The following is a 121,896-nucleotide window of genomic DNA, read 5'->3' on the forward strand; positions in this document are numbered from 1 at the left end:
GTCCCACAGGAGGAGACGGCATCAGCGAAATTGAGTGAGAGAGCCGAATTCTTTTTGTTCTCTTTATTCTCTAGTTAGCATTTACTGCCAGGCATCTCTGCCAAATGCTAGAATAGCTCCCTTTTTATACACACACACTAAGTTACAATTACATGGTGTTAATCATTGCTTCTGTTTCACTATGTTTACATGTTTCCGGATAACAGTTAATTTATATCTATAAATTACAAACCAGGTAGCAAATCATTCAAAGTACAAAATAACTTGAATAGTGATAACAACATCGGTAAAAACTTTTAAGGTATTAGTACTAATAGTTAACTAACTTTACTGCTGTTGTCAGTTAAGGGGCAGAGAGAGATTAGCAGATGAGATTATTAAGGACTAACAATGGACCACCGTTTGCTCAGGTAAATGGCTTTGAGTTTAAGCAGTGTCCTACTTTTTCTCACAAGATTCTAAAAGGCTTGCCTATAAAGAAATTGACATAACATTAAGAATAGCTTTCATCCAAAGATATACAGAGTGCACTTGCAAGATAGCCTAGTAGCAACATAAGACATTAATTGTTATTACTTCTATGGATTCCCCTACATTTTTCTCATTATTAAAGAATTTTGGAAAGTATGTAAATCTTATGAGAACATCTCATTGAGAAAGCCTAGCAATTGCCTTTAGTCAAAAGACAATTCTCTTAGTAAAACATTCTTTTCTTGCTGACTGCGCTCTCATTCTAGGCCACACAATGGGCCATTCTACTATACCTTACCTAAGATACTATTGTCTAGTCAAATATTACTTATTTATTATATTTAAACACTAGTTAAGTTCTAAGTCTATTCTTCTCAGAGTGTACCACTATCTGCAGATCAAATAAGCAAGAAGAAAGGAATGTTTCTCTACTCTATCACATGAAAAGGCTAGGGAGGAAAAATGTTGAATTAAGTGAAGGCCGAAAGGTGCTCTGTGCACAGCCACTGTCTCCTACCCATTCACAAGTCACAGTCTATTCTTTCTAACATGATTAAGAAGGAATTCTCCTACAGACTTAACCCTTTACGAGGGATATCATAGCCAGCCTCTTATGTCTATGAGCCCAGTTCAAGGGGCTTACAGGCTTTTCTGTGGAACTCACACCCTCTGTCTCATTTCCAAAGAAATCACTACGAATCTACAGGGAAAGCACGGTACTATTATCCCTGTGCCATAATTAATAGCACACACCCAGAAAAGGGGGGATATAAGGCCAGATTAATTCAAAAAGTCAAAGGGGGAAGTATCGTTGTGCCTTTCCTTTGCGGTGACTTTGTCACCCCGCAGCCATTGGTCTTCTGTGCTGTGACTTTGTCAATCAGCAGTTTTTGATCTTCTTCTGCTGTGACCTTGTCAGCCAGCAGTTGTGGGTCTTCTCCTGCTGTGACCTTGTCAGCCAGCAGTTGTTGATCGGCTCCCGACAAAACATGTTGGCTGTACCTGGGCGATACAGAAATGAATTTCCACCCCGGGTTTTTCTGCTCAACAAACTGAATTATGTGCTGTTCTTTCCCCTTTGCAGGATTTTCCCAATCCAGTTAACATTGTTAGTTATTTGCTTATTTAGTACATGTCACAAGGATGATTGAAACAGCTTTGTTAAAACCTTCTTTACACAACCTCTTACTAATCTTTATTTTCAATTGTACCAAACTGTCTGACAATGCCGCATCCTTTTCTGTATCACTCATATTTGTTCACTTACTAATCTTCCAGGACCCTTAGCTGCAGGCAATGCTACAGCTGACCATGCCTGCACTTTGGACTCCATCCACTGAGAAAATGCACTGGGAAGATTGTCGCTGACCTGATAGTGTTTTGCTACTTACTGAGTTCTATAGAACTATGATCTACTGGGCCCCTAGGGGGTATGCAGTTCGAGACTGTAGCAAGGAGAATGAGACTTGCAATTCCCGGGAGACTTTATGATGGAGTGTGTCTAATTAACACTGTGCGTGGCATTGCTGATGGTCTGCAAGCCCTTAATTCTATTTCTTGGATAAAACAATGGAATATTGGATTATTGGGAGGTCTCATTAGGATATGTATTATTTTAATGTTTTCTTTAGTCCTCAGATGCTCACCACAAACCCTCAGACAATCAATGCAGAGAGAGGCTGCAAAACTACTAACACAGAAACACAAAAACAAAAAGGGGACATGTAAGAAAATGGCCAGAGATTAGGATGCTGCCCTGAGACCATCTTTGGTGTGGACTTTGGAGCATCAAGTCCTGTGGAGGCAGAACGCTGCTCTGACCAGCACTACTGTGACTGTTTATAGGAAGCAGCTGATCCCTGTAGCCATTTCCTGCACACCTGAAAGGATTAGTTCTGCACCTGGATCCATTCTAGGCTCATCTGACCCAGGCTCTGCTAATTTACTTGATGAGCAAAGACATGAATAAGTTCGATGAGGCTGCAGAGATCTGGGTTCTGAGTCCTAGAGGCTTGGAGTTGCCTGTACCCATCTTTTCTCTATGTTGTCTTGTCTGTGTGTGTGTGTTGTTTTTTCTGAAGTGTGAAGCAGGGAGGCAGAGAGACAGATGCCCGCATGCACCTGACCTGGATCCAGCGGGCAGGCCCACCATGGGGTGATGCTGTGTTGTAACCAAAACTATTCTAGTGCCTGAGGCAGAGGCCATGGAGCCATCCTCAGCGCCCGGACCAACTTTGCTCCACTGGAGGCTTGGCTGCGATAGAAGAGAGATAGAGAGGAAGGAGAGCGAGAAGGGTGGAGAAGCAGATGGGCGCTTCTCCTGTGTGCCCTGACTGGGAATCGAACCCAGGACTTCCACATGCCAGGCTGACGCTCTACTGTTGAGCTAGCCAGGCAGGGCTTGTGTCCTTCTCCTTAAGACCTACAGTGCCTTCCTTTCCTGTATACCAACTGCTGAGCTGGTCTCAGCACTGAGCACCAACTGGGCACAGGCCCCGACCACGCTCGGTCCTCACAGCCTCTCCTGTCCCTGCAACAGACTCAGCACAGCAAAGACAAAGGTTTTGGAAAGGTCTCAGTGCTTCCATTTATTTCCTCTCAAACGTTAGGGTCTTTCCCTATAATTAACCCATCAACCCTCCATGGCAAGAACTGAAAAAACTAATTCACACCCAGAGTCCTATTTTGATAAGGGAGTAAGAAGCTGCAGCTCAGTGCTCCATGAAGTACAGACAGGGATGGGGAGGGCCCAGCCTCCTTCTGCTGGACAGGGAAGTGTGGGGAGGGGACCTGGGGGCAGGGGTGGGCTACCCTCCCACCTCCTCACATTATGCTGACAGGAAGGCAGACATGTTCTACTGCCCTTTGCAGAGACAGAAGTGAGAGGTTCCTGAACAGGGCTGGTGTGTGTGTGTGAAGCATCTTCCGTCATTCAGTCCCCAAGAAGGCAGCTGTCTCACGCTGTAGAAGGAAATAATCATCAACAAACTGAGGTCAGCCATTGTAACTGGTGACACTCTCAATAGTTCACCATGTGCTCAAAATGTCCCAAAGAATCTCCATCACCCAACCCTGTCCCCTCTGTCCCAAACCCTCTCCACATCAGCGCCTCACCTTTAGAAGCCGTGAGAGACACACCAGAGCCCTGGGCACTGTCACTGCCTGGGGTAGAACACAAAAGGACGTGGTCAGATCCCCCAGGACAGGAGACTAAAGGAGGAACTATAGGGGTGGGGTCCCCCATGGCTCCCATCTGCACTGTCACAGGGCTTCAGGGGTCACCCCCTCCATACTCACTGGCAGCCTGAGCGTAGCTCCCTCCTTTCCAACCTGCGGGAAGAAAACATCCCATGAGAGACCAGGGAGAAAGCAGGGCCCTGGGGTCCTAAAGGAAGCCTTAGTCCTGGGCCCCAGAGAAGTTTCCAGAACTGTGAGTACAGACCCAGGGCAGGATCAGGAAACCTGACGACAGTATCATACATGTGTGGGGACTGGACCACCTATCCTTCCAAAGATCTGTCCTCAGCAGGACCCTCCCCTCTGACCTGTGACTATTGGGAACCAGGTCCCCATCACCAGACTCATCAAGGTGATAAATCTGTCCCTCATGTTCACACGTACCTCACTAAAGAGTCAGTGTTAGCAAACCTCCCCAGACTGGGCAAGCACACGCGTGTGGGGACAGTACTTCCCATTAATGAAGTGGACACACTTCTTCCTGAGCTTCAAACCCCCTGTGGGACAAGAAACTCAGATCCCACCCTTCCCTACCTGAGCGCCTCCTCCTCCACATCACAGCCCCCACCACAGCTCCAGTGACCACAGCTCCAAGGAGGACCAGGACAGCAACGGTGACCACAGTGGGGATGGTGGCCTGAGGAGGCCCTGGGAAGAGGAAGGGAAAGTGAGGACCCTGACCCCCGGGCCACAGCCCTGACCCTGCTGAAGTCCTCCAGAGGCCCCTGCTCCCTAAGAAGAGGCTCTGTGCCCACGTCCCCTCCTCACCCCATCTCAGGGTCAGGGGCTCAGGCAGCCCCTCGTGCTGTACATGGCACGTGTAGCTCTGCTCCTCTCCAGGGGGCACCGCTACAGCCGCCCACTTCTGGAAGCTCCCATCCCCCGCAGGCCTGGTCTCCACAAACTCCATGTCCTGGGTCAGGTCCTGCCCGTCACGCTGCCAGGTCAGGGTGATCTCCGCAGGGTAGAAGCCCAGGGCCCAGCACTTCAGGGTGACCTCATGGTCAGAGATGAGGTGGTGGGTCACGTGTGCCTTTGGGGGGTCTGAGCAGAAGGGAGAGAAATTCAGGAACTTTTCATCCCTCATGGGTCACTCCAGCAACACTCATGTGACCATCCTGAGTGGACAGGACAGCTGGGGTGGGGGAGGGAGCACAAAACCCAGACACCTGCCTGGACAGAGGAGCCTGGGATGATCGCCTCATGTCTAGAAAGTTCTAGAGTCAGAGTGACACAGCCCAGGATTGGAGGCAGATCTCTGAGGGGAGAAAGGGGTTTCTGGTCCTGACCTGGGTGGAGGCCAAATGACTCAGAAAAGCCTGGTCAGACCTCAGACACACTGGGTGGGGGACAGAGAACAAGGCCTGAGAAAGGAAGTCCCCATGGGTCCCAGGGCCACTGCCAGGGTCAAGGGGAACCGTTGATGGGTTATTTCAGGGTTGGTCTGCCCTCCATCCCTAAGACACTGCACCCTAATTGTCCCTGAGAGAACGAGGAGTCGCTCTTTGGTCCCGGGTCTGAAAACCCAGGGAACTCAATGTCCCAACCCAAAGGAGGGTGTTCTGACCCCGGTCCATTTCCTGTCTCCGTGTAGGAGCCGCAGCCCGAGGGGAGAGGAGGGAGCCCCGCGGCCCTGGTACCTGCGCGCTGCAGCGTCTTTTCCAGGTAAAGGCGGAGCGATTCCACGCACTCCCCCTCCAGGTAGATCCTGAAGCGCTCAGCCTCACCGGCCTCCTCCCACTTGCGCCGGGTGATCTGAGCCGCCGCGTCGGCCGCGGTCCAGGAGCGCAGGTCCTCGTTCAGGGCGATGTAGTCGGTACCGTCGTAGGCGGACTGATCGTACCCGCGGAGGAGGCGCCCGTCCTGACCCACTTCGCAGCCGTACATATCTTGAATGGTGTGAGACCCTGACCCCGCCCCGCGGTCGGCCCCGCCCACTCGGCCCCGCCCACTCGGCCCCGCCCCCGCCCCGACCGCGGGGATTTTACCTAAACCGAAAACGAAACCAGGTCAATATCCCAGCGGGCTCCTCCCGGGTGGGGTGAAGCGTCGGCGGTCACAGGTGCAGCTCGGACCCGGACATTCGGGAGACCCTGGCCTGTCCGTGGGGATGGGGTCGTGACCGGGACCCGCCCGCGTGGCTCACCGTCCTCGCTCTGGTTGTAGTAGCCGCGCAGGGTGTTCAGGTTCACTCGGTAATACTGTGCGTAGTCCTTGCCGATCTGCGTCTCGCGCTCCCAATACTGCGGGTCCTCCTGCTCCACCCACGGCTGCTCCATCCACGGCGCCCGCGGCTCCATCCTCGGGCTCGCGGCGTCGCTGTCGAACCGCACGAACTGCGTGTCGTCCACGTAGCCGACGATGAAGAAGCGGGACTCCCCGCGGCCCGGCCGGGACACGGCGGTGTGGAAATATCTCAGGGAGTGGGGACCTGGGGACGGAGAGGGGCTGAGAACCGTGATCACTGGCCTTGTGCGGGTCCCAAGCCCGGGAGACGGAAAAGGGGCCGGAACAGTGAAGGGGTCAGGACGGGTCCTCCCCGGGGTCCTGCGCCCCCACCGGGTCCCCTCGCTCCCCCCCGCAGAGGCCGTTCCCTCCCGACCCGCACTCACCTGCCCAGGTCGGGGTCAGGACCAGGGTCCCCGAGAGCAGCAGGAGGAGGGTTAGGGACCTCATAACCCGACTCAGGCTCTGGGGACAATCTAAGTCTGGCGGGTCAGCAGAGACATTATAACTGGGACCTCGGGGACGTTAATTGGCTTCTCTAAAAACTGGACACCCAATGGGAGTGATGTCTGGAGACTCATCATGAGTATCCAGAAAGTGGGATCCGAACAGGTTGTGAGAGGGAGAAGTGACCCCTGGTTGATGTAGACTCCAAGACACACACTTTCTCCTCCAGACTCCGCCCTCGGGCTGCGACCCTGAGAGCCAAGCCTGGGGACCCGGGACTGTGTCCTGACCCCTCCTCCTGCACAGAGAGCTCTTTGTCACCCTGTCTCCCTGAGTCCTGGCCCAGGGGCTGTGTGAGGACACCAGGGAGAAACCTCCAGGCTGGGCCCCGCCCCTTTTTCCTCTTCCAGGAACTTCTTCCCCTAAAATGAACTCCCTGCCTCCCACCCCTTATCTCTCCCCCTGGACTCTTCTAGAAGAAAACTCACTTCAGGGAACCTGATGGCAGAGAGTAAGTTCGCCCTGGGAATGGAGGTGGAGGGACAGGGGTTTCTCTTAACCCTGGAGGAGCTGTGTCTGAAAACGGGATGGAGATTCTCAGAGACCAGTCTCCCTGTTGTCTGTGAACCCCAGTGGGGAGCACAGTCTTGGGAACCCTGAACATCAGGAAGCTGATCTGTAAAGAAGTGATTTGGCCCCTTGGTACAGAAATGTGTCTAACCAGCACTGCAGTCAGACTCACAGAGCTCCTGAATTCTACTTCCCACACAGTGTGTCTGTGACTTGGGATTGTTACATTGTGAAATGATCTTCATTCAGTAACCCTGAGTTTGTCTGTGAGTCCCCCACGTCCTCAGTACAGAGAAGTCCAGGGAAGCTGTGTGTCACTGTGCATTTCAACAGGAGCATGTACATCCTAGAAGTTACAAGTGCTCAATGCGGTCATCCAAATGATGGAGAGAGAGAAGGGAGGTTGGCTGGAGGCGTCCCAGACCCAGGGCAGAGTAAGGAAAATTCAGAGAGGGTGTCAGGGAGCCTGGAGCCTAAATCAGCCTTCAGAGGGGCAATGGTCCTGCCTCAGTTTCTCTGCTGTTCTCAATCTTTGACAGGAAGGAGCCTGTGAGAAGTGAGGTCCCAGAGCAAATGGGGCAGCAGATTTGAGAGCACAGTATCGGGGCCATCGGTCAGTTACACTCCCTCAGGCTGAGGTCTGGGTGTGCATTCTCATGCTGCCACATGACCTAGTGGAGGAAAGAATGACAACAGAGGAAAAGGGAAGAACTGCTGGACCAGCACCTTTACGTAGACGAGAAGGGATGAGGCCTCGAGCACCAGCACAGGGACGGCTCTGGCTGGGAGTGTGGACAGCTCACCTGTGGTGACGTCTCCAAGTAGACGCTGTTGGAATTCTGTAATAATCGTCTTCTAATGTGTTCAGTTTCCTCAGTGAAGCAGGAAACAAGGTCACTGGCAGTAATGAGATGGGAAGGAGGGTGGATGTTTGAGCAGAGGATGGGGGAGACTGAGGGAGCCGTGCAGGGACAGGATGATTGTGGGCAGCAGTGTGGACCCCCTTGTGGTCTGGGTCATGATGTTATGGGACAGTGTCCACGTGTCTGTGTTGTCTCCAGCCTCCTGTAGCTGCAGAGAGGGCAGAGGTAGAATTTCCTGGCTGTCTAGTTTTTTCAAGCAAGGTGACAAATCAAAGGAGACCAAGGGAGGGACTGAAATGCTGTCTCATGGAATTGAAGATGAGTGAGGAAAGGATATTGAGGGGTGAGGGACAGTGACTAGATGGTAGGATAATAACCTGGATCCCAGTGAGCTCAAAGGATTGTGGGAGGTGATGTAGCACAAGGTGGTCTCGGGCCTGGGAAACAGGCACATTTGTGATGAATGGTTTGCTGATATTACATTACACATGTGATCAAATAATCGCACCAGTGTTTCCAGAGCTTAGGCCGCCCTGCGGGGTGAGTAGGGAGATGGAGGGCAGAGTGTGGGAAGCATGGCGTGGAGACTGTGGGAGGGCTGGGTTATTGGCAATGACAAGTCTAGGGGATGACAAGGGAGGGGACCCAGGAAGAGCAGAGCAGAAGGTCATGGAGGAGAGGAGCTCAGGGAAGTGAGGAGCCAGGGACTGAGCATCCTCTGCTGTGTGTGTTCTGTCCCTGCTGTAAAGTGACCACAACCTGAGTGACTTTAAAAAACAGCCCTTTATTATCTCACGGCTGTGCAGGTTACACATCTGACATGTCCTCACTGGACTAGGAATAAGGGTCAGCAGGTCTCTGCCCCTCACTGGGGCTCTGGAAGAATCCACTGCCAAGCTCACTCACTGTGTTTCTGAACTCAGATTCTTGCAGATATGGGACTGAGTCCCTGTTTCCTTGCTGGGTGTCAGCTGGAGCCACCCTGAGCTCCCAGAGGATGTCTTCAGTCCTGGAACGTGGCCCCCACAGCACACACAATCCTTCCCCCACGTGGGACCTCTCTGCCTCTCCTCACCTTCATCTCTCCTGCAGCATCTCTGACTCCAGCCAGAGAAACCTCTCTGCTTTTAGGTTTATGTGACGTGATTGGGCCCAGCCAGGTGATCCAGGATGGTCTCCCTGTCCTAAGGTCCTTAACCTTCATTTCATCACCAAGTCCCTTTGCCATGTAAGGAAGCCTGTCCACAGGCTCCAAGGATTCAGGCTGAAGATTTCTTGGGACACTATTTAGCCTTCCATATCCGATTATGTTGAAATCACTGAGATCCAGGAGGTAGTACTCTGGGGAGGGTGACAGTGAGTCAGGAGCTAAAAGAAATGGGGCAATGGCCTGGGGGTCCCCAGGGATTACCTACAATGAGGGGAGTGGGGATTCGATCTGATGATGGATTAAGGGATGTTATGGAGAAAGGGTGGGTAAGTCAAAGCATTTGATGGGAAGGACCCCACCCACCTCCAGGCCCAGGGCACAAGGTCTGTGGGAGGGGAGACACCCCCACGGCCGGACTTCAGAGGGAGCCGTGTCCTCAGGGAGACTCAGGTCCCTGTCACAGCTGCAGGAGCAGGAACACCCTGGGAGGACTGTGTGGATTTGGCTGATCCTGGGCTGAGACCTCCGGGGGACACAGTGGGAAGGTTTCAGGAGCTGGGGAGGGGGTGTGAGGGGACACAGAGTGGGGGTGCACGGAGCCTGTGGAGATGAGCATGCAGGATGTTTGAAGACCAGGGGTGACTGAGACAGACAGGGGAAAGGAGAAAGTGAGGTTCATCCTGGTGGATTCAGGGCAGATGGTGGTGAGTGTGGGAGAGGGAGGTGGGAGGGGCAGGGGTCTGGGGCTCTCACTTGGGCTCTGTCGATGGGGATGAGGAGGTTTGGGGTGTTTGGGTCTTGTTTCAACTGTGTTGACCCCTGAAGTGCTTGAGGAGAGAAAGGGTCTTAGAAGATGTGCCTGAGTTCACTCATCCTAGAAGTAGAGGACTGTGCCCAGACTAGGTCTAAGTGTGTCACCTGCACCATGTGACTCAAGCTGGGCTGCAGTCACTGGAAACCCCACTGATCCAGTACATTCAATAGTCACCCTGATGGGGCTGCAGCTGGTGCAGACTCTCAGCTGGGGGCTCATTGGGGCTGTTCACAGGGTGGCCTCGGGCACCTCCCCCTGGGTCTCTGCTGGGCGTGGCTGCTCCCAGCGGGCACCTGGTTCCAGGAGAGTGTATTCCAAGTGCCCAAGTCAGGAACCATGTCCAGCATCTTCTCTGATAATGGATAAAGAAGTGGTACACATACAATGGAATGTTACCAAGCCACATAACAGAGCAAAGTCTTAACATTTGCAGAAATGTGGAGGGATCTCTTAGGTTACTAATAATCTTTCTTTTTCTGCTTTTAAGAATCGTTGTAATATTAGAAAGCCGCATGCAAAAGAATGAAACTTGACTACAGTTTGTCCCCCTGCACAAAAATTAATTCAACATGGGTCAAATACCTAAATATAAGATCTGAAACAATAAATTACATAGAAGAAAACATAGGTATTAAACACCTGGATGATAGCCATAGAGAACTATTTCTGAATTTGACCCAAATGGCAAGGGATGACAGCAAAAATAAATGAATGGGACTATAGCAAAGTAAAAAACTTCTGCAAAGCCAAAGAAACCAACAGAGAACAAAACGGCCGTCAACCAGATGGGAGATGATATTTACAAACAACAGCTCAATAAGGGCTTAATATCCAAAATATACACAGAACTCAGAAAGCTCAACACACAAGCCAGCAGCCCAGTGAAAAACTGGAGAAAGGAACTGACCAGACACTTCTCCCAAGAAGACACAGAAACGACACACAGATAAATGGAAAGATGCTCATCTGCACCAGCTCTGAGAGAAATGCACGTCAGAACGACAAGGAGATGCCACCTCACACCTGTTAGATTGGCTGTTGTCAACAAGACAGGTAATAACAGGTGTGGGAGAAGCTGTGGGGAAGAAGGAGCCCTCACTCCCTGCTGGTGGGAATGTAGACTGGTACAGCCAGTATGGAAGAAAGGATGATGGTTCCTCAAAAGATTAAGAATTAAACTACCATATGACCCAGCAATCCCTCTACTGGGTATCTACCCAAAAAACTTGAAAACATTGGTACGTGAGGACACACAGACTGCCATGTTCATCACAGCATTATTCACAGTGGCCAAGACATGGAAACAACCAAAGTGTCCCTTGAGAGAGGACTGGGTAAAGGAGATGTGGTCCATATATACACGGGAACACCACTCAACCATGAGAAATGATGACACGTTGCCATTTAGAACAACATGGATGGAACCTGAGCATATTACACTGAGTGAAATAAGTAAGTCAGAAAAAAAAAAAAGAAGTATATGATTTCACACAGAGGTGGGATGTAAAGTGGAGCCTCACAGACATGGATAAAAGTGAAGTGGTTACGGCAGGGACAAGGGGGTGGGGGCGGAAGGAGGGAAGGGAATAAAGAGGGACAAATATACGGTGATGGAATATGATTTGAGTCTGGGTGATGGGTATGCAACATAATCATCAGTTTAAATGCTATAACAATGTTTACCTGATACCTGTGTTCCCTTTTTGATTAATGACACTCTGTTAAATTTAATTTTCTAATTAAAAACATTAAAAAAAATATTGGATTATTTCCAAATTGTGACAGATCCTCTTCTTTCTTCTTCAAGTGTAGATGCCACTGTTGGCCTCTAGGAGGCGACAGATCCTAGTTAATATTCTCCAGTTTGAAAAAAACAACACGAAACAAGAGTTTAAACTCAGGTTCTGGGCAACAGGAGGAGGGGAGGGGAGATTCTGGCCTTTCCCCCCAAATCCTAGACCACTTCTCAGGAGAATTAAAAGCACCCACACTTGTAATTCTCCACAGTTGTCAATGAGAAAAGAGAGGAAGGAAGGGATAGATCGTTACCTGCCCTGTTTCCAGATGACCCCCCACCCTCGGGGCAGCTGCAGTCCGGACTCAAGGTGGACGTCCGTGCGCACACACAGCTCCACGCCTGTGCTCTGATGACCCGCGTGGGGAGGAATTCTAGGCCGAGGGGAAATCAGGGAGACCTCCTTCTTCTGATCAAGCCCTAAATTAATCAATTGATTGGTTCTGGTTTATAAGCAGAGGTGAAATGTTCAAGACTTCAATATAACAGTCCAAATAGTTTCAAAGTAAATCCCTTTTCATTATGACTCATGACAGGATTAGTGAACTATCACTGGTTTCTCAGTCCTCTGCTGATAAGGTTATTTCTTTATTTCTTTCTTCTCAAATCCCAAACACGGAACCTCTCTCACCTTAGGCCACGCCCTCAATGAGAGACCAGTTCACAAAGTCCGTGGATGTGAAATTCCTTGGGTACAAAGTGGACTGTCTCTGTCTTTTTACCAGGAGGACTGACAGTCGCTGCAGTGAATGACGACTTCTCTTTCTCATTTGGGGCACAGAGATTGGCTGCTTCTATTCTCAACTAAAAATATCTCAGAATAGAAAGCAGTGCGGTTTCTCTTGGCAGTGAGCAAACCCCCAAAGTTTCACACAATAGAATACTTTCCTTTAGTGTGTGTGACAGAGACAGAGACAGAGAGACAAACAGATAGGGACAAAGAGGAAGGAGAGAGATGAGAAGCATCAGTTCTTCGCTGCAGCACTTTAGTTGTTCATTGATTGCTTTCTCATATGTGCTTTGACCAGGGGCTCCAGCAGACCGAATGACCCCTTCCTCAAGCCAGTGACTTTGAGCTTCAAGACAGTGACTTTTGCACTCAAGCCTGCGACCAGGGACTCCTGTCTATGATCCCACGCTCACACCGGCTACCTCAGGGTTTCCAACCTGAGTCCTCTGTGTCCCAGTCTGAAGCTCTATCCATTGCGCCACTGCCTTGTCAGACAATAAAAAGCTTTTATCTGCTAGTGACCGGCAAGGTCACGGGAGGCAGGCTCAGCTCCATCTCCCTGCCCGGGGTGGGGGCGGCTTGAACTGGCAGCAGTCAGGGGTCCCAGGTGTTACTCCTGAGTGCTGACTCACTGTGGTGCTGGTGAGGGTGTAGCCACTGATCACACTTGTTCTGGGTCCTGTTAGACACAGGACGGGACCAGTGTGAGTGGGTTCTGTGTTACTGACGGGAAGGAGAAACTGAGTCACTGAACGTGATGAAAACAGCAGCAGACACCACGATGAGGTCCCCGCTGAGCTGCTCATGATGCACGGAGCACCGGGCCCTGTTCTACCTGCTTCTCACACACTCGCTGATTTAGGTTTGGAGGTCGGGACACTGTTCTCCCATGGACTGGCCCTCGTGGCTGTTATAATGATGCCAAGATGCTTCTGGGTCACCCAGGGCTTTCTGAAATTACCCCGTTACATCTCCCCTGCACTATCCTCGTCTGTCTCTGGATATGAAGACGCAGCAGCCCCATGAGGTGAGTGGGGAGTGTAACATCCACCGGGTACAAGAACAAACGTCGGAGACTTTCAGGAGTATAGATGTAACTTTATTGGCCAGTTTTACCTGCGCAGGGGCAAATTCCCAAGGTGTCCAGAGACACCGTGCTCACAAGGAGCTGCAGATGGGAATCGCACCTAGCGCTCACAGCTAAATCTTTTTATAAGCTAAGCAAGCAAGCCTAATACAGAAGCAGATATGGCGGTAACCTATTTGCTAAGGGGGCTGCAGATAGCATAGCAACAGGGGCTGGGGTCTAGCTCATTGGTGAATTCCAAACCTAAACTTCTGATAAGGGTCTTTTAACCAATAGAATGCAAATGTTTGTCTTTTTTTCCTCTTTTTTTTCTCTCTCTCTCTCAGCTTCCCAGAGTCCCTATCTGTCTCTGCTTCTTGAACGACCTTGGGCATGTTACTCCTAACAGAACAGGAGCAGGACCTGCCTGTAACCCTTAAGTTCCCTGTTCCATTAGTGCCTTGCTTATTTTCTAATCTTCTCTTGGTCCTTACAGGGAGCTTGTGTGGGTGTCTGAGCTCCAGACCGGCACTCACAGGGGGAGGGGTCTGTTTCTGAGATGTGGGGGCTCCCCCGCTGTGAGGTTACCAGGACAGGCCTTTGGGAAGGTGATCTTTGATCCCAGTTCAATGCCTTCCATGTTCATTACCTTATTTTTCTTTTCTATTTCTTCCTGTGGTTTTGGCCTTTATATCTTTCTAGAAATTCATCTATCTTATCTAAAATGTCAGACTTATTGGCATAGAGTTGATTGTAACAAGTTTTCTCTTCATTTAAAAATGCTTGTATCATATATGTGATTACTTCTCCTTTTCTTTCTGAATTCCCTGTTTTCCTTAACAGTCCTGCCAGGTCTGTTAAGCTCTTTGAATTTTCAAACAAAGTTTGGCTTTGTTTATCTTTCTTACCTTTCCTGTTCACTGACATCTGCCCGTCTCTATTATTTGCACGTTACTTTGCTTTGCTGTTACTTTGCTGTTCTAGTCTCTACGAGGAGATGCTCAGCTCATTTATACTCAGGCTTCCTTTTCCTAAGGAGCTTGTTCACATGCGGGTGTGTCCATCGCTGCCCTGCTTTGGATGGACAGGTGTCACTGAGAACTAGTCTTCCCCCATTTATAATGTATCCATTCCCATGGGGACTTCCTAGCACGCTTCATGTGCATGGAATTAATTTATTTACCCTTTAAAATAAGTTTAAAATTTAATAGCATTATGGCCAGAGAACAAGGTCTATGTGATGCTGACTAACTTGAACATGTTAAGGCTTCTTTTGTGACTACTAAATGTTAAGTTGTCAAAAAATGTCCATGCATGCCTGACTGGTGGTGGCACAGTGGATAGAGCATCAAACTGGGATGCTACAGCTCTCAGATTTGAAACGCTGAGGTCATCGGCTTGAGCGAGGGCTCACCAGGCTTGAGTGCAGCATTGCTGGCTTGAGTGTGGTGTCATCGACATGACCTCAGGTCGCTGGCTCTGGCACAGAGGTTGCTGGCTTGAGCCCAAGGTCACTGGCTGTAGGAAGGGCTCACTGGCTCAGCTGAAGCCCTCTACTCAAGGCACATATGAAAGCAATCAATAAACAACTAAAGTGCTGCCACTACCAGTGGATGCTTCTCATCTCTCTCCTTCCTGTCTGTCTGTCTTTTTCTTTCTAAAAATATGTTTCACGTGTGCTTGAAAATACTATCTGTATTACACTCTCACTGTTGGTGTAGAAATCTCTATGTAACTGATTATCTGAGCCTTCAATCGTGTTATTTAGACCGTCCACATCTCTGCGTATTTTCTCTTTGCTTCAGCTCTTTGTTTCTGAGGATGTGTTAAAACTTTCAGCTAACACTCTAGATTTTAAAATTTATTTTATTGATCTGAGAGAGAGAACTATAAACTCATAGCTCCATTTAGATGTGCACTCATTGATTGCTTTTCTTTTTTTTTCTTTTTTTCTTTTTTCTTTTATTTATTTTTTGTATTTTTCTGAAGCTGGAAACGGGGAGAGACAGTCAGACAGACTCCCGCATGCGCCCGACCGGGATCCACCCGGCACGCCCACCAGGGGCGACGCTCTGCCCACCAGGGGGCGATGCTCTGCCCCTCAGAGGCGTCGCTCTGCCGTGACCAGAGCCACTCTAGCGCCTGGGGCAGAGGCCAAGGAGCCATCCCCAGCGCCCGGGCCATCTTTACTCCAATGGAGCCTTGGCTGCGGGAGGGGAAGAGAGAGACAGAGAGGAAGGAGGGTGGGGGGTGGAGAAGCAAATGGGTGCTTCTCCTATGTGCCCTGGCTGGGAATCGAACCTGGGTCCCCCGCACGCCAGGTCGACACTCTACCGCTGAGCCAACCGGCCAGGGCTAAATTTTTTATTTATTCCTTTTTAGAGAGAGGAGAGAGAGAGAAGGGGAGAGAAGTGAGAGTAGTTGATTCTCCTATGTGACTTGACCAGGCAAGCCCAGGGCCTTGAACCGGTGACCTCAGAGTTCCAGGTCAGGGCTCTGTCTACTGCACCACCACAGGTCAGGCCATGGGTTGCCTTTTGAACACACCCTGACTGGGAATGAACCCGTGACCTGGGCGTGTGGGGACGATGCTTAACCACTGAGCCACCCGGCCAGGGCCCAGCACTGCTGATCTCAGTCTTACTGGATAAAAGGCTGAGAAGGAGAGGTGTGTGAGAGACTTAGAAGAAGCAGAGAGGCAGGAGAGTTAGAATAAATATTTATCACATTCAGACAAGGAGCGGACCTTCCTGGAAGGAGGAAGTGACAATAGTGTTAGATGTGCACACGCTGTGGACTGAGACGAGTGCCCTGGTCCCTGTGCTCAGTGGCTGTGGGAGCCCCTTAAAGAGCAGCTTCTCTCAGTGCCACCCCCCTCCGTCCATGTCCTCACCTCACTGCGGGGCCCCTGTCTCTGGAGTGTCAGAGCCTGTGGGCAGTGGAGAGCTGGGGAGAGAGAAACTCCGTCTCCTTAGGGCGCCCGGACCCCACACGGCTCCTCCCCGGTGGCCAGCAGCACCTGCCGGGAGGACCCCGTCTCCTTCAGGATCTGTGGGGGGGACAGGGAAGGACGGTGGACAGGGACAGAGGGCCCGTGCCACACGGGGTGTCCTACCCCACTGCTTGTCCTGCTGCAGGTGACAGGCTCTCCGTGACAGAGGAGGACACAGGGGAGACTCCAGGGGCAGGTCCACTTTAAAGCTCACGTCCCTTTGAGTCTCTGCTCACCACCAGGGACGGATGTCCCCAGAGACCTCTCCAGTCCCTGCTTGTCTGTGATCTCACTCACACATAGCAACCTGCAAATGCCTCACGCTTGGAACGTACTCAGTAAAGGCTGAACTGTGAAGTGTGGTCCCCTGCTGGTCTCTAAGGCCTGGTCCCCTCTGGGACTCCTCCCTGCATAGCGTCCTGCCCGAGAACTCAGAGTCCAATCAATATCTGTGTGTCAGAGCGAGAGGTGGCTGCTGGCCTCTTTGTGACTCCGGGGTCCTCCCCGGTCCCTCCCCCTTCAGTCCCTGGGAGCACATGTCCTGGGCCCGGAATGTGGCTGAGAGACTGCACTCTGTGACTCTGCCCGGAGGCAGGTCTAGAGGACGTTGGGGTGCAGGGACCCAGGAGCCCGGTGCTCACTGTGAGTCCTCACTCCCACGTGCTCCTCACAGCGTCTCGGGGCCACTGCTCACCCCTCAGATGTCCTCCCGTCCTCCCCCCAGAATCCTGCCCCCTCTGCAGTCTGACCTCCGGGCCCCCCCTCCAGGCAGCAGCACAGACCCGTCTCCCCCAGACCCCTGTGTGCAGGTGTGTGTCTACAGTGCAGGTGTGAAGCCCTCAGTGACTCAGTGTTGTCCTGACACCACAGCCCTCTCCCCGTGTGCAGAGACGTCTGAGGTGGGCGGGACCAGGAGAGGGACAGACACAGTGTCACCTGTCCTGTACCCAGTGCTGCCCTGTTCCCACACTTCCAAGCTCTGCTTTATCCCCTCTTTTTCTCTCAGGAGCATCCACATCTGCCTGTGGAGATCCCTGGGTGTTAGCTGTTCACTCATGACTGAGTCCCAGTTGTGGGTTAACGTCCTGTCTCTCCCACCAGCCACCTGGCCCAGAGCAAAGTGTGGGAACACAGATGAGTATCAGGTTCACTTGGGGAAGTCTGAGCTGAAGTACTTCACTGCTCTATTACATGTGACCTTTGTGGTGAACGGAAACCCACGAGTCAGAGATGCTGTTAGGATTGGGGACAGGAACCTGGACGTCATAATATTGCATTTTGCATAAGGGTCCCCTCAAAGAGGAGGCTCTCTCTGTCTCCTGATTCTCACTCCCTCTCCTACCCTGTCCCACTCTGCGGATGTGGGAGCTCTGGACATGGGGACACTTGTCCTCACTGCCCTCCTCTGCTCCCCTGGCTGTCCCTGGTCAGGGGACAGGGTCCCGCCTGTCCTGCAGAGGGACCTCCACGGGCTGCACAGCACGACCCCGGGGTCCCGGACATGCAGAGTGACCATGCTGTCCCCTTTCCCGTCGCTGATGTGGAAATGTTTGTCTTCTGCATTATTTTGACTTGTGTTTGTCTTTTATTTTGAGGTATAATTGAATAAAACATTATATCAGTGTCAGGTGTTGCTAAGGAGTAAGTTTTAAAAGTTCACATCACAAGAAAAAACTTGTAACTATGAATGGTGACAAATGGAACTAGGTGTATAATAGTGATCATTTTACAATATATACAAATATCAAATCATTATGTTTATACATAAAAGTCATCCTGACCCTCTGTGAGAACCCTGTCCTTCCAAAGTCATTCCAGACCACTGGGCACCATGGTGTCCAACAGACACACACACACTGATCTCCTTCTCTGCTGAGGGTCATAGTAGCCCCTGGGTGATGCCGCACCCTCAAAGCCTCTCTGTGGAGGTAGCATTTCCCTTTCATGCAGCTGTCCCCAACATCACAGACTTGCTAGACGCTCTCAGTCACCAGCCTGGGATGTGTCACTCTGGTCTCGACCTGGCTGGTACCTTCTTCTCTGTAGCTATTACTGAAGAGAGTCGAGACCCGTCTGCTGTTACTTGGGAGGGACCACAATGCACCTTCTCTGTGCTGCCCGTGGGGCATCTGCATGGCCCTACTCTCTGCCACAGGCTCGTGACAGCTGCTGTGTCACCTGGTCCAGGCAGACCTGCTGTTGTCATTACATCCATGGTGTCCTGCTCACGTCTGGCTGTCTTCCTGCCCTGGAGGAAGCAGCTCCCTCTTTGCTGACCCCCCTCCGACAGCAGGGATGGGGGTCAGTGAGCACAGAGTGTGAGGACCGGCTTCTCTGTCACATTCTCGGGGGCTGTGTGGTCGGGTAAGACACAGGTGATGCCGGCCGTGGTCACAGAATAAGTACCGGCCTGTGTGCAGTCACAGCAGGCGGAGCAGTTGCAGGAGTGTTTAGGTTTGTTAGGTTATGGGAGGGTCTTCACTCCCCGTTTGGCTCACATGGTGTGGCCCCTCTATGCCCCCCTGTGGAAAGGGCCCTGGGCTGGGAGGAGCACCAGGAGGCTGCTTTTGGTGCTGTTAAGCAGCCTCAGCCAGTGTCCGGGTTCTGGGCAGGTGACCAGAGCCTGCTGAGTGCAGCCGCTGTTCACGTGACACCCGCGGGGTGTGGCTGAGGGTAATGACAACGTCAGGGCAGGGAGAGGACACCACTCGGGTTCTGGTCCCAGCTGTGGGGCGGGGCTGAGGGCCGATACAGTCCCGTTGAACCACAAGTGAGCGCAGGGGACCAGGCCTGTCAGCAGCAGAAGCCGTAGCAGGACCGGCCCCAGGCCACGCCGTCACCACCAGCCCCATGGCTGGCGTGGTGCACTGGGTCACACACCGGCCCAGGAGTGTGGGGCACAGACATCCCGCCTGACCTCGTGGGGGCACATCTCCACAGAGAGCCCACCTCTCCTCTAGCCCGTTAAGCAAAGGACTACAAGCTCTCCCAGGGCCAGTGACATATCAATGCGCTGGACAACCAGAGCCCACGCCGGGAACACCGCTGCCGTCCCCCCGTCCACAGGGGAAGCCATGGGTTCCTGATGAAGCTGGTGCATTACCGGCTCCCACAGGGGGACCCGCCCTGGAGGCGCAGCGATGGGTATTAACCCGAGCAGCCCTGGGTGCCGGGAGGGGCCACGTGACCCCATCCATCATGGCCTCCCTCTCCCCGGACAAGCAGCCCCTCCACACGGGCACCCTCCGCTGCCTCCACGTGCACACCGGGACCTCCACCCACTCCGCCCACGGCAAGGGGTCCTGAGCACAGCTCTCCCCACCTCTCCGTGTTCCGGGTCAGTTTTCCTCACGATCCTGAGCGGCCCGCCCACCCGGTACCCCTGTCCATGAGTCACTGGGCCCTACTCAGGGGCGCCTGTCACACTCCCCTCCCGGGTCTGTTCAGGACTGACCCCGTCCTGGCTGACAGCCCTTCCCGAGCTGTGCAGCGTCAGCTCCCAGGCCCCCTGGTCCTGCTCTGCCTTCTCCTCCTGGGTCTGAATCACAGGAACTTCCTCTGGAGTTTTAAATCCTAGCATTTCTAAAAGCTTTCAGTAGGATAACTCTATGTGGGTTAAAGAGAATTCATTCAAAAATCCAGAACAGTATACTCTCATGAAGGACATGAAGAACGACACCCACAGACACAGGTGGACAGATCACACGTGCACAGTGGATTTTCACAGAGTAAGCGTGGGGATAAATAACACCCATGGAACATTCCCAGCACCTGGGAAGCCCCCTTCATTATTATTCAGTCATACCCTCCCCCCACCCACCCCGAGTACCCACCATCTTGAGGTCTCACAGCAAAGGGAGTCCCGTCAGGTGTGATAGAATGGAACAGTACAGTGGACACACCTGGGCACCTGGCTCTCACTCAGCGTTGTGTCCTGGGTCTCATCCCTGTGGCTGTGAGGTTGTAGTGTGTTCACTCTCATGGCCACGGAGGATTCTATGATGTGAACAGACCACACTTCTTTTCCTGTGCAGCCTCTGAGCATTTGTTTAATGCAGATTCACAAATCGTGCTGCTATGAATAATTTCTTCACACTATGTGTCACACACACGTGTGCAGGTCTACTGGGTATACAACTAGGAGTGGACATGCTGGGTCACAGGGTGAGCCGATGTCTGGGTGTAGTAACTTCTGCCAAAGCATTTTTCAAAGCACTTGAATCAACTGACTCTCACAAGTAGTACATGAGAGACTAAATTACTCCTACTCCTTGTCAACAATGGATTTTGTCTAAGGTTTTCATTGTAGCCATTCTGGTAGGGGTGCAGCGATAACACAAATGACTTATTTTGAATTTCCCCTCTGACCAAAAATTGTGAGCAAATTTTATAATTTTTTTTGGCCATGTGAATATCCTCAGTTAGATGCTGGACTGGACTAATAGTGACTGAATGGGACTCTAGTAATGTGCCAGCCTGTAGAACAATAGTTTCATCTCTGTGTGGGGATAAAAGGTATGATTGCTTTGGGAGTCTGAGTTACCCCTTCCTCACCTGTAGACTCCCTGGGGCAGTCATACTATTTAACTTTGAGTGTTGGCCTCAATCAAACCTAAGTGGTGGGTGTGCCAGCATCTATTATCTGCTATGATAGTTTTTCTATCAATGAGTCTGTGCTCAAACACCTGTGGTATAATGGAAAGTATTTGGTTTCTGCACTGGTTCCTGGCACAGAGCTCATAAATCCCTCAGAATCTCTTGGGATGCTCATGAGATGGCCCGTGGCTGAGGTTCCTGGGTAGTTTCAGGATGGGGCTGGTCACAGGAAAGACAGGCTTGCTCAGAGGGCGGGACTTTCAGCCTCACTGCCCGAACCGCTGGGAGTTCAATCCCCACTGGCCAGTGATTTCATCAGTAATGTCCATAAAGGGAAACTTCCATTAAAAAAAAAACAAAAACATTAACTGTTGTGTTCAGAGAGCTTCTGAAGTGTGACCACATCCATGTGATGGAGGGAAGGGGTGTGGGGAAACGGCCAGAGATTAGGATGCTGCCCTGAGACAGGTCCTTAGTGTGGACTTTGAACACCAAGTCCTGTGGGGGCAGAACGCTGCCCGGCAGCACTGATAGGGTTGTTTCATGGAAGCAGCTGATCCCTGAGGCCTTTTCCTGCACACCTGAAGGGTATTAGTTAATCCTCCTTCTCTGCACCCGAATCCATGCTCTGCTCATTTGACCCAGGCTCTGCTAATCTTGATGAGGAAAGACATGAATAAATACGATGAGGCTGCAGAGATCTGGGCTCTCAGTCCTAGAGGCTGGGAGTCTTCTGTGCCCATCTTTTCTCTACGTTGTGTCTTGTGTGTTTTTCTCAGGTCCTGCAGTGACTTCCTTTTGGGCACTCCCATTGCCGAGCTGGTCTCAGCACTGAGCACCGACTGGGCACAGGCCTGACCACACTCGGTCCTCACAGCCACTCCTGTCCCTGCAACAGACTCAGCACAGCAGACACACGGGTTCTGGAAAGTTCTCAGAGCTTCTATTTATTTCCTCTCCAACTTCAGGGTCTTCTCCTCTAATTAACCCAACAACCTCCATGACAAGAACTGCGAAAATTAATTCCCACCCAGAGTCCTATTTCAATGAGGGAGTAAGAAGCTGCAGCTCAGAGCTCCACGAAGTACAAACAGGGATGGGGAGGGCCCAGCCCCCCTCTGCTGGACAGGGAAGTGTGGGGAGGGGACATGGGGACAGGGGTGGGCCAGCCTCCCACCTCCTCACACTATGCTGATAGGAATGCAGACACGTTCAGATGTCCTTTGCAGAGAGAGAAGTGAGAGGTTCCTGAAGTCACAAACAGGGTTGACGACTGTGTGTGAAGCATCTTCTGTCAGTGAGTTGCTGACAAGGCAGCTGTCTTACGCTGTAGAAGAAAATAATCATGAACAAACTCAGGTCAGTCATGGTAGCTGGTGACATTCTCAATAGCTCATGTCCTGCTCAAAACGTTCCAGAGAAGAGAACACCCATCATCCAGACCTGTCCCCTCAGCCCCAACCCCTCCCCACATCTAGGTCTCAACTGTAGAAGCTGTGAGAGACACACCAGAGCCCTGGACACTGTCACTGCCTGGGGTAGAACACGACAGGACGTGGTCAGAGCCCAGGATGTGTGCAGTCTCCCAGGACAGGAGACTAAAGGAGGAACTAAGGGGAGTAGGGTCTCCCATGACTCCCGTTTGCACTGTCACAGGGTCACAGGGGTCACACCTCCATACAGACTGGCAGCCTGAGCGTAGCTCCCTCCCCTTCCCACCAGTGGGAAGAAAACATCTCTTGAGAGACCAGGGAGGAGGCAGGGCCATGAGGTCCTAAAGGAACTCCTAGTCCTGGGCCCCAGAGAAGTTTCCAGAACTGTGACTACAGACCCAGGGCAGGATCAGGGAACCTGAGGAATGTCTGTGGCCTGGACTAACCATCCTCCAGGGGTCTGTCCTCAGCAGGACTGTCCCCTCTGACCTGTGACTATGGGGACCAGGTCTCCATCACTGACTCATCTAGGTGATAAATCTGTCCCTCATGTTCACACGTGCCTCACTAAAGAGTCAGTGTTAGCAAACCTCCCCAGACCGGGCAAGCACAGGTGTAGGGTCAGTACTTTCCATTAACGAAGTGGACACACTTCTTCCTGGGCTTGAAACCCCCTGTGGGACAAGAAACTCAGACCCCACCCTTCCCTACCTGAGCGCCTCCTCCTCCACATCACAGCTCCCACCACAGCTCCAGTGACCACAGCTCCAAGGAGGACCAGGACAGCAACGGTGTCCACAGTGGGGATGGTGGCCTGAGGAGGCTCTGGGAAGGGAAAGGAAGGTCAGGGCCCTGACCCCCAGGCCACAGACCCGACCCTGCTGAAGTCTTCCAGAGGCCCCTGCTCCCTGAGAAAACGCTCTGTGCCCACGTCCCCTCCTCACCCCATCTCAGGGTCAGGGGCTCGGGCAGCCCCTCGTGCTGCACATGGCACGTGTAGCTCTGCTCCTCTCCAGGGGGCACCGCCACGGCTGCCCACTTCTGGAAGCTCCCATCCCCTGCAGGCCTGGTGTCCACAAGCTCCATGTCCTGGGTCAGGTCCTGCCCGTCATGCTGCCAGGTCAGGGTGATCTCCGCAGGGTAGAAGCCCAGGGCCCAGCACCTCAGGATGACCTCACGGTCAGAGATGGGGTGGTGGGTCACATGTGCCTTTGGGGGGTCTGAGGAGAAGGGTGAGAAATGCAGAAACTTTTCATCCCTTATGGACCACTCCAGTAGGACTCACATGACCATCCTGAGAGTGGACAGGACAGCTGGGGTGGCGGAGGGAGCACAAAACCCAGACACCAGCCTGGCCTGAGGCACCTGGGATGATCTCTTAGTGTTCAGAAAGCTCTAGAGTCAGAGGGATACAGCCCAGGGTGGGGGGCAGGTCTCTGAGAGGAGAAAACAGAATTCTGATCCTGACATGATTGTAAGCCAAATGACTCAGAAAAGCCAGGTCAAACCTCAGACACACTGGGTGGGGGACAGAGAACAAGGCCTGAGGGAGAAAGTCCCCATGGGTCCGAGGGCCACTGCCAGGGTCAAGGGGAACCCCTGATGGGTTATTTCAGGGGTGGTCTCCCCTCCATCCCAGAAGGACTGCACCCTAATTGTCCCTGAGAGAAGGGGGGAATCGCTTTCTGGTCCTGGATCTGAAAACCCAGGGGACTCAATGTCCTGACCCAAAGGAGAGTTTTCTGACCCCGGTCCATTTCCTGTCTCCGTGTAGGAGCCGCAGCCCCAAGGAAGAAGAGAGAGCCCCGCGGCCCTGGTACCTGCGCGCTGCAGCGTCTCCTTCCCCTTTTCCAGGTGAATGCGGAGCCACTCCACGCACTCCCCCTCCAGGTACTTCCTGTAGCGCTCCGCCACACCGAAGTCCTCCCACTTGCGCCGGAGCATTTGAAACGCCCCGCCCACCGCGGTCCAGGAGCGCAGGTCCTCGTTCAGGGCGAGGGAGTCGGCACCGTCGTAGGCGAACTGACTGTACCCGCGGAGGAGGCGCCCGTCCCGCCCTTTTTCGCATCCGATCATCCACTGGAGGGTGTGAGACCCTGACCCCGCCCCGCGGTCAGCCCCGCCCACTCGGCCCCGCCCACTCGGCCCCGCCCCCGCCCCGACCGTGGGCATTAAACTTAAACCCAAAGTCCCTTGGGTTACTCCCAGGTGGTGAGTGGGGTCCCGCGGAAACAGCTGGATCTCTGACCCGGATACTCGTGCGACCCCGGCCCGTCCGTGGAGATGGGGTCGTGACCGGGTCCTTCCCGCGTGGCTCACCGTCCTCGCTCTGGTTGTAGTAGCCGCGCAGGGTGTTCAGGTTCTCTTGGAAAGCCTGTGCGTAGCCCTTGGCGCGCAGCGTCTCGCGGTCCCAATAGTGCGGGTGCTCCTGCTCCACCCACGGCTGCTCCATCCACGGCGCCCGCGGCTCCGCCCTCGGGCTCGCGGCGTCGCTGTCGAACCGCGCGAACTCCGTGTCGTCCACGTAGCCGACGGTGATGTACCGGGGCTCCCCGCGGCCGGGCCGGGATACGAAGGTGATGAAATATCTCATCCAGTGGGGACCTGGGGACGGTGAGGGACTGAGACCCGGCGACCCTTCTTGGCGCGGGTCTCGTACCCGCGGTCTGCGGGACAGGAGAGGAGGGGTCCCGGAGACGGAAAAGGGCGAAAAGGCGCATGTGGACGGTCAGGGCTGGAGATAGTGGACACGCGCCCCCGCAGGGTCCCTCCTCTCCTTCCCGCAGAGGCCGTTCCCTCCAGACCAGCACTCACCCGCCCAGGTCGGGGTCAGGACCAGGGAACCCGAGAACAGCAGGAGGAGGGTTGGGGGCCCCATCACCGGTATCCTCAAAGTATAAAGACTATCTGAGTCGGGCCGGTCCGCGGAGACCTTATAACCGAGGACGGCGGTGACGCTGATTGGCTTCTCTAGAAACGGGACGCCCAATGGGAGTGACGTATTCGGCAGCATCATGAGTATCCAGGATGGAAAACCCGACACAAGAAGTAAGAGGCAGAAGTGAAACCGGGGAGATGGGGACTTCCTAACACCGACCTTCCCCGCCCAGACTCCGCCCACGGACTGAGACTCTGAGAGCCAGGCCTGGGAACCCAGGACAGCCCTGACCCCTCCTCCTGCGCAGACAGCTCTTTGTCACCCTGGCTCCCTGAGTCCTGGCCCAAGGGCTGTGTGAGGAAACCGGGGAGAGACCTCCAGGCTGGGACCCGCCCCCTCTTCCTCTTTTCTTCCAAAAATCCCTAGCCCTGAAATGGACTCCCTGCCTCCCACCCCTTATCTCTCCCCCTGGACTCTTCTAGAAGAAAACTCACTCCAGGGAACCAGATGTCAGAGAGTGAGCTCACCCTGGGAATGGAGGTGGAGGGACAGGGTTTCTCTTAACCCTGGAGGAGCTGTGACTGAAAACACAGGATGGATATCCTCAGAGATCAATCTCCCTGTTGTCTGTGAACCCCAGTGGGGAGCACAGCCTTGGGAACCCTGAACATCAGGAAGCTGATCTGTAAGGAAGTGATTTGGCCCCTTGGTACAGAAATGTGTCTAACCAGCACTGCAGTCAGACTCACAAAGCTCCTGAATTCTACTTCCAACACAGTGTGTCTGTGACTCGGGATTGTTACATTGTGAAGTGATCTTCATTCAGTAGCCCTGAGTTCGTCTGTGAGTCCCCCAGTCCTCAATACAGAGAAGCCCAGGGAAGCCGTGTGTCACTGTGTATTTCAACAGGAGCATGTACATCCTAGAAGTTACAAGTGCTCAATGTGGTCATCCAAATGATGGAGAGAGAAGGAAGGTTGGCTGGAGGCGTCCCAGACCCAGGGCAGAGTAAGGAGAGTTCAGAGAGGGTGTCAGGGAGCCTGGAGCCTAAGTCAGCCTTCAGAGGGGCAATGGTCCTGCCTCAGTTTCCCTGCTGTTCTCAATCTTTGACGGGAAGGAGCCCATGAGAAGTGAGGTCCCAGAGCAAACAAAGCAGCAGATTTGAGAGCACAGCAGCGAGGTCATTGGTCAGTTATGCTCCCTCAGGCTGAGGTCTGGGTGTGCATTCTCACGCTGCCACATGACCTAGTGGAGGAAAAAAAAATGATGAGAAAAAGAGGGAAGAACTGCTGGACCAGCACCTTTACTTAGACGAGAAGGGATGAGGCCTCGAGCACCAGCACAGGGACGGCTCTGGCTGGGAGTGTGGACAGCTCACCTGTGGTGACGTCTCCAAGTAGACAGTGTTGGAAATCTGTAACAATAGTCTTCTAATGTGTTCAGTATTCTCAGTGAAGCAGGAAACAAGGTCACTGGCAGTGATGAGATGGGGAAGGAGGGTGGGTGTTTGAGCAGAGGATGGGGGAGACTGAGGGAGCCGTGCAGGGACAGGATGTTTGAGGGCAGCAGTGGGAACCCTTTGTGGTCTGGGTCATGATGTTAACGTGACAGCATCCATGTGGCTGTGTTGTCTCCAGCCTCCTGTATCTGCACGGGGCAGGTGCAGGGAGGGCAGAGGTAGAATTTCCTGGCTGTGAAGATTTTCCAAACAAGGGTGACCGGGCAAGGGAGGTCAAGGGAGGGATAGAAATGCTGACTCATGGAATGGAAGATGAGTGAGGAGGGAGGAGAGGACATCGAAGGGTGAGGGACGGTGACTAGATGGTAGGATAATAACCTGGGATCCCTGTGAGCTCTAAGGATTGTGGGAGGTGATGTAGCACAGGGTGGACTCAGGCCTGGGAAACGGGCACATTTGTGATGAATGGTTTGCTGACATTACATTACACATGTGATCAAATAATCACACCAGTGTTTCCAGAGCTGAGGCCGCCCTGCGGGGTGAGTAGGGAGATGGAGGGCAGAGCATGGGAAGCATGGCGTGGAGACTGTGGGAGGGCTGGGTTATTGGCAATGACAAGTCTAGGGGATGACAAGGGAGGAGGCCCAGGAAGAGCAGAGCAGAAGGTCGTGGAGGAGAGGAGCTCAGGGAAGTGAGGAGCCAGGGACTGAGCATCCTCTGCTTTGTGTGTTCTGTCCCTGCTGTAAAGTGACCACACCCGAGTGGCTTTAAACAACAGCCCTATATTATCTCACGATAATGCAGGTTACACCTTTATAATGTGCTCAGTGGACTAGGAATAAGGGCTTAGCATGTCTCTGCCCCTCACTGGGGCTCTGGAAGAATCCACTGCCAAGCTCGTTCACTTGCTTGTCTGAACTCAGATTCTTGCAGATGTGGGACCGAGTCCCTGTTTCCTTGCTGGGTGTCAGCTGGATCCACCCTGAGCTCCCAGAGGATGTCTTCAGTCCTGGAACGTGGCCTCCACAGCACACACAATCTTTCCCCCACATGGGACCTCTCTGCCTCCCCTCACCCTCATCTCTCCTGCAGCATCTCTGACTCCAGCCAGAGACACCTCTCTGCCTTTAGGTTTATGTGACGTGATAGGGCCCAGCCAGGTGATCCAGGATGGTTTGTCCTAAGGTCATTAACCTTCATTACATCACCAAGTCCCTTTCCAATGTAAGGAAGCCTGTCCAGAGTCTCCAAGGATATGGGGGACACCTTTGGGGACCACTCTTCATCCTTCCACATTTCATTATGTTGAAATCACCGAGGTCAAGGTGGTGGCACTGTGGGGCAGGTGACCGTGAGCCAGGAGCTAATAGAAATGAAGCAATGGCCTGGGGGTCCCCAGGGATTACCTACAATGAGGAGAGTGGGGGCTCTGATCTGATGATAGATTAGGGGATGTTAGGGAGGACGGAGAAGAAAAGTCAAAGCATTTGAGGAGAAAGATTCCACCCACCTCCAGGCCCAGGGCACAAGGTCTGTGGGAGGGGAGACACCCCCATGGCAGGACTTCAGAGGGAGCCGTGTCCTCAGGGAGACCCAGGTCCCTGTCAGAGCTGCAGGTGCAGGAACACCCTGGTAGGACTGTGTGGATTTGGCTGATCCTGGGCTGAGACCTCCGGGGGACACATTGGGAAGGTTTCAGGAGCTGGGGAGGGGGTGTGAGGGGAGACAGAGTAGGGGTGCATGGGGCCTGTGGAGATGAGCATGCAGGATATTGGGGGGGGACCAGGGGTGACTGAGACAGACGGGGAAAAGGAGAGAGTGACGTGAGTCCTAGTGGGTTCAGGGCAGATGGTGGTGAGAGTGAGAGAGGGAGGTGGGAGGGGCAGGGGTCTGGGGCTCTCACTTGGGCTCTGTCAATGGGGATGAGGAGGTTTGGGGTGGTCAGTGTTAGTTCCAGTGTGTGGACTCTTTCTTGACCCCCTGATTGTGAGGTGGAGTGTTGGAAAAGAGGCGGCTCTTAGAGGATGTTTAAGAGTTTACTCGTAACCCTGAGGGAGGGGACTGTGCCCACAGCAGGTCTCAGTGTGACATCTGCTGTTGGAGATGTGACTTCTGGGGCACCAGGTGTGACCCTGATACAAGGACCCCTTTTGTCCTGGTGAGAAGTCAAAAGGCCCCGGGGCTGTGCTTTTAGCCTAAAGCCCCCATTTTTATGTCCACACTGTGGACAGTTATGTAGACATTGAGATGTTGTTCCCAAATAAGAGATGATTTCATTTCAAAATCCAAGTTTAAAAAAACAGAAATAGGAAGTGAAAGAAATGTTTCTACTTCTCAGTTTCCCTGGTGTTACCATCAAGGGGACAGAGAGAGGGGTGGCCGGGAGGGGTGGACACTCAGAGACGGCACAAGGCCCTGAGCGCTCCTCTTCTCCACGTGAGAGGCTCTGGGGGGATGACACAGAGGACCTTGTGTGACTTTGACACTTTATACTGTTAGGGAATTACAATTGTCTTCTTCAGTGTACTAATGATAGTATTTGAAGGATAATGTTATTTTTTAAGAGATGAATACTGGAATGTTTAGGAGTGAAGGTCATGATGATAGCAGGTTATTTTCAAAAATTTTAACTAAAATTATAGAAATACATTACATAAATAAAAAAAGCAAAATGTTAAGTAATTAAATCTAGTTGTTTCACAATATTAATGTGATTAAATTAAGTGCTTTTAAACGTCAGGTATGTTTGAAATATATCATAGTAACTTGGAGAATTTTAAATAATGATGTATAATAACATGGGAAACATTCACAACATGATGTTGAATATAAATTAGGCTTTAAGCATCTGTGTGAGGATGTCAGTGTGTGTCTGTGAGTGTGTATGTGTGAGTGTGAGCATGTCATTGTGTGTGAGCATGTGTCTGTGTATATGTGTGAGCATGTCCATGTGTGTGAGCATGTCCATGTGTTTGAGTGTGTCTCTGTGTGTGAGCGTGTTCGTGTCTGTGTTTGTGTGTTTGTGTGTCTGTATGTGTCTGTGTTTTGAGCATGTCAATGTGTATGAGCATGTCAGTATGTATGTGAGGGTGTCTGCATGTCTCTGTGTGAATGCATTTGTGTGTCAGTGTCTCTGTGTGTGAGTGGGTTCATGTGTGTCAGTGTGGTGCACACTCGGTGTGTTGGTGTGCAGCCGTGAGTGTGGCAGTCTGAGTGCACTCACTCACTCACTCACTGAACACACAACAACAGGACATTTCAGGGCAGTGGGAATGCAGCTGTGGACATCACATCCCTGTCCCTGTCCTACCAGAGCTTATGGTCTCAGGAAGGGACAGACAGTAACAAATAGATACAGTGTAAAGTGTGCCAGTGACCTGGGTGTGAACAAAAGCCCAGCAGCGAGGGGAGAGGGAGGCTGAGGTGACCCGGGCAGGGCAGGGAGGCCCCTCAGGAGGACCTGGGGAGACAGTCAGGGAGGGAGGTGCTGTCTGGTGACAGGTCCTCAGCCCGGGGACAGAGATTGGACTCTGAGGTGTGAGCACCCTGGGCGCCTGTGCGGGAGGAACACCGGGGACTGGGGTCCGGGCCCCTCACACGGCCACCGCTGTGTCCCCTGGGCCCAGACTGGACAGGGTCTTGCAAATGAGAAGGGGTTACAATGTAAATCATGCTTGAAAGGGTTATTTGGGCACAAGGAAGCACATATGGGAGTTGATGCTTCCTGCTTCCCTCCCTTTCTCTCTCTCTCCTCTCCCTACAAATAAAATCTTTTTTAAAAAGTGGACTTTTCCTGGACTCCTGCTCCCTGTGACAGCTCCTAACAGACTGAACTGTGGTTGGGTTGCATTTTTCAGGGATTTGGCATGGTGATGGGGCCAACTTGGACTTGGAGAACATGTTAAGGACACTACTCTTTTATGGATTCTTGCTGTATTGGCCAAAAGTTTGCTTAAAGGTTTTAAATCATTGTAAAAAAAAAATAGGGGACTGGATAAAGAAGATGGGGCACATATACACCATGGTATACTATTCAGCTAGAAGAAATGATGACATTGGATCACTTACAGCCTTTTGTACATTGCATTTTCACCAATGCAATAAAAGTTGGTTTTGCATCTCATTTGCATAATAAAAAAAAAGTTTCTGTTGAGACATCAACTGACAGACTCATAGGAGCTCCCTTGTAGATCACTGTCTCTCTCTTTTGCTGCCTTTAAGATTCTCTCTTTGTCTCTAACCTTTGGCATCTTAATCATAATGGCTCTTGGTGTGGATTCATCTTGTTTGAGACTCTCTGTGCTTCCTGATCATCAGTGTCTATTTCCTCTGTCAGGTTAGGGATGTTTTGTCTTCCTTCCTTCCTTCCTTCCTTCCTTCCTTCCTTCCTTCCTTCCTTCCTTCCTTCCTTCCTTCCCTCCTTCCTTCCTTCCCTCCCTCCTTCTTCCTTTCCTTATTTTTATTTTTTTGAGAGGAGAAGAGAGATGAAAAGAATCAACATGTCCTTAAGTCACTTTAGTTGTTCATTGATTGCTTTCTCATATGTGCCCTGACCTGGGGGGTTCAAGCTGAGCCAGTGAGTTCAAGCTCAAAGCAGCGACCTCAGGCCCAAGTCAGCGACCCTGGAATCCTGTCATTAATCCCGCACTCGGGCTGGCACACCCACACACACGCTGAGCCTGCACACAAGCTGGTGACCTCCGGGTTTCAAACCAGGGGCCTCAGCACTCTGGGTTGATGCTCTATCCTCTGTGCTACAAGTAAGACTTCAGTCATTGTGGGGGGGTTTTAATTAATTTTAATGGGGTGACATTGATAAATCAGGGTACATATGTTCAGAGAAAACATCTCCAGATTATTTTGACATTTGATTATGTTGCATACCCCTCACCCAAAGGCAAATTGTCTTCTGTCACCTTCATCTGGTTTTCTTTGTGCCGTTCCCCTCCCCCCACCCCCTTCCTCTCCTTTCTTTCCCCCTCCCCCAGTTAACCACCACACTCTAGTCCATGTCTCTTAGTCTCGTTTTTTATGTCCCATCTATGTATGGAATCATATAGTTCTTAGTTTTTTCTGATTTACTTATTTTGCTCAGTATAATGTTATCAGGGTCCATCCATATTGTTGTAAATGATCCGATGTCATCATTTCTTATGGCTGAGTAGTATTCCATAGTATATATGTACCAAAGCTTTTTAATCCACTCGTCCACTGACGGACATTTGGACCGTTTCCAGATCTTCGCTATTGTGGACAATGCTGCCATAAACATAGGGGTGCATTTCTTCTTTTCATGTAGTGCTATGGTGTTCTTGGGGTATATTCCTAACAGTGGTATAGCTGGGTCAAAAGGCAGTTCGATTTTTAATTTATTGAGGAATCTCCATACTGTTTTCCACAGTGGCTGCACCAGTCTGCATTCCCACCAGCAGTGCAGGAGTGTTCCCTTTTCTCCACATCCTCGCCAGCACTTATTCTGTGTTGTTTTGTTGATGAGTGCCATTCTGACTGGTGTAAGGTGATACCTCCTTGTGGTTTTAATTTGCATTTCTCTAATGATTAGTGATGTTGAGCATTTTTTCATATGCCTATTGGCCATCCGTATGTCCTCTTTGAAGAAGTGTCTATTCATTTCTTTTGCCCAATTTCTTTTTTTTTTTTTGCATTTTTCTGAAGCTGGAAACAGGGAGAGACAGTCAGACAGACTCCCGCATGCGCCCGACCGGGATCCACCCGGCACGCCCACCAGGGGCGACGCTCTGCCCACCAGAGGGCGATGCTCTGCCCATCCTGGGCGTCGCCATGTTGCGACCAGAGCCACTCTAGCGCCTGGGGCAGAGGCCACAGAGCCATCCCCAGCGCCCGGGCCATCTTTGCTCCAATGGAGCCTTGGCTGCGGGAGGGGAAGAGAGAGACAGAGAGGAAGGCGCCGCGGAGGGGTGGAGAAGCAAATGGGCGCTTCTCCTGTGTGCCCTGGCCGGGAATCGAACCCGGGTCCTCTGCAGGCTAGGCCGACGCTCTACCGCTGAGCCAACCGGCCAGGGCTTCATTTTTGCCCATTTTTTGATTGGATTGTTTATCTTCCTGATGTTGAGTTTTACAAGTTCTTTATAAATTTTGGTTATTAACCCCTTATCAGACTTATTATCGAATATGTTCTTCCATTGTGTAGTTTGTCTTTTTATTCTGTTCTTATTGTCTTTAGCTCTGCAAAAGCTTTTTAGTTTGATATAGTCCCATTTGTTTATCCTGTCTTTTATATCACTTGTCCGTGGAGATAAATTGGCAAATATATTGCTGCGAGAAATGTCAGAGAGCCTCTGTTTTCTTCTAAGATGCTTATGGTTTCACGGCTTACAAATCCATTTTGAGTTTATTTTTGTGAATGGTGTAAGTTGGTGGTCTAGTTTCATTTATTTGCAGGTAGCTGTACAGTTTTCCCAACACCACTTATTAAAGAGGCTGTCTTTACTCCATTGTATGCCCTTACCTCCTTTGTCAAATATCAGTTGTCCATAAAGCTGTGGGTTTATTTTTGGGTTCTCTATTCTGTTCCATTGATCTATGTGCCTGTTCTTATGCCAGTACCAGGCTGTTTTGAGTACAATGGCCTTGTAGTGTAACTTGATATCCAGAAGTGTAATACCTCCCTCTTTATTCTTCCTTTTCAAGATTGCTGAGGCTATTCGTGTTCTTTTCTAGTTCCATATAAATTTTTGAAATATGTGTTCTATATCTTTGAAGTAAGTCATTGGTATTTTAATTGGTATTGCATTAAATTTATAAGTTGCTTTGGGTAATATAGACATTTTAATGATGTTTATTCTTCCTAACCATGAGCACGGTATATGCTTCCACTTGTTTGTATCTTCCCTGATTTCTTTTATCAATGTTTTATAATTTTCCGAGTACAAGTCTTTAATCTCCTTGGTTAAATTTACTCCTAGGTACTTTATTTTTTTTGGTTGCAATAGTGAAGGGGATTATTTCCTTAATTTCTCTTTCTGACAGTTCATTGTTGGTATATAAACATGCCTCTGATTTCTGAGTATTAATTTTATATCCTGCCATGTTGCTGAATTCATTTATCAGGTCCAGTAGTTTTTTGACTGAGACTTTAGGGTTTTCTATATACAATAGCATATCATCTGCAAATAATGATAGTTTTACTTCTTCTTTTCCAATTTGGATGCATTTTATTTCTTCTTCTTGTCTGATTGCTGTGGCTAGGACTTCCAGGACTATGTTGAATAAGAGTGGTGAAAGGGGGCACCCCTGCCTGGTTCCTGATCTTAAGGGTATTGCTTTTAATTTTTTCCCATTGAGTATAATGTTGGCTGTGGCTTTGACATAGATGGCCTTTATCATGTTGAGGTATGTTCCTTGTATTACCACTTTGTTGAGAGTTTTGATCATGAATGGGTGCTGAATTTTATCAAATGCTTTTTCTGCATCTATTGAAATTACCATGTGGTTTTTCTCCTTCCTTTTGTTTATGTGATGAATCACATTGATTGATTTGCAAATATTGTACCAGCCTTGCCTACCCAGAATAAATCCCACTTGATCATGGTATATGATGTTTTCCATATATTGTTGGATCCGGTTTGCTACTATTTTGTTGAGGATTTAAGCATCTATATTCATCAAGGATATTGGCCTATAATCTTCTTTCTTTGTGTTGTCTTTGCCTGGTTTTGGAATCAGAATTATGCTCGCCTCATAAAAAGAGCTTGGAAGTCTTCCTTCCTCCTTAACTTTTTGAAATAGCTTGAGAAGGATAGAAGTTAGTTCTTTGAATATTTGGTAGAATTCACTTGTGAAGCCATTAGGCCCAGGACTTTTCCTTTTGGGGAGTTTTTTTGATAACTGTTTCTATCTCATTTATTGTAATTGATCTGTTTAGGTTTTCTGATTCTTCCAGATTGATTTTTGGAAGATTATATGTTTCAAGGAATTTGTCCATTTCATCTAGGTTGTCTAATTCTTTGGAATACAGTTCTTCATAGTATTTTCTTACAATCCATTGTATTTCTGTTCTGTGCATTGATATTTCTCCACTCTTATTTCTGATTTTATTTATTTGAGTCCTCTCTCTTTTTTTCTTGGTGAATCTATTTAAAAGTTCATTGATTGTGTTTACCTTTTCAAAGAACCTTCTCCTTGTTTTATTGATCCTCTGTATTGTTTCTTCAGCCTCTATGTCATTTATTTCCTCTCTGATCTTTATTATTTCCTTCCTTCTACTACATCTGGGCTTTACTTGCTGTTCTTTTTCTATTTCTTTTAGATGCAAGGTTAAGTTGTTTATTTGGGCTTTTTCTAGTTTCTTAAAGTATGTCTGTAGTGCTATGAACTTCCCTCTCAGTACTGCTTTTCCTGTGTCCCATAAATTTTGAGTTGTTGTATGCTCATTGTCATTCATTTCTAGGAATATTTTATTTCTTCTTTGAGCTCATTGTTAATCCATTTGTTACTTAACTACCTGCTATTTAGTTTCCATATGTTTGAGAATTTTTGAGTTTTTCTGTTGTGGTTGATTTCTACTTTGATTCCATTGTGATCAGAGAAAATGCTTGATATGATTTCAATCTTCTTGAATTTGTTGAGACCACTTTTGTGCTCTAATATGTGATCTATCGATAGAGAATGTACCATGAGCACTTGAAAAAAATGTATATTCTGCTGCTGTAGGGTGGATGGTTCTGAAGATATCTATTAAATTCAGTTGATCTAGTGTGTCCTTTAAGTCTGCTGTTTCTTTGTTATTTTCTTTCTTGAGGATCTATCTAGTGCTGTTAGTGGGGAATTGAAATCCTGTACTATTATAGTATTGCTGTTGATCTCACCCTTTATATCCATCAAAGTCTGCTTTATATATTTAGGTGCTCCTATATTAGGTGCATAGATATTTATAAGGTTATATCTTCCTGTTGGATTGCTCCCTTTATCATTATGTAGTGGCCTTCTTTATCTCTTTCTATAGCCTTTGTTTTAAAGTCCATTTTGTCTGATATAAGTATTGCTACCCCAGCTTTTTTTTCATTTCCATTTGCATGAAATTTTTTTCATCCTTTTACCTTCAGTCTATGTGCATCTTTTGTTTTAAGGTGTGTCTCTTGTAGACAGCATATGTATGGGTCCTGTTTTCTTATCCATACAGCTACCCTGTCTTTTGATTGGATCATTTAATCCATTTACATTTAAGGTTATTATTGATATGTTCTTGTTTATTGCCATTTTATTCTTTAAAGCTGTATTCCTCTTTTGCTATATTCTTTTCCCACTTTGATCTGTTTACAACAGGCCCCTTAACATTTCCAGCAGCATTGGTTGTAATAAATTTCTTGAGTTTTTTGTCTGGGAAGCTTTTTATTTCTCCTTCAATTTTAAATGATAGCTTTGCTGGATAAAGTAGTCTTGGTTGTAGGTTCTTGTTCTGCATTACTTTGAATATTTCTTGCCATTCCCTTCTGGTCTCAAGTGTTTCTGTTGAGAAGTCTGATGTCATCTTTATGGGGGTTCCTTTGTAGGTGATAGCCTTTTTTCTCTAGCAGCTTTTAATAATTTCTCTTTATCACTTAGCTTTGGTATTTTAATTATGATGTGTCTTGGTGTAGATTTCTTTGGGTTTCTCTTTAATGGAGTTCTCTGTGCTTTTTGAACTTATGAGAGTTTTTCCTGCATTAATTTAGGGAAGTTTTCTGCTATGATATGATTGAACAAAGTCTCTATTCCTTGTTCTTTCTCTTTTTCTTCAGGAACCCCTATGATGTGGATGTTATTTCTCTTTATGTTGTCACAGAGCTCTCTAAGAGTTTCCTCAGACTTTTTGAGTCTCTTTTGTTTTCTGCTCTGCTTCCATGCCTTTGTTCAACTTGTCCTCCAACTCACTGATTCGATCCTCAGCTTCATCCATCCTGTTTATAATTCCTTCCATTGTGGTCTTCATTTCTGATATTGTATTTGTCATCTCTGACTGATTCTTTTTTAATATTTCAATGTCCTTTTTTATACTTGCTATTTCTTTATTTAGGTGTTCACAATGACCATTCATTGTTGTTGTAAGATCCCTAAGCATCCTAACAATCATTATTTTAAATTCTGCATCCGGAAGTTTGGTTATTTCCACATCACTCAGTTCATTTCCTGGAGGTTTCTCTTGTGGTTTCATTTGGATTGCACTTCTCTGTCTTCTCATTATGTCTGTGTGTTGGGGTGTGTTGTTTGTAGAGCTGGTTGAGTCTACACTTGGTGTTGTCTGTCTCCAGGTTTCAGTTGTGTTATTTTAGGTCTTCTTGGGTTGGCACCAGCTGTTATTTATAATCCACTGTGGGATTTGGCTTTTCTAGTAGAGCCAGTTTGAAGTCTTGATTTGTTTGTTTTCCTCTCAGTTTTCTTAACACGTGGTAGTCTTGTATACTGATCTCAGCAGGGAGGTTATTTGAAACTGTATCCAGGAATGCAGTGGGTGTAACCTGAGACTCTGAAGGCCTGATCTGCTAGTTACTCTCTCAGTGGGCGGGGTGTTTTCTCAGCTTCAGTACAGGAAGTTGTATCTCAGATCTCCATGGAGACCTGAGTTACTGTCCCTCCTCCCCACTTCTTGTTTTGAGCTGTGTCTTGTTGTGCTGATTGGAGCTGGAGAAATGTCTGGAGATGGGTGACCCAAACCTTCTTTAGTCTGGTATTATATGAAAGGATCAACCCCTCCCCCAGCTATGGCCACCTCTAGCACTGGATGAGTCAGCTTTTCAGGTCATCTCATGCATTCCTCTGCCCCTCACCGTCTGTCTCTCTCTTCCCTTTCCTTTTGGAAGACAAGCCAGATCTTTCAACACACCTCATTCCCAGGTCCCTAGGCAAGTGACGGTGAGCGATATTTTCTGCTATTTTCCTTGGAGGGAGAGCCCTTCTGGGCTCTCAGCCTCACATCCACTTTGTTCCTGTAAGCAGGGGAGTCCCAGTGCTCCTCGGCACTCCGTACCAGTCTTGGTGTGGCTTCTTCTTTGCTCCTTGGTTTTTGAGGGCTGTTCTTCTAGTCCAGAGTTGGTTTTACATGCTGATTTTTCCTAATTAATTAACTTGTAATCCATTTTGGTGCTGTGAGCTTGGAGTCTGTGCATCTGCCTACTCCGCTGCCATCTTCAGGTCTCTCATTGTTTGTTTTTTAACAAGTTTTTTTTTAATATAAAGACTTAATTAATTTTAGAGAGAAAAGAGAAAGAGAATGAAGGGGATAAGAGCAGGAAGCATCAACTCTCATATGTGCCTTGACCAGGCAAGCCCAGTGTTTCGAACCTGTGACCTCAGCATTCCAGGTCAATGCTTTATCCACTGCACCACCACAGGTCAGGCCCATTGGTTCTTAAAATAAGCTGCTCACAAAAATTAGAGGATATTTTATTGCCTTGTATTTATTTTGAAATATCCCCTAATTTTTGTGAGCAATATAGGTTTTTAGTCCTTTGCTCTCTCTCTTCTCTTTCTGGTACGCCTGTGATATAAATGCAGTTACCCTTGAATTTGTTCAGAGGTCCCTTAAATTCTCTCTCTCTCTCTCTCTCTCTCTCTCTCTCTAGTTGAGTGTTTTCTGGTAACTTCTCTTTCAAATTACTGATTTAATTCTGTTTCATCTATTCTGCTACTTCCATCTAATGTGTTCTCATTTCAGTGATTCTATTCTTAATGTCTGATTGGATTTTTATAGCATACATGACCATTTTTATTTTTACTCTTTATTGAAGTTCTAAGTTATGCGAGCATCCTCATGGCCAGTGGGGGTTTTCTTGTTTTCTTTTTTTTTTCTATTTTTCCAAAGTGAGAAGTAGGGGGGGAAAAGACAGACTCCTAGATGCGTCTGACCAGGATCCACCTGGCATGCCCACAAGGAGGTGATGCTCTGCCCATCTGGGGCCATTGCTCCTTTCAACTGGAGCCATTCTAGCACCTGAGGCAAAGGCCATGGAGCCATCCTCAGTGCCCAGGCTAACTTTTCTCCAATGGAACCTTGGCTGCAGGAGGGGAAGAGAGAGATACAGAGAAAGGAGAGGGGGAAGGGTGGAGAAGCAGATGGGTGCTTCTCTTGTGTGCCCTGGCCAGGAATTAAACACAGGACTTCCACATGGCAGGCCTAAGCTCTACTGCAGAGCCGGCCGGCAAGGGCCATGGCCAGTGCTTTGAGTTGGTATCGGCAGTGTGCTTTTATGAGTTCTGTTTGTTTTATTTCTGGACTTTCACTGTATTCTCTCCATTGGAACATGTTCATCTTTTCACTTTGGCTGCCTCTCTGTTGTGGTTGTTTCTCTGTATCGGGTAGATCTGTGTCTCCCAGTCCTGGCAGGGTGGCCTGATGTAGGAGGTGTCCTGGGGGCCCAGTGGTGCAGTCTCCTGGCCACCTGAGATGGGGAGTCTGAGTGTTCCTTATGTGGGTGAGCGTGTCTTCTTCTTGTTGAGCCTCGCTGTCGGTACATCTGTGGGTGGGGTGACCCTCAGGCTGACTGGCTGTGAGTACTGGCCACAGCCACAGTGCACAGGTTACTGTGTGGGGCTGACCTCACGGAGCAGGACTCACAGCAGCAGGCCCGGTGTCTTCTGAAACTGCCCTTTGCTTGTTCTGCTTGTGGAGCTAATAGGGTGGTGCTGTGTTGTGTCTGAAGCCGGCCACTGAGTGTGCTGCTTCTGGGGCCTCTTAGCAGGGGCTGCAGTGCAGGCCAAGGCCCAACACTACCTGGTAGGAGCTACAGTGATCCGTGGTTGGTAGCTCCCTGTGCTGGCCCTGGAGGCACATGGGAGGGGCCACGCTGTGAACTGAGGCCAGCTGCCCCCAGTACCAGGCCTGGGGCAGGCCAGCAAAAGGAAGAGAACACCTGACACTCACTGCCACCTGCCTGCTGCCTGTAAGGCACAGTCCCTGAAAGAGCCTCAGGTGCACAGGTGTTGGATGAGGTGGGGTCTTAGGCTGAGACGAATGGTGTTCAACAGGCTAATGAAGTGTCATGTTTGCCTGGTGGGGGGACTGCTGTCCCTCCAACCCTAGGTCTGAAGCCACACAACTCAGTCTCTCCCTACATGTCTCTGGCACCCCCTGAGCCACCGTCCCTCCTCTGGAGCCTAGGGTGAGTGCCCAAGGGAGTCTGTGCTGGCCCTTTAAGAGGAACACCTGGGACTCCAGCCACCCCTGTCTCACCCAGTCAGATGGAATCCCTGATTTTCACAGCCTGGTGTTGAGGGGGCTCCTCTTCCTAGTGCTGATGCTCCGGGCTGGGGAGCCTCGTGTGGGACTGGGACCCCTCACTCTTCTGGGGGAACCTCTGCAGCTGAGATCTCTCTCTTGATCCTCAACCACCACATGTGGGTGCGGGGCCAGCCCACTTCCTGTCTCCACCCTCCATCCTGTCTCAACATGGCTCCTTCTTTATGTCCTCAGTTATAGGACTCCTGCTCAGGCGGACTTCACAGGGTTCTCCAGGTTGATTGTTCTGTAATTCAGCTGTGATTTTGATGTGGTCATGGAAGGAGGCCAGCACACTGTCTACTTACTCTGCCATCTTGACCAGAACCCCAATGTGGCACTTTTAAAGAAGGTGGTCACAGTGGGTCCCACTGAGGTGACCATTGAGAAGACTTGAGAAACTGAGCCATGCAGAAATTTGATGGAAAGACATTCCTGGATCACCCTCTGCACGTACCCAGGACTCTGCACGGGGCAGGTGATAAAACCGCAGTGGGCACAGAGGTGGGCACACACGGGCAGACTTCTACAGGGATCACTGGGGCCCATGGTCTCTCCTTCCTGCCCTGGGTGTTAGAAGCCCTGGAGCTGGGGGTGGGGGCACTGCTGTGTGGAGGAAGACCAGGAGAGGAAGGAGGAAGTAAGGATGGGGAGTGGATGTGGGAAGCCCCCATTGTCTCTGCTGTCACTCTCCTGAGTCCAGAGTCCCCAGGTTGTGGTGACTGAAGTGGACCGTGTGGGCAGTCACACTGTGGGAGGACACGCATTGGTCTGTCCACCTGCCAACAGCAGGCTGACCTGGCTGCAGGCAGGGAGCTGCTGACTGTGGACTCAGGACTGAGGGGGACGGAACCTGGGGAGGATGAGACAGGTCAGTGATGGACAGCGGTGGGGTCCTCGACAGAGAGAAGCTGAGAGACATCCGCCTGCGGAGCACCTGGGCTGAGGGCCCCTCGGAGTGCCCCGGGGGGAGGTGCTGTCAGGGAGCAGGGCGGAGAGGAGGTGGACTGCTCTACACTCTGCCCATGCGCTCTGCCCTGTGCCCGAGGACCCTCCACTCCCTCCTAAATGACGACGCCAGGCGTGTCCCTGGTCACTCTGGCGGGGTTCCTGGTGAGAGGCAGGGGAGGCGGGGCTCCAGGTGAGAGACGGGCTTTGGTTAGAGGCGGGGCTTCGGTGAGAGGTGGGGCTCCAGATGAGAGGCGGGGCTTCGGTGAGAGGCGGGGCTCCAGGTGAGAGGCGGGGCTCCAGGTGAGAGGCGGGCTTTGGTTAGAGGCAGGGCTTCGGTGAGAGGCGGGGCTCCAGATGAGAGGCGGGGCTTCGGTGAGAGGCGGGGCTCCAGGTGAGCTGGGAGAAGGAAAGGCTCCCGGGCCAGGCGGGGGCAGGGAGAGTGGGCACAGCCCGAGGAAAAGCCCCAGGTCTGCAGCAGGTGGGGGAGGGTGATGGAGAAAGGTGTTTCCACATCGTCATTTTTCTCTCCCAGTCCAGGGCGACGTCCTTCCCCCAGGCCCAGGGACACGGAAAGAGCAGCAGGAACAGAGAAGGATCCCCCTTAAAGAAAAATGGGGTTCCTCCCTCTTCCTCTTGCAAATTCTGGTCATTTTCCTTTCTTTTTCTTTTTAAAACTTATTTATTGATTTGAGAGAGAGGAAGGGAGAGAGAGAAACAGAAATATCAATTTGTTCTTGTATGTGCCCTGACCAGGGATCAAACCTGCAACCTTTGCACATGGGACGATGCTCCAACCAACCGAGCTGTTCAGCCAGGGCCCTTCTGGTTAGTTTTATAAACTGAAACTTAATTTTTTTTTTTAAGCAAGAGACAGAGAGAAGGGAGACATGAAAAGCATCAACTTATAGCTGCATCACTTTAGTTATTTATTTACTGCAGCGGTTCTCAACCTGTGGGTCACGACCCCGGCAGGGGTCGAATGACCAAAACACAGGGGTCGCCTAAAGCAATGAGAATACATAATGCATATCAGGTCTTTACATTCCGAATCATAACTGTAGCAAACTTACAGTTATGAAGTAGCCACCAAAATTATTTTTTGGTTTGAGGTCAACACAACATGAGGAACTGTATTGCAGGGTCACGGCATTAGAAAGGTTGAGAACCACGGATTTACTGCTTCTTGTATGTGCCTTGACAGAGGGGCTCAAGGAGAGCCAGTGACCCCCTTGCTCAAGCCAGAGGCCTTGGACTCAAACCAGAGACTGTTGAGCTCAAGCCAGAGACCTTGGAATCATGTCAGTAATACCACGCTCAAGCCAATGACCCCGTGCTGAAGCTGGTGAGCCTGTGCTCAAAGTGGCTTGAGTGTGGGATCATCAACATGAGCCCAAGATCGCTGACTTGAGCAAGGGGTCACTGGCTCACCTTGAGCCCCTTGGTCAAAGCACATAAATGAAGCAGTAAATGAACAACTAAAGTAAGCAACTACAAGTTGATGTTTCTCACTCTCTTCTCCCTCTCTCTCAAAATCAATTCTAAAAAAAAAGAAAGAAAAAGAAAATCCAAAGAATCAACCACAACAACCAAAACTCATGGAACTAACAACACACAACCACAGCAAGGGTGCAGGATACATGGTGAGTATCCAAGTCAATCATTGTCCTGTATACCAGCAATGAACAAATGGAAGTGGAAATTAAAAACACAATACTATTATTGCCCTGGCTGGTTGGCTTAGTGTTAGAGCATCAGCCTAGCATATGGATGTTTCAAATTTGATTTCCGGTTAGGGCACACAGGAGAAGCAACCATCTGTTTCTTCATCCCTTCCCCATCTTCTCTCTCTGTCTCTTCTTATCCTGCAGTCATGGATCCATTGGCTCAAGCAAGTCGGCCCAGCACTGAGGATAGCTCCCTGGCCTTTGCCTCAGGTACTAAAAATAGCTTGGTTGCAGAGCAATGAAGCAATGGCCCAAGATGAGCAAAGCATTGCCCTCTAGGGGGCTTGCCAGGTAGATCTAGGTCAGGGCACATGCTGGAGTCAGTCTCTCTGCCTCCCCTCCACTCACTTAATAATAATAATAATAATAATAATAATAATAATAAATACACACAACAGAGGAGAACTCAGGGCATGTTGAGACAGGTTCTCAGCGCTCCGTGTTCACTGCTGTGGAGAAGGGTGGGGGGCCCAGGACCCAGAGCAGCACAGCCCAGAAGGAACAGCACATGTGACAGGAGGAGGCAGACAAAATGCAAGAGAGGAGCGAAGCAGACACCCCACTGAGCACAGGGGGGTCCGCACACCCTCACCCACCTGCCCCCCTCCACCACCACCTCCCTCAGAGCAGCCGATATTCAGACTCACATAAATACTCTGCCTTCAATTCTTCCTTTTTAATTTATAATGTATTATTCACTCTATTATCCATGTAGCACATCTTCAGAGAAAGCAGCTAACAGAGTAAGCTGCTACTTAAGACACACAAATAATAAGAGGGGTCCAGGAGGGAGACATTTAACCCTTTCCTTCCTGGAAAAGGAAGGCTGACCCAGGGAATGGGACCCTAGGGTGTGGGATGAGGGACATTATAGGGTTCTGGGGAATGAGGAAAATGGACCCCTCCCCCTACAGCCTCCCAGGTGCTGTGCAGGGAGGAGACAGACTCCTCAGCAGAGCAGCGGGCGTGGTGGGGGAGGGGAGAGCTGGCAGGGACCCGCAGAGAAAGCGGACGCTGCCTGAGGCTGTCCTACCAGGCAGCTCTCTCAAGCCAGGGGTGGGGGGTGGGGGGATAATGAGCAGATGCACATCAGTCACCTCAGTCTTGACACTCTGACTGTGAGGGACAGCCCATCGCCATCCCCTAACTCCGTGAGCAGCCCTGGGGTGCCCGGAGGGGCCCCGTGACCCCATCCATCATGGCCTCCCCTACCGGGACAAGCAGCCCCTCCACACGGGCACCCTCCGCTCCTCCACGTGCACACCGGGACCTCCACCCACTCCGCCCACGGCAAGGGGTCCTGAGCACAGCTCTCCCCACCTCTCCGTGTTCCGGGTCAGTTTTCCTCATGTTCCTGACCGGCCCGCCCACCCGGTAGCCCCTGTCCATGAGTCACTGGGCCCTACTCAGGGGCGCCTTTCACACCCCCCTCCCGGGTCTGTTCAGGACTGACCCCGTCCTGGCTGACAGCCCTTCCCGAGTGTGCAGCGTCAGCTCCCAGGCCCCCTGGTCCTGCTCTGCCTTCTCCTCCTGGGTCTGAATCACAGGAATGTACTTTGGCTTTTTAAAAATTACAGTGATTATTTCAATTCAGCTTTTCTAAAAGCTTTCAGAAAGAATAATATCATCTTGGGTTAAAGAGAATTATTTCAAAACTCCAGAAAAGCACACTTTCATGAAGGATGACACCCACAGAGACAGGTGGACAGATCATACGTGCACAGTGGATTTTCACAGAGTGAGCGTTGCGATAAACAACACCCCCGGAACATTCCCAGCACCCAGGAAACCCCTTCATTATTATTCAGTCATACCCTCCCCCCACCCACCCTGATTACCCACCATCTTGAGGTCTCACAGCACAGGGGAGTCCCGTCAGGTGTGATAGAATGGAACAGTACAGTGGTCGCCCCTGGGCACCTGGCTCTCACTCAGCGCTGTGTCCTGGGTCTCATCCCTGTGGCTGTGAGGTTGTAGTGTATTCACTCTCATGGTCATGGAGGATTCCATTATGTGACAATATCATACTTCTTGTCCTGTACAGCTCATGGGCATTGGTGTTATATTCAGATTTTACAAATTGTGCTGCTATGGATATTTTTTAATATATTTGGCACATATGTGTGCATGTGTACTGGGTATATAACTAGGAGTGGGCATGCTGGGTCGCAGGGTGATGGACTGTCTGGGTGTAGTGACTTCTGCCAAAGTATTCAAATCCACTGACTCTCACACTAGTAATACAGGGAGGGGCAAAAGTAGGTTTACAGTTGTGAGTACCTGAAAAAAAGTTTATTCTTGCTTTATTATTTATTATTGTATTATTTTCCATACATACAGCTGTAAAGCAGCTATTGCCCCACCTGTCTATAAGAGAGAGAGTAAGTCCGAATTCTTGCCAACAATTGATTTTGTCTGTCTTTTTCATTTTAGCCATTCTGGAGGGGTGCAGATAGCTCACTGTGGGTTAATTTGAATTTCCCCTCTGACTAAACATGTTGAGCATCTTTCATAAATTTATAGTCCACGTGCATGTCCTTAACAGGAGGGCGGACTGGGCTGATGGCTACCGACTGAGTGGACCCTGCTCACGTGCCCGCAGGTGTTCTCAGCAAGTAAGGGGAGAATGTCCTGGCCGGGCAGGAAGAAGGTTAGAGGACAGGACCTGGGAGACAGGTTCAGGGGGGTTGGCCCAGGACGAGCTGCCACTGCCCACTGCTCCCCTGTTGCAAGTCTGTGGGGACCCTTAGAGCTTAGGAGAGAGAGAGGGAAGGAACACATGCCTGGGGGGAGGAAGGGAACGGTGTGGACATGACCCCGGGAGAGCCCGCCAGCATCTTTTAACTGTTACAAAACTTTTTCTGTTCATGGACCTGTGGTCAAAGACCTGTCGATAATAAAAAATATTTGGCCAGTGTTCCATGATCCTGGCACAGAGCTCCTAAAGCCCTCACTCTCCTGGGTGACAGGAGTGTCTCTGGGATGCTCATGAGATGGCCCGTGGCTGAGGTCCTGGGTAGCTTCAGGATGGGGCTGGTCACCAGAGACCAAGCTTGATGAGAGGGCTGGAGCTTTCAGCCTCACTGCCCCACCTCTGGGGAGTCCAATCACCAATGGCCAGTGATTTAATCATCATGTCCACATGGGGAAACTTCCATAAAAAACCCTTAACAATGGGGTTCAGAGCTTCTGAAGTAGTGAACACAGTCATATGATGGAGAAGAAGGGAGGTGACATTTTCCAGCTCCCTGGTGACAGAGGCCCTTCTCAACCTCACCATGTCCCTCTTCATCTGGCCGCTCGCTGTGTCATTTATGATGACCTGTCACAGTAAGCACAGCACTTGCCTTACCCTCGGAGTTGTTCTAGCAAATTACTGACCTTGAGAGGATGGACCCCCCAACATTCGTAGACAAGTCGGACAGACACGCAGATAACATGGGGACTGAACTCTCCAGTGAGGGCTGTTCTGGGGGGCGGAGCCCTGAGTGTGGGGTCTGATCTCACTCCAGGTAGTCGCGTCAGAATTGAGCTGAACTGGAAGAAACGTGGTGTCCAAGAATCCGAGAACTGGGTGAGTGGGGGACCCTCACCACCCACAAAGAAACTCAAAAACAGCCAGCAGTGACACCCCTGCCTCTACCTGACATTGGTCACTTGTTCCTCCAGCCACACCTCAGTGCTACAACACCAAAGTTTACATCTCAGATCTTTGCTGCAAGAGTTGAAATAGGTCACTTCTCCATCCCTCAGCCCAGAACCTGAACTCTCTTCCCCCCTGAGAATTCCACACACACAGAGTCTGGGGGGAGGCAGAGACCACAGCCCTCTGTAAGAGGGAAACACACGTCCCCCAACATTCCTGCATCTGGACACGGCATGAGGCTCCACCAGTCAGGTGAGAACGGACCAGACTCTACCTCGGGACGTGGTGACACAGAGAGGCTGGGACTGTGCACAGTACCTTGGACAAGAGTGAAGGAGTGGCAGGGACAGTGTCCAGCTGCCAGGAGAGCAGAGACAGCAGTCCTGGCCGCAGGACCAGGGTCCAGCATCAGGAGTCAGGGGTGTGAGCAGTGACATGTGTCCAGCAGCAGGACAGTGGTTCCTGTGTGGGACCCGACCTCGGCTGGACTGTGGGTCTGCTCCTGGCTGTGTGGCCTCAACCTGGACTGTGCTTTTCCCCAAATACTATTAGACCCAATATCATATAAATACTACTTTATATCTGAAGTAGATACAGTTGGGATTCCATTGTTTGCTGCAAGAAATCAATCAGGGGAACAGTTTCAGAGAACAAGTGTTCAGAGATTTTATTACCCTGACCCGGGACACTTCCTAAATCTCCCACCTGACTCTGCCCCACGGCAGAGAGAATGACATGTAACCGTGAACATCACATCTTCTTACAAACCCCCAGGCCTCTCCCAGACCCACCGTCCCCAAGAATTAGGCAGCAGACCAGGAGTCACCGTGTAACCAGCCCTGCAGGTGAGGCTGACACACAGCCCTGTGGGGACCCTGGTCTGGGTTCCTGCTACTAAACGTGTGACCTGAGACCAGCAGCATCAGCACCGACCTTGTTATAAATCCAGACTCACATTTTGTTCCCGACAGTCTGAGTCTTAAGAAAATGGCAGGTGATCCCTGCGCACAGGGAAGTCTGGGACTCCGTGGTCGCCATGCCTTCTAGACGCGGAGACAGAGCTGTGCCGTCGGCTCTGGTGTGTGTCTGAGCAGATCGCTCAGCACTGGGTCCTGGTCAGTCCTTCCTCCTCTGTCTCCTGCAGCCATCACTGCCTGGGTCACCTCCTCCATTGTCAAGGGTTTAACTATCTCTATGTGCTGCCTCCTAAGTCAATTTCTCCACCCAACATCTCTCCTGAGGACCCAGGTTCAAAACCCCAAGGCCACCAGCTTGAGTGTTGGCCTGAGGTGTGGAAGCCCCGGTTTCTATTTGGGGTCAGGGCACACAGGAGAGGTAACCATTTGTTTCTACCCCTCCCCTTCTGCTCTCTCTCCCGTCACACGGGCACAGATGGACTGATTTGAGCACACTGACCCTGGGCACTGAGGATGGCTCCAGCAAACCTCCACCTCAGGTGTAAAAAATGGCTCATCTGTGAGTATCAGCCCCAGATCAGGGCATCACCAGGTGGATCCTGGTTGGGACACATGCAGGAGTCTGTCTCTGTATCTCCCCTCATCTCATTTAGAAAAAGAAAAAAACTATATTTAGAGTCTTATTTCAATAAGGCAGTAAGGTGCTACAGCTCAGCCTGACCTGTGGTGGCCCTGAGGTCACCGGTACAAAACTCTGGGCTTACCCCGTCAAGGTACATATGAAAAAAAACTATTAAGAGTTGATGCATCCCACATCTCCCAAATTTCTCTCTCTCTGTCTCTAAAAAATTTTAAAAAAATTAAATTACAAAAATAAAAATGTAGCTGCAGCTCAGGGCACCTGAAGTAAAGAAGAGATGTTCTTTTCTCCTGACCAGAGAAGACTCTGCTGGACAGGGAAGTGTGGGGAGGGGCCTGGGGGCAGGGGTGGGCCAGCCTCCCACCTCCTCACACTATGCTGATAGGAATGCACACACGTTCAGATGCTCTTTGCAGAGAGAGAAGTGAGAGGTTCCTGATGTCACAAACACGGCTGGCGTGTGTGTGTGTGTGTGTGTGTGAAGCATCTTCCGTCACTCAGTCCCCGACAAGGCAGCTGTCTCACGCTGTAGAAGAAAATAATCACAAACAAATTCAGGTCAGTGGCTGTAACTGGTGACATTCTCAATAACGTACGTCATGTTCAAAAATCCCAGAGAATCCCCATCACCCAGACCTGTCCCGTCTGTCCCAAACTCTTCCCTCATCAGGGTCTGACCTTTAGAAGCCGTGAGAGACACACCAGAGCCCTGGGCACTGGCACTGCCTGGGGTAGAACACAACAGGACGTGGTCAGATCTTCCAGGACAGGAGACTAAAGGAGGAACTATGGGGGGTGGGGTCCCCCATGGCTCCCGTCTGCACTGTCACAGGGTCTCAGGGGTCACTCCCTCCATACTCACTGGGAGCCTGAGCGTAGCTCCCTCCTCTCCCACCTGCGGGAAGAAAACATCCTGTGAGAGACCAGGGAGGAGGCAGGGCCATGAGGTCCTAAAGGAACCCCTAGTCCTGGGCCCCAGAGATGTTTCCAGAACTGTGACTGCAGACCCAGGGCAGGGTCAAGAAACTTGAGGAAAGTATATGTGTGGGGACTGAACCAAACATCCTCCAGTGGGTCTGTCCTCAGCAGGACCCTCCCCTCTGACCTGTGATTGTCATCATATTCATCAAGGTGATAAATCTGTCCTTCATGTTCACACGTGCCTCACGAGTCAGTGTTAGCAAACAGCCCCAGACTGGGCAAGCACATACGTGTGGAGATGGTAGTTCTCATTAATGAAGTAAATACACTTCTTCCTGGGCTTGAAACCCCCTGTGGGACAAGAAACTCAGACTCCACCCTTCCCTACCTGAGCGCCTTCTCCTCCACATCACAGCTCCCACCACAGCTCCAGTGACCACAGCTCCAAGGAGGACCAGGACAGCAACGGTGTCCACAGTGGGGATGGTGGCCTGAGGAGGCCCTGGGAAGGGAAAGGAAGGTGAGGGCCCTGACCCCCAGGCCACAGCCCTGACCCTGCTGAAGACCTCCAGAGGCCCCTGCTCCCTGAGAAGAGGTTCTGTGCCCACATCCCCTCCTCACCCCATCTCAGGGTCAGGGGCTCAGGCAGCCCCTTGTGCTGCACATGGCACGTGTAGCTCTGCTCCTCTCCAGGGTGCACCCCCACGGCCGCCCACTTCTGGAAGCTCCCGTCCCCCACAGGCCTGGTCTCCACAAGCTCCATGTCCTGGGTCAGGTCCTGCCCATCACGCTGCCAGGTCAGGGTGATGTCCGCAGGGTAGAAGCCCAGGGCCCAGCACCTCAGGGTGACCTCACAGTCAGAGATGGGGTGGTGGGTCACGTGTGCCTTTGGGGGGTCTGAGGAGAAGGGTGAGAAAACTCTGTAACTTTGCATCTGTCACAGGCCAGTGCAGCAACAGTCATGTGAGCATCTGAGTGGACAGAACAGCTGGGGTGGGTAGGGACACCAGTTCCGACAGAAGCATCTAAAATGATTTCCTAGTTATTATTATTTTTTAAGTGAGAGGATGGGAGGCAGAGAGACAGACCCCGTATATGCACCCCTTACCCCAGACTGAGATCCACCGGGCAAGCCTACTACAGAGTGATGCTATGCCCATCTCAGGCTGTAGCTTAGCAACTAAGCTATTTTTAGTGCCTGAGGAAGAGATCACAAGAGATTCTTAGTGCTCAGGGCCAACTCTTTGGAACCAATCACGCCATGGCTGAGGAAGGTAAAGAGAAAGAGAGAGGAGGAAGAGGGGGTGGAGAAGCAGCTGGTTGCTTCTCCTGTGTGCCCTGAATGGGATCGGACTGGAACAGCCACAGGCAGGGCTGATGCTCTGCCACTGAGCTGACCAGATGATCTCTAGGTTTTTAGAAAGTTCTAATGTGAGAATGACACTGCCCAGGGTAGGATGCAGGTCTCTGAGGGGACAAAATGGAATTCTGGTTCTGACGTGGTGGAGGCCAAATGACCCAGAAAAGCAGAGGTCAAGCTTCACACATACTGGGTGGGGGACAGAGAACAAGGCCTGAGGGAGAAAGTCCCCATGTGTCCCAGGGTCATTGGCCAGAGTCAAGGGGAACCGCTGACCGGTTAGTTCAGGGTTGTCTCTTCATCTCCGAAATACTACACCCTAATTGTCCCTGAGGAAAGGGGGCGTCACTGCCTGGTCCTGAATCTGAAAGTCAGGGGACTGAATGTACCGACCCCAAGGACGGTGTTCTGATCCTGGTCCATTCCTGTCTGAGTGTAGGAGCTGCGGCCCGAGGGGAGAGGAGGGCGCCCCGCGGCCCGGGTACCTGCGCGCTGCAGCGTCTCCTTCCCCTTTTCCAGGTAAAGGCGGAGCCACTCCACGCACTCCCCCTCCAGGTAGCTCCTGAAGCGCTCAGCCTCACCGATCTCCTCCCACCTGCGCCGGGTGATCTGAGCCGCCGCGTCGGCCGCCGTCCAGGAGCGCAGGTCCTCGTTCAGGGCGAGATAGTCGGTACCGTCGTAGGCGAACTGACTGTACTCGCGGAGGAGGCGCCGGTCCTCGGCCACTTCGCAACCAGACATCCCCTGGAGGGTGTGAGACCCTGACCCCGCCCCGCGGTCAGCCCCGCCCACTCGGCCCCGCCCCCGCCCCGCCCCCGCCCCGACCGCGGGGATTAAACCTAAACTGAATACGAAATCCGGTCAAAGTCTCGCGAGCTCTTCCTAAGTGGGGTGGGGGCTTCCGCAGTCTCGGATGGATCTCGGACGCGGACACTCGGGCGACCCCGGCCGGTCCGTGGCGATGGGGTCGTGACCGGAACCCGCCCACGTGGCTCACCGTCCTCGCTCTGGTTGTAGTAGCCGCGCAGGACGATCAGGTACTCTCGGAAAATCTGTTGGTGGCTCTTGGAGTTCCGCGTGCTCCGGTCCCAATACTGCGGGTGCTCCTGCTCCACCCACGGCTGCTCCATCCACGGCGCCCGCGGCTCCACCCTCGGGCTCGCGGCGTCGCTGTCGAACCGCACGAACTCCCTGTCGTCCACGTAGCCGACATCGATGTACCGGGGCTCCGCGCGGCCGGGCCGGGACACGGCGGTGATGAAATATCTCAGGGAGTGGGGACCTGGGGACGGGGAGGGGCTGAGAACCGTGACCCTTGGAGGCGTGGTTCCAGGTCCGCGGTCTGCGGGACAGGAGGGGCGGGACAGAGTAAGCGGTGGGGTCAGGACTGGACGTGGCGGAGGTGGGTATTTAAGAGGATCTGAGGTCAGGACCCCGGTAGTGGACACGCGACCCCACTATCCTGCGCCCCCGCCGGGTCCCCTCGCTGCTCCCCGCAGAGGCCGTTCCCCGCCAATCCGCACTCACCGGCCCAGGTCGGGGTCAGGACCCCCGAGAGCAGCAGGAAGAAGGTTGGGGACCCCATCACTGTACCCTACACTGTACAGGTCTGGAGAGAATCTGTGTCGGGCTGGTCCGCGAAGACAGTATAACCCGGACAGCGGTGACGCTGATTGGCTTCTTTTGAAACCGGTCACCCAATAGAAGTGAGAACTGTGGCCGCGTCATGAGTATCCTGGAAGGAGAATCCCACACAAGTGAGAGGCAGAAGTAAAATCGGGGAGATGAGGACTCCCCAACACTGACCTTCCCCGCCCAGACTCCGCCCTCGGACAGAGACCCTGAGAGCCAGGCCTGGGCACCCGGGACTGTGCCCTGACCCCTCCTCCTCCGGGCTCTCACTTGGGCTCTGTCGATGGGGATGAGGAGAATTGGGGTGGTCAGTGTTAGTTCCAGTGGGTGGACATGTTCTTTATTTATTTATTTTTTGGGGGGGTATTTTCTGAAGCTGGAAACGGGGAGAGACAGTCAGACAGACTCCCGCATGCGCCCGACCGGGATCCACCCGGCAAGGCACGCCCACCAGGGGCGATGCTCTGCCGCGACTGGAGCCACTCTAGCGCCTGGGGTAGAGGCCAAGGAGCCATCCCCAGCACCCGGGCCATCTTTGCTCCAATGGAACCTTGGCTGCGGGAGGGGAAGAGAGAGACAGAGAGGAAGGAGGGGGTGGGGGTGGAGAAGCAAATGGGCGCTTCTCCTATGTGCCCTGGCCGGGAATCGAACCCGGGTCCCCCGCACGCCAGGCCAACGCTCTACTGCTGAGCCAACCGGCCAGGGCAGGTGGACATGTTCTTGAACCCCTGATTGTGAGGTGCAGTCTCAGGTGAAGGAGGAGTGTAAGAGGGAGTTTGTGAATTCACTGTGGACCCTTATGTGGTGGACGTGCATTCACACCAGGTCTCAGGTTTGCCCAACACCTGCTTCGGGAGAGAATTTCTGGGGCACCAGGTGTGACCGTGACACAGGGACCGTCTTCTGTCCTGCTGTGAGGACAGAGGGCCTAAGGCAGCTGTGGTCTTTGTCCCTTAGTCCCAAAGTGTATGTGGACACTGTGGAAGATTAGGTAGACATTAAAATGTGTTACCGAATAAGAGATTTAAAAGAAAAACTTATAAATCTCTTATTTTTGATGATAATTAATATGATTTTATGTGACCTTGAAATTTGAAAATGTATGGGAGTTACAAATATTTTCCTCAGTATTATAATAATAATATTAGTAGTATTGTAGGAATAATATTGTTTGGGAGAATGTTCTTTACAGTTATGATGCCTGCAAGTGATCTTCAGTGATTCAGAAAAATTATACAACCGTAATGTGCCATATGCATGAGATAAATATTGGAAAATGTTAAAACTCTTGAATCTGAAGTAACTATTGCACTATCCTTTTAAACTTCTTGTATATATAAAAATGTCGCCAATAATATGGACATTAAAAACAGATTATGATAATGACACAGGAAGTGTTCAGAACATGAGGTCCACATAAAGGCTGGGTTCAAAAGTGTGTATGAGTGACTGAGTGTGAGTGTGTGAGTCCATGTGTGTTGGTGAGAATCCTCGTATGAGTGAGTCATTCCGCCTGTGCTTTTATCCCCTCATTCATTCACTAAACAGATGTTGTAAAATTAACAACCAGGCGCTTTCAGGGCTATGGAAATGCAGCTGTGAACATCACATCTCTGTCCTTGTCCTCATAGAGCTTATAGTCTCAAGGAGGGACAGAGAGTAAACAATGAAATAAATACGTTTAAAAATGTGTGTCAGTGAGCTGGGGGAGAGGGAGGCTGGAGATGTCCCCGGGGCAGGGACAGTGTAGGCAGGGCTGGTCACAAGGACAATGGGGAGACTGTCAGCAAGGGAGGGAGGTGCTGCCTGGTGACAGGTCCTCAGCCAGGGGACAGAGCGGGGTCTCCGAGTGTGAGCAGCCTGGACGCCTGAGCCGGAGGAACACCGGGGACCGGGTCTGGGCCCCTCACTCGGCCACCGCTGTGTCCCCTGGTCCGGGACTGGAGGTCTCGCAAATGAGAAAGATTTTAGAGTAAATGATATTTGAAAAGGTCATTCCAGCCTGACCAGGTGGTGGTATAGTGGCTAGAGCGTCGAACTGGGATGCGGAGGACCCAGGTTCCAGACCCAGAGGTCGCCAGCTTGAGCACGGGCTCATCTGGCTTGAGCAAAAAGCTCACCAGCTTGGACCCAAGGTTGCTGGTTCGAACAAGGGGTTACTCGGTCTGCTGCAGCCCCACGGTCAAGGCACATATGAGAAAGCAATCAATGAACTAAGGTGTCGCAACGAAAAACTGATGATTGATGCTTCTCACTTCTCTCCGTTCCTGTCTGTCCCTATCTATCCCTCTCTCTGACTCTCTGTCCCCGGAAAAAAAAAAAAGTCATTCCGGCACATGGAAGCATATTTCAAAGGTTTTATATAAAAAGTCTCCTCCCCTGAGAGGGCCCGAGGCACCCAGGACTCTGCCACGGATGAGCTTGTCACCTGCTTCCCCCGTCTCCTTCCTGACAATAAGTCGTGCAAATACTTTGTGCAAACTCGAGAACCCGGAAGAAACAGGGAGCGGTGGGAACGGCCTCTACTTCTCGGTTATCCTGGGGGTGGCTTTCGCGGACAGGAGAGAGCAGGAGAGGTGGAACTCGCGGCCCACGCGCGGCTCCGAGCGCCCCTCCCCTCCAATCCGCGGCGCTCGAGCCTGGGAGCCGTGCTGAACCCAGCGCGGTCAGCGTCCTGGAGCCGGTCGGCAGCGCCCCCGCGTGGCCACAGCGCCGAGGACGAAGACCCGCTCCCTTCTTCTTGCTCAGCTGAGCCTCCCCTGTTCCCCGGGTCTCCCAGCCCACTCACAGAGCAATACACACGGGGGAGGGGGGCGCAACCCCCGGGACCGCGATCAGCTTCTTAGTGTTTCCTCCCATTGAGAAGCTGGGACTGGCCTCGGACAAGAGGGGGCCTCTAGGCGGTAACAGCCGGTTCCCAGGCCTACAAAGAGCTTCAGAAACATCCTGGGTTCTGCAATGCAGAGGATCTGTCACTTCTCTGGATGGGGCCTCATGTGCCTGTCCCTTATGTCTGCTGCCTCCGCTGGTGCTGGAGGTCCCTGAGCCTAGGATCAGTTCAGCGAGTCTCTAACCCTGGGATCTGAGGGAGGAGCCCTGGGGCATCAGGTCCAGGAAGGACAGGAGGCTCCCAGGAAAATGGAGACAGGAGAGTGGCATTGGGAGGTGAAGGCAGAAGGTGAAGGCAGAGAGGAGAGCAGGAGGAGACACCAGGGAAGACGGTGATGGGGAGGGTTGGCCACGGGGACACGTGTGGGGCTGTGTTTGGACAGTGTTCTCTGGGTACTGGCCACAGAACCAAGGACAGGGGCCTGTGCCCCACCTCGGGGACCAGCCTGGTCCTGATTCCTGGGGTTCCCAAGGTCCCACTCTGGGAAACCTCATGTGTGGTCTGAAGCCAGGCCAGATGAGCTCAGACACACACCTGTCCCTTCCTCATCTACTTCTGTCCACTCCCGCGGGGCTGACACTGTCCCCGTGAGCTGGACACGGTCATGGCTAGGAGGACACTGACAGTAAGCCAGGACACAGACAACTGACAATCCTGGTTCCAGGATCTGGGGTGTCCCAGCCCCCTTGCAGCTGTCTTAACACAGGTCCCAGGTATCCTGTGTCTTTCTCTCAGGTGACCTAAGTGCCAGGACCCTCAGTCTAGACCACGTCAGTCCCCTGTGTGCCACCCAGCTCCATGTCTCATCTTTACCCCGATGTCTAACCCAGAGATTAAATGCTTTCCAGTCTGGGGACAACTGCCTACACCCTCCAGCCCTGCAGCTGAGGGACATGACCTGCAAGATAGCCAGAGCCCCTTCCCGGCCCAGGACACGTCACAGGCAGCTGGTGGTCAGACCCAGCCTGTCTGCGGTGCCCACATGGCTGGGGTGTGAGGGCAGCAGGCACTGTGCAGAGTCCTGGCTGCTAGCTCAGGGGACCAAGAGCAGTAGGGAGACACTAGACTCACACAGGACACATGCGGACACATGCACACGTGTGCACACATCATACAGGACACGCACCACACACCAGCAGGTCTCCTCTCCCCAGACCCAGGCCCAGTGTTAAGGATATCTGGTCACAATATTTATTCATTCATTATTCATTCCACCAACACTTAGTGAGCGCCTCTGTGCCAGGCTTCACGTCCGGCTGGGGATCACTTAGTGAAAACAGACAAAGCCCTGCTCTCCTGATGCTCACAGGCTGACAGGGGGACACACAGTAATGAGAACACACTAATAGTGGTGAATTATATGCTCTGTGTTCCTGTTATCTGTCCCTGGGTAACAAACAATCCCACAGTAAACAACCTCTGTGTTCTCTCCTGTGCTGTGGGCTGACTGGGCTCAGCGGGCAGCTCTTCTGCTCCGTGTGACACGGGCTGGGCTGCAGTCACTGGAGGCCTGACTGGTCCAGAACATTCCAGAGGCTCCCTGTCGGGGCTGCACTGGTGTCGCTGTCAGCTGGGGGCTCCCTGGGGCTGTTCACCCGGTGGCCTCGGGCACCTCCCCGTGGTTCTCTGCTGGGCGTGGCTGCTCCCAGCCGGGCACCTGGTTCCGGAAGGGCGGGTTCCAAGTGCACAAGTCAGAAACCACAGGGTCTCTTATGTCAGAACCTCAGAACTCAAGCAATGTCACCTTCCTCGTGTTCTTGTCATCGGAGCTCGTCATTAACCCAAGGCGACAGAATTAGCCCCACCTCTAGACGGGATGGTGAGGTCACATGACAGAAGAGCAGGTGGGGTGGGCAATGTTGTGGAGGCCATCTTTGGGGGGAAAGCCTTCTTAGTGTGTTAGAAAGTGATGGAAGACATAGAGAACATTTTAGTTTTAAAATTTTGAACTAATCACTGCAAAGTAAGGGAAGAAATGCCACTTTTAAATAGCATGGAGAGAGCCTGACCAGGTGGTGTCACAGAGGATAGAGCATCGGACTGGGATGCGGAGGACCCAGGTTCGAGACCCCGAGGTCGCCAGCTTGAATGCAGGCTCATCTGGTTTGAGCAAAGCTCACCAACTTGGACCCAAGGTCACTGGTTTGAGCAAGGGGTTACTTAGTCTGCTGAAGGCCCGCGATCAAGGCACATATGAGAAAGCAATCAATGAACAACTAAGGTGTCCAAGCGAAAAACTGATGATTGATGCTTCTCACCTCTCTTAATCCCTGTCTGTCTGTCCCTATCTATCCCTTTCTCTCTCTCAAAAAAAAAAAAAAAAAAAAGAAAGAAACTAGAAAAAGAGCTACATAGTGGAATGGTAGCAGGAGCAAAGAAGTAATAAATATCAGAACAGAGGTAAATAAAACAGAAAAAAAAATCAACTAAACAAAAAGTTGGTCCTTTAAAATGACCAAGAAAATGGAAAATCTTCTATTAGATTAGCTCAGAAAAAAGGAAATACTCAATGTATAAAAATCAAAAATGAAAATGAGGACAATGCAACCAATTTTAAGAAATAAAAAGGATTATGAGTGTTGTAAACAGCTGTAAGCCAACAAATTGGATAACCTAAATTAAATGAACGAAGGAAGAGAGAGCTCTAACCTGGCACACACTGTTCACGCAGACATTTCATGTTTGGAAATGCAGTCACAGCAGCAACACAAAATATGTGAATGTGTAATCTCTGAGAGCTACGAAAACATTCCTGTAACAGTACAGTCTAATACTGGACGCTGTGTCGGGAGAGGTCACTTTCCAAAGAAACAAAACTCAGTCTGTAGACCATTGTGAACGGCAGTCTTTTCCTTCTTCCTTTAACTGTCGTAGCCGGTGGGATCCTCAGACAGGCAGCACCTGAGGGGCGGTGTCCACGAGGGACCGGGTGTCTGCTGTCACCCGGGGAAGCCTGAGCCGGGGTGCCTGTCACTCGGCCACAGCAGGAGCAGAGACTCTTCACCGGGCAGTCCCTCCCCAGGGCTGGGAGGTCACCACGCCCACGGCCACCTGGGCCTCCCCTGCAGCCACGTGCTGGACTCACGGTCTGCACACGTGACCCCCAGCTGAGACGTGCTGTCACGACTGTCTGGCTTCCGCAGAGGCTGGTTGTCACCATCTTCAGCCTGAGCCTCCTCACTGTGACCCCGAGGAACAAGCCCCTCCCTCCCCGCCCACCCATCAGCACCTTCATTCGCTCTCGGACAGGAAACTGCACTTGGCCGGGTCCCCACTCTGAGCAGCCTGCCCGCATCCGAGTCCCTGCTCTGTCCCTCTGCCTTCACTTCAGCTCCGTCCTCCTTGTTTTCAGTGTCGGCGACGGGGTGCTGCTCCTTCAGCGGCTCCTGTCACATCTGATGGCCCCAGTCTGTCCGTCACCTCGGACAGGGGCCCCACGGCCGTGGGCTGCATAGGCGCAGGGCCCTGGGTGGGGCGGCGGGGTTGGCGCAGCGGCGAACAGAACCAGCTCAGTGCCAGTCCGGGCCCGGAAGCGGTCAGCAGCCCCCACCACGGCCTCCCACAGCTCCTCGGCGCGCCCCAACGCCATCCGCACCCCTAGGGACATGGTCCACAAAGTAAGAATCCTAATGGGACTGAAGACCGGAAAATACAGCTCTCTAGGTTTTGCCTCAGCTCACACTCAACAGTTCACACCAGCGATCCCTTTCCAGCGCTCAGCGTGGGGTCGCTGGACAATCTCTAACCCTTGATCTATTCAGGCCATATCTCTCCCATGAGCGGCTCGGCCTCCCCGAGACCCTCTCCTCAGGACCGCTAAATCCTCCCACACCGCAGTTCACAACGCCATCTCCACTCACGTGCCCGCCAATAATAAATAATTATTAATAACAAAACACACAACAGAGGAGAACTGAGGGCATGTGGAGACGGGTTCTCAGAGCTCCGTGTTCACTGCTGTGGAGAAGGGTGTGGGGCCCAGGACCCAGAGCAGCACAGCCCGGAAGGAACAGCACACGTGACAGGAGGAGGCGGACGAAATGCAAGAGAGGAGCGAAGCAGACACCCCACTGAGCACAGGGGGTCCCCACACCCTCACCCACCTGCCCTCCTCCACCTTTGTCCAAGAGATGAAATTGGTCACTTCTCCATCCCTCAGCCCAGCACCTGAACTCTCTTCCCACGTGAGAATTCCACACGTAAAGTCTGGTGGGAGACAGAGACCACGTCCCTCCGTAAAAGAGAAAAACACATCTCCCAACACCGTGCATCTGGACACGGCATGAGGCTCCACCAGTCAGGTGACCACATGCCGGACTCTGCTTCAGGACAAGGTGACACAGAGAGGCTGGACTGTGCTGACTGCAGTGGACAAGGGTGAAGGAGTGGCAGGGACAGTGTCCAGCTGCCAGGAGAGCAGAGACAGCAGTCCTGGCCGCAGGACCAGGGTCCAGCATCAGGGAGTCAGGGGTGTGAGCAGTGACATGTGTCCAGCAGCAGGACAGTGGTTCCTGTGTGGGACCCGACCTCGGCTGGACTGTGGGTCTGCTCCTGGCTCTGTGGCCTCAACCTGGTCTGTGGTTTTCCCCAAACACTATTAGACCCAATGTCATGTACATACTGCTTTATATCTGAAGTAGAAACAGTTGGGATAATTCCTCATGTCCTTTAAACTTTCCTCACTGTCACTGTAAGGCTGGTGGCCGAAGCCAGGCAAGGTCACATTGGATTCGGGCAGACGGTAGAGAAACTGTAGAGTGGAATGGTGGGCCGTTACGTTTATCAGTCTCAGAACAGCAGACGAGCAAGCAGTCAGGGCAAAGTGCTTCTCTCTCAGGACTCACAACCAAACAGGTGGGGGAGAAACCGCTTCTCCGGCAAACACCAACAAATGGCCCCTCCCAATGGCGGCAGGCAGTTGGCAGTCCCCATTCTGCCGCCCTGAGGGCAGCACCAATCAGGCACAGGACAAGGCCAGCAAGCCTATCACTTGTTTGCCCAACAGTCACTTTCCCAGTGAGGCCCACACTGACCCCCAAACCAAACAGCCAGCTTCAGCCTGACCGGAGGTGGTGCAGTAGATAGTTGACCTGGGACACTGAGGTCCCTCGTTTGAAACCCCAAGGTCGCTGGCTTGAGCAAGGGGTCCCTGGCTCGGCTGGAGCCCCCTTGATCAAGGCACATATGAGACAGAAATATATAAACAACTAAAGAGCCACAACTACTGGTTGATGCTTCTCATCTCTCTCCCTCTTGCTTAAAAAAAAAAGAAAAAAAAAGAAAAAAAATGCCAGCCGTCTTCCTGTCCCCACAGCCCACACTCAGGATCACCTTCCCCACTGCGTTTTCCCAGGACACCTCCCCCTTCTGACACAGACACCTCCCTGTTTACTGCGCTCATACACACCTGTCTCTCCCCATACGACACAGGCTCCCAAGGCCAGCAGTGTTCCTGATCTGACTTCAGTGATGTCCCCACGTGAACAACAGTGCCACACATCTGCACACACCCAGTCGTGGTTCCTGAGTGGTCCGTGGGGGGCAGCTCCCTGCGCTAGAGACGCGTCTCTATTGATGGGGCCTCAGACCACAGCTGTCCTGTGGCGGCTGCAGCACAAGGTGCCCTCACACTGACCGCAGTGCACCTGCACTTTCCCGGGCTGCTCCCCCTAAATCTACAGTGGACCCCGCTCTGCACGTCCTGGAGTCTGCACTGAGCCAGCCCTGGAGCGCAGGGCAGGGGAGGGCGGGTGGGCAGAGAGAATTCCAGCAGGGACTTCTCTACGGTGAGGAATCCCTCCTCTCTGCTGATTCCAGAACCTGGTTCCTTTGAGAGTTTAGGAAAAGACGAAAGGAACAATCAAGCCCTAGAAGGAGGCAAGAGCGGGACGAGTCCGATAAATTCTTCTCTCGACACCACAGACCCTGTGTGCAGGGACCCCCTGGGCTCTGTGGGACAGTGACAGGCAAATCTCCTCCTGCTGCTGTCAGACAGGGACACCCAGAGGAGAATGACATCAGGACTTCTAACAAGAACAAAAACAGGGTCCTGGCTAGTGGCCCAGGGGCTCGAGAGTCAGCCCAGCATATGGATGTCCTAAGTTTGATCCCTGCTCAGGGCACACAGGAGAAGAGACCATCTGCTTTCCCCCTTTCTCTCCCCCTTCTCTTCCTCTTCCCCTTTTGTTGCCAGTGGCTCGATTGGTTTGAGCATGGCCTCGGGTGCTGAGGATAGCTCAGTTGGTCCAAGCTTGTCAACCTCAGGTGGTAACATAGCTCAGTTGCAAGCATCGGCCCCAGATAGGGTTGCTGAGTGAATTCTGGTTGGGGCACATGCAGGAATCTGTCTGTCTCTCCACCTCTCACTTAAAAACCCCCAGATATAGTCATATTTCTCCATAGAAACAAAGAAACAACAAATAAAGACACAGAATACAGTGCCTAATAGGCGGACCCAGGCCAGAACCACAGCTGACCAATCATATGAGGCCATCGGTGTTCACAGTCCTGGACATGTTCTTTATTAGGACAGTTTAAAAGCCTTGAGTGACATTTGAGTCCTGGTGATCTCCGGGCCTGGTGGGACAAGGTTGTACTGAAGTGACAAGGACCAAAATGCAGAGAGGTAACCCAGTCGAGGAGTGACCACATCAAAGCCCACGATGCACTGAGCACCGACTGGGCACAGGCCTGACCACACTCGGTCCTCACAGCCTCTCCTGTCCCTGCAACAGACTCAGCACAGCAGACACACGGGTTCTGGAAAGTTCTTGGTGCTTCCATTTATTTCCTCTCAAACTTTAGAATCTTCTTATTTAATTAACCCGTCAACTCTCCATGACACAAACTGAAAATACAAATTCATACCCAGGGTCTTATTTCAAGAAGGGAGTAAGAGGCTACAGCTCAGTGCTCCACGAAGTACAGACAGAGATGGGGAGGCCCAGCCCCCTCTGCTGGACAGGGAAGTGTGGGGAGGGGGCGTGGCGGGCAGGGGTGGGCCAGCCTCCCACCTCCTCACACTATGCTGATAGGAATGCAGACATGTTCAGATGCCCTTTGCAGAAAGAAATCAGAGGCTCATGAGTCACAAAGGAACGTGAACAAATCTTCCGTCACTCAGTCCCCAACAAGGCAGCTGTCTCACGCTGTAGAAGGAAATAATCACAAACAAACTCAGGTCAGTGGCTGTAACTGGTGACATTCTCAATAGTCCACCTCATGCTCAAAATGTCGCAGAAAATCCCCATCACACAGTCCTGTCCCTTCTGTCCCAACCCCTCCCCACATCAGGGTCTCACCTTTAGAAGCCGTGAGAGACACATCAAAGACCTGGGCACTGTCACTGCCTGGGGTAGAACACAACAGGACGTGGTCAGAGCCCCCAGGACAGGAGACTAAAGGAGGAACTATGGGGAGTGGGGTCCCCCATGGCTCCCATCTGCACTGTCACAGGGTCTCAGGGGTCACCCCCTCCATACTCACTGGCAGCCTGAGCGTAGCTCCCTCCTCTCCCACCTGCAGGAAGAAAACATCCCATGAGAGACCAGGGAGGAGGCAGGACCATGAAGTCCTAAAGGAACCCCTAGTCCTGGACCCCAGAGAAGTTTCCAGAACTGAGTACAGACCCAGGACAGGATCAGGAAACCTGAGGGAATAACATGTGTGGGGTCTGGGACAACCATCCTTCTGAAGGTCTGTCCTCAGCAGGACCCTCCCCTCTGACCTGTGACTGTTGGGGTCCAGGTTCCCATCACTGACTCATCAAGGTGATAAATCTGTCCCTCATGTTCACACGTGCCTCACTAAAGAGTCAGTGTTAGCAAACAGTCCCAGACTGGGCAAGCACACGTGTGTGGAGATGGTACTTTTCATTAATGAGGCAAATACACTTCTTCCTGGGTTTGAAACCCCCTGTGGAACGAGAAACTCAGACCCCACCCTTCCCTACCTGAGCGCCTCCTCCTCCACATCACAGCCCCCACCACAGCTCCAGTGACCACAGCTCCAAGGAGGACCAGGACAGCAACGGTGATCACAGTGGGGATGGTGGCCTGAGGAGGCTCTGGGAAGGGAAGGGAAGGTGAGGGTCCTGACCCCCAGGCCGCAGCCCCGACCCTGCTGAAGTCCTCCAGAGGCCCCTGCTCCCTGAGAAGAGGCTCTGTGCCCAGGTCTCCTCCTCACCCCATCTCAGGGTCAGAGGCTCGGGCAACCCCTCATGCTGCACATGGCACATGTAGCTCTGCTCCTCTCCAGGGGGCACCACCACAGCTGCCCACTTCTGGAAGGTCCCGTCCCCCGCAGGCCTGGTCTCCACAAGCTCCATATCCTGGGTCAGGTCCTGCCCGTCACGCTGCCAGGTCAGGGTGATCTCCGCAGGGTAGAAGCCCAGGGCCCAGCACCTCAGGGTGACCTCATGGTCAGAGATGGGGTGGTGGGTCACGTGTGCCTTTGGGGGGTCTGAGGAGAAGGGTGAGAAAATTCAGGATCTTTTCATCCCTCATGGGTCACTCCAGCAGCACTCATGTGACCATCCTGAGAGTGGACAGGACAGCTGGGGTGGAGGAGGGAGCACAAAACTCAGACACCCACCTGGACAGAGGCACCTAAGATGATTTCGAAGGGTTTTTTTTGTGGGGTTTTTTTGTTTTTTTTTTAAGTGAGAGGACAGGAGACAGAGAAACAAACTCCCATATGTACCCCTCCAAGGCCAGGGCAAGAGCCCTACAGGAAGATTCACTGCTCATATTTGGATGTTGCTTGGCAACCAAGCCATTTTTAGTGCCTGAGGCAGAGGACACAAGCTATCCTCACTGCCCAAGACCAACTCCCTGGAACCAACTGATCCATGGCTGAAGAAGGGGAAGAGAAAGAGAGAGAGAGAGAGAGAGAGAGAGAGAGAGAGAGAGAGAAGGGGAAAGGGATGGGTGGAGAAACAGATGTTTGCTTCTCCTATGTGACCTGACCCAGATTTTGACAGGGACATTCACATGTCAGGCTGATGCTCTACCACTGAGCCAATCTGATTCTCTTAGTTTTTAGAAAGTGCTAGAATCAGAGGGACACAGCCCTAGGTAGGAGACAGGTCCCTGAGAGGAGAAAAGGAAATTCTGGTCTGACCCTGGAGGCCAAATGACTCAGAAAAGCGAGATTCCGATCTCAGACACACTGGGTGGGGGACAGAGAACAAGGCCTGAGGGAGAAAGTCGCCATGGGTCCCAGAGCCACTGCCAGGGTCAAGGGGAACCGCTGATGGGTTAATTCAGGGTTGGTCTCCCCTCCGTCCTGGAGAGACTGCACCTAATTGTCCCTGAGAGAAGGCAGGGAGTAATGGGACTCAATGTCCCGACCCAAAGGAGGGTGTTCTGACCCCGGTCCATTTCCTGTCTCCGTGTAGGAGCCGCAGCCCGAGGGGAGAGGAGGGAGCCCCGCGGCCCTGGTACCTGCGCGCTGCAGCGTCTCCTTCCCCTTTTCCAGGTAAAGGCGGAGCCCCTTCACGCACGTGCCCTCCAGGTAGCTCCTCCAGTGCTCCGCCACACCGGCCTCCTCAAACTTGCGCCGGGTGATCTGAGCCGCCGCGTCGGCCGCGGTCCAGGAGCGCAGGTCCTCGTTCAGGGCGAGGTAGTCGGTTCCGTCGTAGGCGAACTGACTGTACCCGCGGAGGAGGCGCCCGTCCCGGTCCATTTCGCAGCCGTACATCCCCTGGAGGGTGTGAGACCCTGACCCCGCCCCGCGGTCAGCCCCACTCACTTCATGCCCTGCGGTCAGCGCGGTCTCCACCGCAATCGCTGGGATTAAACCTAAACCAGTGATGGGCAATCTTTTGAGTTTGGTGTGTCAAAATTCGCCAAAACCGAGCATAACTCGGGTGGTGTGTCACTTGGAGAAAAACGGCCTAAAGGGCAGTCCCAGAACTAGACCCTTCGTGCAGAGTTGTTTTGGCCTCCAGACCTCCGGCACAGAGTGTCTACACTACAGCAAATGTTTCGTCCTCAGTTACTGCACCTGGCCGTGCAGGAGCCGAGGATGAAACTCCTTCTCGGCACGTGGCCCCATACTTCTCTGGGCGCATGTCATCGAAAATGGCTACGCATGTCAGTGCTGGCACGCGTGTCATAGGTTCGCCAGCACAGACCTAAACTGAGAATTACACCAAGGCCCGAGGATACTCCCGGATGGGGTGGGTGGGGTCCCGCGGTCTCGGGTGGAGCTCGGACCCGGACACTCGGGCGACCCCGGCCCGTCCGTGGGGATGGGGTCGTGACCGGGACCCGCCCGCGTGGCTCACCGTCCTCGCTCTGGTTGTAGTAGCCGCGCAGGGTGTTCAGGTTCACTCGGGAAGTGTGCACGTTGTCCTTGGCGTTCTGCGTCTGTCTTTCCCAATACTGCGGGCGCTCCTGCTCCACCCACGGCGTCCGCGGCTCCGCCCTCGGGCTCCCGGCGTCGCTGTCGAACCGAACGAACTCCGTGTCGTCCACATAGCCGACTTCGATGTACTGGTACTGTCCGCGGCCGGGCCGGGACACGGCGGTGTAGAAATATCTCAGGGAGTGGGGACCTGCGGACGGGGAGGGGATCAGAACCAGGATCGTTCCCCGCGCGGTTCCGGGTTCGCGGTCTGCGGGACCGGAGGGCGAGGTCTCGGAGATGGAAAAGGGGAGGGACACGCACCCGGGTCCCCTCGCTCCTTCACGCAGTGGCCGTTCCCTCCGGACCCGCACTCACCCGCCCAGGTCGGGGTCAGGGCTAGGGCCCCCGAGAACAGCAGGAGGAGGGGTGGGGACTCCATAACCACATCCTCAAGGTCTGGAAACAATCTGTCAGGCGGGTGCGCGGAGGATTTATAATTCGGACGGCGGGAACGCTGACTGGCTTTCCTTGAAACCGGACACCCAATGGGATCTTGGGGTGACTTCACGAGTATCCAGAAACCCGGACTCCCGACTCTGCCTTCCCCTCCCAGACTCCGCCCTCGGGATGAGACACTGAGAGCCAGGCCTGGGGACCCGGAACTGTGTCCTGACCCCTCCTCCTGCGCGGAGAGCTCTTTGTCACCCTGTGTCCCTGAGTCCTGGCCCAGGGGCTGTGTGAGGACACCAGGGAGAGACCCCCCAGGGGGCTGTGCTATGAGCCCCAGAGCCCCATGTGCATGTCCACACTGTGGACGGTTATGTAGACATTGAGATGTTGTTCCCAAATAAGAGATGATTTCATTTCAAAATCCGAGTTTAAAAAAACTAAAGAAAAGGAAGTGAAAGAAATGTTCCTACTTCTCAGTTTTCCGTGGTGTTACCATCAAGGGGACAGAGAGAGGGGTGACCAGGAGGGGTGGACACTGAGAGTCGGCACAAGGCCCTGAGCGCTCCTCTTCTCCACGTGAGAGGCTCTGGGGGGATGACACAGAGGACCTTGTGTGACTTTGACACTTATACTGTTAGGGAATTACAGCTATTTTCTTCAGTGTGATAATGTTGTTTGAAGAAAAAGGGTATTTTAATGAGATGAACACTGAAATATTTAGGGGTGAGTGTCATGATGTTGGCAGGTGATTTTCAAATATTTAGCAAAAATTATGGAAGTCTATGACAGAGAAAATGTGGTAAAATGTTAAAATGGTTAAATTTAGGGTGACCATGTGTTATTCTCTCAAACTTCAGGTACTTTTGAAAATTTTCACAATTTGAAGAAATATTTTAAAATAATAATGTGTAATGACTTGGGAAACATTTACAACATAATGTTGAGTGAAAATTACTGTCTAGGCTGAGCAGTGGTGGTGGCACAGGGGACAGAGCATCAACCCAGGACCCTGAGGTTCCCAATTTAAAATCCCGTGGTCACTAGCTAGAGCTTATGCTTGTCAGCTTGATTCCAAGATCAGCAACATGACCCCAAGATCTCTGGTTTGAGCCTAAGGTTGCTGGCTTGAGCAAGGGGTCACTGGCTCGACTTGAGCCCCCTCCCCGGTCAAGGCACATGTGAGAAGTAATCAGTGAACAACTAAAGTGCTGCCACTACAAGTTGAGGCCTCTCATCTCTCTCCTTTCCTGTCTGTCTGTCTCTAAAAAACAAAAGAAAAAAAGAGAAAGAAAATGAGGCTTAAGCTTGTGTGTGCGAGAATGTCAGTGTGTGCTATTGTGTGTGTCATTGTGTGCGTGTGTCCATGTGCGTGTGCCGGTGTGAGTCAATCAGTGTGAGCGGTCCCTGTGTGTTGGTGCGCAGCAGTGTGTGTGACTGAGTGTGCATTCCCTCACTCATCACTCAGCAGATGTTGTAAAATCAACAACCAGGCACTTTCAGGGCAGTGGGAATGCAGCTGTGGACATCACACCCCTGTCCCTGTCCTCATAGTGCTTACGGTCTCAGGGAGGGACAGACAATAAACAATAAAGTACATTGTAAAGTGTGTTTGTGAACTGGGTATGAAGAAAAGCACAGCAGGGTGGCCTGACTTGCGGTGGCGCAGCGGATAAAGCGTGGATCTGGAACGCTGAGGTCGGCGGTGCAATCCCTGGGTTTGCCTGGTCAAGACACCTATGGGAGTTGATGCTTCCTGCTCTCCTTCTCCTCCTCCTTCTTCTTCCTCTTCTCCTTCCTCTTCCTCTTCTTCTCCTTCTCCTCTTCCTCCTCCTCCTCCTCTTCCTCCTTCTCCTCCTTCTTCTTTCTCTCTCTCTCTCTCTCTCTCTCTCTCTCTCTTCCCTCCCACCTTTCTTTTTTGTTTTATTGATTTTAATTTATTGTGTTTACATAGATTCTAGTGCTGCCCCAAATGCATCCCCCCCACCCTCGTATTCCCCTCAACATCTCCCTTGCCCCCCTCCCCACATCGCCCTCCCACCTTCCCTTCAGGTTTATCCCATCATCTCATCCCCCTTCCCTCTGTCCTCTTTTCCTCTGCTGGTCCCTTTGATCCTTCCTCTGTCTCTATTCCGTTCCTCAGTTCACATTGTTCATTGGATTCCTCAAATGAGTGAGGTTATATGATATTTTTCTTTTTCTACATGACTTATTTCTCTTAACATAGTAGTTTCCAGGTCCATCATATTGTCGCAAAAGGTAAGATTTCCTTCTTTTTCATGGCCCCATAGTATTCCATTGTATATATGTACCACTGCTTTTTAATCCACTCATCCACTGATGAACACTTGGGCTGTTTCCATATCTTGGCTATTGTGAACAATGCTGCCATAAACATGGGGGTGCATTTCTCCTTTTGTATCAGTGATATGGTGTTCTTGGGATATATTCCTAAAAGTGGGATGGCTGGGTCAAAGGGCAGTTCAATTTTTAATTTTTTGAGGAATCTCCATACTGTTTTCCACAGTGGCTGCACCAGTCTGCATTCCCACCAGCAGTGCAGGAGGGTTCCCTTTTCTCCACATCCTCGCCAGCACTTATTCTGTGTTGTTTTGTTAATGTGCGCCATTCTGACTGATGTGAGGTGATATCTCATTGTGGTTTTAATTTGCATTTCTCTAATGATTAGTGATGTTGAGCATTTTTTTCATCTGTTTATTGGTCATCTGTATGTCCTCTTTGGAGAAGTGTCTATTCATTTCTTTTGCCCATTTTTTGATTGGATTGTTTATCTTCCTGGTGTTGAGTTTTACAAGTTCTTTATAAATTTTGGTTATTAATCTCTTATCAGACATATTGTTGAATGTTCTCCCATTATGTAGTTTGTCTTTTTATTCTGTTTATATTGTCTTTAGTTGTGCAAAAGCTTTTTAGTTTGATATAGTCTCATTTGTTTATCCTGTCTTTTTTTCACTTGCCCGTGGAGATAAATCAGCAAATATATTGCTGGGAGAAATGTCAGAGAGCTTACTGCCTATGTTTTCTTCTAAGATGTTTATGGTTTTACGACTTACATTTAAGTCTTTTATCCATTTAGAGTTTATTTTTGTGAATAGTGTAAGTTGGTGGTCTAGTTTTATTTTTTTGCAGGTAGCTGTCCAATTTTCCCAACACCATTTGTTAAAGAGACTGTTTTTACTCCAGTGTGTGCTCTTACCTCCTTTGTCAAATATCAGTTGTCCATAGAGCTGTGGGTTTATTTCTGGGTTCTCTATTCTGTTCCATTGATCTATATGCCTGTTCTTATGCCAGTACCAAGCTGTTTGAGTAAAATGACCTTGTAGTATAACTTGATATCAGGAAGTGTGATACCTCCCACTTTATTCTTTTTTTTCAAGATTGCTGAGGCTATTCATGTTCTTTTTTGATTTCATATAAAATTTTGAAATATGTATTCTATATCTTTGAAGTATGTCATTGGTATTGCATTGAATTTATAAATTGCTTTGGGTAATATAGACATTTTAATGATGTTTATTCTTCCTATCCATGAACGCAATATATGCTTCCACTTGTTTGTATCTTCCTTGATTTCTTTTATCAATGTTTTATAATTTTCCAAGTACAAATCTTTAATCTCCTTCATTAAATTTATTCCTAGGTACTTTACTTTTTTGTTGTTGTTGTTGCAATAGCGAAGGGGATTGTTTCCTTAATTTCTCTTTCTGACTGTTCATTGTTAGTGTATAAAAATGCCTCTCATTTCTGAGTATTAATTTTATATCCTGCCACCTTGCTGAATACATTTATCAGGTCCAGTAATTTTTGACTGAGACTTTAGGGTTTTTTTATAACTTTTTATTTTCCAATTTGGATGCCTTTTATTTCTTTTTCTTGTCTGATTGCTGTGGCTAGGACTTCCAGGACTATGTTGAATAGGAGTGGAGAAAGGGGGCATCCCTTCCTTGTTCCTGATCTTAAGGGGATTGCTTTTAATTTTTGCCCATTGAGTATGATGTAGGCTGTGGGTTTGTCATAGATGGCCTTTGAGGTATGTTCCTTGTATTCCCAACTTTGCTGAGAGTTTTGATCATAAATGGATGCTGGATTTTATCAAATGCTTTTTCTGTATCTATTGAAATTATCATGTGGTTTTTCTCCTTCTTTTGTTTATATGATGAATCACATTGATTGATTTGCAAATATTGTACCAGCCTTGCCTACCCAGAATAAATCCCACTTGATCATAATGTATGATTATTTTTCATATATTGCTGAATCTGGTTTGCTAATATTTTGTTAGGATTTTAACGTCTATATTCATCAGGAATATTGGCCTATAATGTTCTTTCTTTGTGTTGTCTTTGCCTGGTTTTGGAATCAGAATTATGCTCACCTCATAAAAGGAGCTTGGAAGTCTTCCTTCCTCTTGAATTTTTTGAAATATCTTGAGAAGGATAAGAGTTAGTTCTTCTTTGACTATTTGGTAGAATTCACCAGTGAAGCCACCAGGCCCAGGGCTTTTGTTTGTTGGGAGTTTTTTGTTAACTGTTTTGATCTCATTTGTTTTAATCGGTCTGTTTAGGTTTTTTGATTCTTCCAGATTGATTTTTGAAAGATTATGTTTCAAGCAATTTGTCCATTTCACCTAAGTTGTCTAATTTTTTGGAATACAGTTTTTCATAGTATTTTCTTACAATATTTTGCATTTCTGTTGTGTCAGTTGTTATTTCTTCACTCTCATTTCTAATTTTATTTATTTGAGTCCTCTCTTTTTTTCTTGGTGAGTCTGGTTAAAGGTTCATCGATCTTGTTTACCTTTTCAGAGAACCAGCTCTTGGTTTCATTGATACTCTGTATTGTTTTTTTAGCCTCTATGTCATTTATATCCGTTCTGATTTTTATTATTTTCTTCCTTCTACTAGCTCTGGGCTTTACTTACTGTTCTTTTTCTAGTTCTTTTAGATGCAGGGTTAAGTTGTTCATTTGAGCTTTTTCTAGCTTCTTAAGTAATGGCTGTACTGCTATGAACTTCCCTCTCAGGAACGCTTTTGCTGTGTCCCATATGCTCATTATCATTCATTTCTAGGATTTTAAAAATTTCTTCTTTGATCTCATTGTTAACCCATTTGTTATTTAATAACATGCTATTTAGTTTTCAAGTGTTTGGGTATTTTTCAGTTTTTCTGTTGTGGTTGATTTCTAGTTTCATGCCATTGTGATCAGAGAAGATGCTTGATATGATTTCAATCTTCTTAAATTTGTTGAGACCGCTTTTGTGCCCTAACATGTGGTCTATCCTAAAGAATGTATCACGAGCACTTGAAAAGAATGTATATTCTGCTGCTTTAGGGTGAAAGGTTCTGAAGATATCTATTAAATCCAGTTGATCTAGTGTGTCCAATAAGTCGGCTGTTTCTTTGTTAATTTTCTTTCTTGAGGATCTATCTAGTGCTGTTAGTGGGGAATTGAAATCCTGTACTATTATAGTATTGCTGTTGATCTCACCCTTTATATTCATCAAAGTATGCTTTATATATTTAGGTGCTCCTATATTAGGTGTGTAGATATTTATAATGGTTATATCTTCCTGTTGGATTGCTCCCTTTATCATTATGTAGTGACCTTCTTTATCCCTTACTATAGCCTTTGTTTTAAAGTCTATTTTGTCAGATATAATTATTGCTACCCCAGCTTTTTTTTTTTCATTTCCATTTGCATGAAATATCTTCTTCCAAAATTTTACCTTTAGTCTATATGTATCTTTTGTTTTGAGGTGTGTCTCTTGTAGACAGCATATGTACAGGTCCTGTTTTCTTGTCCATGCATCTACTCTATGTCTTTTGATTGGATCATTTAATTAATTTACATTTAAGGTTATTATTGATGTGTAGTTGTTTGTTGCCATTTTATTCTTTAAAGCTATATTCCTGTTTTACTATATTATTTCCCCCTTTGTTCTGCTTACAACAGGCTTTTTAACATTTCTTGCAGCATTGGTTTGGTTGTAATAAATTTTTTGAGGTTTTGTTTTTTGTTTTTGTTTTTTTTTTTTGTCTGGGAAGCTTTTTATTTCTCTTTTAATTTTAAACGATAGCCTTGCTGGATAAGTAGTCTTGGTTGAAGGCTCTTGTTCTGTATTACTTTGAATATTTCTTGCCATTCCCTTCTGGGCTCAAGTGTTTCTGTTGAGAAGTCAGATGTCATCCTTATGGGAGCTCCTTTGTAGGTAATAGACTGCTTTTCTCTGACAGCTTTTAGTATTCTTTCTTTATCTCTTGGATTTGGTATTTTAATTATGATGTGTCTTGGTGTAGATTTCTTTGGGTTTCTCTTTAATGGATTTCTCTGTGCTTCTAGAACCTGTGTCACTTTTTCCCGCATCAATTTAGGGAAGTTTTCAGCTATGATTTCTTCAAACAAGGTCTACCCCTTGTTCTTTCTCTTCTTCAGGAACCCCTATGATGCAGATGTTATTTCTCTTCATGTTGTGACAGAGCTCTCTTAGAGTTTCCTCAGACTTTTTGAGTCTCTTTCCTTTTTGCTGCTCTGCTTCCATGCCTTTGTTTATCTTGTCCTCTAACTCACTGATTTGATCCTCAGCTTCATCCATCCTGCTTTTAATTCCTTCCATTGTGCTCTTCATTTCTGATATTGTATTTGTCATTTCTGACTGATTCTTTTTTATTATTTCAACATCTCTTTTTATATTTGCTCTTTATTTATTTGCTCGTTATGTCCATCCATTGTTGTTCTAAGATCTTTGAGCATCCTAACAATCATTATTTTAAACTCTGCATTCGGTAATTTGGTTATATTCGACTCATTCAAGTCCTTTTCTGGGGATTTCTCTTGATTCATTCGGGTTGCATTTCTCTGCCTTCTCATCCTGTCTGTGTATAAGAAGGGCATGGCCACAGGAGTTTAATGTGTGTGGCCTCTGTTCTCTAGGTGTGGTCTTTCTGCAGGCCTGCAACCCCCTCTGTCACCACCTTGGGCATTCGGGCACAGGCATTGCTGGCACCGGCCTGCTGCACAGTCACCACTGTGGTTTCCGCCTCTCCTTCACGGGTGGAGCTGTGTTCATGTGCCCAGGTTGCAAGCCTTGGCTGGCCCCCGGCCTTTACACCACACCCATGGGCAGGGCTGTACTCATGCGCCACACTGGGGCCAAGAGCCTCAGCACTGCGGGTGGGGCTGCCCACCTACATTCAGCCACAGGTTTTGGCCAGTTCCCAGCTTTCGCCTTGCCCCCGGATTGCAGGATTGCAGGCGGACCATGCTTTCTCACTGGGACCACAGCCATGGGTCAAACAGCTTTTGTGAGCCCCTTCTGCCCCCATGGCAGCCCTCAGTCACTGCCCCCTCTGGGCGGGACTGAGCTCCCGCCTGTCCTCAGTCATGGCCAGCCCGGCTTCTCCCCTCATGCCGCTGCCGCTGCCCTCCGGCAAGCACTCAGCAATGTGGGTGGGGGTGATGCAGCTCGAGCCTTAGCACTCAATACTGTATCCCTGATGGCTCCTTCCTTCTAAGTGACTCTGCTCTGAGTGCAGCAGGAGAGGTTTTGTTTGGCTGATGTCCTGCTTCCTTTCTTCCCTCCCATCTTTCTAAAAATAAATTTTTTTAAAAAGCCCAGCTGCAAGGGGAGAGAGAGGCTGGGTACCCAGGGTAGGGCAGGGAGACCCCTCAGGAGGACCTGGGGAGACGGTCAAGGAGGGAGGTGCTGCCTGGTGACAGGTTCTCAGCCCGGGGACAGAGTGTGGGCTCTGTGTGTGAGCACCCTGGGCACCTGTGCTGGAGGAACACAGGGGACTGGGGTCTGGGCCCCTCACATGGCCACTGCTGTGTCCCCTGGGCTCGGACTAGAAAAGCTCTTGCAAATAAATGAGAAGGGTTTACAGTGTAAATCATGCTTAAAAAGGTCATTTGGGGACATGGAAGCACATATGGGAGTTGATGCTTCCTGTTCCTCCCCCCTTTCTCTCTCTCTCTCCTCTCTCTAAAAATTAACAAAAAATCTTTCAAGAAATAATTTCTGTTGAGACATCAACTGACAGACTCATAGGAGCTCCCTTGTAGATCACTGTCTCTCTCTTGCTGCCTTTAAGATTCTCTCTCTGTCTTTAACCTTTGGCGTCTTGATTATAATGTCTCTTGGTGTAGATTCATCTTGTGTGGGACTCTCTGTGCTTCCTGGACATCAGTGTCTATGTCCTCCGCCAGGTTAGGGATGTTTTGTCTTCCTTCCTTCCTTCCTTCCTCCCTCCCTCCCTCCCTTCCTTCCTTCCTTCCTTCCTTCCTTCCTTCTTCCTTTTCTTATTTTTATTTCTTTGAGAAGAGGAGAAAGATGAAAAGCATCAACTTGTCCTTTCATCATTTTAGTTGTTGATTGCTTTCTCATATGTCCCTTGACCTGAGGGACTCAAGCTGAGCCAGTGACCCCTTCCTCAAACCAGTGACCTTGGACCCAAGTCATCAACCTTGGGATCCTGTCATTGATCCCACACTCAAGCTGGCACACCCACACACACGCTGAGCCTGCACTCAAGCTGGTGACTTCAGGGTTTCAAACCAGGGGCCTCAGCACTCTCGGTTGATGCTCTATCCTCTGTGCTACAAGTGAGGCTTCAGTCATTGTTTGTTTTTAACAAGTTTTTTTTTTATAAAGACTTTATTGATTTTAGAGAGAAAAGAGAAAGAGAATGAAAAGGATAAGAGCAGGAACCATCAACTCCCACACGTGCCTTAACCAGACAAGCCCAGGGTTTTGAACCTGCAACCTCAGCGCTCCAGGCGACACTTTATCCACTGTGCCATCACAGGTCATGCCCATTAGTTCTTAAAATAAACTGCTAGCAAAAATTAGGGGGTATTTTATTGCCTTGTATTTACTTTGAAATATCCTCTAGTTTTTGTGAGCAGTATAGGTTTTTAGTCCTTTGCTCTCTCTCTTCTCATTCTGGCACCCCTGTGATATAAATGCTGCTAACCTTGAATTTGTTCAGAGGTCCCTTAAATTCTCTCTCTCTCTCTCTCTCTTTCTAATTGAATGTTTTCTGGTACCTTGTCTTTCAAATTACTGATTCAATTCTCTCTTTCATCTATTCTGCTGTTAATTCCATCTAATGTGTTTTTCATTTCAGTGATTGTATTCTTAATGTCTGATCGGATATTTTTATGTTGTATATGTGCTTTATTATTTTAATTCTTGTTGAAGTTCAAAGTTATGCTAGCATCCTCATGGCCAGTGGTGTGTCTTTTTAGGTTGGTTTTTTTTTTGGGGGGGTGGGGTTGGTATTTTTCTGAAGTTAGAAGTGGGGGAAAAAGAGACAGACTGCCTCATGCACCCTACCAGGATCCACCTGGCACGTCCACCAGGGAGTGATGCTCTGCCCATCTGGGGCATTGCTCCATTGCAACGGGAACCATTGTAGCACCTGAAGCAGAGGCCATGGAGCCATCCTCAGCACCAGGGCCAACTTTGCTCTAATGGAGCCTTGTCTGTGGGAGGGGAAGAGAAAGATAAAGAGAAAGGAGAGGGGGAGGGAGGGCTGGAGAAGCAGATGGGCGCCTCTCCTGTGTGCCCTGGCCAGGAATTGAACCCAGGATTTCTACACACTGGGCCAATGCTCTACCGCTGAGCCAACCGGCCAGGGCCATGCCCAGTGTTTTGAGTTGGTATCAGTAGTGTGCTTGCCTCGTTCTGTTTAGTTTGTTTCTGGACTTCCACTGCATTCTCTCCGTGGGAACATCGTCTCCTCACTCTGGCTGCCTCTCTGTTGTGGTTGTTTCTATGTATCAGGTGGATCTGCTGTGTCTCCCCGTCCTGGCAGGGTGGTCTGATGTAGGAGGTGTCCTGGGGGCCCAGTGGTGCAGTCTCCTGGCCGCCTGAGCTGGGGTGTCTGAGTGTCCCTTGTGTGGGTGTGGGTGTCCTCCTGTTGTTGATCCTCACTGTCGGCACATCTGTGGGTGGGGTGACCCTCAGGCTGACTGGCTGTGAGAACTGACCACAGCCACAGCACACATGTTCCTGTGTGGGGGCTGACCTCACGGAGCAGGACTCACAGCAGCAGGCCCGGTGTCTTCTGAAACTGCCCTTTGCTTGTTCTGCTAGTGGAGCTAATAGGGTGGTGCTGTGTTGTGTCTGAAGCCGGCCACTGAGTGTGCTGCTTCTGGGGCCTCTTAGGAGGGGCTGCAGTGCAGGCCAAGGCCCAACACTACCTGGGAGGAGCTACAGTTAGTGGTTGGTAGCTCCCTGTGCTGGGCCTGGAGGCACATGGGAGGGGCCACACTGGGAACGAAGGCCAGCTGCCCCAGGTACCAGGCCTGGGGCAGGCCAGCAAAAGGAAGAGGACACCCTGACACTCACTGCCATCTGCCTGCTGCCTGTAAGGCTCATTCCCTGAAGGAGCCTCAGGTGGCACAGGAGTTGGATGAGGTGGGGTCTCAGGCTGGGATGAGTGGTGTCCACCAGGCTAATGCAGAGTCATGTTTGCCTGGGGGGTGGGGGGCTCAACACAGGAAAGTGGCAGCTGTCCCTCCAGCCCTTGGTCTGAAGCCACATAACTCAGTCTGTCCCTGCATGTCTCTGGCACCCCTTGAGCCACCATCCCTCCTCTGGAGCCTAGGGTGAGTGCCCAAGGGAGTGCGCTGGCCCTTTAAGAAGAATGATTGGGACTCCAGCGGCATCTGTGTCACTCAGATGGAATCCCTGATTTTCACAGCCAGGTGTTGAGGGGGCTCCTCTTCCTAGTGCTGATGCTCCGGGCTGGGGAGCCTCGTGTGGGACTGGGACCCCTCACAATTCTGGGGGAACCTCTGTAGCTGAGATCTCTCTCCTGATTCTCAACCCCCACATGTGGGTGCGGGGCCAGCCCATTTCCTGTCTTCACCCTCCATCCTGTCTCAACATGGCTCCTTCTTTATGCCCTCAGTTATAGGACTCCTGCTCAGGGGACTTCACATGGTTCTCCAGGTTGATTGTTCTGTAATTCAGCTGTGATTTTGACGTGGTCATGGGAGGAGGCCAGCACACTGTCTACTTGCTCTGCCATCTTGACCAGAACCCCGACGTGGTACTTTTAAATAAGGTGGTCAGCGTGGGTCCCACTGAGGTGACAATTAAACAGACTTGAGAAACTGAGCCATACAGAAATTTGATGGAAGACATTCCTGGATCGCCCTCTGCACGTACCCAGGACTCTGCACGGGGCAGGTGATAAAACCGCAGTGGGCACAGAGGTGGGCACACACGGGCAGACTTCTGCAGGATCACTGGGCCCATGATCTCTCCTTCCTGCCCTGGGTGTTAGAAGCCCTGGAGCTGGGGGCAGGGGCACTGCTGTGTGGAGGAAGACCAGGAGAGGAGGGAGGAAGTAAAGATGGGGAAGTGGATGTGGGAAGTCCACATTGTCTCTGCCTTCACTGTCCTGAGTCCAGAGTCTCCAGGTTGTGGTGACTGAAGTGGACGGTGTGGGCAGTCACACTGTGGGAGGCCGCGCATTGCTCTGTCCACCTGCCAACAGCAGGCTGACCTGGCTGCAGGCAGGGAGCTGCTGACTGTGGACTCAGGACTGAGGGGGACGGAACCTGGGGAGGATGAGACAGGTCAGTGATGGACAGCGGTGGGGTCCTCGGCAGAGAGAAGCTGAGAGACATCCGCCTGCGTAGCACCTGGGCTGAGGGCCCCTCGGAGTGCCCGGGGGGAGGTGCTACAGGGACCAGGGCGGAGAGGAGGCGGACTGCTCTACACTCTGCCCATGCGCTCTGCCCTGAGCCCGAGGACCCTCCACTCCCTCCTAAATGACCAGCTAGTCCCTGGTCACTCTGGTCACTCAGAGCACCCCTCATTCAGAAGGCCTTCCTGTTCTAACCTCCTTCATTCCTGCTGCACCTTCCCCACCGCCCGGAGCTCTGACCTCTCCCCTCTGCCTTCTCCTGGCAGTAAGGGCTCATATCCCACACCCACTGAGCAGGGGCTCCAGCTGAGAGGCGGGGCTTCGTTGAGAGGCGGGGCTTCGTTGAGAGGCGGAGCTCCAGGCGAGAGGCGGGGCTCCAGGTGAGAGGCGGGGCTTCGTTGAGAGGCGGGGCTCCAGGTGAGCTGGGAGAAGGAAAGGCTCCCGGGCCAGGCGGGGGCAGGGAGAGTGGGCACAGCCGGAGGAAAAGCCCCAGGTCTGCGGCGGGTGGGGGAGGGGTGATGGAGAAAGGTGTTTCCACATCATTTTTCTCTCCCAGTCCAGGGCGACATCCTTCCCCCAGGCCCAGGGACACGGAAAGAGCAGCAGGAACAGAGAAGGATCCCCTGTTAAAGAAAAATGGGGTTCCTCCCTCTCCCTCTTGCCTATTCTAATCATTTTTTCCTTTTATTTTAAAAACTTATTTATTGATTTGAGAGAAAAGAAGGGAGAGAGAGAAATAAATATCAATTTGTTCTTGTATGTGTCCTGACCAGGGACCAAACCCGCAACCTTTGCACATGGGACGATGCTCCAACCAACCGAGCTATTTAACCAGGGCCCTTCTGGTCAGTTTTATAACTGAAACTTGAATTTTCTTTTAAGTGAGAGACAGAGAGAAGGGAGACAGATGAAAAGCATCAACTTGTAGTTACATCACTTTAGTTGTTCATTTATTGTTTCTTGTATGAGCCTTGACAGAGGGGCTCAAGGTGAGCCAGTGACCCCTTGTTCAAGCCAATGACTTTGGGCTCAAGCCAGTGACCTTGGGCTCAAGCCAGTGACCTTGGGCTTCAAGCCAGAGACCATAGGATCATGTCGATCATCCCATGCTGAAACCAGTGACCCCATGCTCAAGCTGGTCGCTTAAGCACAGGATCATCAACATGAGCCCAAGGTCACTGGCTTGAGCAAGGGGTCTCTGGCTCACCTTGAGCCCCTCTGTCAAAGCACATACAAGAAGCAGTAAATGAGCAACTAAAGTGAAGTAAGTACAAGTTGATGCTTCTCACTCTTTTCTCCCTCTCTCTCAAAATTAATTCTAAAAAAAGAAAAAAGAAAATCCAGAGAATCAACCATTTTCCTGTATACCAGCAATGAACAAATGGAAGTGGAAATTAAAAACACAATACTATTATTGCCCTGGCTGGTTGGCTCAGTGTTAGAGCATCGGCCTAGCATATGGATGTTTCAGGTTTGATTCCCGGTCAGGGCACACAGGAGAAGCAACCATCTGTTTCTCCATCCTTTCTACTTCTTCTCTCTCTCTCTCTCTCTCTCTCTCTCTCTCTTTGTCTTCCCCTCCTGCAGCAATGACGCCATTGACCCGAGGGAGTTGGCCCAGCACTGAGGATGGCTCCCTGGCCTTTGCCTCTGGTACTAAAAATAGTTCGGTTGCAGAGCATTGAAGCAATGGCCCAAGATGGGTCAAGTATCGCCTCCTAGGGGTCTTGCCATGTAATTCCAAGTCAGGGCACATGTGGGAGTTTTACTCACTGCCTTCCCTCCACTCTAATAATAATAATAATAATAATAAATAATAATAATAATAATAATAAATAATAATAATAATAATAATAATAAAATACACAAAACAGAGGAGAACTGAGGGCAGGTTGAGACGTGTTCTCAGCGCTCCGTGTTCACTGCTGTAGAGAAGGGTGTGGAGACCCAGAACAGCACAGCCCGGAATAAACAGCACACGTGACAGAAGGAGGCAGACAAAATGCAAGAGAGGAGCGAAGCAGACACCCCACTGAGCACAGGGGAGTCCCCACACCCTCACCCACCTGCCCTCCTCCACCACCACCTCCCTCAGAGCTGCCGCTATTCACACTCACAGAAATACTCTGCCTTCAATTCTTCCTTTCTAATTTATTGTATTTTATTCACTCTATTATCCACGTAGCCCATCTTCAAAGAAATGGTATAAGAAAGCAGTTAACAGAGTAAGGTGCTACTTAAGACACACAAATAGTAAGCAGGGTCTGGGAAGGAGACATTGAACCCTGTCCTTCCTGGAAAAGGAAGGCTCACCCAGGGAATGGGACTCTTGGGTGTGGGATGAGGGACATTATGCGGTTCTGGGGAATGGACACCTCCCCCTACAGCCTCCCAGCTGCTATGCAGGGAGGAGTCAGACTCATCAGCAGAGCAGGCGGAGGGGGGGGGGGGGGGAGGGTGGGGTGGACAGGGAGGGACCCGCAGAGAAAGCTGAGGCTGTCCTAACAGGCAGCTCTCTCAGGTGGGGCGGAGGGGGGGACAACACTGGACAGACAGCCTATCGCCATCCCCTAACTTCAAACCCAAAGATCCCCTAAAGGCCAAAGCTGTCCCCTCCCCTCCGCAAGGCCTGCTGGCTTCAGGTCCCGTGGAATCGTGATTCCGAGGCTGTGAGCAATACTTCGGAGCCTGGGCCCCTGCAGCCACGTGGATAATAATAAGAGGACCCGGGCAGAGCCCACAGAAGGAGCAACACGGAGGGCAGGATCACGGGGTGAGTGAGGCACGTGACCCGGCTCCCAGTCTCTGTCCCAGGGTCTGTGGAGACCAGCGGCCCCTGCTGACCCCACACGTCTGGTATTTGTAGAGCCCACCCCTCCAGGACCTCTACGGGGCAGAGACACTGCGATGCCACGGTTCAGAGGGAACCTGAGCTATTGATTAAGTAGTTAATATTGCTGCTCAGCTGAGATTTAGGAGAGAGAGAAAGAGGGGGAGGGGGAGGGGTGGAGACGCAGATGGGCGTCTCTCCTGTGTGCCCCGACCAAGAATCGAACCAGGGACATCCACACACCAGGCTGACACTCTACCACTGAGCCAACCGGCCAGGGCATCTCCTCAATACTGTGCAGAAGGGCAGGAGTCTTCCGGGAGGGTTTAGTGGACTCACCTGTGAAAGGTTCCGGGTGTGGTTGGAGGAAGCAGAATGTTTACAACTGCCGGACCTTCTTTCTTTGCCGTCTTTTCATTGACATAAATTTCTTCACAGTTTTAAGACTGTTCAAATCTCTCCTATACCGGCAGTGACATATCTATCTAAGACAACTTTGTTTGTTCATATTAATTTTATCCATTTTATTTCTGTCCTCACAGAACAGCTGCCCTCAGCAGGCAGCCACCAGACCAGCCCTGCTGAGCGGGAAGCCACGCTGCTGAGCCCAGGAGTCCCCATCCCAGCTGTCACATTGCTCAGGACTCCATGAGCAGCCCTGGGGTGCCGGGAGGGGCCACGTGACCCCATCCATCACGGCCTCCCCCTCCCCGGACAAGCAGCCCCTCCACACGGGCACCCTCCGCTGCCTCCAGGTGCACACCGGGACCTCCACCCACTCCGCCCACGGCAAGGGGTCCTGAGCACAGCTCTCCCCACCTCTCCGTGTTCCGGGTCAGTTTTCCTCACGTTCCTGAGCGGCCCGCCCACCCGGTACCCCTGTCCATGAGTCCCTGGGCCCTACTCAGGGGCACCTGTCACACTCCCCTCCCGGGTCTGTTCAGGACTGACACCGTCCTGGCTGACAGCCCTTCCTGAGCTGTGCAGCGTCAGCTCCCAGGCCCCCTGGTCCTGCTCTGCCTTCTCCTCCTGGGTCTGAATCACAGGAATGTACTTTGGGTTTTTAAAAGTGATTATTTCAATTCAGCTTTTCTAAAAAGCTTTCAGTAAGAATAATTTCATCTTGGGTTAAAGAGAATTATTTCAAAACTCCAGAAAAGCACACTTTCATGAAGAACGACACCCACAGAGACAGGTGAATAGATCGTACGTGCACAGTGGATTTTCACAGAGTGAATGTTGAGAAAAATAATGCCCACGGAATATTCCCAGCACCCAGGAAGCCCTCTTCATTATTATTCAGTCATACCCTCCCCCTACCCACCCCGAGTGACCACCATCTTGAGGTCTCACAGCACAGGGAGTCCCGTCAGGTGTGATAGAATGGAACAGTACAGTGGACGCCCCTGGGCACCTGGCTCTCACTCAGCGCTGTGTCCTGGGTCTCATCCCTGTGGCTGTGAGGTTGTAGTATGTTCACTCTCATGGTCATGGAGGATTCCATTATGTGACAATATCATACTTCTTGTCCTCTACTGCTCATGGGCATTTGTGTTATATTCAGATTTTATAAATTGTGCTGCTATGAGTATTTTTTATATATTTGGCACATATGTGTGCATGTCTACTGGGTATATAACTAGGAGTGGACATGCTGGGTCACAGGGTGTTCGACTGGGTGTAGTAACTTCTGCCAAAGTATTCAAATCCACTGACTCTCACACTAGTAACACAGGGAGGAGCAAAAGTAGGTTTACAGTTGTAAGTATACAAAACACAGTTTATACTTGCATTATTATTTATTTATTATTGTATTATTTTCCATGTGAACAGCTGTAAACTTGCTTTTGCCAACCCTGTATATAAGAGACAGAGTAAGTCCAAATTGTTGCCAACAATTGATTTTGTCTGTCTTTTTCATTTTAGCCATTCTGGAGGGGTGCAGATAGCTCACTGTGGGTTAATTTGAATTTCCCCTCTGACTAAACATGTTGAGCAACATTCATAAATTTATAGTCCACGTGCATGTCCTTAACAGGAGGGCGGACTGGGCTGATGGCTACCGACTGAGTGGACCCTGCTCACGTGCCCGCAGGTGTTCTCAGCAAGTAAGGGGAGAATGTCCTGGCCGGGCAGGAAGAAGGTTAGAGGACAGGACCTGGGAGACAGGTTCAGGGGGGTTGGCCCAGGACGAGCTGCCACTGCCCACTGCTCCCTTGGTTGCAAGTCTGTGGAGACCCTTAGAGCTTAGGGGAGAGAGAGGGAAGGAACACGTGCCTGGGGGGAGGGGGGAAGAAGGAGGAGGGGAAGGGAACGGTGTGGACATGACCCCGGGAGAGCCCGCCAGCATCTTTTAACTGTTACGACACTTTTTCTGTTTATGCACCTGTGGTCAAAGACCTGTCGATAATAAAAAATATTTGGCCTCTGCTCCATGTTCCCGGCACAGAGCTCCTAAAACCTTGGAAATCTCCTGAGTGACAGGAGTGTCTCTGGGATGCTCATGAGATGGCCCGTGGCTGAGGTCCTGGGTAGCTTCAGGATGGGGCTGGTCACCAGAGACCAAGCTTGATGAGAGGGCTGGAGCTTTCAGCCTCACTGCCCCACCTCTGGGGAGTCCAATCACCAATGGCCAATGACTTAATCAATCATGTCCATATAAGGAAATTTCCATACAAAAATCCTCAACAATGGAGTTCAGCCTGACCAGGCAGTGGCGCAGTGGATAGAGCATCAAAGTGGGATGCGGAGGACCCAGGTTCGAGGTCACCACCTTGAGCGCAGGCTCATCCTGTTTGAGCAAAAGCTCACCAGCTTGGACCCAAGATCGCTGGCTTGAGCAAGGGATCACTTGGTCTGCTGTAACCCCCTGGTCAAGGCACATACAATAAAGCAATCAATGAACAACTAAGGTGTCGCCACGAAAAACTGATGATTGATGTTCCTCATCTCTGTTTCTGCCAGTCTGTCCCTATCTGTCCCTCTCTCTACTCTCACTCTGTGTAAAAAAAGGGGGGGGGGTTCGGAGCTTCTGAAGTAGTGAACACAGTCATATGATGAAGAAGAAGGGAGGTGACACTTTCCAGCTCCCTGGTGACAGAGGCCCCTGCACTCAGGACCCTTCCCCACCTCACGACATCCCTCTTCATCTGGCCGCTCACTGTGTCATTTATGATGACCTGTCACAGTAAGCACAGCACTTCCCTGACCCTCAGAGTTCTAGCAAATTACTGACCTTGAGAGGATGGACCCCCCAACGTTTGTAGCCAAGTCAGACAGACATGCAGATAACATGGGGACTGGACTGTACAGTGAGGGCTGTTCTGGGGGGCGGAGCCCTGAGTGTGGAGTCTGATCTCACTCCAGGTAGTCGCGTCAGAATTGAGTTGAACTGGAAGAAACGTGGTGTCCAAGAATCCGAGAACTGGGTGAGTGGGAGACCCTCACCACCCACAAAGAAACTCAAAAAGAGCCAGCAGTGACACCACTACCACTGCCTGAGGGGGTCATTCATTGGTCACTTCTCCATCCCTCAGCCCAGCACCTGAACTCTCTTCCCACATGAGGCGAATTCCACACACACAGAGTCTGGTGGGAGGCAGAGACCATGTCCCTCTGTAAAAGAAGGAAACCCAAGCCCTGGCCGGTTGGCTCAGCGGTAGAGCGTCGGCCTAGCGTGCGGAGGACCCGGGTTCGATTCCCGGCCAGGGCACACAGGAGAAGCGCCCATTTGCTTCTCCACCCCTCCGCCTCGCTTTCCTCTCTGTCTCTCTCTTCCCCTCCCGCAGCGAAGGCTCCATTGGAGCAAAGATGGCCCGGGCGCTGGGGATGGCTCTGTGGCCTCTGCCTCAGGCGCTAGAGTGGCTCTGGTCGCAACATGGCGACACCCAGGATGGGCAGAGCATCGCCCCCTGGTGGGCAGAGCGTCGCCCCTGGTGGGCGTGCCGGGTGGATCCCGGTCGGGCGCATGAGGGAGTCTGTCTGACTGTCTCTCCCTGTTTCCAGCTTCAGAAAAATGAAAGAAAAAAAAGAAGGAAACCCACATCCCCCAACATTCCGGCATGAGGCTCCACCAGTCAGGTGAGAATGGACTAGACTCTGCCTCGGGACATGGTGACACAGAGAGGCTAGGACTGTGCAGACTGCAGTGGACAAGGGTGGTGGGAGTGGCCGGGACAGTGTCCAGCTGCCAGGAGAGCAGAGACAGCAGTCCTGGCCGTGGGGCCAGGGTCCAGCATCAGGGAGTCAGGGGTGTGAGCAGTGACATGTGCCCAGCAGCAGGACAGTGGTTCCTGTGTGGGACCCGACCTCGGCTGGACTGTGGGTCTGCTCCTGGCTCTGTGGCCTCAACCTGGTCTGTGGTTTTCCCCAAACACTATTAGACCCCAATACCGTGTATATACTGCTTTATATCTGAAGTAGAAACAGTTGGGATTCCATTGTTTGTTGGAGGAAATCAATCAGGGAAACAGTTTCAGAGAGCAAGTGTTCAGAGATTTTATTACCCTAACCCGGGGCCACTTCCTAAATCTTCCCGCTGACTCCGCCCCACGGCAGAGAAAATGAAATGTAACTCCCAACATCACATCTTCTTACACACCCCCAGGCCCTCCCAGATCCACCATCCCTGAGAATTAGGCTCCAGACCAGGAATCACCGTGTAACCAGCCCTGCAGGTGAGGCTGACACACAGCCCTGTGGGATCCTGGTCTGGGTTCCTGCTACTAAACGTGTGACCTGAGACCAGCAGCATCAGCACCGACCTTGTTATAATCCAGATGCTCACACTCTGCTCCCGACGGTCTGAGTCTTAACAAAATGGCAGGTGACCCCTGCGCACAGGGAAGTCTGGGACTCCGTGGTCGCCATGCCTTCTAGACGTGGAGACAGAACTGTGCCGTCGGCTCTGGTGTGTGTCTGAGCAGATGGCTCAGCACTGGGTCCTGGTCAGTCCTTCCTCCTTTGTCTCGTCAGTCATCACTGTGTGGGTCTCCTCCACCATCGTCAAGGCTTTAAATACTATTTCTATGTGCCGTCTCCCAAGTCAATTTCTGCAGCCAACATCTCTGCTGAGGACCCAGGTTTGAAATCCGAGGTCGCCAGCTTGAGTGTTGGCCTGAGGTGTGGAAGTCCCGGTTTCTATTCAGGGTCGGGGCACACAGGAGAGGCAACCATTTGTTTCTACCCCTCCCCTTCTGCTCTCTCTCTCTCTTCCCCTCCCACAACCATGGATCATCTGATTCAAGCCAATCATCCCTGGGCTCTGCGGATGGCTCCAGCAAGACTACACCTCAGGCACAAAAAATGGCTCAGTTGCTGTGAGCATTGGCCCCAGATCAGGGCATCACCATGTGGATCCTAATTGGGGCACATGCAGGAGTCTGTCTCTGTATCTTCCCTCTTCTCATTTAGAAAAAGAATAAAGCTATATTTAGAGTCTTATCTCAATAAGCCAGTAAGGTGCTGCAGCTCAGCCTGACCGGTGGTGGCCCTGAGGTCACTGGTGCAAAACCCTGAGCTTGCCCGGTCAAGGCACATACGAGAAAAAACTACGAGTTGATGCGTCCCCCTTCTCTCCTATTTCTCTCTCTCTCTCTCTAAAAAAAATAAATGAATTAAAAAGCAAAAAGAACAAAAACTGCAGCTCAGGGCACCTGAAGTAAAGACAGGGATGCTCTTTTCTCCTGACCAGAGAAGACTCTGCTGGACAGGGAAGTGTGGGGAGGGGGCCTGGGGGCAGGGGTGGGCCAGCCTCCCACCTCCTCACACTATGCTGATAGGAATGCAGACACATTCAGATGCCCTTTACAGAGAGAGAAGTGAGAGGTTCCTGAAGTCACAAACAGGGGTGGCGGGTGTGTGTGTGTGTGTGTGAGTGTGTGTGTGAAGCATCTTCCGTCACTCAGTCCCTGAGAAGGCAGCTGTGTCACGCTGTAGAAGAAAATGCAGATGTTGATCGACTTACGACGACCTATGCAACTTAACAACCACTCGACTTTACAAACCACAATCACTAGCCATGGCTGCTCTGCGTCTGGCAGCGCGAGCGTTATTTTGATATGTTTTGCAATTGGAAAATGTTTCCTATGGGTTTTTTTACACCTGTATTTTGTAATTTTGTATGTTCTGCAAATATTAAACCAGTTGTACTGGTAATTCAGTGTTTTACTTAAACCTGACGAATGTAAAAATAAGAGACAAAATGGTGTAGAAATGATACAAATGGCATAAAATGAACAAAGAAAATTATGATATATAACAATAATGAAAATTATGATAAAATATGACGTAAAGATTTTTATAACATTATTCCACAGTACTGTACATAGAGCCTACTGAACCTATGACCAAAGCGTGTTATGACCAGTCTGTCTGAACCAATCGTGTTCGTAAGTCGAGCACTAACTGTAATCACAAATATATTCAGGTCAGCGATTGTAACTGGTGACATTCTCAATAGCCCACCTCATGCTCAAAATGTCACAGGGAATCCCCATCACCCAGTTTTGTCCCTCTGTCCCAAACCCTCCCCACATTAGGGTCTCACCTTTAGAAGCCGTGAGAGACACATCAGAGTTCTCTGGGAGCGGTCACTACCTGGGGTAGAACACAACACGACGTGGTCAGAACTCCCAGGACAGGAGACTAAAGGAGGAACTATGGGGGTGGGGTCCCCCATGGCTCCTGTCTGCACTGTCACAGGGCCTCAGGGGTCACTCCCTCCATACTCACTGGGAGCCTGAGTATAGCTCCTTCCTTTCCCACCTGCGGGAAGAAAACATCCCATGAGAGACCAGGAAGGAGGCAGGGCCATGAGGTCCTAAAGGAACCCCTAGTCCTGGGCCCCAGAGAAGTTTCCAGAACTGTGAGTACAGACCCAGGGCAGGATCAGGAAACCTGAGGAAAGTACATGTGTGGGGACTGGACCAACTATCCTCTATGAGTTCTGTCTTCAGCAGGACACTCCCCTCTGACCTGTGACTATGGGGACCAGGTCCCCATCACCAGACTCATCAAGGTGATAACTCTGTCCCTCATGTTCATACGTGCCTCACTAACGAGTCAGTATTAGCAAAATGCTCCAGACTGGGCAAGGACAGGTGTGGGAATGTTACTTCCCATTAATGAAGAGGACACACTTCTTCCTGAGCTTCAAACCCCCGGTGAGACAAGAAACTCAGACCCCACCCTCCCTACCTGAGCGCCTCCTCCTCCACATCACAGCTGCCACCACAGCTCCAGTGACCACAGCTCCAAGGAGGACCAGGACAGCAACGGTGACCACAGTGGGGATAGTGGCCTGAGGAGGCTCTGGGAAGGGAAGGGAAGGTGAGGCCCTGACCCCCAGGCTGCAGCCCTGACCCTGCTGAAGTCCTCCAGAGGCCCCTGCTCCCTGAGAAGAGGCTCTGTGCCCACGTCCCCTCCTCACCCCATCTCAGGGTCAGGGGCTGGGGCAGCCCCTCGTGCTGCACATGGCACGTGTAGCTCTGCTCCTCTCCAGGGGGCACCACCACAGCTGCCCATTTCTGGAAGCTCCCGTCCCCCGCAGGCCTGGTCTCCACAAACTCCATGCCCTGGGTCAGGTCCTGCCCTTCACGCTGCCAGGTCAGGGTGATCTCCGCAGGGTAGAAGCCCAGGGCCCAGCACCTCAGGGCGACCTCACGGTCAGAGATGGGGTGGTGGGTCACGTGTGTCTTTGGGGGATCTGAAGAGAAGGGTGAGAAATTCAGGAACTTTGCATCTGTCATGAGCCACTCCAGCAGCAGTCATGTGACCATCCTGAGAGTGGACAGGACAGCTGGGGTGGGGGAGGGAGCACAAAACCTAGACACCAGCTGGATAGAGGCCACTGGGATGATCTCCAAGTTTTTTGTTTATTTCTTTGTTATTTGTTTTGTTTTGTTTTATATGTTTGGACAGGAGGCAGAGAGATAGACTCCCATATGTACCAACTTCCACCAGGATCCACCCAGCAAGGCCCTTACACATTGATGCTGTGACCATTTTAGGATGTTGCTCAGCAACCAAGCCATTTTTAGCACCTGAGGCAGAGCCCACTAGCTATGGTCAGTGCCTATGGCCAACTCCCTGGAACCAATTGAGCGATGGCTGAGTAAGGGGAAGAGAAAGAGAGAGAGAGAAAGAGAAAAGGCAGAGAAACAGATGATTGCTTATCCTGTGTGCCTTGACTAAGAAACATACCAGGACATTTATTAATATATGTTGGGCTGTCGCTCTACCCCTGAGCCATCTGGATGATCTCTTAGTTTTTAGAATGTTCCAGAGTCAGAGGGACATAGTCCAGGGTAGGAGGCAGTTCTCTAAGGGGAGAAATTCTTTTCATTTAGAAAAAGAATAAAGCTATATTTAGAGTCTTATTTCAATAAGGCAGTAAGGGGCTACAGCTCAGCCTGACCAGTGGTGGCCCTGAGGTCACTGGTGCAAAACTTCTGGTCTCAAATTAGGTGGAGGTCAAATGACTCAGAAAAGCTCAGACCTCAGACACACTGGGTGGGGGACAGAGAACAAGGCCTGAGGGAGAAAGTCCCCATGGGTCCCAGGGCCACTGCCAGGGTCAAGGGGAACCTTGATGGTTTATTTCAGGGTTGGTCTCCCTCTATCCCGAGATACAACACCCTAATTGTCCCTGCGAAAAGGGGGCGTCCTCTCTTGTCACGGGTCTGAAAACCCAGGGGACTCAAGGTCCCGATCCAAAGGAGGGTGTTCTGACCCGGGTCCATTTCCTGTCTCCGTGTAGGAGCCGCCGCCCGAGGGGAGAGGAGGGAGCCCCGCGGCCCTGGTACCTGCGCGCTTCAGCGTCTCCTTCCCCTTTTCCAGGTAAAGGCGGAGCCACTCCACGCACGTGCCCTCCAGGTAGACCCTCCAGTGCTCCGCCTCACCGCCCTCCTCCCACTTGCGCCGAGTGATCTGAGCCGCCACGTGGACCGCGGTCCAGGAGCGCAGGTCCTCGTTCAGGGCGATGTAGTCGGTACCGTCGTAGGCGAACTGACTGTACCCGTGGAGGAGGCGCCCGTCCGGGTCCACTTCGCAGCCGAACATCCCCTGGAGGGTGTGAGACCCTGACCCCGCCCCGCGGTCAGCCCCGCCCACTCGGCCCCGCCCACTCGGCCCCGCCCCCGCCCCGACCGCGGGGATTAAACCTAAACTTAATACGAAATCGGGTCAAAGTCCCGCGGACTCGTCCAGGGTTGGGTGAGAGGTTCCGTGGTCTCGGGTGGAGCTCGGATACGGACACTCGGGCGACCCCGGCCCGTCCGTGGGGATGGGGTCGTGACCGGGACCCGCCCGCGTGGCTCACCGTCCTCGCTCTGGTTGTAGTAGCCGCGCAGGGTGTTCAGGTTCACTCGGGAAGCCTGTGCGTTGTCCTTGGCGAGCCACGTGTTCCGGTCCCAATACTGCGGGTCCTCCTGCTCCACCCACGGCTGCTCCATCCACGGCGTCCGCGGCTCCATCCTCGGGCTCGCGGCGTCGCTGTCGAACCGGACGAACTCCGTGTCGTCCACGTAGCCGACGGTGAAGAAGCGGGGCTCCCCGCGGCCGGGCCGGGACACGGCGGTGTGGAAATATCTCAGGGAGTGGGGACCTGGGGACGGGGAGGGGCTGAGACCCGTGACCCTTCCCGGCGCGGGTCGCGGGAATGGAAAAGGAGCCGGGACAGAGCTTGGAGCGGTGTCAGGGCGGGGCCGAGGCGGGTGTTGAGCGGGGGTCTGGCGTCTGGAAAGGGTGCTGGACACGCGTCTCCCCGGGGTCCTGCGCCCCCGCTGGGTCCCCTCGCTCCTCCCCGCAGAAGCGGTTCCCTCACGACCTGCACTCACCCGCCCAGTTGGGGGTCAGGACCAGGGACACCGAGAGCAGCAGGAAAAAGGTTGAGAATCCCATGACTGTACCCTCAGGTAGGAAGAGAATCTGAGTTGAGTGGATCCGCTGGGATATAGTAACCTGCCCAGGCTGGGCCCCGCCCCTTCCTCTTCTCTTCCCAGAATCACTCCCCCTGAAATCGTCTCCCTGCTTCCGAGTTCTTATCTCTCCCCCTGGACTCTTTTAGAAGAAAACTCACCCCAGGGACTTTGATGTCAGAGAGTGAGCTCACCCTGGGAAGGGAGGTGGAGGGACAGGGGTTTGTTTCTCTTAACCCTGGAGGAGCTGTGTCTGAAAACATGACATGGAGACTCTCAGAGACCAGTCTCCCTGTTGTCTGTGAACCCCAGTGGGGAGCACAGTCTTGGGAACCCTGAACATCAGGAAGCTGATCTGTAAAGAAGTGATTTTGGCCCCGGTCCAAAAGTGTGTCTAACCAGCACTGCGGTCAGACTCACAAAGCTCCTGAATTCTACTTCCCACACAGTGTGTCTGTGACTCGGGATTGTTACATTGTGAAATGATCTTCATTCAGTAGACCTGAGTTTATCTGTGAGTCCCCCACGTCCTCAGTACAGAGAAGCCCAGGGAAGCTGTGTGTCACTGCGCATTTCAACAGGAGCATGTACATCCTCAGAGTTACAAGTGCTCAATGCGGTCATCCAAATGATGGAGAGAGAGAAGGGAGGTTGGCTGGAGGCGTCCCAGACCCAGGGCAGAGTAAGGAAAGTCCAGAGAGGGTGTCAGGGAGCCTGGACCCTAAGTCAGCCTTCAGAGGGGCAATGGTCCTGCCTCAGTTTCCCTGTTGTTCTCAGTCTGACGGGAAGGAGCCTGTGAGAAGCGAGGTCCCAGAGCAAACGGGGCAGCAGATTTGAGAGCACAGCAGCGGAGCCTTCGGTCAGTTATGCTCCCTCAGGCTGAGGTCTGGGTGTGCATTCTCACGCTGCCATGTGACCTAGTGGAGGAAAGAATGACAAGATATTGTAGGAAAAGGGGAGAACTGCTGGACCAGCACCTTTACGTAGATGAGAAGGGATGAGGCCTCGAGCACCAGCACAGGGACGGCTCTGGCTGGGAGTGTGGACAGCTCACCTGTGGTGACGTCTCCAAGTAGACGGTGTTGGAAATCTGTAATAATTGTCTTCTAATGTGTTGTTTTCTCAGTGAAGCAGGAAACAAAGTCACTGGCAGTAATGAGATGGGAAGGAGGGTGGATGTTTGAGCAGAGGATGGGGGAGACTGAGGGAACCGTGCAGGGACAGGATGATTGTGGGCAGCAGTGTGGAGCCCCTTGTGATCTGGGTCATGATGTTAACGTGACAGCATCCACGTGTCTGTGTTGTCTCCAGCCTCCTGTGGCTGCACGGGGCAGGTGCAGGGAGGGCAGAGGGAGAATTCCCGGCTGTGAAGTTTTTCCAAGCAAGGGTGAGAAGGCAAGGGAGACCAAGGGAGGGATTGAAATGTTGTCCCGTGGAATTGACAATGAGTGAGGAGGACCGGACTGGTGGTGGCACAGTAGATAGAGTTTTGACCTGGAAGGCTGAGGTCACCAATTCAAAACTCCCAGGTCCCTGTCAGAGCTGCAGGTGCAGGAACACCCTGGGAGGACTGTGTGGATTTGGCTGATCCTGGGCTGAGACCTCCGGGGGACACAGTGGGAAGGTTTCAGGAGCTGGGGAGGGTGTGTGAGGGGAGACAGAGTGGGGGTGCACGGAGCCTGTGGAGATGAGCGTGCACGATGTTTGGGGGACCAAGGGTGACTGAGACAGACAGGGGAAAGGAGAGAACAAAGTTAGTTCTGGTAGATTCCAGGCAAGTGGTGGTGAGTGTGAGAGAAGGAGGTGGGAGGGGCAGGGGTCTGGGGCTCTCACTTGGGCTCTGTCGATGGGGATGAGGAGGTTTGAGGTGGTCAGCGTTAGTTCCAGTGTGTGGTCCCCTCTTGACCCCCTGATTGTGGGGTGGAATGTTTTAGGAGAGGCAGGTTATAGAGGATGTGCAGGAGTTCACTGTTAACCCTGAGGGAGGGGACTGTGCCCACACCAGGTCTCAGGGTGACACGTGCAGTTGGAGTTGTGGCATCTGGGGCACCAGGTGTGACTCTTGAACTGGGGTCCTGCTTCTTTCCTGCTGTGGGGACAGAAGTCCCAGGGGAGCTGTGCTTTTATCCCCTATAGTTCTTACCTGCATATCTACACTGTGGAAGGTTATAAAGACATTGAGATGTTATCCCAAATGAGAGATATTTCATTTCAAAATCTGAGTTTTAAAATGCTGGGAAATAGGGAATGAAAGAAATGTTTCTGTTTCTCAGTTTACATGGTGTTACCATCAAGGGGACAGAGAGGGGTGGCAGGGAGGGACAGACCCTCAGAGACGGCACAGGACCTGAGCGCTCCTCTTCTCCACGTGAGAGGCTCTGGGGGGATGACACAGAGGACCTTGTGTGACTTTGACACTTTATACAGTTAGGGAATTACAGTTATTTTCTTCACTATAATAATGTTTGAAGAAAAAGGTTATTTTCAAGACATGAACACCGAAATATTTAGGGGTGTGTGTCATGATGTTGGCAGGTGATTTTCAAATGTTTAGCAAAAATTATAGAAGTATATGACAGAGAAAATGTAGCAAAATGTTAAAATGATTAAGTTTGGGGTGACCATGTGTTATTCTTTCAAACTTTAGGTATCTTTAAAATTTTTCACAATAATTTGGAGAAATGTTTTAAAATAATAATGTGTAATGACTTGGGAAACGTTTACAGCATAATGTTGAATGAAAATTAGGGTCTAATCTGAGTGGTGGCGCAGTGGATAGAGCATCAACCCAGGACCCTGAGGTCCCCAGTTGAAAATCCCGAGGTCACCGGCCAGAGCGCATGCTTGTCAGCTTGACTGCAGGATCATCAACATGACCCCAAGGTCTCTGGCTTGAAGTCCGAGGTCTGTGGCTTGAGCCCAAGGTCTCTGGCTTGAGCAAGGGGTCACTGGCTCGACTTGAGCCCCTTCCCAGTCAAGGCACATGTGAGAAGCTATCAGTGAACAACTAAAGTGCCACAACTACGAGTTGAGGCTTCTCATCTCTCTCCCTTCCTGTCTGTCTGTCTCTAAAAAACAAAAGAAAAGAAAAAGAAAATGAGGTTTAAGCTTGTGTGTGTGAGAATGTCCGTGTGTGTGAATGTGTGTGTGTGAGAATGTCCGTGTGTGTGAATGTGTGTGTCATTGTGTGTGTGTGTCCGTGTGCATGTGCATGTGCCGGTGTGAGTCAGTCAGTGTGCGCAGCCCCTGTGTGTTGGTGCGCAGCAGTGTGTGTGACTGAGTGTGCATTCCCTCACTCATCACTCAGCAGATGTTGTAAAATCAACAACCAGGCACCTTCAGGGCAGTGGGAATGCAGCTGTGGACATCACACCCCTGTCCCTGTCCTCATAGGGCTTACGGTCTCAGGAAGGGACAGACAGTAAACAAATAGATACAGTGTAAGTGTGCTAGTGACCTGGGTGTGAGAAAAGCACAGCTGTGTTTGCCTAACCTGCAGTGGCGCAGTGGATAAAGCGTGGACCTGGAACGCTGAGGTCACCCATTTGGTCCCCAGGCTTGCCTGGTCAAGGCACATATGGGAGTTGATGTTTCCTGCTCTTTCCTCATCTCTCTCTTTCCTCCCACCTTTCCAAAAATGAATTTTTTTAAAAACCCAGCAGCGTAGGGTGAGGGAGGCTGGGTGCCCAGGGCAGGGCAGGGAGGCCCCTCAGGAGGACCTGGGGAGACGGTCAGGGAGGGAGGTGCTGCCTGGTGACAGGTCCTCAGCCCGGGGACAGAGCGCGGGCTCTGAGGTCTGAGCACCCCGGGGTGCCTGTGGGGCAGGAACACCAGGGACCGGGGTCTGGGCCCCTCACTCGGCCACCGCTGTGTCCCCCGGGCCCAGACTGGAGAGGGTCCTGCAAATGAGAAGGGTTTACAGTGTAAATCAGGGGTCCCCAAACTTTTTACACAGGGGGCCAGTTCACTGTCCCTCAGACCGTTGGAGGGCCGGACTATAAAAAAAAACTATGAATAAATCCCTATGCACACTGCACATATCTTATTTTAAAGTAAAAAAAAAAAAAAAAACAGGAACAAATACAATATTTAAAATAAAGACCAAGTAAATTTAAGTCAACAAACTGACCAGTATTTCAATGGGAACTATGCTCCTCTCACTGACCACCAATGAAAGAGGTGCCCCTTCTGGAAGTGCGGCGGGGGCCGGATAGATGGCCTCAGGGAGCCGCATGTGGCCTGCGGGCTGTAATTTGGGGACCCCTGGTGTAAATCATGCCTGAACAGGTTATTTGGGCACACGGAAGCACATATGGGAGTTGATGCTTCCTGCTCCTCCCCCCTTTCTCTCTTTCTCTCTCCTCTCTCTAAAGATTAATAAATAAAAATTTTTTTTAAATGTTTCTGTTGAGACATCAACTGACAGACTCATATGAGCTCCCTTGTAGATCACTGTCTCTCCCTGGCTGTTTTTAAGATTCTGTCTTTAACTTTTGGTATTTTAATTACAATGTGTCGGTGTAAGATTTGTTAGAATCCATTGGAGTCTGAGAAGACCAGTGTGACAGGCTTTATTGAAAGGAGCCTGCCAGGCTGGCTCGCAGGGGGGAGTCCACCAGGTACAGGCTGGGACGTGCTGTTTAAGGGTTAGGGGCGGGGAGTAGGAAGGGCCTTGGGGCATCAGCTGATTGGCTGCTGGACAAAGGATGATTTTCTATGGAAGTTTGAGTGTGTTTAACTTCTAGCGGTCTTCAATCACCCAGGACTTCTCGGCTGGTGACGGCAGATATTCCTTTGTGGTTGGTCATCTGCCACAAGCCCTGAAACATCCTCACTGGCAGGGTTACAGAGATGAAACCTCAGATTCCCGACTACGTGATATATTTATATATAAAAGGAAAGAGAGTGGTTCCCAGAGAGGCCTCTGGGAGAGAGGAGACAGGGGCGCATATGTGACCCCCAGTAAGAGAGAAACTAGAGCTGGTGTTAGGAGGTCAAGAACTGGGGCATGGTGGTTGGGCTTAGAGGTGATGAAGAGGAAGAGAAGAAGAAATTGAAAAGCCGCTGTTTCTTTGCAGAATATTCAAGTAGAGAACCTTGCCAGGCCCAGTCCCGTATTTAAGTGAGGAGCCCGTCACTTTCACTGGAGCGAGGCCTCAACCAGGAGAGGTCCTCGAGGCCTGAAGAAGGAAGTGGAAGAATCCGCAAGGTGGTCATTGGCAGTTGCCTGTCGTGAGTGCCCGCTGGACCGGGTGGTGTGGTGAGATATGGCCTCTTGGAGGAGCATTATGGGATGGACTGGCCTGGTTCTTCTCGATAGGGGCACATGTGGAGATTCTGAGAGACAGAGGACCTGTGGGGGTGCAGATGTGGGTTTTAGGGGAGTTGGTGGGATAAGGCTTAATGTGGGAGAGGTGAGTCCAGTGTGAGTCTCCTTCCACTTTGATGGTGGTAGCGGTGGACAGTACGGGGCCCTGTCCAGGTAGGCTGGACAGCGGTTTTTCCGTGTCCTCCTGTAGCCCTGGAGCCCAGGGAGGACTGACAGGTGTGAGTCCGTGGTTGGAAAGGGCTGTGGAAGGAGCTTGTCAAGCTGGGAATGGTAGGTTTAGTATAGCTTGTCTGCTCGGTTTGCAGCGGAGGTGGGTAATCTCCTCTGAGAGTGCTGGCTCTCTCACAGCAGGTGGCCCCTCTCTGAGTCTTGGAACAGGGAGAGCGGAGTGACGGAGATGAGTGTTATTAAGAGGAACAGGGAGAGCTGAGTAAGCTGAGGGTGACATGCACAGACACATCCAGCAGTCAGCTGCATAGGAGGAGTTAGTCTTGATTACCAGATTTTAACTAAGATTAAGAGAGTTTTTTTAGAAGAGAGGATGTTAAGAGGGAGGGTATGGGGCAGAGTATGCCTTTAAGGGTAAGGAGATAAGAAAGAATAGAGCAGCTGGAATCTCCGTCCTGTCTGCTGTCAGGGGGTGATCACAGTCACTCAGGCTCAGACTGTTCTTCTTCTGGGACTTTAGTCAGACTGACCTTGCTGGGCCCTCAGGGGGAGCAGGCGTATCTGGGCGGTGATTCAGGTTGACTGGAATGGTGATTTGTAGGCGTGTGTGGAGATGGAGCTTCCATTTTCTTTAACCTGGAGACGTGAAACCAGGGGGCCTTTCCCGGGAGTTTTGCCGCCGTGGGGGTGGTGAGGAGAACCTTGGGATTCACTGTGCTGGGTGGTCCAGGTAAATTTATAACAGAATTGTGCAAATCTGGCTCGCCGAGAAGCAGTAACAGGGCCGACTCTGAGGACGGGAGGTGAAAGGAGAGAGGGTCTGAATTTGGAGAGCCAAACTGGGATTCCACTGTTTTCAATAAGAAATCAATCAGGGGAACAGTTTCAGAGAGCAAGCGTTCAGATTTATTACCCTGACCGGAACCACTTCCTAAATCTCCCACCTGACTCTGCCCCAAGGCGGAGAGAATGAGATGTAACTCCCAACATCACATCTTCTTACACACCCCCAGGCCCCGCCCAGACCCACCGTCCCTGAGAATTAGGCTCCAGACCAGGAATCACCATGTAACCAGCCCTGCAGGTGAGGCTGACACACAGCCCTGTGGAGATCCTGGTCTGGGTTCCTGCTACTAAACGTGTGACCTGAAGACCAGCAGCATCAGCACCAACCTTGTTATAATCCAGACTCTCACACTCTGCTCCTAAGGTCTGAGTCTTAACAAAATGGCAGGTGATTCCTACACACAGAAAAGCTTAACTCCGTGGTCGCCATGCCTTCTAGACGCAGAGACAGAACTGTGCCGTCGGCTCTGGTGTGTGTCTGAGCAGATCGCTCAGCACTGGGTCCTGGTCAGTCCTTCCTCCTTTGTCTTCTGCAGCCATCACTGCCTGGGTCACTTCCTCCATTGTCAAGGCTTTAAATATTTTTATGTGCTGCCTCCCAAGTCAATTTCTCCAGCCAACATCTCTCCTTTGGACACAGGTTCGAAAAATCGAGGTCGCCAGCTTGAGTGTTGGCCTAAGGTGTGGAAGTCCCGGTTTCAATTCCCGGTCAGGGCACACAGGAGAGGCAACAATTTGTTTCTGCCCCTCCCCTTCTTGCTCTCTGTCCCTCCTGCAGCCACGGATGGACTGATTCGAGCACACTGACCCTGGGCACTCAGATGGCTCCAGCAAGCCTCCACCTCAGGTGTAAGAAATGGCTCAGCTGTATCAGCCCCAGATGGGGGCATTGCCAGATGCATCCTGTCTCGGTATCTCCCCTCACCTCTTTAGAAAAAGAATAAAGCTATATCTAGAGTCTTATCTCAATAAGGCAGTAAGGGGCTGCAGCTCAGCCTGACCAGTGGTGGCCCTGAGGTCACTGGTGCAAAACCCTGGGCTTGCCCGGTCAAGGCACATACGAGAAAAAACTACTATGAGTTGATGCATCCCACTTCTCCCCCCATTTCTCTCTCTCTCTCTCTAAAAATATTAATTAATTAAAAAATTTTTTAAAAAGCTGCAGCTCAGGGCACCTGAAGGAAAGACAGGGATGTTCTTCTCTCCTGAGCAGAGAAGACTCTGCTGGACAGTGAAGTGTGGGGAGGGGGTCTGGGGGCAGGGATGGGCCAGCCTCCCACCTCCTCACACTATGCTGATAGGAATGCAGACACGTTCACATGCCCTTTGCAGAGAGAGAAGTGAGAGGTTCCTGAACTCACAAACAGGGCTGGCGGGTGAGTGTGTGTGAAGCATCTTATGTCACTCAGTCCCCGACAAGGCAGCTGTCTCACGCTGTAGAAGAAAGTAATCGTGAACAACTCAAGTCACTCACGGTAACTGCTGACATTCTCAATAGCCAACCTCAAGCTCAAAATGTCCTGGAGAATCCCCATCACCCAGTCCTGTCTTCTCTGCCCCACCCTCTCCCCACATCAGGGTCTCACCTTTAGAAGCCGTGAGACACACCGGAGCTCTGGGCACTATCACTGCGTGGGGTAGAACACAACAGAATGTGGTCTGAGACCACAGGATGGGTGATTAAAGGAGGAACTATGGGGGGTCAGATCCCCCATAGGCTCCCGTCTGCACTGTCACAGGGTCACAGGGTCACACCCTTCATACTCACTGGCAGCCTGAGTGTAGCTCCCTCCTCTCCCACCTGCGGGAAGAAAACATCCCGTGAGAGACCAGGGAGGAGGCAGGGCCATGAGGGCCTAAAGGAACCATTAGTCCTGGACCCCAGAGAAGTTTCCAGAACTGTGACTACAGACCCAGGGCAGGATCAGGAAACCTGAGGAAAGTATTCAATACATGTGTGGGGACTGGACCACCCATCCTTCTGAAGGTCTGTCCTCAGCAGGACCCTCCCCTCTGACCTGTGACTATGGGGACCAGGTCCCCATCACTGACTCATCAAGGTGATAAATCTGTCCCTCATGTTCACACGTGCCTCACTAAAGAGTCAGTGTTAGCAAACAGCCCCAGACTGGGCAACCACACGTGTGTGGAGATGGTAGTTCTCATTAATGAAGCAAATATACTTCTGGGCATGAAACCCCCTGTGGGACAAGAAACTCAGACTCCACCCTTCCCTACCTGAGCGCCTCCTCCTCCACATCACAGCCCCCACCACAGCTCCAGCGACCACAGCTCCAAGGAGGAACAGGACAGCAACGGTGACCACAGTGGGGATGGTGGCCTGAGGAGGCTCTGGGAAGGGAAGGGAAGGTGAGGGTCCTGACCCCCAGGCCACAGCCCCGACCCTGCTGAAGTCCTCCAGAGGCCCCTGCTCCCTGAGAAGAGGCTCTGTGCCCACGTCCCCTCCTCACCCCATCTCAGAGTCAGGGGCTCGGGCAGCCCCTCGTGCTGCACATGGCACATGTAGCTCTGCTCCTCTCCAGGGGGCACCCCCACGGCCGCCCACTTCTGGAAGCTCCCGTCCCCCGCAGGCCTGGTCTCCACAAGCTCCATGTCCTGGGTCAGGTCCTGCCCGTCACGCTGCCAGGTCAGGGTGATCTCCGCAGGGTAGAAACCCAGGGCCCAGCACCTCAGGGTGACCTCATGGTCAGAGATGGGGTGGTGGGTCACGTGTGCCTTTGGGGGGTCTGAGTAGAAGGATGAGAAAACTCAGTAACTTTGCATCTGTCACAGGCCACTACAGCAACACTCATGTAACCATCCTGAGTGGACAGGACAGCTGGGGTGGGTAGTGACACCAACGTCCAACAGAGGCACCTGAAATGATCTCCTAGTTATTATTATTATTATTTTTAAGTGAGAGGATGAGAGGCAGAGAGACAGATTTCTGTATGCCTGCTCCATTCTCCCAGACTGGGATCCACCTGGCAAGCTCATTAAAGGGTGATGCTCCACCCATCTGAGGCTGTAGTTCAGCAAAGAATGTATTTTTAGTGCCTGAGGCAGAGACCAAGATTGATCCTCAGTGCTGGGAGCCAACTCTCTGGAACCAACTGTGTTGGTTCCAGCAACTAGCTGTGGAGAAGCACTGGTTGCTTCTCCTGTGTGCCCTGACTGGGATCGCCTGGAACAGCCACAGGCAGGGCTGACGCTCTACCACTGAGCAAACCCGATGATCTCTAGGTTTTTGGAAAGTTCTAGAGTCAGAGTGACACAGCCCAAGGTAGGAGGCAGGTTTCTGAGGCAAGAAAAAGCAATTCTGGTCCCGACCTGGGTGGAGGCCAGATGACTCAGAAAACCAGGGTCAGATCTCAGACACACTGGGTGGGGGGCGGAGAACAAGGCCTGAGGGAGAAAGTCCCCATGGGTCCCAGGCCCACTGTCAGGGTGAAAGGAAACCGCTAATGGGTTAGTTCAGGGTTGGTCTCCCCTCCACCCAGAGAGAACGCACCCTAATTGTCCCTGAGAGAAGGGGGAAGTAGCTGTCTGGTTCCGGATCTGAAATCCCAGGGGACTCAATATTCGACAAAAAGGAGGATGTTTTGACCCCGGTCCATTTCTTCTTTCCATGTAGGAGCCACAGCCCGAGGGGAGAGGAGGGAGCCCCGCGGCCCTGGTACCTGCGCGCTGCAGCGTCTCCTTCCCCTTTTCCAGGTAAAGGCGGAGCCACTGCACGCACTCCCCCTCCAGGTAGATCCTCCAGTTCTCCGCCACACCCATCTCCTCCCACTCGCGCCGGGTGATCTGAGCCACCGCATCGGCCGCGGTCCAGGAGCGCAGGTCCTCGTTCAGGGCGAGGTAGTCGGTACCGTCGTAGGCGTGCTGACTGTACCCGCGGAGGAGGCGCCCGTCCCGGTCCACTTCGCAACCAGCCATCCCCTGGAGGGTGTGAGACCCTGACCCCGCCCCGCGGTCAGCCCCGCCCACCCAAGTCGGCCCCGCCCACTCGGCCCCGCCCACTCGGCCCCGCCCCGACCGCGGGGATTAAATCTAAACTGAAAATGAAACCGGGTGAAAGTCCCCACAGGCTTCTACCGGGTGGGGTGGGGGTCCGACCTGGACTCACCCGAGTGACTCACCGTCCTCGCTCTGGTTGTAGTAGCCGCGCAGGACGATCAGGTACTCTCGGCAATTTCGTGCGAGGTCCTTGGCGTCCCGCGTGTTCCGATCCCAATACTGCGGGTGCTCCTGCTCCACCCACGGCTGCTCCATCCACGGCGCCCGCGGCTCCACCCTCGGGATCGCGGCGTCGCTGTCAAATCTCACGAACTCGGTGTCGTCCACGTAGCCGACGGCGATGAACCGGGCCTCCTCGCGGCCGGGCCGGGACAAGACGGTGATGAAATATCTCAGGGAGTGGGGACCTGGGGGCGGGGAGGGGCTGAGAATCGGCGACCCTGGCAAGTGCGTTTCCAGGTCCGCGGTTTGCGGGACAGGAGAGGCGGGACAGAGTAAGTAGTGCGGTCAGGACGGCGTCTAGCAGAGGCAGGTATTTAGCGGGGATCTGAGATCAGGACCCGCGCAAGGGACACCCGCCCTCCCCGGGGTCCTGCGCCCCCGCCGGGTCCCCTCGCTTGTCCTCACAGAGGCCCTTCCCTCCCGCCCCGGACTCACCCGCCCAGGTCGGGGTCAGGACCAGGGACCCCGAGAGCAGCAGGAGGATGGTTGGGGACCCCATGACTGTATCCTACAGGTCTGGAGAGAATCTTAGTCTGCGGATCAGAGATGATTTATAACCGGACACCTCGGTGACGCTGATTGGCTTCTCTTTGAACCGGACACCCAATGAGAGTGACATCCGGGGTTGCGTCATGAGTATCCAGAAAGAAGTACCTAATACAGGCGGTGAGAGGCAGAAGTGTAACCCGGGGAAACGGAGACTCCCCATCACTGGGCTTCCCCCGCCCAGACTCCGCCCTCGGGCTGAGACCCTGAGAGCCAGGTCTGGGGACCCGGGACTGTGCCCTGACCGCTCCTCCTGCGCGGAGAGGTCTTTGTCACCCTGTCTCCCTGAGTCCTGGCCCAGGGGCTGTGTGAGGACACCAGGGAGAGACCCCCAGGCTGGGCTCAGCCCTTTCTCCTCTTCTCTCCCCGGAAACCCTCCCCCTGAAATGGACTCCCTGCCTCCCACCCCTTATCTCTCCCCCTGGACTCTTCTAGGAGAAAACTCCCCCCAGGGAACCTAATGTCAGAGAGTGAGCTCGTCCTGGGAATGGAGGTGGAGGGACAGGGGTTTCTCTTAACCCTGGAGGAGCTGTGCCTGAAAACACAGGATGGAGATTCTCAGAGACCAGTCTCCCTGTTGTCTGTGAACCCCAGTGGGGAGCACAGTCTTGGAAACCCTGAACTTCAGGAAGCTGGTCGGTAAAGAAGTGACTTTGGCCTCTTGTACAGAAATGTGTCTAACCAGCACTGCAGTCAGACTCACAAAGCTCCTGAATTCTACTTCCCACAAAGTATGTCTGTGACTTGGGATTGTTACATTGTGAAATGATCTTCATTCAGTAGCCCTGAGTTTGTCTGTGAGTCCCCCACATCCTCAATACAGAGAAGCCCAGGGAAGCCGTGTGTCACTGTGCATTTCAACAGGAGCATCTACATCCTTGAAGTTACAAGTGCTCAGTGCGGTCATCCAAATGATGGAGAGAGAGAAGGGAGGTTGGCTGGAGGCGTCCCAGACCCAGGGCAGAGTAAGGAAAGTCCAGAGAGGATATCAGGGAGCCTGGAGCCTAAGTCAGCCTTCAGAGGGGCAATGGTCGTGCCTCAGTTTCCCTGCTATTCTCATCTTTCACCCCACCCACCTCCAGGCCCAGGGTACAAGGTCTGTGGGAGGGGAGACACACCCATGGTAGGACTTCAGAGGGAGCCGTGTCCTCAGGGAGACTCAGGTCCCTGTCAGAGCTGCAGGAGCAGGAACACCCTGCGAGGACTGTGTGGATTTGGCTGATCCTGGGCTGAGACCTCCGGGGGACACAGTGGGAAGGTTTCAGGAGCTGGGGAGGGGGTGTGAGGGGAGACAGAGTAGGGGTGCACGGAGCCTGTGGAGATGAGCACGCAGGATGTTTGGGGACCAGGGGTGACTGAGATAGACAGGGAAAAGGAGAGAGTGAGGTCAGTCCTGGTGGGTTCAGGGCAGATGGTGATGAGTGTGAGAGAGGGAGGTGGGAGGGACAGGGTCTGGGGCTCTCACTTGGGCTCTGTTGATGGGGATGAGGAGGTTTGGGAAGATCAGCATTAGTTCTAGTGTGTGGACAGTTCTTTACTCCCTGATTGTGAGGTGCAGTCCCTGGTTAAGGAGGGGTGTAAGGACTTAGTGAATTCACTGTGGACCCTTGTGTGGTGGGTGTGAATTCACAATAAGTGTTAGGTTTGCCCAACACCTGCTTCGCGAGAAACATTTCAGGGACATGTCATGTGTGACCCTGACACAGGGGCCGTCTTCTGTTTTCCTGTGAGGACAGAGGGCCTAAGGAAGCTGTGGACTTTGTCCCTTAGTCCCAAAGTGAATGTGCACACTGCAGAAGATTATGTAGACATTAAAATGTTTTACTGAATAAGAGTTTTAAAAGAAAAACTTATAAATCTCTATTTTTTGAGGATAATTAATATGATTTTATGTTTACTTCAATTCTGAAAATGTACAGGAGTTACAAATATTTTCCTCAATATTATAATATTATTATTGTAGTAATAATATTGTTTGGGGAGAATGCTCTTTACAGTTATGATGCTTGCAAGTGATTTTCAGTGATTCAGCAAAAATTATACAACTGCAATGTGCCATACGCATGAGATAAATATTGAAAAATGTTAAAACTATTGAATCTGAAGTAACAATTACACTATCCTTTTAAACTTCCTGTATATATAAAAATGTCGCTCATAATATGTACATTAAAAACAGAATACGATAATGACACAGGAAGTGTTGAGAACATGATGTCCACATAAAAGCTGGGTTCAAAGTGTGTGTGAGTGAGTGTCAGTGTGAGTGTGTGAGTGTAAGTGTGTGAGTCCATGTGTGTTGGTGAGAATCCGCCTGTGCTTTTATCCCCTCATTCATTCACTAAACAGATGTTGTAAAATTAACAACCAGGCACTTTCAGGGCTATGGAAATGCAGCTGTGAACATCACATCCCTGTCCTTGTCCTCAGGGAGCTTATAGTCTCAAGGAGGGACAGGCAGTAAACAATGAAATAAATACGTTTAAAAATGTGTGTCAGTGAACCGGGAGAGAGGGAGGATGGAGAAGTCCCCGGGCAGGGACAGTGCAGGAGGGCGTGTCAGTGCAGGGACAGTAGAGAGAGGGTGTAGGAGATGACTCTCACCAATGTAGACGGCAGTTAACTGCAGAGCGAGGGTTAAGTGGAGACGAGATCTTGGAGTGTATTGGCCATGGAGAGACACTGGCCTGGTTACTCAGGTGCATGTGCACAGGATTCCTGGAGGAATGTCTGCAGGAACCGGATGTCCTTTGTGATTGATAAGCTCTGGGACAATGACTCTTCTCGTGTCCTTGTTCATGAAAGAAACAGTAGACGTGCAGGGCTGGGGATGAAACGGATGGAAAAACGGCTTGTGTAACTTTCTAGTTTTCTCTGCTGAGCTATGGCTCTGTAACTCAATAAATATGCAGAATGCATTTTCTCGGGGCTGAATCCGTCTAAAAGTCCCAGCCCTCCGCCCATTTACTTGCATCTGGTGTGTTTTTTGCCTCGCGAGTCCAAACCCTGAAGAAATTTGTAACAAGGGGGCTCCTCTGAAGGACCTGGGTCCATGTCAGGGAGGAAGGTGCTGCCTGGTGACAGGTCCTCAACCTGGGGACAGAGCTCTGGCTCCCAGGTGTGAGCACACCGGGCGCCTGTGGAGCAGGAACACCAGGGACCGGGGTCTGGGCCCCTCACAGGGCCACTGCTGTGCCCCTGGGCCAGGACTGGGGAGGGTCTTGCAAATGAGAAAGATTTTTAGAGTAAATCATACTTGAAAAGGTCATTCAGGCCACGGAAGCACTTTTCAAAGAGTTTATATAAAAAGTCTCCTCCCCTTCGCTGGCCCGAGGGACCCAGGACTCTGCCAGGATGAGCTTGTCACCTGCTTCCCCATCTCCCTCCTGACAACAAGTTATGTAAATACTATTGTGCAAACGTGGAGAAAGAGCACCCAGAAGAAACAGGGAGGGGTGGGAAGAGCCTCTACTTCTCGAGTATGCTGGGGGTGGCCTTCACGGACAGGACAGAGCAGGAGAGGTGGAACTCGCGGCCCACGCGGCTCCGAGCGCCCCTCCCTCCAATCCGCGGCGCGCGAGGCGGGGCGCGGAGCTGCTCCCTGCGCGATTGGCGTCCCGGAGCCGGTCTGCGGCGCCCCCGCGTGGCCACAGCGCTGAAGACAAAGACCCGCTCCCCTTCCTCCTGCTCAGTGGGGCTTCCCCAGTCCCCCCCCCCCCCCCCTCCGTTCTCCCAGCCCGAGCACGGACGGAGCAATACACACGGGGGAGGGGGCGCCACCCCCGGGACCAATTCACCTTCTTAGTGTTTCCTCCCATCGAGAAGCTGGGACTGGCCTCAGACAATAAGGATCCTCTGGGCAGGAACAGCCGGTTCCCAGGTCCACAGAGATTCAGAAACATCCTGGGTTCTGCAAAGCACCCGGGCTGTCACTTCTCTGGATGGGGACCCACGTGCCTGTCCCTTATGTCTGCTTTCGCCGCTGGTGCTGGAGATCCCTGCGCCTGGGAATCAGCCCAGTGAGTCTCTAACCCTGGGATCTGAGGGAGGAGCCCTGGGGCATCAGGTCCGGGAAGGACAGGAGGCCCCGGGGAAATGGAGACAGGAGAGTGTCATCAGGAGGTGAAGGCGGAGAGGACAACAGGAAGAAACGCCAGGGAAGACGATGATGGGGAGGGCAGGCCATGGGGACACGTGTGGGGCTGTGTTTGGACAGTGTTCTCTGGGTTCTGGCCACAGAACCAAGGACAGGTGCCTGTGCCCCACCTGGGGACCAGCCTGGTCCTGATTCCTGGGGTTCCCAAGGCCCCACTCTGGGAAACCTCATGTGTGGTCTGAAGCCAGGCCAGATGAGCTCAGGCATGTGCCTGTCCCTTCCTCATCTACTTCTGTCCACTCCCGCGGGGCTGACACTGTCCCCGTGAGCTGGACACTGTCATGGCTAGGAGGACACTGACAGTAAGCCAGGACACAGACAACTGACAAAACTTGTTTCAGGATCTGGGGTGTCCCAGCCCCTCTGCAGCTGTCTTAACACAGGTCCCAGATATCCTGTCTCTCTCTCTCAGGTGACCTAAGTGCCAGGATCCTCAATCTAGCCAGGGGTCTCAAACTCAGGCCCGCAGGCCGCATGCGGCCCGCCCACCAATTTTGTGCGGCCCGCAGACTGGCCCGCAGACTAATCCATGAAGTTTGATTAGTCTGCGGGCTGCACAAAATTGGTGGGCAGGCCGCATGCGGCCCGTGGGCCGCGAGTTTGAGACCTCTGGGTCAGTCCCCTTTGTGCCACCCCAGCTCCATGTCTCATCTCTACCCCGATGTCTAACCCAGAGATTTGATGCTTTCCAGCCTGGGGACAGCTGCCTACACCCTCCAGACCTGCAGCTGAGGGACATGACCTGCAAGATAGCCAGAGCCCCTTCCCAGCCCAGGACACGTCACAGGCAGCTGGTGGTCAGACCCAGCCTGTCTGCGGTGCCCACATGGCTCAGGTGTGAGGGCAGCAGGCACTGTGCAGACCTGGCTGCTAGCTCAGGGGACCAAGAGCAGTAGGGAGGCACTAGACACACACAGGACACAGGCGGACACATGCACACGTGTGCACACATCATACAGATCAGCCACACCACACACCAGTAGATCTCTTCCCAGACCCAGTACAGCATTAGGATATCTGGTCACAACATTTATTCATTATTTATTCCAACAATACATAGTGAGCGCCTCTGTGCCAGGCTTCACGTCCGGCTGGGGATCACTTAGTGAAAACAGACAAAACCCCGCTCTCCTGATGCTCACAGGCTGACAGGAGGACACACAGTAATGAGAACACACTAATAGTGGTGAATTATATACTCTGTGTGAATTATATACTCTGTTATCTGTCCCTGGGTATCAAACAATCCCACAGTAAACAACCTCTGTGTTCTCTCCTGTGCTGCGGGCTGACTGGGCTCAGCGGGCAGCTCTTCTGCTCGTGTGACACGGGCTGGGCTGCAGTCACTGGAGGCCCGACTGGTCCAGAACATTCCAGAGGCTCCCTGTCGGGGCTGCAGCTGCTGCTTGCTCTGTTTGGGGCTCCCTGTGGGGGCTGCACTGGTGTCACTGTCAGCTGGGGGCTCCCTGGGGCTGTTCACCCAGTGGCCTCGGGCACCTCCACCTGGTTCTCTGCTGGGCGTGGCTGCTCCCAGCGGGCACCTGGTTCCGGAAGGGCGGATTCCAAGTGCACAAGTCAGAAACCACAGGGCCTCTTATGTCAGAACCTCAGAACTGAAGCAATGTCACCTTCCTCGTGTTCTTGTCATCGGAGCTTGTCATTAACCCAAGGCGACAGAATTAGGCCCCACCTCTAGACAGGGATGGCGAGGTCACATGACAAAAAGCAGGTGGGGTGGGCAATGTTGTGGAGGCCATCATGGGGCGGAATGCTTTCATAGGATGTTAGAAAGTGATGGAAGACATAGAGAACATTTTTTTTTTAATTTTTATTTATTCATTTTAGAGAGGAGAGGGAGAGACAGAGAGAGAGAGAGAGAGAGAGAGAGAGAGGGAGAGGGAGAGAGAAGGGGGGAGGAGCTGGAAGCATCAACTCCCATATGTGCCTTGACCAGGCAAGCCCAGGGTTTTGAACCGGCGACCTCAGCATTTCCAGGTCGACGCTTTATCCACTGTGCCACCACAGGTCAGGCATAGAAAACATTTTAGTTTTAAAAATTTTGAACTAATCACTACAAAGTAAAGGAAGAAATGCCACTATTCTTTCTTTTTTTTTCTTTGTATTTTTCTGAAGCTGGAAACGGGGAGAGACAGTCAGACAGACTCCCGCATGCGCCCGACCAGGATCCACCCGGCACGCCCACCAGGGGCGATGCTCTGCCCACCAGGGGGCGATGCTCTGCCCCTCTGGGGTGTCACTCTGCAGAGACCAGAGCCACTCTAGCGCCTGGGGCAGAGGCCAAGGAGCCATACCCAGCGCCCGGGCCATCTTTGCTCCAATGGAGCCTCTGCTGCGGGAGGGGAAGAGAGAGACAGAGAGGAAGGAGGGGGAGGTGGAGAAGCAAATGGGCGCTTCTCCTATGTGCCCTGGCTGGGAATTGAACCCGGGTCCCCCGCACGCCAGGCTGACGCTCTACCGCTGAGCCAACCGGCCAGGGCCGAAATGCCACTTTTCAATAGCATGGAGAGAGCCTGACCAGGAGGTGGCACAGAGGATAGAGCATCGGACTGGGATGCGGAGGACCCAGGTTCGAGACCCCGAGGTTGCCAGCTTGAGTGCGGGCTCATCTGGTTTGAGCAAAGCTCACCAGCTTGGACCCAAGGTCGCTGGTTTGAGCAAGGGGTTATTCGGTCTGCTGAAGGCCCCTGGTCAAGGCACATATGAAAAAGCAATCAATGAATAACTAAGGTGTCACAGCAAAAAACTGATGATTGATACTTATCATCTCTCTCCATTCCTGTCTGTCTGTCCCTATCTATCCCTCTCTCTCTGGAAAAAGAAACAAACAAACAAAAAAAAACTAGAAAAAGAGCTACATACTGGAATGGTAGCAGGAGCAAAGAAGTAATAAATATCAGAACAGAGGTAAATAAAATAGAAAAAATCAACTGAACAAAATGTTGGTCCTTTAAAATGACCAAGAAAATGGAAAATCTCCCCTTAGATCAGCTTAGAAAAAAAGAAATACTCAATTTATAAAAATCAAAAATGAAAATGAGGACAATACAACTAATTTTAAGAAATAAAATAGATTATGAGTATTGTAAACAGCTGTAAGCCAACAAATTGGATAACCTAAATTAAATGAACGAATTCCTAGAAACATACAACTCTCTATGACTAAATCATGAAGAAGTTAAACAGGTGAAGAGATAGACAGTTGACCCTCGAACAACATGGGTCTGAACTGCACAGGTCGCTTACTTGTGGGTTTTTTTCATCTTCTAAACTGACGACACAAACTAGCAAGATCAAGAAATACAATCCTGTAAATGTATTTTCTATTCCTTATGATTTTCTGAAGAACATTTTCTTTTCTTAAGCTAACCTGATTGTAAGAATATAGCATCATATCACATATCACATATAAACTATGTGTTAATCAATTGTTTATGTTATTAATAAGGCTTCCGTCAACAGTAGGCTCTTAGTGGTTAAGTTCTGGGAGAGTGTACAAGTTTACTATAATGAAAGAAAACAGACCTATATCCCAGACGAATATTAATGCAGAAACCTCCAATAGCAAAGCAAGTACAGCCGTATATCAAAAGGATTGTATACCAGGCCCTATTGCAATTTATTCCAGAAATCAAGGATGGATGATAAGCAAGATTCAACATATAAAAATCAGTCTATGAAACACAGCACATTGACTGAATGAAGGGGGATGAATGATCATCTTAATCAATGCAGAGAGAAAAAGCATGTGACAAAATTGAACACTCTTCATGATAAAAATATTCAATGAATTAAGAACAGAATGAAAGTTTCCTTTTGTATTAAAAGCCTTGTGTGGAAAACCCAGAGTTAATATCAGTATAATAGTGCAAAGCTGAAAGCGCTTCCCCTGAGATCAGGAGCAAGACAGGGGTGCCCACCTCCCCACGTCTTCTCTGCACAGCATTGGAAGTCCTAGCTAGAGCAGCCAGGCAAGGAAAAAGGGGAAAAAACCAAAATTGGAAACAAGGAAGTGAAATTATCTCTTTGCAGATGACATGATCTCATAGATGGCCCTGAGAATTACACACACACACACACACACACACACACACACACACACACAAATTGTTAGATCTAAGGAACTAATTCAGAAAAACTAACTCTTCTTACCCGGTGGTGGCGCAGTGAATAGAGCATTGACTAGGGATGCTGAGGACCCAGGTTGGAAACAGTGAGGTCCAGGCTTCAGAGCGGACGCACCAGCCTGCGTGCGGAGTTGCCGGCTTCAGGACCGGATCATAGACATGACGCCATGGTTGCTGGATTGAAGTCCAAGGTCGTTGGCTTGAGCAAGGGGTCACTGACTCCACTGGAGTCCCTGGGGAGGCATCTATGAGAAACCAATCAATGAATAGATACTGTGATGCAAGAAAAAATTTATGGCTTTCATCTTCTTCCCTTCCAGCTTCTCTGCCTCTTCCCCTCTCTAAAAAAGTAAAGAAAAGAAAGACTGACTCATGCAGTGGAAGGCTGACCCCTACAGACAGCGTGGCCGGCCGTCCTCTGCCTTCTGGCTCCTGAGTGGGTGTGACAGTAACACCCACCTGCAGGGGACACAGTGTGGGAAGAGAAACCACTCAGAGTTCCCACATCACCGCCCGCTCTGGGCAGGACTGTGGTTTCCTACCCACTGCGTTCTTCTACCCACAGCCACAGGTCAGGAGGCTGGGCCTCCCCAGAGCCTGACTTCCCTGCGAGCTGAAACGCGCTTCCTTCCCGCCCACTTCCAGCCTAGAGGTGGAAACGGCTTCCTGCTGGAGGTCAGGGACCCCGGCCCCTGGGTCTCCTCTGCCTTCCAGCTCCTCTGCAAACGGTATTCTTTCTTTCCCAATATTTATCACCAGTCTGTAATTGAAGGATCGTCTAAAATCCTTAACATGTCTGACCAGGCGGTGACTCAGTGGATAGAGTACCGACCAGGGACGCTGAGGACCCAGGTTCCAAACCCCGAGGTCGCCGGCTTGAGTGTAGGATCACAGACATGACCCCGTGGTTGGGAGCCCCGGGTCAAGGCAGGTATGAGACAGCAATCAATGAACAACTGAGGGGCTGCAAAGTGTGAGTTGTGCTTTTCATCTCTCTGCCATCCTGTCTCTCAGAAAGAAAAAAAAAATCCTTAATGTAAAAACACAAAGGAAGAGAGAGCTCTAACCTGGCACACACTGTTCACGCCGACATTTCACGTTTGGAAATGCACAGTCACAGCAGCAACACGAAGTATTCACGAAGAATTCGTAATCTCTGAGAACTATGAAAACGTTCCTGCTAATGGTACGATCTAAACACTGGACGGCCCTATTGTTACTTCTGCATCGCGAGAGGTCATTTTCAAAACAGACAAAACTCAGTGTGTAGGCCGCTGTGAAGGGTGAGAACGACAGTCTTTTCCTTCTTCCTTTAACTGTCGTAGCTGGTGGGATCCTCAGACAGGCAGCACCTGAGGGGCAGTGTCCACGAGGGACCGGGTGTCTGCTGTCACCTGGGGAAGCCTGAGCCGGGGTGCCTGTCACTCGGCTACAGCAGGAGCAGAGACTCTTGACCGGGCAGTCCCCCCCAGGGCTGGGAGGTCACCACGCCCACGGCCACCTGGGCCTCCCCTGCAGCCACGTGCTGGGCTCAAGGTCTGCACACGTGACCCCCAGCTGAGACGTGCTGTCACGACTGTCTGGCTTCCGCAGAGGCTGGTTGTCACCATCTTCAGCCTGAGCCTCCTCACTGTGACCCCGAGGAACAAGCCCCTCCCTCACCGCCCACCCATCAGCACCTTCATTCGCTCTCGGACAGGAAACTGCACTCGGCCGGGTCCCCACTCTGAGCAGCCTGCCCGCATCCGGAGTCCCTGCTCTGTCCCTCTGCCTTCACTTCAGCTCCGTCCTCCTTGTTTTCAGTGTCGGCGACGGGGTGCTGCTCCTTCAGCGGCTCCTGTCACATCTGATGTCCCCAGTCTGTCCGTCACCTCGGACAGGGGCCCCTGCAGACCCTGCTACCCGCTCGTCCCCTGCTCCCCCCAGACCCGTCACTCCCCCTGAGCCGACGATATCCACGTCCGCCCCGAGGATCAAGTCCCCCTCCGCGGCCCACTCCACTCCACGTCCACGGCTCCCCGACCTTCCAGAGCCACCGCAGCCCCGGACGGGCCGCCGGATGTCCTGTCTGTCCCCTGGGAAGTCTCTCGGTCCCACGTTTCCTCAAGTGGCTTTTCCAATCGTCGCTCAGGGTGGTCCCCTCTCCTTGCAGTAGGTGATCAGGTCTTCTGCCAACGGGTCTTACACTTCCTTTCTTTTTTTAAAATTTTATTTATTTATTGTGGCAGAAACAGAGAGAGCCAGAGAGAGGGACAGATAGGGACAGACAGACAGGAAGGGAGAAATGAGAAACACCAACTCTTCGTTGCGGCTCCTTAGCTGTTCATTGACTGATCTCTCACATGTGCCTTGACCGGGGGCTACAGCAAACCGAGTGACCCCTTGTTCGAGCCAGCGACCCTGGGCTCAAGCTGGTGAGCCTTGCTCAAACCAGATGAGCCCGCACTCAAGCTGGCGACCTGGGGGTCTCGAACCTGGGTCCTCCGCATCCCAGTCCAACGCTCTATCCACTGCGCCACTGCCTGGTCAGGCTATTCCTTCTTTCTTAAACGCCCCGTCCAGGCCGCTGCGGGGCGTCTTTCTAGTGGACACGCCCCGGTTGTCCGGCAGCGGGTCCCTGCGGTCTTTCTGGGGCTTCACACCGCGATCTGCCTGCGCCCTGGACGTGGCTTGGGCAGTGGCCTGCCCTGCGCTCTTGGCCTGGATCCCCCACACCACCCCTGAGAGTTCTTGTTCCCTGTTCTCTCTGCTCTCAGCCTCTCCACGGGGTCTGGTTCCTTGTCACATGACTGGAACAGCCCAGGGCCACCAACAGGAGTCTTCCGGGAGGGTTTAGTGGACTCTCCTGTGAAAGGTTCTGGGTGTGGTTGGAAGGAGCAGAATGTTTACAACTGCCGGACCTTCTTTCTTTGCCGTCTTCGAATTGATGTAAATTTCTTCATGCTTTTAAGACTGTTCAAATCTTTCCTGTATCTTCACTGACATATCTATCTAAGACAACTTTGTTTTCTGCACATTAATTTCACCTCTTTTATTTCTCTCCTCACAGAACAGCTGCCCTCAGCAAGCAGGGCGGTCAGCAGGCAGCCACCAGACCAGCCCTGCTGAGCGGGAAGCCACGCTGCTGAGCCCAGGAGTCCCCATCCAAGCTATCACATTGCTCAGGACTCCGTGAGCAGCCCTGGGTGCCGGGAGGGGCCACGTGACCCCATCCATCACGGCCTCCCCCTCCCCGGACAAGCAGCCCCTCCACACGGGCACCCTCCGCTCCTCCACGTGCACACCGGGACCTCCACCCACTCCGCCCACGGCAAGGGGTCCTGAGCACAGCTCTCCCCACCTCTCCGTGTTCCGGGTCAGTTTTCCTCACGGTCCTGAGCGGCCCGCCCACCCGGTACCCCTGTCCATGAGTCACTGGGCCCTACTCAGGGGCGCCTGTCACACTCCCCCCCCGGGTCTGTTCAGGACTGACCCCGTCCTGGGTGACAGCCCTTCCCGAGCTGTGCAGCGTCAGCTCCCAGGCCCCCTGGTCCTGCTCTGCCTTCGCCTCCTGGGTCTGAATCACAGGAACTTACTCTGGAGTTTTAAATCCCAGCATTTCTAAAAGCTTTCAGTAGGATAACTCTATGTGGGTTAAAGAGAATTCTTTGAAAACTCCAGAAAAGTATACTCTCATGAAGGACATGAAGGACGACACCCACTGAGATAGGTGGACAGATCACACGTGCACAGTGGATTTTCACACAGTGAGCGTTGGGACAAACAACACTCACGGAACATTCCCAGCACCCGGGAAGCCCTCTTCATTATTATTCAGTCATAACCTCCCCCCACCCACCTCGAGTAACCACCATCTTGAGGTCTCACAGCACAGGGAGTCCCGTCAGGTGTGATAGAATGGAACAGTACAGTGGACGCCCCTGGGCACCTGGCTCTCATTCAGCGTTGTGTCCTGGGTCTCATCCCTGTGGCTGTGAGGTTGTAGTGTGTTCACTCTCATGGCCACGGAAGATTCTATTATGTGAACAGACCACACTTCTTGTCCTGTGTAGTCTGTGAGCATTTGTTATACCCAGGTTTATACACTGTGCTCCTATGAATAATTTCTTCACGCTATGTGTCACACACACGTGTGCACAGTACTGCCCGGCAGCACTGATAGGGTTGTTTCATGGAAGCAGCTGATCCTTGAGGCCTTTTCCTGCACACCTGAAAGGTGTTAGTTAATCCTCCTTCTCTGCACCCGAATCCATGCTCTGCTAATTTGACCCAGGCTCTGCTAATCTTGATGAGCAAAGACATGAATAAATACGACGGGGCTGCAGAGATCTGGGCTCTCAGTCCTAGAGGCTAGGAGTCTTCTGTGCCCATCTTTTCTCTACGTTGTGTCTTGTGTGTTTTTCTCAAGTCCTGCAGTGACTTCCTTTTGGGCACCCCCATTGCCGAGCTGGTCTCAGCACTGAGCACCAACTGGGCACGGGCCTGACCACACTCGGTCCTCACAGCCTCTCCTGTCCCTGCAACAGACTCAGCACAGCAGACGGGTTCTGGAAAGTTCTCAGAGCTTCTATTTATTTCCTCTCAAACTTCAGGGTCTTCTCCTCTAATTAACCCAACAACCTCCATGACAAGAACTGCGAAAATTAATTCCCACCCAGAGTCCTATTTCAATGAGGGAGTAAGAAGCTGCAGCTCAGGGCTCCACGAAGTACAGACAGGGATGGGGAGGCCCAGCCCCCTCTGCTGGACAGGGAAGTGTGGGGAGGGGGCCTGGGGGCAGGGGTGGGCCAGCCTCCCACCTCCTCACACTATGCTGATAGGAATGCAGACACATTCAGATGTCCTTTGCCGAGAGAGAAGTGAGAGGTTCCTGAAGTCACGAACACGGCTGTCGTGTGTGTGTGTGAAGCACCTTCTGTCAGTGACAGGCAGCTATTTCATGCTGTAGATAAAAATAATCATGAACAAATTCAGGATAGTCACAGTAGCTGGTAACATTCTCAATAGCCCACCTCTTGCTCAAAATGTCCCAGAGAAACCCCATTATTCAAACCTGTCCTCTCTGCCCCAACCCCTCCCCATGTCAGGGTCTCACCTTTAGAAGCCCTGAGAGACACATCAGAGCCCTGAGCGTTGTCACTGCCTGGGGTAGAACACAACAGGATGTGGTCAGAGCCACCAGGACAGGAGACTAAAGGTGAAACTGCAGGGGGTGGGGTCCCCCATGGGCTCTCCTCTGCACTGTCATGGGGTCCCAGCGGTCACCCCCTCCCTACTGACTGGCAGCCTGAACATAGCTCCCTCGTTTCCCACCTACAGGAAGAAAACATCCCATGAGAGACCAGGGAGGAGGCAGAGCCATGAGATCCTAAAGGAACCCCTAGTCCTGGGCCCCAGAGAAGTTTCCAGAACTGTGAGTACAGACCCAGGGCAGGATCAGGAAACCCAAGAAAAGTACATGTGTGGGGACTGGACCAACCATCCTCCAGGAGGTCTGTCCTCAGCAGGACTCTCCCCTCTGACCTGTTAGTGTTGGGGACCAGGTCCCCATCACCTGACTCATCACGTTGATAACTTTGTCCCTCATGTCCACACATGCTTCACTCAAGAGTCAGTGTTAGCAAACAGCTGCAGACTGGGCAAGCACATTTGTGGGGACAGTACTTCCCATTAATGAAGCAAACACACTTCTTCCTGGGCTTGAAACCCCCTGTGGGACAAGAAACTCAGACCGCACCCTTCCCTACCTGAGCGCCTCCTCCTCCACATCACAGTTCCCACCACAGCTCCAGTGACCACAACTCCAAGGAGGACCAGGACAGCAACGGTGACCACAGTGGGGATGGTGGCCTGAGGAGGCTCTGGGAAGGGAAGGGAAGGTGAGGGCCCTGACCCCCAGCCCACAGCCCTGTCCCTGCTGAAGTCCTCCAGAGGCCCCTGCTCCCTGAGAAGAGGCTCTGTGCCCACGTCCCCTCCTCACCCCATCTCAGGGTCAGGGGCTCAGGCAGCCCCTCGTGCTGCACATGGCACGTGTAGCTCTGCTCCTCTCCAGGGGGCACCGCCACCGCTGCCCACTTCTGGAAGCTCCCGTCCCCCGCAGGCCTGGTCTCCACAAGCTCCATGTCCTGGGTCAGGTCCTGCCCGTCACGCTGCCAGGTCAGGGTGATCTCCGCAGGGTAGAAGCCCAGGGCCCAGCACCTCAGGGTGACCTCATGGTCAGAGATAAGGTGGTGGGTAATGTGTGCTTTTGGGGGGTCTGAGGAGAAGGGGGAGAAATGCAGAAACTTTGCATCTGTCATGAGCCACTCCAGCAGCACTCATGTGACCATCCTGAGTGGACAGGACAGCTGGGGTGGGGGAGGGAGTACAAAACCCAGACACCAGCCTGGACAGAGGCACCTGGGATGATCTCCTCTTTGGAAAGTTCTAGAGTCAGAGGGACACAGCCCAGGGTGGAAGGCAGGTCTCTGAGGGGAGAAAAGGGGTTTCTGGTCCCGACCTGGGTGGAGGCCAAATGACTTAGAAAAGCCTGTCAGACCTCAGACACACTAGATGGGGGGCAGAGAACAAGGCCTGAGGGAGAAAGTCCCCATGGGTCCCAGGGCCACTGCCAGGGTCAAGGGGAACCGCTGATGGGTGATTTCAGGGTTGGTCTCCCCTCCGTCCCAGAGAGACTGCACCTAATTGTCCGGGAGAGAAGGGGGGAGTCGTTCTCTGGTCCCAGATCTGAAAACCTAGCGGACTCAATGTCCTGACCCAAAAAAGGGTGTTCTGACCCCGGTCCATTTCCTGTCTCCGTGTAGGAACCGCAGCCCGAGGGGAGAGAAGGGAGCCGCCTCCCCACCCCCACCCCGCCCGACCCTGGTACCTGCGCGCTGCAGCGTCTCCTTCCCCTTTTCCAAGTAAGTTTGGAGACACTGCAAGCACTCCCCCTCCAGGTAGCTCCTCCAGTACTCAGCCTCACCGGACTCCTCCCACTCCCGCCGGGTGATCTGAGCCGCAGCATCCGCCGCGGTCCAGGAGCGCAGGTCCTCGTTCAGGGCGATGTAGTCGGTACCGTCGTAGCCGTACTGAGTGTACCCGCGGAGGAGGCGCCCGTCCGGCCCCATCGCACAGCCGGTCAACCTCTGGAGGGTGTGAGACCCTGACCCCGCCCCGCGGTCAGCCCCGCCCACTCGGCCCCGCCCACTCGGCCCCGCCCACTCGGCCCCGCCCACTCGGCCCCGCCCCGACCGCGGGGATTAAACCTAAACCGAAAAACGAAACCGGGTCAGAGAACCAGGGGCTCCTCCGGGGTGAGATTCGGTGTCCCGCGGTCTCGGGTGGAGCTCGGACCCGGACACTCGGGCGATCCCAGCCCGTCCGTGGGGATGGGGTCGTGACCGGGACCCGCCCGCGTGACTCACCGTCCCCGCTCTGGTTGTAGTAGCCGCGCACGGTGTTCAGGAAGTTTCGGCAATATTGTGCGTTGTCCTTGTAGATCCGCGTGTTCCGGTCCCAATAGTGCGGGAGCTCCTGCTCCACCCACGGCTGCTCCATCCACGGCGCCCGCGGCTCCTCCCTCGGGCTCGCGGCGTCGCTGTCGAACCACACGAACTGCGTGTCGTCCACGTAGCCGACGGCGAAGTAATGAGGCTCCCCGCGGCCGGGCCGGGACACGGTGGTCTCGAAATATCTCATGGAGTGGGGACCTGGGGACGGGGAGGGGCTGAGACCCGTGATCCCTCCTCCCGGCAGGGGTCGCGTCCCGAGAGACTGAAAAGTGGCCTGAGCAGAGCAGGAGTCAGGACGGGAGGTGGACACGCGCCCTCCCCGGGGTCCTGCGTCCCCGCCGGGTCCCCTCACTCCTCCCCGCAGAGGCCGTTCCCTCCCACACGCACTCACCCGCCCAGGTCCGGGTCAGAACCAGGGCCCCCGAGAGCAGCAGGAAGAAGGTTGGGGACCCCATGGCGCACGTACTCAAGGACCGGGGACAATCTGAGTGGGGCAGTTCTACAGAGAAATTATAAACAGGACGCCAGTGATGCTGATTAGTTTGTCTAGAAACTGGACACCCAATGGGGGTGACATCTGGGGACTCATCATGAGTATCCAGGAAAAAGGACCTGACACAGGGTGTGTGAGAAAGTAGTGACCACTGGCAGATGGGAACTTCCCAACACTCACTTTCCCTGCCAGACTCCACCCTCGGGCTCAGACCCCCAGAGCCAGGCCTGGGGACCTGGGGACTGTGCCCTGACCCCTCCTCCTGCAGGGAGAGCTCTTTGTCACCTGGTCTCCCTGAGTCCTGGTGCAGGTGCTGTGAGGACACCAGGGAGAAACCCCCAGGCTGGGCCCTGCTTTTTTCTCCTCTTCTCTTCCCAGAATCCCTCCCGCTGAAATGGACTCCCTGCCTTGCTGTGGAATGAAAATTAAGCTTTAAGCATTTGTGTGAGGAAGTCTGTGTGTGTCTGGTTGTGTATCTCTGTTTGTGAGTGTGTATGTGTGTGTGAGCATGTCATTGTGTGTGAACATATGTCTGTGCACATGTGTGAGCATGTTCATGTGTGTGAGAGCATGTCTATGTGTTTGAGTGTGTCTCTGTGTGTCAGCACGTCTGTGTGTGTGTTTGTGTGTATGAGTGTGTCTGTATGTGTCTGTGTTTTGACCACGTCAGTGTGTGTTACCATATCAGTGCGTGAGGATGTCTATATGTGTGTGTGTGAATGTGCCAGGGTAGTGTACACTCAGTGTGTTGGTGTGCAGCTGTGTGTGTGGCAGTATGCATGTGTCACTGTGTGTAAGTGGGTTCATGTGGTGTGAGTGTGTCAGTGTGGTGCACACTTGGTGTGTCGGTGTGCAGCCATGAGTGTGGCAGTCTGAGTGCACTCACTCACTGAACACAACAACAATGGGACATTTCAAGGCAGGGAAAATGCAGCTGTGGACATCACATCCCTGTCCCTGTCCTCATAGAGCTTATGGTCTCAGGAAGGGACAGACAGTAACAAATAGACACAGTGTAAAGTGTGCTAGTGACCTGGGTGTGAACAAAAGTCCAGCAGCGTGGGGAGAGGGAGGCTGAGGTATCCGGGGCAGGGCAGGGCAGGGCAGAGAGGACCCCCAGGAGGAACTTGGGGGACGGTCAGGGAGGTAGGTGCTACCTGGACACAGGTCTTCAGCCCAGGGACAGAGCGCAGGCTCCGAGGTGTGAACATCCTGGGCGCCTGTGCGGGAGGAACACCGAGGACCGGGGTCCGGGCCCCTCACATGGCCACCGCTGTGTCCCCTGGGCCTGGACTGGAAAGGGTCTTGCAAATGTAACGCATTTTGAAAAGGTCACTGCAGACTTTCCAGGAGTTGAAATGGAACATGTCCCTCCCTGCACAGCCAAGGGCGCCCAGGGGTCCTGCCAGGGACAAGTGCATGACCGTTTTCCGTGTGTCCTTCCTGAGAGAATCTCACACAAGTGCTGTTACTGTTGCACATGGAGAAGGAGCGCTGTAAACATAGAGCAGAAGAAACGTTTCATTCCAGTTTCCCGGGAGTCGTGTCCTCATCACGGGGCTGGAGAGCGGGGTCGCAGTGGGCAGGGGGCACCTCGGAGACGGCACAGGGCCCCTGAGCGCTGCTCCCCCTCAGTCCCTGCCCGTCCCTGACCCTGACACCTGCGGAGCCCAGGACGCCCAGAAGCCTCTTCACCCCCAGGGAGGCCCAGCCTCAGGTCAGCTGCCCATGACCCACTGCGGCCCAGACCCTCCCAGCCCTCGGTCAGCATCCAGGGGCCGGGCACCCCCGTGTGGTCACAGTGGTGAGGACGAAAGACCAGCTCCCCTTTCTGTTGCTCAGCGGGGGCTCCCCGGGGTCTCCCTCAGCTCCCTGCACAGAACAGGGCCTTGAACGCGGAGGGGACCCTGTCCTGTGTCAGGACAACAGATATATGAAAAGATGCTCATCGTCACTAGCTTGAGAGAAATGCAAATCAAATCTACAATGAGATACCACCTCACACCTGTTAGATTCATTGTTGTCAACAACACAGGTAACAAATGTTGGAGAGGCTGTGGAGAAGGAACCCTCACTCCCTGCTGTGGGAATGTAGACTGGTACAGCCACTATGGAAGAAAAGATGGTGGTTCCCCAGGAAATGAAGAATTGAACTACAATATGACCCAGCAATCCCTCTACTGGGTATCCACCCAGAAAAACTCATAAAACTGGTACGTGAAGACACACACACTACCATGTTCATCACAGCATTATTCACAGTGGCCAAGACATGGAAACAACCAAAGTGTCCCTTGAGAGAGGACTGGATAAAGAAGATGTGGTCCATATATACACTGGAACACCACTCAGCCATGAGAAATGATGACACATTGCCATTTAGGACAACATGGCTGGACCCTGAGCCTCTTACACTGAGTGAAATAAGTAAGTCAGAAAAAGCTCAGAACTGGGTGATTTCACACACAGGTGTGATATAAAATGGAGCCTCATGGAGATAGAGAAAAGTGAAGTGGTTTCCAGTGGAAGAAGGAGGTGGGGAGTGGGTGGAGGGAGGAGACTAAGGAGGAACAAATACTCAGTAATGGAAAATGATCTGACTCTGGGTGATGGGTACACAACATAATCAACAGTTCAAACACCATAGAAAATACCTGAAACCTATGTACTCTTATTGATCAATGTGACCCTGTTAAATTTGATTTTCTAAGTAAAAACTTTAAAAAAGAGTCGTTGTGTTTCACCTTTGTCACTTTAATTGTGACATGTCTTGGTGTCAGCTTCCTTGGGCTCATCCTGTTTGGGAATCTCTGTCATTCTCGGACATCTGTGTCTGTTTCCTTCCCCAAGTTAGGGAAGTTTTCAGTCATTATTTCCTAATACAGGTTTTCAATGCCTTGCTTTCTCTCTTCTTCCAGTTCCCCTATGATGTGGATGTTGTTACACTTGATGTTGTCCCAGAGGTCCCTTAAACTCTCCTCATTCATTGGAGACGTGTGTGTGTGTGTGTGTGTGTGTGTGTGTGTGTGCGCGCGCGCGCTCTGAGTGGGTGCCTTCCGGAACCTTGTCTCCCAAATTGCTGATTCAATTATCTGCTTCATCTGTTCTGCTATTGATTCCATTTAACATGTTCTTCACTTTGACTGGATTCTCTAAGTGGTTCCTCTGTCCCTTCTCTCCTTCTCCTCTCTGGTTGAAGTCCTCACTGAGCTCCGTGAGCCCCTCACACCAGTGCTGTGGACTCGCCTCTAGTGGACGCTGGTCTCCATTCTGTTCAGTTCTGTTTCTGCACTTTGGTTTTGCTCCTTCATTTGGCTCCTGTTTCTTTGTCTCCTCATCTCAGCTGCCTCTCTGCCTTTGCTTTTATGTATTAGATGAATCTGCTCTGACTCCCAGTCTTGGCAGGGTGGCCTGATGTAGGAGGTGTCCTGTGGGGCCCAGAGGTGCAGTCGCCTGGTCTCCTGAGCTGGGTGTTCCATGAATGACCCTTGTAGGGGTTCCGGTGCCCTCTTCTTGAGCTTTGATTGGTGTTGGCACATCTGTGGGTGGGGTTGACCCTCAGGCTGACTGGCTGTGAGTACTGGCCACAACCATGGCATAAGAGCTGCTTTTTGAGGGCTGACCTTATAAAGTGAGACTCAGCACAGCAGCCTGGTGTCTGCTGAAATGGCACTTTGCTTGTTCTGCTTGTGGAGCTAATAGGGTGGTGCTGTGTTGTGTCTGAAGCCGGCCGCTGAGTGTGTTGGTTCTGGGGCCTCTTAGGAGGGGCTGCAGTGCAGGCCAAGGCCCAACACTACCTGGGAGGAGCTACAGTGATCCGTGGTTGGTAGCTCCCTGTGCTGGGCCTGGAGTCGTGTGGGAGAGGCTGCGCTGGGAACCATGGGTAGATGCCCCAGGTACTAAGTTTGGGATAGGTACAGCTGCTGCCTGCCACCTACCTGTAAGGCTCAGTCCCTGAAAGAGCCTCAGGTGGCACAGGAGTTGGATGAGGCAGGGTCTCAGGCTGGGTCGAGTGGTGTTCACCAGGCTAATGCAGAGTCATGTTTGGTTGGGGGGGGGGTGACTCAACACAGGGAAGTGGCAGCTGTTCCTCAGCCCTCAGTCTAGAGCCACACAACTCAGTCCCTCCCTGCATGTCTCTGGCACCCCCGGAGCCACCGTCCCTCCTCTGGAGCCTAGGGTGAGTGCCCAAGGGAGTCTGTGCTGGCCCTTTAAGAGGAACGCCTGGGCCTCCAGCCGCCTCTGTCTCACCCAGTCAGATGGAATCCCTGATGTTCACAGCCAGGTGTTGAGGGGGCTCCTCTTCCTGGTGCTGATGCTCAGGGCTGGGGAGCCTCGTGTGGGACTGGGACCCCTCACAATTCTGGGGGAACCTCTGCAGCTGAGATCTCTCTCCTGATTCTCAACCGCCACATGTGGGTGCGGGGCCAGCCCATTTCCTGTCTTCACCCTCCATCCTGTCTCAACATGGCTCCTTCTTTATGCCCTCAGTTATAGGACTCCTGCTCAGGCGGACTTCACATGGTTCTCCAGGTTGATTGTTCTGTAATTCAGCTGTGATTTTAATGTGGTCATGGGAGGAGGCCAGCACACTGTCTACTTACTCTGCCATCT

At 51.9% G+C, this 121,896-nt stretch overlaps 3 protein-coding genes and 2 pseudogenes across 4 annotated transcripts; all 5 read right to left on the reverse strand.

The window, feature by feature from the left end:
- Positions 1–3,027: 3,027 nt before the first annotated feature.
- Positions 3,028–65,468, reverse strand: LOC136387718 (patr class I histocompatibility antigen, A-2 alpha chain-like; annotated as a pseudogene).
- LOC136388793 (saoe class I histocompatibility antigen, A alpha chain-like) lies at positions 3,743–6,439 on the reverse strand. The gene is made up of 6 exons (XM_066360631.1): positions 6,321–6,439; positions 5,855–6,139; positions 5,349–5,615; positions 4,477–4,752; positions 4,243–4,356; positions 3,743–3,801 (listed from the first exon to the last, which is right to left on the reverse strand). Exons 1-6 carry the CDS (start codon positions 6,382–6,384, stop codon positions 3,743–3,745), a joined length of 1,065 nt encoding a protein of 354 aa, XP_066216728.1. The 5' UTR covers positions 6,385–6,439.
- On the reverse strand, positions 21,879–100,981 carry LOC136387717 (patr class I histocompatibility antigen, CH28 alpha chain-like; annotated as a pseudogene).
- On the reverse strand, positions 46,956–52,027 carry LOC136387720 (saoe class I histocompatibility antigen, A alpha chain-like). Of its 2 annotated transcripts, none has more exons than XM_066359684.1 (8): positions 51,651–51,722; positions 51,121–51,465; positions 50,609–50,884; positions 49,385–49,660; positions 49,152–49,265; positions 48,705–48,737; positions 48,521–48,568; positions 46,956–48,368 (listed from the first exon to the last, which is right to left on the reverse strand). In XM_066359684.1, exons 1-8 carry the CDS (start codon positions 51,706–51,708, stop codon positions 48,364–48,366), a joined length of 1,155 nt encoding a protein of 384 aa, XP_066215781.1. In that variant the 5' UTR covers positions 51,709–51,722; the 3' UTR covers positions 46,956–48,363. The 2 variants fall into 2 exon arrangements, with proteins under 2 accessions (XP_066215781.1, XP_066215782.1); XM_066359685.1 differs by having other exon boundaries at positions 46,974–48,368; positions 51,121–51,405; positions 51,651–52,027.
- Positions 85,765–117,278, reverse strand: LOC136387723 (saoe class I histocompatibility antigen, A alpha chain-like). Its single transcript, XM_066359693.1, has 7 exons — positions 117,181–117,278; positions 116,703–116,987; positions 116,165–116,440; positions 115,277–115,552; positions 115,044–115,157; positions 114,392–114,439; positions 85,765–85,881 (listed from the first exon to the last, which is right to left on the reverse strand). The coding sequence occupies exons 1-7, from the start codon at positions 117,242–117,244 to the stop codon at positions 85,877–85,879; spliced, it is 1,068 nt and encodes a 355-aa protein (XP_066215790.1). The 5' UTR covers positions 117,245–117,278; the 3' UTR covers positions 85,765–85,876.
- Between the last annotated feature and the right edge of the window lie 4,618 nt (positions 117,279–121,896).

Source organism: Saccopteryx leptura, chromosome 1 (genome assembly GCF_036850995.1).
Source record: "Saccopteryx leptura isolate mSacLep1 chromosome 1, mSacLep1_pri_phased_curated, whole genome shotgun sequence".
NCBI lineage: Eukaryota > Metazoa > Chordata > Mammalia > Chiroptera > Emballonuridae > Saccopteryx > Saccopteryx leptura.

Excerpts from the sequence above, each read along its gene's own strand:
- LOC136388793 (XM_066360631.1), bottom strand. The coding sequence starts at position 6,384 with ATGAGGTCCCTAACCCTCCTCCTGCTGCTCTCGGGGACCCTGGTCCTG. Across the intron at positions 6,140-6,320 it reads CCTGACCCCGACCTGGGCAG|GTCCCCACTCCCTGAGATAT; the intron begins GTGAGTGCGGGT and ends CTCCGTCCCCAG. Across the intron at positions 4,753-5,348 it reads AAAGACGCTGCAGCGCGCAG|ACCCCCCAAAGGCACACGTG; the intron begins GTACCAGGGCCG and ends CCTTCTGCTCAG.
- LOC136387720 (XM_066359684.1), bottom strand. The coding sequence starts at position 51,708 with ATGGGGTCCCCAACCTTCTTCCTGCTGCTCTCGGGGGTCCTGACCCCG. Across the intron at positions 49,661-50,608 it reads GGAGACGCTGCAGCGCGCAG|ACCCCCCAAAGGCACACGTG; the intron begins GTACCCGGGCCG and ends CCTTCTCCTCAG. Across the intron at positions 49,266-49,384 it reads GCCCCTGACCCTGAGATGGG|GGCCTCCTCAGGCCACCATC; the intron begins GTGAGGAGGGGA and ends TTCCCTTCCCAG.
- LOC136387723 (XM_066359693.1), bottom strand. The coding sequence starts at position 117,244 with ATGGGGTCCCCAACCTTCTTCCTGCTGCTCTCGGGGGCCCTGGTTCTG. Across the intron at positions 115,553-116,164 it reads GGAGACGCTGCAGCGCGCAG|ACCCCCCAAAAGCACACATT; the intron begins GTACCAGGGTCG and ends CCTTCTCCTCAG. Across the intron at positions 115,158-115,276 it reads GCCCCTGACCCTGAGATGGG|AGCCTCCTCAGGCCACCATC; the intron begins GTGAGGAGGGGA and ends TTCCCTTCCCAG.